Consider the following 120,762-nt stretch of genomic DNA (forward strand, 5'->3'; position numbering starts at 1 on the left):
GCTTCGCTCTAACATGACCACATTTTCCATGGTTCGCAACCAATTACGAAAACAAAACAAAAAAGCATGGATAAAATTGTTGAAGTTTCGCGTATCAAAGAACAATGGGACTTAATTTGATATTAATACCCATTGGCTCTTTAATTTATAGTTTCGATTTATGTATACTTTTATAAAGAAACTAATGAGGATGGATCCATCTTGGTATTATTTCATTGTTAGTTTAAAGTTTGCACCTATCTATGATTTTATGCCTCCTCGGATTTCTTAGGTATAGTTAGAGCATTCTAAGTATAGTTAGTAGTCGAGGCAATCCAAATGGTTAAATAGCACTTATCAACGAATGAACGCAATCAACACCTATGATTTGATCAATACTTTAATGTTCATGTACTTGTATCATGTGAATACTCTCAAGATCTGCTTAATGTAATCTCAGACATTGGTATATTGCGATCGACCAAATTTAACGATGTAATGAAACTAGTAATAGATTTTGTCTAATATCATAGCATAAAAAAACTATGATTAAACTGGCAATGAAATTAACTGTTGCATGCTTGTTTGTGTGGATCATTTTTAATATAATTGCATAGGCATTGGATAAATTGCATCAACACTAAACATGCAACATGTTTACCTACAAGTGTACAAGTTTGGATAGACATGTATATGCACGAATCACAATATTAACAATATTGTATCCCCTCTTGCATATATGGGAAATGTTTATTTGGATGAACCCTTGAATGTTCATGTGAATTGCAATACAAACTGTATGTCATGTGGATGGTCAACATCACATCAATAAACCTTTTGCTTTTTAAATTCTGTAGTTATTGGGTGGAAGCCAATTTCAATAGTCAGATCTCAGTACCTTTTTGAAGAAATTTCCCTCGTGACTGTTGCTATTGTGGAGATATTTTGTATTGTTGTCTTGTGGTTATCCATGACCAATTTGTTGAGGCATAGGGTGAGATCATACATAGCTAGAAAACAATCAAAACAATGTCACTTCAACTGAATTTTAGGGTACATAATCTGGGTTCCCCATAATCATGAGATTGAGATCTAGAATCAGTAGGCATTAAATTTACACACTCAGAAAACAATACAATTGAGCACATAGATATTTTGATATTGGATTTAAGCTGATTTCTTCGTGAATTAACCATTAAGCATCCTTGATACAAGTTTATTCCAAGTGTTGTGTGCTAATGGAAGTTTGTGATATTTGTTGGCAAAGATAGACATATCCTCATGGTAACGACAAGCATTGATATTGTTCATTTAGTTGTGTAGATGGAAGATATGACATTAAATTCCAATAGAAAGGTAATCAAATTGATAAGTGAACGACCAAATGTTTCCTTTTTCAAGTCACAAGAACTACCAAGCTAATGGCAATCAAGAAAACCAAAGAAGTGTTTCCACAAGAGAAATGTTGTGAATATTCATGGAGTGATAATGCGGTAACATTTCATAGTAGCTTGATGAGCCCCCTCTTTGATGACAACGACTTTGATCAAAACGTGTTAAAAAAGCGTAACTGAAGATAATAATAGCACTTTTTTTAGGTGAGTAATAACTAAACTCTGGAGGAACCTTTCTCCCTTCACAAACAGGAGGCAACTGTGATGACCAACTCTTCTATAAGCCACGATGACGCGTATTTCTCAATGCATTGATATGTAAATATCTTACCCTTTGAATATATAGGTGATGTGTGGATCAATACAATATGCAGAAATATTGCGAGTGACATTGTGCATAATCATGTTGTACTTTTTTTTATAAACTTTGATGTCAGGGTTTCGTTCATAGTGAGTGATGTGCTGACTAGTGATATTTGTATTTCTCATGAAGAGCAAAACTTTTTGAGGAATAATAATTATGTGCAAATAGCAAACATAACATTGTGTAAGTCAAGCTCTTGTTTAGCCAAACAAAGACTTTGGGATGTAGAGAGTGAGGTTGTAAGGTGTCTACAAGAGAGAGGTGTAAGACGAATTGTCAACATCCATGGGGGATCGACACCACCGATGAGACTTGGTCTCACTTGGATTCTCTCAATGTAGAGAGAGAGAGAGAGAGAGAGAGAGAGAGAGAGAGAGAGAGAGAGAGAGAGAGAGATAATGTGAGGAAAATAGTAATTCGGATGTGAAATCACGACATTCAGTGAAATTGGATAGTACACGATAGGGAGCTTAGAGCCAAACTATATAAGGCCCTAGGGATGTGGGGCATGATCATCGGGAGCTTCAATGACCATATTCCAAAAGGTGAACATGTCAATATATGTGATCTCTTGTGCGTATCTATATAACAAGAGGAGCAAGTGATACATTTGTATTCTTACCTACGAGAACATTAGATCCTTGTGGCAAAACACCCCTACTTTAAAACCTAGCTCCAACTCTAGTTTCAAATAAAGCATTGATTTGAGATATTAGCTGGGGTTTTCACAAGTTCATGTTTAATAAAAAGCAGAAATATTCGGAACAAATATCTTCTCGGCAATACCAACAACGTCATCTTTTGGCTCGTGGATCTAGACATGCATTTCCCAATATTAATTAATCGAACTATAAGATGATGGGTCTAGGATTAATGCGACAAATAAAAAATTTGAAGTTTATAAAAAAAGGATCGTCTGTTGCTTTGCAAAAATAAGATTACATGAAACGTTGATATTCTTTGTGGGTTATCGAGTTTGTAGCCCTCATGCCTATTTAGGAGTAGAGACCCATCCAAAAAATACACTCATGTGTATTATCTCCATTAAGAATGATAATTGGAATCTAACGCTTATTGTGGAGTTATTGTGCAACATCGCCACAATTTTATGGATTTCCAAAACCAACATTATGAAATTTGACGCTCATTCTTCTACATAAAATTAATCCCCTAATGCAAATTGCATGGATGAAATTATGATCCTATAGCAATTGGAATCTAGCATATGGTAAAGTAGGACCTAACCAAAACTACATAGGTCAAGTTGTCCCCTCCCTAAACCCCGTGTAGTCATATACTAAAGTGTTTGGGGTGTCTTGCCTCAAGCATCGAATGCTTTCAAGATGACAAGCTCTTATTGGTTGGTGGAGAGGGTGTCCCTACAAACTCTCTCATGGGGGGGGGGGTGCAAGGCTCACTAAACCCGATGAAGTCAATGACTCTACATGGTTTGAATATATGCGAGGGTGCTCTATCTTTCAATACGGTTGATTAATTCCTTTGAAGTTCCAAATTACATGATAGGTGCAGCAGTTCAAATCCCCCTCAAAATAAACAAAAATGTTTTCCTCATATATCATAATACATATGCAATAAATCTACAAATGTAAAATTCCTTGCATAGTTAGCGTAGCTTGTTGTAAGCCGTCACTTTCTCCCATCAACCGGTCTCTTTATGCTAAGTCAATGATATAAAGATAAGAGTTTCTCGAAGATATGGGAAGAAATGAGAGTATGTGGAGAGAGAAAGGGTACTGGGGAAGAGGTAGCATTTGTGAGGTGTTGGAAAGGAAAGAGATAGGGAAAAAGGTGGATTATAAATATGTCACTGTAAAATTATGGAATTTACTTGAAGGCCATGTTCGACTCCTCGTGTTTTCTTCTTTTGCGCAAAGGCAATTAATAGTGAACTGGCATGATGACGTGCCATTTAATATGATACAATTCCATTTGAAGGCTCGACTAATCAACGACCACAATATCGTGCAAGTAACGACGCCATTCAGGGTAAGAAGAACATTCATGTTAACAATTGGCTTGATCGGAGGAAGTCTCCCCGATGTGTGTATAAGTCTCCTTATAGACTCTATGTAATAATCCTTCCTAACTAATGGGAAAGTAGCTTTACTTTGGAAAAAAAAAAAAAAAAAAAACATTCATGTTAACAATGAATAATTTCAGTATTCGTTGAAATGGTGAATAAGGTGGGGGTATTTGGGTGAAATTTTCGGAGCATGGTCATTAATTAGTCCAAGCAAGATGTAAAAAGTTGGCATAGGAAGGAAGTGATAGGACATAATCTCAACGAGTAAATAAGTATACATATACAAATAGAGAGAAACGAAAGCACGAACTTGGAGAAGCAAAAAAGAAGAAGCAAAGGATAAGCATGGTCTAGGATGAGATGGGGGCCCCAACAAAGAAGATGAAGAAGAAGAAGAAGAAGAAGAAGAAGGAGATCATTGGCGGAATCCGAGAAAGTTTCGATAGCAGCAATGAAAAGGAAATTAGAACAAAAGGCTACACATATGCAATAGTATATACTATGTATGTATGTATGTATGTATGTATACATACTATACTACAGTTGTATATATATATATATATAAATAAACAAATAAATAGACATTAAATTAAATATATGTACAGTATATATAATTAATAGAAAGAAAGACTTTATCATTTAGTTTGAAAAATCAGGACCAGGGGGGTGGGCACAAAACTCAAGGCGCCACAAAAAGAAGAAGAAGAAGAGGTGGGTAGATAGGCGGGGAAGGGGGGGGGGTGGGGGTCCTACCAACTTCCACGTGGAGGCTCGGCAGAGATTCGAAGCCACGACCGACTGGCACGTGCTGGGGGTACCAGGAGGCCTGGTGCTGTTGTTGCTATGGACTTTTGGTTTCACACACACACACACACTCACTCACTTGGAGCCGCCCGGACGGACGGACGGACGGAAGCCCCCCACACTTTCTTCTTCTTGCGTCGTGGGTCGGTCTTATTTATTTATATATACATACTTGATAAAACCCCACGCGCACACACACACACACACACACACACATTTCTCTCTCTATCTCCTTCTCTCTCTTCTTCTTCGTCAGTCTCTCTCTTGAACCTCAAATTGACAGACGAATAAATACCCACGAACCTCTCTCTCTCTCTCTCTCTCTCTTTCTCTTTCTCTGTCTCGCGTTGCTTCCTCGCTTCCTGAAGCTTTCTCCTGCTAGAAAAGAAAAGAGAGCTTCGTCTCCTCTTCATTCTTGTTCACTGTGGCGATGCCTGCTTCCCTTCTTGTTGGTACTTCTTCTTCAAAATCATCATCATCATCATCATCCTATTCTCCCTTCCCATTAAATCCTTCCTCCTCCTTCTCGTCTTCTTCTTCTCCATCTTTTTCTGCTGCCGATTCCGTTATGTTTTCTCCCTCCTTCAGTCACCATCCTCCCTTTGATCCTCTGTCTCCTTCCCACCATAGCACCCACAATTCCTTCGTCGATGACACCTTCTGTACATCCACCCCTCCCCCACCCTCATCGTTATCATCTTCCTCTTCTTCTTCTTCTTCTGATGTTTCGAAACCTCTCAGAGATGGCCCTTCTACACAGCAACGCCCCCTTCCTCGCAGCAAGCTTGGCATGATCACCCCAACACCCACCAGCGATCAGCAACAACAGACCTTCGATTCTTTAGTAGCCTACCCCACCGCAGATCTACTGAACCCTATGAGCACGCCCTCGCCAAGGTCATTTAAGCCTGCTCCTCTTGCTCCTCCTCCTCCTCCGTCTTCTTCTCCTTCTTCTTCTTCTTCTAATACTTTAACTTCCGCCGAAGGATTCCCCGGCTCCCCTGTCTTCTCAGATCTAAGCTCAGAAACCATAGCCGCGTCCCTGCAAAGGTTTCTCCCTTCCAACCACGACGATGATCAGGTGTGGCCGCCCGTGGGGGCTTTCCCAGCCATGGCGGACGTCTACTCCTGCGACGACTTCAGAATGTACGAGTTCAAAGTACGTAAATGTATGCGAGCAAGAAGCCATGACTGGACGGAATGCCCATTTGCCCATCCGGGAGAGAAGGCGAGGCGACGCGATCCAAGAAGGTTCCATTACTCTGGTTCTGCTTGTCCCGAGTTTCGCAAGGGTGTCTGCAAGAAAGGCGATTCCTGTGAGTTCTCGCATGGCGTCTTCGAGTGTTGGCTTCATCCCGCTCGCTATAGAACTCAGCCCTGTAAAGATGGGCGAAACTGTCGCAGAAGAGTCTGCTTCTTTGCTCACACTGTAGAACAGCTCCGTGTCCTCCCATCACTAACAGCATCTTCTTCATCTTCGTCTTCGTCCTCTTCATCCTCTTCTGCTGAGTCCCCTCGGAAGTCTTCTTCTTCTCCTTCTCCGTCGGTGTCTGCTTGTTTTGATGGATCTCCTTGGCGTCAAGCTATAGCTTCGTCTACTCATTCACTTAACAACGAAGCCTCTGCCTGCAACAACAATGGAGATTCTTCTCCATCCTTTTGGCGTCAAGCCATGGCTTCTGCTCTTTTCAATGAAAGCAGCAACGGTGGAGATGCTTCTCCACTGACCAAGACCATGTCGCCTTCTGCTCCCTTTTCTGAAAGCTTCACTTGCAACAACAGTAGCGATTCTTCTACCCTTCGCCAAGCCATGGCTTCTGCGTACTTCAACAACGAAACCTTGAGCAATAGTGGTGATGATGTGTATTCATTGTCTTCTGCAGTGAGCGCCCCTAGAGTTCTGCAGAAGTTCCTAGATCATCACATAAGCTCACCCACCTCTATTCTACATAGCCATAACTATTGTTCTCCCTCGTCTTCTCGTTCGCCTTCTTCTTCACCGCCATTATCACCCGATGGTTCACTGTGCCATCTCAGAAGCTTATCTGCATATTCTCATGTGCATCAATCGAGTCCACTTTCAACATCGTCTTTGATTGTTCCTGATCATAGACGCCATTTGAACCGTCTCCAGTCCGTTCCCACCATATCTATACCGGAGAATGCTACAGATCTGACAGAAATGTCTTCCTTTGATCATCGCGAGTTTTTATCTGACTATTCCTCTTTATCTCCATCGCTAACTTCATCTCCACGTACCAGTACTATGAATGCCAACAATGATCTCGTCAATTATTTGCAATGTCTTCAGCTAAGGAACAGAGCTGTGGCAGATCTACAGAAATCAAGAAGTAATCCTGCGAGTCCTGATCATCGTCATCAAGCGCAGCTCTGGAGCTTAACTCAGAGTCCGCAATCTTCTTCTTGTCTTAATCAGAATTATAGCGATGTTTATGGTAACTTTGGTGGGGCTCCTTGTAGTAATAGCAGTTCATATGGAAAGCTCAGTAAAAATTGCAATGGAGGGAGAGAGAGCAGTGGTGAGGGTGTGGAGACAAGGGTTGAGTCTGGTCGAGATCTGAGGGCCAATTTCTATGGGAAGATTGGCAAAGAGAATGGAGTGGCCATCTGTGCAGAGATTAATCCTGATCTGGGATGGGTGAACGAGCTTGTGAAATGATTTTGCTGAATTCAAACTCAGTACATTGGCTTAAAATGCAGACGGTAATCCGTCAACTGTGGACTGCGTTTCCTGCCGGTCTTTCTCTTTGTCTATCTCCTTATAGCTTTCACTCCATTCTTTCCTTATTTCTGTTCTAGGTTCTTGATTAGCTTATTCTTTACACTGCTATCTTCGTCTCCTTCACCATTATTAATGTTTTCTTCCTCAGAATACTTCAGATTAGCTATTTTAGCAAGATAATCCCTTCTTCCTTATTTTTTTTTTCTGCTTTCCTAGTTTTTTGAATCGAGGCCCAATACTATAGTCTTTCCTCATATACTTCCTCGTTAGCCATTGAAGCTGTCTTTAGTTTTGAGTTAAGAGGGTTGTGGGAAGGGTATGGTGTATAGGTTCTCTGTCAGAGAGTTACTCAGAAAATTTTACCCTATCAAATTTCTTTTAAATAATCACCAATATATATATATATATACACATATATACATCGCAAGGAAATGGCGACCTTTATACTTCAAGTATAAGCACTGTATAAACGCCCGAGTGTTATTATCATCATCAATTCATATCAACATCTTCACCATCGTCGTGAACACCATCAATCAGTGTATACAAAACCGTACATCTTCAGAAGAAATGATCATTCTCCATGATCGTACTTTTGCCATCCATCCGTCCATCCAGTGGAATCGAATCCTCAGCACATAGACAATTCGTTTAACTCAAATCAAGGTTGAAGGGGTGCCATAGAATTTTGAAGTAATTGCCCAAGGGGCATCTCTATATCATCATCTGGAAAGAGATGATTTAATTCATGTTTGAAATACAGAATGAATCAAGCTAACGAATGATTCAAATCAATAGTGGTAACAGTCAGAGATCGAAGGTGAAAATGGAGAAGGGGGAGAGCCATGGCTCCTGGACTGAACTTAATCGTTCAGTCGGTCCATGGATATTTTTTTTCCCCCTTTTACTCGTGCTCACCATTGCTGTCTGCGTCTCTTTATTATTTTTTGTCCATAATCTCAACACCATCGAAAAAATTGGTATTCAAAAGAGGGAGAAAAGAGGCGCTGCAAACCCACCTCTGATTCTTTCTTCTTCTCTTGCTTTTTTATTGTTTACGACTTTATGTAATTTGCAAGTATGATATTATATATATATATATATATTTGTATTTATAAGTATGGCCGTCTTTTTTTCGCTACAGAAAAAAGGACAGATTTAAAAAAATGGAATACAGAAAGGAAAGACGATCCCTTCTTCTTCTTCTTCTTCTTCTTCTTCTTTGCCCTTGCTTGGCCCAATTCTATTATTGCCTAATTACCTCTTCTTATTATTGATATTTATATTGATATTGTTGTCCTCCCTCCCGTTTTCGTCCATGGCCTATTAATATCTACATATGTATTATTAATCCACACATAATTTTACTTCTCTACCCTGCCCTGCCCTGCTCTGCTCTGTTTTTTCTTCCTTTTCCTCTTCCTCTTGCTTTTCATGTACATGGGGGACGCTCATATTTAATGATCAATTATTATATATGTTCGATCGTTATATGCAATTTTTTTTTTTCTCTCGAGTTCCACGATGTATTATTTGTCTGTCCTTTGCTCTCTGTTCCGTGGTGCTCATCCGTGTCTATCGCTCTGCACAATTCATAGGTTACCTTCGTTCCATATAAATGTTTATTTTGTGATCTGTATATATATATGTACTGTACATATCTCAAATATTGGGATTGTTACTTAATTTGGATTGGATTGAAACTAAATTGAAATTGAAATGTTCACGGTGCGAGTTGGGAATCGAAAGACTTATATGTATAGATATTGGTATTGTGTCTATGATCTCTCTCTCTCTCTCTCTCTATCGCGTAATTGGTTAGGTTGGATCTCAACGCAAGTCCGCAGTGTCTAGGAATGAATGTGATTCCCCTGCTCCCAATAGGGACTGGGAGGGAGCTTTGCATTTTATATGCAGGATCCTCTGTTAAACAGTCATCAAATACAAATGAAAATGGAGCACTTCGCATTAAACTCTATACACATCCAAACAAATATGAAAGATAAAAGTCCAGCACATCAGATATATATAATGTAGTATTTAGCTGATCGTGCGATGATGCTTCCCAGGAATAATGGATTATGCTCTCTCTATATACAAATCCTAGGTCGTGATTTTGCCTGTGTGCGTGTGCGTGTGTGTGTCGGTGCATGTAACATCTTAGGTGGCTCCTTCGAGGCCCTAGTTCTTATTAGTCATTCGCAAGCATGCAGGTTTGTACCCTTATATATCTGGTATAGGTTTTTACCGTTGTCGGTTCTCCTGTAATTTGTGGCTCAAAGTGGATATGCTTGGTAATGGTCGCCTGTCAACAAACTATAATAATCAAATGATGACAGCAAGTTGTGGTTGAAGGACAACATGTTTACATTTCTTTTGTAGGCATTGATGGTAAGCAGTTAATTGTAAAGCATCGGGTCACATTCCATGCTTGGTACATAATGCCGAACGTGTTATGAAAATGACCAGCTGTGGAAAAGTTGTGGCTCCAAGCATGTTATATAATATTCATCAGTAAGCACGAGAACAAAAAGCTTTAGTCGCTGTATTTATCCCAACATGGGATGGAAGTAAATTAAACCCATCCGTGTAAATTTATTCTATTCAAATTTCATTGAAATGAATGAATAAGAACATTCGATTATCAAATCTCTTACCTCTTACGGAATTCATCTAAGCAAATTGTGTTGTTTTTTAAGTTTTTAACTTTTCAATTATGTAATTAAGGCCTTGAGGAAGGGTCATGAAGAAAATAGAGGTCTTAATTACATGTGAAAGAACGTGAATGTGGAATTCTTCCACTTGTGCAAGGCTTTTTAGGTTGGTACATTATATTTATGCTCTCAGTGAGTGTTAATAGACAATTGAAGTCTAGAATTGGGTTTGTCACGATGTCCTGTAGGAAGTGTATCGGTATCAACTTCATTGACACAGGGGATACCTCTTCAAATTAATTTTCTTTGTGATTCAGAAGCAACAAAGACATGAGCGAGGGGGTGACACAATGTTTACAAGGAGATTAACATGTCTGCCTTTCAATTGTTTTGTGTGAACGCTAAGCAACAAGTATGTATATGAACCTCATGTGCTTCTTTAACTTTTCATCCAAGCTTTTGCTTTAAGTTTTTCCTCTGAAAACTGTAGCACCTGGGTGAACCAATTCTAATGCTAATTGATTGTAATTTTAGAGTGGAGCCTTTTACCATGTACATTCTAGAACATAGTCTTCAATTCATTGCAATTATGATTGTATTGTGGTGTGCATGTGTTCAATATCATTTACATGCCTTCCATCACAACTTGCATGCATTCCCCTTCAGATTTTGTACAATTGAAACTTAGAATGATTGTCGGGGAGAAAATGAATGAAATAAATGTATATTTGAAAGACAATATGATCTATTGAGGTACATCATGGAGGATGGGTGAGGCATATTGAACATCTTTTAAAAAGCAGTAGATGACTTAAACAATTAAGTGGGTACTCTACCATGGAAAGAGTGAGTTGGTTACATGTACCCTACCACAGGAATTAGGTGATTTGTAAAATATGTTATATAATAAATTGTAGGAAGTAAATTGAAGACTAGGTACGTGAAGTAAAAGCTAGGATATGGTCATGAATCAGACAGTCAACACTTGACGTAATCTTTCGAGTATCAGAAAGTTCATTGAACATGAGCACTCTGTCCTATGAGTGACAAGAAGCTTAAAATTTTGATAGTTAGTATTTTGGCCTATCATAATGGAGGAGGATTACTGTAGCCATACTCGGGAAAATGTTAGTAGACAACAATTAGGTTCAAATATTAACATGTGATCTAGTTTATGTGATATAATCTCTAGGTTGTGCTACTTCTAAGAAAACTCAGAACCCCAAAGTCCTATTTGTAATCACGGTTTTTATGGCCATAGTTTGGATAAACATCACATCAAGGAACACTTAGGTCAAACAATGTTTTGGTTAAGCATGGCAACAAGAAACACTTGGGCAAATAATGTTTTGGATAAGCATGGCATCAAGAAGCATTTACGTTCAACAATCTTTTGGATATAACATGTAAAGTATTGTTAAGAGCGAAATTGTTTAATCGTGCCATCTTTATAAGAATGAATTTTACTACCAAGGAAATCAACCGATCACATGCAATTTGAATAATATTGGAGTTTATGATTAATATTTCCCTTCCATCAAGCATGATTTGGTGCTAGCACAAAATCTTCTAGAGATAGTGATTGTCTTAAAATTGTAACTACAAGCAACAATTTACTTTAACCATTGACTGATCGTTAGATATTTATAAACGCGTATAATGTCATTGTTTACGTGCAATTGTTTTATTTTTGAAATAGCCAGGTAATAGTTTAAAATGGACAAAATTTTTAACCTATTTTTGGAGAATGAATCTTATCCTTAGCTTGAGGTTGTCACCCTCTAGAACTGAAATCACTAATAACATCTTATGTGTCATTTGAGAGTTGATTGTGTATGACGGGTCCCCTTAAATTGCATGTGGGTGCCCAATCTTAGCAATTTCATGTATAGGTTGATATACTAATCGTTTGTGCATCCAACATTTTGTTTAAAAGTTTTCAAGCTATTTTGCATTTATTGCATCAAACAAATCTAACTTTGCTCATTACAACATCTTGTCCTAACATATATTTTTAACATAAGTTGTATAGATGGGAATGAAGGTTCATCCTTACATCCTGTGTCATTTAATGTAATTTGTAATATGTATTCGATAGTAAGAGTTTGCCAGGTCTTAATACATAAGGAAATTGATCCATATAGATGAACTCCGCATCGTTGTACATGAACATACTATGTTAACTTATGGTTCATTAAGAATACATTGATTAAGTAAGGGAAATTGTATCATGAAGGAAGCATGCTTTCTTGTTCATCTTCGGTGGGAAATACATATCTATCGATGCATTTAAGATACTTATTATAAAGGGGTTGTTAAACTGTCATGATAACATCCTTCTGGTAAACATACCCAATGATTTTTAGAAATTTGAGGTGTCAACAATCTCATCACCTTAAGATCACCAAAGTAGCATGTTGAAATTGATCCTAGTGACAAAACATGGATTGTTATTCATAATCGTCTTCTAGGATATTTCTTAAGATGGAATATGTCATTGGAAATAATAGAGGGCTTATAAAGCTTTTTGATAAACCTTATAACATTTGGTTCACGTGCTTTAAATGCATCTACAAGTGTCGAATGAGGGCTTAATGGAAACCCTCCTAGACTGTGTTCCACAAATTTTGTGACAATGGCATCTTTCGAAATCAAAATAATTTTATGAAAACGATTTTTGAAGGTCTATACTTCAATGCCTCACAAAAAATAAACTCATGAGTAACTAATTTATATTGAACATTTTAAGCATTAGGTTAACTTACCAGATAGGTTAAGTATTTTCGTTGTAATGATTGTCTTGACATGTCCATCAATTGGATAATGCTAACAATGAACTTAAGGTATAAGTGGGGTATCATTTATATTAGTAGAAACATAAGAAATACAAGAATGTACTTACAAAATGGAACAAGGTGATGAGTGAGTATATTCAATGATAGGGAACATGGTGATAAATATGGGAGTGCCACACGAAGTGGATGCGTATTAGCTCCTCTTTTTGGCTTCTGCCCAACAGATCGTTGATTGTAGGCTCTACCAAGATAGGGTATGTTTATATATGGAATAACACATTAAAGTACATTGCCATGACTTCAAATGAATAGAATTTCTCGCATTGATGTACGACCTTTTGTACAAAAAAATGGAGTTCATAAAATGGACATGTCACCAATTATTGAAAAAAAGTCATTCAAGAAATGGGCACCCATCAAAAGGGATTTCAAGCAATGACCACATTAGAATGATAACATGGTTGTTCATTCATATGTGAGCATTCCTTTCTTTGAGGTTTTGGTATTTTTATGTGTGGAAATGACAGATGATTATGTCTTTTCGTTGGCTCATTTTTTTCTTTCTATTAATTGCTTGAAAACAAATTTCTAATGTAAATATTATACACAAGTTTCTATCTACTATCAAATATTAAATAGGGAAAGTGAGGAAATCACGATAATAGAGCGGCTATAGACGGCGCATGCAATGCTTCGGGATTTGTGTGAAATTTGCACAGTTGGATTCATTGCCTTTCTCCAAGCATGTTGCATGCTTTATTTGAATCTCAACTAGTATATCATGTGTTGTACATGTTTCTACCTCACACACTTTAATCAGACTGATAGTTGTATCCGAGTTTTTTAAACCTGTGCATGACATGTCCATTGGTATAGCCTTTGCTATTAATTGGCAACCACATATATCAATGACGAAGTTCATATATGAACTCGATATTCCATGATTCGAAGATCCATGTAAGAGTATGTGTGAGTCCAAGATGGGTTGATTTATCACGTTGTCGTGAAGATCCGTCACTATGCGCGGATCGTGAGGCGGAATCGCCGGGGTTCTGGACCAGAAGGATTTAGAGTCGTTTGGCGAGAAAGTACTTAAGATAGATTGGGAAAGAGAGAAGATGAGATTACACAATTGCTTTGATAACGAATTCCTTCTTCTTAATTTTCATAAAAAAAAACCATGTTTTTCTCCTCCCCCTTCCCTCTTTTATAGATGCTCTCATGCATATGATGCATGTGAGGGTACAAGGCATGCATAAATTGCATGTTTGCCATTTGGCGCTTAAGTATTACATGAGGTGCATGCTAACCATGTCACTCATTTTAGCACTCATGGATGAGAATTTACATGTAAAAGTACAATGATAGAAATATAATTTTAACTAAATACTATGGCTTAATGGTAAGCCATTTGACTCCTAACTTGGAGGTGCAAGGTTCGAATCCATACTTGCCCTCCTTGTATATGTAAATATGTATATATTTTTATATATTTACTTTATCTAGTCGCCGGTTCGCCGGATGCCGACGCCGACGCTGGATGCCGCCGCCGCCGCCGGATACCGATGCCGAATACCGACGCCGCATGCCGCCATCGGATTGCGGTCGGATGCCGTCGAATCACCAGCTCCATCGCCGGTCCGGTTTTGGTTGGCCAAAACCCTTTACGAGTAGCTAGCCACCTCCACTCTAAGTTCAAGTTACCTTGAACTCTCTATGCTGCACACATAGACACAAAGATAATATCTTTTGCTCCGCGTTATATATGATGAGAGCCGTATTTGTCGTGCCTATGTGGGATATCTCACAATTTTCTCTTTTCTTTTCACAAACTTTATACCCTCATATCTTGACATTTAGTTGTCCATTTCTCGTGTAATAAAGTGCATTCGAAACCTCCATCATTTTGTACTTTAGATATTAAAAATGTTATCTTCACAATTATTGTATTACATGATTCATACTCGATTTTGTACGTTTTATGGGATTTTCACACTATTGCCGAAAATCTTCACGACATCCACCCCCACCAAACCGCACGTCCTCCGGTACGTGCCAAGAAGAGAAGAAGTGAGATTTCGGCTACGATGATCAATTAGATTCCTCCATGTCTTCATTTTCATCTGGCCTATTATGTTCATCGTCGAGGTAATCAAGGTCAGGATCCTTGTCTTGTCTTTTCTTGAAAAGCTTTACTCTTTTTCTCGCAATGGGTACGACCAACCTTGATCCGTCTAGTTCCGCAAGGTGGTATGTGGCATTATCGTTGGCACTTGTCACCACATACGGCCCGAACCATCTTCTTGCGAACTTCCTTGTTGTACTATGTTGATTGTCAAGGGTGCTGTCGTAGACCAAAACCTAATCCCCTTCTTCAATCTTCTTGGGACGACGTCGATGCGTGTTGTCGAACCGAACTTTGTTCTTTACTCGGGCTGCCTTCATCATCTTTCGCGCTTTTTCTAAATCTTCAGGTCTTCTTTCAAGTTGCCTTATCCGCGCCGCTAATAACTCTTCTCGGCTCATCTCGTTCCCCCACGGTATCGCTACCCATGAGGCGATCGTCCTTTCGATGGGCATAATCGGCTTTTGTCCATACATAAGCTCCGTCGGCATATACCCTGTCACCGAGCTATGTGTCGTTCTATCGGCCCACAAGGCATAGGGTAACAGTCGTGGCCAATTCCCGACTCGACCGTTGCATGCCCGTACGATGGCTTTAATGATAGGTCCATGCCCTCGCTCGATCTTCCCATTTGCTTCCGGATTGTAGGCAGTCGTGAGGGAGAGCTTCACGCCTAGTCTTTCGAAGAGCTCCGTCGCTTCGTGCGCGTCCAACTCCCCTCGGTCGGCCACTATCTTCCCTACACATCCATATCGGCAAACAACATCTTCAAGTAGAAATTTGCAAACGGCTGAAGTCGTCTTATTTGTTAAGGCTCGTCCTTCCACTTGATTTGTCAAGTCTTCCCTTGCCAACGCTAAGTACTTCATTTGTCCCACTCCCATTGGCATCGAGACCAGATCCACCATCCATTTGAAGTGTATGGTGAGTGGGTATGTCGGCTTTAACTCATCACGATGACGTATATTTGAATATACTTGGCAAGTTTCGCATGTGGACACGAAATGGAGTACATCTTTGTACATGCTTGGCCACCAGTACATCTCCTTCAACTTTTCGAACGTCGCCCATGTTCCTCTATGACCTGCCCAAGCACTCTCGTGGAATTCGGTCATCAGTGTCTCTTGCTCTTCTTTCTTTACCACCACTCGACGTGGTATTCCTGTCCTTCTTTTTGGATGTCGCCAAAGGAATCCTCCCTTCAAGAAGTATCGGTAAGCTTTCTTTCGGATTCGTAGGGCCTCCTCCTTTGTCAACGAAGCATCTGTCGTCAATGTTCTTAGGAATCTACCGATGAGTAACCATTCTCCTTCGTACTCGTTCTCGTTGAAGGCGTGGAGGGTTTGCGTGTCCTGGTCTTCCGCCGACAATCGAGCCATCTTGAAGAAGTCGAGGGCGACATCTTCATCTTCCGAAACCATGTTACTTCCATTTGAAAATCTTGCCCTCGACAGCATGTCAGCCATGGCGTTCTTTTTCCCTGCGATGTGACGGATCTCTGGGTTTAAAGACTTGATGTAGGCAATCCACCTTAGCATAGCAAGATCTGGGGTCGCACATCCCGAGACCATTCCGAGAATTGGGAGACAATCTGTCTCTATTATCACTTCTGACCCGATCAGGTAATCTTTGTCCGTCTTCACTGCCGACACAATACCCCAAAGTTCCCGCTTGACTTGGGCATATCTTTGTTGCCGTTCGCTGAGAACCTTTGCTCCGAACCGGACGGCATATCGCGCATTATCTTCACCTTCTTGATTGATGACCCACCCGATTCCGGTTGGGCTCGTATCTACGGTCACGTAAATTGGTTTCCCTTCGGCATAGTCGGCCTTCCTTAGTGCCGGAGCTTCAAGAAGCAGTTTCTTTAATCTTCGCATCGCCTCTGTGTGCTCGTCTCGCCATTCGAACTTTATTCTTTTCTTTAGTAGTCCATATAACGGTTCGGCGACATGAGCGTAGTGAGGAATCCATATATGATAAAACGCGCACGCTCCAAGGAACCTTCGAACCTCCGTTTGGTTTTCGCATTCTTCTTTCATGTCTTGGATTGCGTTCACTTTGGATGGCGAGGGCTTCCGGCCGTATGCTCCACACAAGTGACCTACCACCAAGATCTCTGGTTGCCCGAATGCGAATTTTTCTCCCGAAAATGTCAAATTCGCATCTTCGAGCCTTTGAAGCACCTTCTCGCAATCTTTCATATGATCCGCAACGAACTTTCTACAACCTTCCTTATCTTTCGATTCATCTTTCTCCTCATCCGAATATCCTTTTTGTTGAAGACAGCGCTCGGCCACAACCGAGGAATAAGATCTACTCACAGAAAACAGGAAATACAAAATGCACGAAGACAATAGAGAGAAGAGTACACTGGATGTTTTACGTGGAAAACCCTAAATGGGAAAAAACCACGGGAGTCCTCAAACTCCAACTATCACTAAAACAGAGATGTACAATGGTGAAGCTACAAGGCAACAACCTTGAGCTCACTATCTTCACCACAGGCGGCGGTAATACACAGAGGCAACGACCTCTTCGTCTCTCTCTCTCTCGGCTGCTCTCACTTCGCTCCCTCTTCGTGGAAAACAGAAAAATGAGCAACAACAACAAACTGTTTGCCCTAAGTCATATTTATACACATATGACTTTCGGGCTATTTACAAATATAGCCTCAAGGGCTCTTGGCAAACATATTCACAAATATGTCCCCGCATCCGGATCTCTCTCCGGGTACATTCGTCATCCGGCTCCGTAGCCGGGGTCTTCATCATCCGGATCCGTATCCGGGTACTCTTCATCCGGCTTCATGCCGGGTACTCTTCATCATCCGGTTCTGTAACCGCAACCGGGCTTGCCGTCATTCATCTCCGGACATCCCATCCGCAGGGACCGAAATCCCAACAAACTCCCCCTTCACTTCGGCATGGGATGTCTCTCCAATCCGATCCTCTTCCGGCATGCTTCCAGCTTGTCGGGTGTGAGCACCTTGGTCAGCATATCCGACCCGTTCTCGTCCGTGTGGACCTTCGTCAGTACGAGCTCTTTATCTTCTATCCTTTCCCGGATCCAGTGGTATCTACGCTGGATGTGTTTCGTCCGGGAATGGTAGGCCGCGTTCTTCGCAAGGTGGATGGCACTCTGACTATCGCAGTAGAGCCGGTACTCCTCCTGCCGGATACCGAGCTCTCTAATGAAGTCCTTCATCCAAATTATTTCCTTGCCGGCTTCAACAGCCGCCATGTACTTCGCCTCCGTGGTTGACAACGCAACCGTCTTCTGCAACCTCGACTGCCACGAAACAGCTCCCCCTGCATATGTCATTACATACCCTGATGTAGACCGGCTGGTATCCGCATCAGCCGACATGTCCGAATCGGTAAATCCATCGAGTTCGGGCTTACCGGAGCCGAATCGGAGGCACATGTTCGAAGTGCCCTTTAAGTATCGGAGTATCCATTTGACCGCGTTCCAGTGCTCCTTGCCGGGATTACTCATATACCGGCTCACCACTCCGACTGCGTATCCAATGTCTGGTCGGGTACACACCATTGCGTACATCAAGCTCCCGACGGCAGAGGCATATGGTATCTTCATCATATCTTCCTTTTCAGCTTTTGTCTTCGGACTTTGCTTGCCTGATAACCTGCAGTTTGCCGGGAGAGTCGACCGGACTGGTCTTGCTTCCGACATGTTGAACCGGTGAAGCACCTTTGTCACGTACTTCTCTTGTGACAGCCACAACTGCTTTTGCTTCCGGTCCCGGATGATGTGCATCCCTAGTATTTGCCTCGCCGGACCCAGGTCCTTCATTGAGAAAGTTCGGTGAAGCGCTTTCTTCAGCATCCGTATCTTGGCCTGGTCCCGCCCGACGATCAACATGTCGTCCACGTACAGGAGGAGTATTAGAAAGTTTCCTCCTTTGAACTTCTTCACAAACACGCAGTGATCGGACTGCGTTTTGTGGTACCCTTCGTCGGTCATGAAAGAGTCGAACTTCCGGTACCATTGCCGGGGAGCCTGCTTCAGTCCGTAAAGGCTCTTCTTCAACCGGCATACCAGGTGCTCCTTCCCTTTCTTCTCGAATCCTTCTGGTTGCTGCATGTAGATCTCTTCTTCGAGGTCCCCGTGAAGGAATGCCGTCTTCACGTCCATCTGTTCTACCTCGAGGTTCATGCTTGCCGCTATGCTTAGCACCGTCCGGATGGAGGTCATCTTCACTACCGGGGCAAATATCTTGTCGAAGTCGACGCCCTTCTTCTGCTGGAACCCCTTCACCACGATCCTGGCTTTGTATCTCGGGGGGTTTCCGGCATCTCCCGGTTTCAGCTTGAACACCCACTTGTTTCGAAGCGCCCGTTTTCCTTTCGGCAACTCCACAAGTTCATATGTGTGGTTCTCATGCAGGGAATCCATCTCCTCCTGCATGGCACTTAACCACCTGCGGCTATGGGTGTCAAGCTTTGCTTCTTCAAAACTCTCCGGCTCCCCCTCGTCGGTTAGCAGCACGTGCTCTGGTTCTGGAAATCTCCGGGGGGCCCTTCTCTCTCTTAGAGGATATCTCCGTTCCGGCTCCTCCGTTTCCTCTTCATCCGAATCCATTTCGGGATCGGGGCCGGTTCCGGTATCAGTTTCATCTTCCTCGGCCGGTTCTGTTTCTTCACCGTCTTCGGCCGGATCCTCGAGTGCTAACCGGTCCCTTGCCGGTCGGGACTGCTCTTCGTAGAGTTGATTCTCACCGGTCGACTTGAAGCTCTTCATCTTCTTCTCCGACTCCCAGTCGGCGAGTGTCTTGTCCTCTATGAAGATGATATCACGACTCCTGAATATCTTCTTGTCGACCGGGTCCCATACTCGGTAGCCGAACTCGTCGTCGCCGTAACCGAGGAATATGCATGGCCGGGTCTTTGGATCTAGCTTTCCTCTCCGGTCCTTTGCCACATGCACATACGCGAGACATCCGAACACCTTCAGATGCCGGTAGGACACTTCCTTACCGGTCCACACTTTCTGCGGCGTGTCTCCGTCCAAAGGTACTGAGGGTGATCTATTTATCACATACGTCGCCGTCGACATTGCCTCAGCCCAAAACCCCTTGGGTAATTTCGCATGCGCCAGCATACTCCGGACCCTCTCCATTATGGTCCGGTTCATCCTCTCGGCCAGCCCGTTCAGTTCCGGCGTCTTCGGCACAGTAAACTCGAGCCGGATTCCCTTCGAGCGACAGTACTCCTCGAACTGCCCCCGATATTCCCCTCCGTTATCCGCTCGTATCGCTTTCAGCTTCTTGCCGGATTCTCTTTCCACTCTCGCGTGGAGTTCTTTGAAGATGCACAACACTTGGTCCTTTGTCTTCAACGGTGCCGTCCACAGCTTCCGGCTGTGGTCATCAATGAATGTCACGAAGTACTGGGCTCCGCCATTTGACTTCGTTTCTACTTGACACACGTCAGTGTGCACCAACTCCAATGGTGCGCTACGTCTCGTCGGTGGCCTTGAGTGGAAGGAGGTCCGGTTTTGCTTACCGGCCAGACAGTCGGTACACTTCCCCAAGTGTAAATGCTTTACCGGTATCAGGTTGTCTTCGGCAAGCCTCTTCATCCCCTTCTCGCTCATGTGGCACAGTCTCTTGTGCCATAGCTCACCGGCAGTGTCAGCTGCCACGTTCAGCTCCTCAGGACATAGCCGGGAATTCATCAGGTACAGTGTGTTGACCTTCCGGGCCCGAGCCACTATCAGGCTCCCTTTGCTGAACTTCATGACACCGTTCCGGATGCTACCCGTGTAGCCTTCATTGTCTAGCCTCCCGGCCGAAATCAGGTTCAATCGAACCTCCGGAACGTGTCGGACATCCTTCAGCAGCATCTTGCATCCGGTTGATGTCATCAGCCACACGTCTCCTATGCCGGCAATCCGGCATGTACCTTCATTTCCCATCCGGACACAGCCGTGCTCACCGGCTGTGTAGGATGAGAAGTATTTCTTCTCCGGGGTCAGGTGGAACGACGCTCCGGAATCGACCACCCAGGTCATCTCTTCACCGGCAAGGTTCAGCTCCCTCTCTTCGGTAATGAGCATTATCTCTTCTTCACTTGCCGCGAGTGCCGTCGTTCCTTTCCGGTCCTGCCCTCGCCGATCCGGACCTCTCCGGTCCGTGGCTCCCCGGTATGCGCCGTTTCGCTCCGGTGACTTCTTCGAATCGGTGTCGTCGGCTCCGTTGTCTTTTCGGTAATGCCGACAATTCTTCCGGAAGTGCCCCGGCTTCCCACAGTGGAAGCATGTGGGCCTTCCTCTTGACTGCGACCGGGTCCCCGACTTCTCCCGTCTTTGCGGACTCCGGTTCCGTTGTCTTCCCCGATCCGATTCGGTAAGCAGCATCTTCGGATCGGAGGCCGGTTCTTTATCTCTCCGACGCGCTTCTTCGTTCAAAATACTTGTCTTTACCGTTTGTAGGGACAAGTTTTCTTCGGTGCAGGAGGTGCTGAGAGTCACCACCAAGTTCTCCCAGCTTTCCGGCAATGTACACATCAGGATGATGGCTTGCATTGCATCCTCCAACGGGAACTTGATCGCCGCAAGCTGGTTCACGAATCCCATGAACGTGCTTACGTGTTCCACCATACTCTCGCCGTCCCGGTACTTGAGGTTCCCTATCTTCCTCATCAGGGAGGTCCGGTTCAACGCATTCTTCCTCTCGTAGAGGCCCGACAGCTTCCGCCACATCTCATAGGCGTTCGTATCGTTCGCGACATGTTGCAGAACACTTACATCGACATATTGCCGGATCGTCGCTACGGCTTTCCGGTTCAGGAGCTTCCACTCCGACTCTATTACCCCCTTGGGTATCTCGGCATTGTCGATCGGTTCGTACAGGTCTCGGACGATGAGAAGGTCTTCCATCTTTATCTTCCAGTCGGCGTAGTTCTGTGAGTTCAACACCATCATGCCCGGAGGCCCACTACCGCCGCCTTCCATTTTCTGTGTTACCGTCGCTCTGATACCACTTTGTTGAAGACAGCGCTCGGCCACAACCGAGGAATAGGATCTACTCACAGAAAACAGGAAATACAAAATGCACGAAGACAATAGAGAGAAGAGTACACTGGATGTTTTACGTGGAAAACCCTAAATGGGAAAAAACCACGGGAGTCCTCAAACTCCAACTATCACTAAAACAGAGATGTACAATGGTGAAGCTACAAGGCAACAACCTTGAGCTCACTATCTTCACCACAGGCGGCGGTAATACACAGAGGCAACGACCTCTTCGTCTCTCTCTCTCTCGGCTGCTCTCACTTCGCTCCCTCTTCGTGGAAAACAGAAAAATGAGCAACAACAACAAACTGTTTGCCCTAAGTCATATTTATACACATATGACTTTCGGGCTATTTACAAATATAGCCTCAAGGGCTCTTGGCAAACATATTCACAAATATGTCCCCGCATCCGGATCTCTCTCCGGGTACATTCGTCATCCGGCTCCGTAGCCGGGGTCTTCATCATCCGGATCCGTATCCGGGTACTCTTCATCCGGCTTCATGCCGGGTACTCTTCATCATCCGGTTCCGTAACCGCAACCGGGCTTGCCGTCATTCATCTCCGGACATCCCATCCGGAGGGACCGAAATCCCAACACTTTTATCGGAATATCATCCAAGAATGGCATTGTGATGTCCGGAATGCAATCCTTCAAGACTTTATTCATGGCATTCACCATATGAGCCACCGAGTTCGTTGCGCCTTGGGGTAAGGTACACATCCGCACAAGCCCGATCGGAGTCCTCATGGTTGTAATGTCCCGACTGTCGATCGCCAACTGGAATTGGTCATATCCGGAGTAGAGATCGCCAATGGAGTAGATGGACCGGCCCGCAAACGCTTCGGCAAATTCGTCCACGCTCGGACCGATTCCGGCATTTCGAATTGTCACCTTGTTGACGGGTTGAAGATCTTGGATGAATCGCAATGATCCATTCTTCTTCGGCACCGTGAACCACCTATTGGAATAAGGAGCATTCGACGGTTCTAGAATTCCCATACTCACCTTCTCCTTTAAGAGCTCGATCAGCTTCGGAAGGTGTGCTCTCGGAACCGGTATCGGTTTCAAATTCCAAGGCACATGAGGCACCGTGAAGATCACCATTGGCTCTATAACCTTTGGGTCGGCGCATCCGATTTCTCGTGGGAAGAATGCGAAAGCCTTCCCATGTCTCTCAAGCATATCGCGAAACATTTGCTCCTCTTCAGGGAGAAGGAAATCCTCCTTTCCAACTCGTAGCTTCCCCTTCGTCTCTTTGGTGAAGTCATGACCTATCTTCTTCGGATCTCTTAAGCTTGGATCGTTAGCGACTTCCTTCATCTTTTGCCAGCTATCTTCCGGTAGCGGAACCGCAACTGGCTTGATCTTCTTATCCACCGTTTTATATTTCGTGTTGATGTCAGCTTCCTTCATCGAGATGCCACGACGGTATTCATCGATGATAGCGTACATGTTGACAGAGTTAACCGAAATCAAGCATTGGTTGTGATGATAGCTCAAGTCCACGACGTCCTCGATTTCGCCGATGGTGTCGTTAAATGAGGCTTCTTCCATAATATGAGTCACGAACTCCCCTTCTTCTATTATGTCCTCTTCTTTCAGCATCTTCTCGAATTCTTGTATCCGGCTCTTGTGCTTCTTGTCGGGTAGTACTAGTTTACATGCGCCACTAGGTGTGACACATGTTGCTTCTCCTTGCAATCCACGTGCTCTTCTTTCTTGTGGGGTCTTGTGATTGCTCAGACTATTTGTGCCCCATGCTTCAATAGTCCACTCTAAAAATCCGAGGATTCGCCTCCGAGACTATCTCGATTCCTTTCATGATTGGCTCGCACCGTTAGGAATTGGACCGATCTTTGGTTGTCAAGACTCTTTATTCGTGCGAAGGCTGCTCCATTATCGAACACTTTGGTCTCCATCCGAGATGATGTGATATAAGGTTGCCCTAGGATGACAGGATGCGACGCCGATTCTTGTACGAAGAAGTGTTGTTCCATCTCCACATCCCCGATCGTGACTTTAACATTGGGACAAGCTCCGTACAAGTCCTCCGTAGACTTTGTTGCCGCGCGAATCTTCCATCCGTGGTTTGTATTGATTGGCCATCTTCCCTTTATGTAGAAGTCGGTTGACATAAGGTTGATCTCCGAGCCGTGGTCGATCAAGGCTACAACGGTCTCTTTCTTCTCCCCGATCTTTACCGGCGTCTCCGTTGTCGCTCGTGCCCAATGAGGTCGAGTGTAGTGGCTGTCCACCATATCTTCATCGATTTCGTCTCTTGCCATCGTTATGGCATTCGTTTTTGCTTTCTGCGGCTTCTCTTCTTCCTCGTCCGATTGTTGTCTCTTTCTCTTTACAAGGTCCACGATCGTGTCATGGAACTCCTTCTTCGTAATGCCAAGCAATTCCCTCAAGGACAAAGTTACATGGCTATCAAGAACTCGTTCTTCGAGAATCTTCTTTAGGTCCGTCGTCTGCTCTATGTCCGACCTTAGCTTATAGGTAGGTATGGTCCTTGTCCTCCGAGTGGGGTCTTCAACACCAACCTTCACGGGCCGAACCGTTTCTTCAACTCGTATGCTCGGCTCCCCTTTTCGGCTTGATTCTCATTCCTCCGTTTGTAAAGGTCGACTCGTCTCCGCATCGTCCTTCTTTTTCGCGTTCCTTGTTTCATGTCTTTTTGATGGCCCTTGGTCTTCTATTCTCTTTCTCTTTTCTTCGACGAACACCTCGTGGTTGTCGCACATCACCTCTGCGAGTATGGTGTTGTCGTCCACCGGATCCGACCACCCGATTATGCTTTGCACGCTTCGGTCCGCAAGCTCTACCTCGTTCGATGTGATTTTTCCCTTCTTCTCATATTTGAGAACGGAAGTCCAAAACTTTGCTCCCGCTCTAGCAACTTCAGTCTTGTCTTTCCTGACTCTTATTCTGGCCGACGCAGCATAGTGCATCGCATCCACATGAGTCGCATCGGCATCCTCCATAGATCTCTTCATTCCTCCTCTTCCGAAATTCACCCGTAGGGGTCTTCTAGTCTCGCTTGAGCAGATCATGTTGTCCTCTATGTATACGATATTTTGTCGAATCGCCTCTCGAAGGCTCGCACAATCCCTTCTCATGTGGTCCATGCTATCGCACCACACGCATCTAAAGGGTTCTTTTCCTTTAGGGCCCCGACGATTCATGTTGGCTAGCGTGACCTTCTCGAACTTCTTCACTAGCTCTTCAATAATGTCGTCATCAATCTTCTTTTCTTCCACGTTACTTTGTCTCAACGGCTCAGCTACTTTCGGTGGTCTTGCTTTCTCCGTGGTAGTCGGTCCCGTCAAGTCGGTGTCATCAACCCATTGGCGACGCTTGTCGAGCCTATTGCATGCCCGCTTCACCGCGATCCAGTCCGCTACGAGCCCATTTGCTTGGGTATCATCTTCGAGAAGAGTCCCCAACTCTCGTCTATCCTTTATGTCCACGGCCTTCAAGAAGTACAAAGTCTTGTCCTCTTCAAGCAACACTTGGTCCGTATTGGGGAGACGACTAAACATCTGGTCGAATTCGTCGTACACCCTCGAGACGCTCATCTTCTTATTCTTCTTCTCTATCCACTTCATCAGGGCATGCCGAGTCATCCTCGTTGAGTCTTCAGTCACGAACTCCGCTAGTATCGTTTTCTCGAACTCGGACCATGTTGTCTTTCCTTCTTGAAGCTCGATGACGCGTCTTTGGATGTTGTTGGCGACAACTCTCTTGAAGCTTGCGATTTGACGTGCCTCGGACACGTCCCTTTGATTCATCTCCCTCTTATATGCATCAAGGAACTTCGTAACGTTCCTTCCATCGAATTGGCCCTCGAGCTCTACGACACGATCGACAGCCTTCTCCACGCTCGCGTCGTTGTCCCGAGATCTCATCATTTGCTCGACGATTAGCATCATCCTTTTGAGCTCTCCTGCTTGGTTGCTTGAGGACGCCATCTCCAAGTATTAATCTCGACTTGATCCTTCCTACCGCCTCTTTCACGTCGGGTTCACCACTTGATTATGTCGTGAAGATCCGTCACTATGCGCGGATCGTGAGGCGGAACCGCCGGGGTTCTGGACCAGAAGGATTTAGAGTCGTTTGGCGAGAAAGTACTTAAGATAGATTGGGAAAGAGAGAAGATGAGATTACACGATTGCTTTGATAACGAATTCCTTCTTCTTAATTTTCATAAAAAAAAACCATGTTTTTCTCTTCCCCCTTCCCTCTTTTATAGATGCTCTCATGCATATGATGCATGTGAGGGTACAAGGCATGCATAAATTGCATGTTTGCCATTTGGCGCTTAAGTATTACATGTGGTGCATGCTAACCATGTCACTCATTTTAGCACTCATGGATGAGAATTTACATGTAAAAGTACAATGATAGAAATATAATTTTAACTAAATACTATGGCTTAATGGTAAGCCATTTGAATCCTAACTTGGAGGTGCAAGGTTTGAATCCATACTTGCCCTCCTTGTATATGTAAATATGTATATATTTTTATATATTTATTTTATCTAGTCGCCGGTTCGCCGGATACCGGTGCCGCCGCCGGATACCGGTGCTGCATGCCGCCATCGGATTGCGGTCGGATGCCGTCGGATCACCGGCTCCATCGCCGGTCCGGTTTTGGTTGGCCAAATCCCTTTACGAGTAGCTAGCCACCTCCACTCTAAGTTCAAGTTACCTTGAACTCTCTATGCTTCACACATAGACACAAAGATAATATCTTTTGCTCCACATTATATATGATGAGAGCCGTATTTGTCGTGCCTATGTGGGATATCTCACAATTTTCTCTTTTCTTTTCACAAACTTTATACCCTCATATCTTGACATTTAGTTGTCCATTTCTCGTGTAATAAAGTGCATTCGAAACCTCCATCATTTTGTACTTTAGATATTAAAAATGTTATCTTCACAATTATTGTATTACATGATTCATACTCGATTTTGTACGTTTTATGGGATTTTCACACTATTGCTGAAAATCTTCACGACAACGTACTTGCATAACTATATGCATCCATTATTCAATTTATGGTATTCTTAGATGTGGATGCGACTTTAAGAAAATCACATGATCATTATTTAGTATTAGTTGACTCTTTAATGACCCCCATGCTTTAAGATTGAGTTGTTATACAATGTTTAGATCTTTTAAAGTATAAGTGGTGACCTTAATAATGCTCACATACATCTCCGCACCATGCTTATTGAATTTTGGCTGTTATTTGTCCATACACGACGTGGTCAATATGATGATCGGTAGGGTTCATCTGATGTTCTATAGCAACGTGAAGTAGCCTTTCAGAAACGATGGCAAGGGCTTCACTTATTTTAAGATACAACTTTTGGTCTGAGGTGGAATTATGCCATACCTTCTTTTTTGTTGAATAGCTCGTAGTTTTTGCTCCACTTGTTTCTTATATGATATCATTTGTTTGATCATATGTTGGTACTCTCCTTTGTATCACAATAGAAGTCAGATGAAATGTCTCCTTTTGTTTTCTCTATGTACATTTCTCACGCAATATACTAAGGTGTCTCTTTCTTTAAAAAAAAAAGACTCAGGTTAGAAATGATAGAGAGAGACATAGTGTCAAGTTAGAAATAATGGGCTTGATTCACACGCTTTTATTGGATATTGTTTTGCTGGTTTATATTTTACATAAATCTCGTAGCCATCCTTGCACCTTCCATTGTCATGATTCGTTCAGCATTCAATGTGGATGCAAGAATATAGTCATAGTCTATAGCTCTTTCAAAATTATGTTTCTTCAACACTTTCCAATCAACATTCACAAACTTCCCAACATTATAGTCAAGAAGACAAGTGTCCCTTTGCATGGAATTGCATTTCTCTCTATTAAAATGTTCAAGAAGTAACACCATAATGGCCTAATCCTACATAGTAGTCACATACGTTATTATCTCCTCAACAAAATCTACCAATAACCATGATTGTGATTGCAAAACACATATCTTGCAACAATGAAGATAGATGAGGCATCATATACATATCCAAATACAATAGTACAATAATCCCAATTACCATGGAGTTGCCAAATAACTCCAATTACTATGGAGTTTCTCTCTCTCTCTCTCTCTCTATGAATGTTGGCTTGGTGGATTATTGGATAATCATCGTTAGTTCGCTTATAACCCAACTACATAAGACTATCATGGAACAAAAGATTGGGTAATGGGGTGTAAGTCGTAACAAACGAGTACATTTTTTTTAAAAGGAAGATGCACCTTAGTATATTACTTGAAAAATCAACATAGGAAAAATAGAAGGAGACATTTCATCTCACTTCTTTTTGTAAGATACAAAAGCTAGTACATTTAATCAAATAGATGATGTCATATATGAACAAGTAGAACAATACTTACTATCCACTATCAAAAATAAAAGAAGGTATGACATAATTTCGCTTTGGGCCAGCAGTTGTCTTTGAAAATGACTAGAGTCCTTGCCATTGGTTCTTAACGGCCACTTGCCGTTGCCACAACATATCATCTAAACCCTGTAGATCATCATATTGACCATGTAGTGTGTGAACAAACAACATCCAAAATTCAATAAGCATGGTGTTGAGTTCTATATGGGCATTGTTAAAAACAGAATCACATCTCGCTTTCCATATTATCCAAAGAGCCAATGATGTAATAGTACGCCAAATGACCAGATTTTTAAGTCTAAACCGTGAAATAGAAGAAGGAAACGAGGTGAGAGAGAGGTGTCCATAAGAAAAACGAGAAACATGAGATGCATGCATACTTTCATACCTCATAACCTCTCCATGAAGGACACCCCACAATACTGCACCCCAAGAGAATATTGAACGAGAGTAATGTTGTCTCAACAATAAAAACAACTTACTCCAAAAATTGTTGATCTTGGGACATAACCAAAACACATGCAAAATCGATTCAATAGATGCACCACATTGCAATCCACAAGCATATTGTTGATGTTGTCTCAAACAATCACCAACAGGAAGAGCATAATGAATCAACAACCATCGAAAGGAAATGACTTTTTTCGGCAACTGCATGCTCCACAACCATTTCCAAAATTTTGTAAGTTGTAATTCCCGCAGATTATTCTCAGACTAGTGCTTCATGGCAACATGGCATTTATACTTTGATTACAACAATAAATTTCTACCTAGCTTTACCGAATATTGGAAAAACTCCAAATGTTTACTGTTTCCACCAAAACTCGCCTTTTTCCATTGATAATCAGCCGGATCCCAATCTAAAATTTGAAGAGTTTGTTTTTGAAAAACCCATAATGAGCAATACAACAAGCATTCTTGAAAGGGTGGATCCAAAGACCATTTTTCCCCGATCTTGCGACTACTCGAACATCCAAAGTGTTGGTGGACATCCACACATATGATGTAGAGTATACATGCCACAACCTACCATCATCATCAACATTAAAATACATAGCATCACCCAGAGTATTAGTTACTTTAGCTCCTAAAATAACTTTTAAAGGAGAAAAATAACCAAACCATATTTGATTACTTGAGGGAGACCATGAACCCATAAATTGTCCCAATGCCACTTGCATATCATTCATTACTCATAACAACGCCTTGAATGCATCGATAAATATCGTAACGGGTGGTTCATAACATGGCATCCCCATGAAAGAACATTACATGTAACTGATTCATCCAAAGCTGCCCAATTTAGCCTAGAACGGTTGCCAAGTAGAAAACCTCTTGCATCAAGGAAGAGAAAATTCTAGGTCAAAGGTTGTCTCAACAAATCGTCCATTGTCAAAGGCATTTTTCGAACCAGAAATTTCTTAACAACAACCCAACTTGTGAGAATTCCATTGAAAAATCTATCTTCTGGTAAGGATGTTTTAAAGAAATGAAAATTCTGAATAAATGCCCACCTTAATGAGGGTTGCCAAACTACGCCTATTGTCGGACACATAGTAGACAACCTATGCATCATTAGTTGACTCCAAATACCATGCATTGGCAACATAGTTCTACACACAAATTTAGAGAGCAAAGCCTTACATTGTGATTCCGTATCCACCAAGCCCAACCCACCATTTTGTCTCGGAGAAATCAATAATGCCCAAGCTACTTTAGGCCTTTTATTCTGGACTGTTTTTCCTCCCCAAATGTAACAAACGAGCACTTAGGCAAGTATGCTTTAGATCAAAACAATGCAATTTTGAAAGTTTTGTTGTACACTTACAATAATCATAGAAAGTTAACTTCAAGGGAAAACAATATTGTCTTTGTATGGAGGTAAAACTTTTTGACAAAATAACATGAAGAGAGTTTTTTTTTAAAGGAAAAAAAGAAAAAAAAAGAAAAAGAAAGAATAAAAAGAAGAAAGAAAGAAAGATGCACCTTGGTATATTACGTGAGAAATTTACATAGAAAAATAGAAAGAGACATTTCATCTCACTTCTTAATGTAAGGTACAAATGCTTGTAGATCTGGCCAAACAGATGATGTCATATATGAACAATAAGAATATGAAGAGAGCTTTGGGATAGACAAATAGACATTGGGATGCAAATAAAGTATAATAAAATATAAGATGGTTGTATTAGTATGCATTTACTCATCCAACCGCATATGGAAATTGGGTTTCACTTTTGGAATAGCATGAGAGGTGTTTCACCGCACCTTGCACGATATGGAATTAAGATTTTCATGAACTAAGTATTCATCAATCATATAAGAGGCTAGAGACAAGTCTTAGGTCCATAAAAAAGTTTGCACTTGCCTATTGAAAAGGAATGAACGGCATACACTTTATTTTATGCATTCATAAACGTAAAGCGAGAGTAAATACAATTGCCAAGAAGAAGCATTAGATGCTCCAAAACTTCAGCAATTCTCATGCAACGTGGAGATGTTATGCTATTCTCATGCAACGTGGTTTCATAGCAACTTTTTTTTCATATTGGTAGGCTTAATTGTTAATGTAAAGAATGACAAAAGTACATATATAAGTGAGGTTTTGCTCAAAATACAAGAAAATAGATGAGATCAAGAGATAATATGTTGATGGTGTATAAGACATAAAATTGATGCTAGGTGACTCAATATTGATGCTGAATTCAAATGGTCCGATAAGAATGAGGAACGTCAATAAATGGTTTTGAACCCTTAAGATAAAAAACAAGTTGCGCCAATCCAATGTGTGAGATTACATGCCATGTTGTCAGATGAGATCACCACATGTGAAAACTGTACAAAATTTCTAGAATTATTTTCATTCCATTGGGTTATAATCATTCAATTGGGCATTAATTAATGTTAGTTGCATGAGACATATGGTAGATATTTTGTATGTACGGCCTCACAACACATCCATTCTATTATTGTGATGTGAATTGGTCTTGCTTATGCACATATCATTGATGGAATTTAGCTATCTTCATTGGAAAATATTAATTAAGAAATGTTTTGTGTGTGTGCATGAAAGAGAGAACAAAAGATTACAAATTGGGAATATTACAATGATAAGAGCCTTACTAATAAAATAAATAGATGGAAGAAAAAATAAATAAATCTATTTAGTCTAAGTTTGTGGTAGAGATGGATGATGTTAATGGAGGACGAAGCATTTCTAGGGAGTGACAGGGAGGATTGATTATGTGTTTATTTAATTTTCAGATTTGGGGAGTGCTTCCCTATTTTTTTTTTGTAGATGAGTGGAGAAAAGCTATGAAAATCTATACTACTTAGGTAGCAGGCTCTACATGTTGCTGTCATCGGCATACATTTTTCGACACCAACCATTGGAATTCATCGGCAAAGTTTTGTTCAGATTGTAGGGAGTTCTAAAGGTGGCCAATTTTGTATGCGTGTTTGCGAGATGTAACCTGTTTTTGTGAACCTTGGAATTAGGGCTGAGGCGTGCTTTGGAGAAATTGGCTAATCAAAATGAGCAGTCATCCATTGTCCTTAGTAGGCATTATGTGAGATGGAGAATGCCATATGATGCTATCAAACTGCATCAAAATAGAAGGAATGCTGAGCAATATATGGTACAACACATATATTTTATTCCACGGTTTAGAAAAGAAAATTTGGTTATTTGGCATACTATTACATTATTAGCCCTTTGGACCATATGGAAAATGAGATGCGAGGCTGTTTTTAATAATGCTCACATACATCTCAGTACTATGCTTATTGAATTCTTGTTGTTATTTGTTCATACCATACATGGACAATAAGATGATCTGCAAGGTTCAACTGATGCTCAAAGGCAACGTCAAGTGGACTTTAGAAACGGTGGCTAGGGTTTCACTTATTTTCAGATACAACTTCTTTTTTATGCCATACCTTTCTTTTTTATTGCATAGCTTGTAGATTGTGCTCCATTTGTTCCTTATATGATATCATCTATTTGATTAGATGTTGGTATTAGCTTTTGTATTACAATAGAGGTGAGATGAAATGTCTCCTTTTGTTTTCTATATGTACATTTCTCAAGTAATATACTAAGGTGTATCTTTCTTTAAAAAAATAAAAGGGTACAACACATATTTTTGTGGCCCTTATCAAAGCTCGTTCGCAACTTGAGCGAGTGTCTCTGGATGCGATAATAGTTTCTTGGGATTTCAAGTTTGCAGTGGCATAGACTCTAGTGATAAATAAAACCAAAAATCCATATTCAGCTTGTAAAAAGAGGGGTTTTTTGAACGTAGTGTTGTTGTTGGTAATTCCTAGCTTGATATGGATGCTAAATATGGTTGTATTACTGAAGCTACATGAGTGTTCAATAGTTTTCTAGTTAAATATGTTGCAATATTCTTTGTAATAGTGGACTGTTTTGTATATTGCCTTTGGCCACTTTAAGTTTAATACCAATGGAGGATATTTTTTATGGAAAAAAGAGAGCCTTACTAATAAAAAATGTTAATCAACCTATAATCAACACTTAACATATTTCATGAATGGGTGTATATGGGATATCCTTTACATGAATGTATATTTGATGTGCACATGCGTTCACATACAATGCAAATGCTTGAGCTTGTTTTTTGAAGTACACTTTTAGTTTTGTGACATATAATCTAAAAGACACAATCATGTTTAGCTTGATTTTGTTAACTCTTTGACCTCAACATAAGTTTGAATCTTGTATCCATAGATAAGTTTGGCAATCCTCTAGACAATCATGATAGTTATGGAGCCTTTTGACTTATCAGTCGGCACAGTGGTTCACATGGTCCATGTGTCCACAATGGTCTTAACCAAGGGCTTATTCAACATGGGAATGCGGATACATACAAACTTGATTGTTTCATTGATGAGGTGTTCCTCTTGTTATGTGTGATTATCATTCATGTTGACAAGACTAGATGACCTTATCCACCATGTAAGACATTAAGATGTGGGTTGTGAGGTAGAACTCCTATTGTTTGGGTACAAGAAGTTAGCAACAAACATTATATTAGCTTTATGCGTAAGAGTGACATAGGGGTGGATTCTTGTTCAAGGTTAGGGGCGAGGCTATTTGATATCAAATTAGTTTGTTGTTGAGTTTCTTGTCATCTAGAGATGCAACATGCTTTCTTGCACTTGTTTTGCTTTTCAAAATCCTCATCAAGTCACGGTTTGGTTGGTGTATAATTTCCCCAAGGCTTGTGTTTATGTACAAAGTCATTTGCATGTATGTAGCCTATTACAATAGAGGTCATCAAGAGGAAGGAAATGGTTACATGTAAAGCAGTATGCAAGATTAGAAATTTAAAATACAAAGCATGATAGACATGAAGGAGGAGAAGAAGACAACCTGAAAAGTGAAAAAGGAAACCATAAGAAAAGCGATAGTAATGGAGGCATTACGCCTAGCAATTTGATCTGATTTTAAAGTACAAAATTTGGGGGTTAACACATGAGCATCTAATAAGATCAATTTCCGTGAATTTTGAAGTGCACATAGTAAATAGGTGGACCGTGGACTATAAAAACCAGAGCACGCATCATCATGAATGCATAAAAATAGGTAGTACATATACAAATTTGATTGAGAGTAGATGAGAACGTCCATCTTTAAACCTTGTGCATTGAATTCAACATCTATACAACTCTCATTTCATTATTAATGACATTGGTCTACTTCCTAGTCTCTATCAATCAAATTCAATTCTTGATAAACATCATCTTTTGGAACTTGGCAACTTGTATTTTTCCCGTAACAACTAGCCATATGATATAGTAGATCATTCAACAACAACTTTTGTGTGTGTGTAATTTCAGGAATAGGGCAAAATGAGAGGCCAAAAAACATAGTAACGAAAGATTGAAAACCATTGTATTATCCACAGTAATGTGCATCACCTTTCAAGTGGCAGGTGTAACTATTGAATATATTAATTGGCTAAAAATGTAGTATGGGGGGACCAATAACGAATGAAACATTCGATAATGTGCGGCTTCTTGTAATAAACCCCGTAATAAAGCCTAAAAATATTGAATATGTTTCGTTGTGTATTAATTTCAACATGGTTTACACAGGACAAGGTTGCACGGTACCTTAACAACATACCATCAACTTTTCTATATGGGACCAACAACATTTGTAATTTGGTAGTCGAATGGGTTCATTAAGTTTAGGCACACATTGATTTACCCAAATAGTAAATGTTTATACATACGTTTTATAGATGTGTATAATAAATACAAAGGGGATGCAATACAATAAAGCATTGTGAAAATATGAAGCGAAACAAATAAACTAGTTATTGGTGGTATGGCAATTCAATCGAACTTCGCCATCGGTGCCAGTTAGAATTTGGAAGGAAGATAGCTTGATAAAGGCAGAAGAGAAAGCATTGAAAAAAGCAGCTGGGCTTGTTGCAAAGTTTTGAACTATCGGCGCCGTGTTTGGGTCAAGCCCAAGCTCAGAGTCAATAGTGAGGAGGCCACGTCCACTCGTGACATCACGATAATAAGCATTGTCAAACACCAAGCTCGTCGTGTCCAATGGTGCCACACCATTGACTGGAAATGCGGGTGGGCATTGAGCACGCAAGTTGTTTGCGAACAACCCATCCAAATTGGGGTCGGGAAATGGGTATAATCGGTTCACAAAATTACTACAATGAGACACGCCTAACGTGTGTGCTCCTGTCAATGATTAGATTGCACAAGAAAAGTCATCCATTAATAACTATTTGCATTGATAGCACTTTACTCAATATCTACATTAATTAATACACTTTATATGCCTATTAAGAATACATGATTTGCACAACATTAATGACTTCAAAGTCCTCATGCCAACAAAAAACTTCAATGGGTTCAAATGGGAATGTGGCATGTCATCTACTTCCCTTTTACTAAGAGGAAAGATAATTTTATTCACATGCACATGAGAACTAGATATTTAGAGTGCCCAACCATGCAAGTTATGTCTAAAAGCTAAAAGTCTTGAGTCTTGACCTATAAAGAGAGAATAAGCCACTAAGACAAATTGGTGCAATTATCTCAATGAATTTTAACAAAAAAAGGTGAAGAACGCATAAAAACGTGTGGCTCATAGTATAAATCTACAGTGAGAAAATGAGTAGAACTCTTGAGAAAGAATATATCTTGAAAACAAAAAGTGTTTTTTTTTCTAGGTTGTCAAAATGTGGGTCTGAAAAGGGAGATTGGGTCCAATAGTGGGATAATTTTGAGCCTTGGTTAAAGGTGGAAACAAGCAAGGATGCTTGCGCCCAAACACTTCCACCTACTACATTCGGGTCCCCCAACTAGTCACTAGTACATCTAACAGACACATTCTCTTGTGTATGTTCTTTTTTGTCTTCTTATTATTTATAGTTGCTCCTATCTGTACATGATCAACCAATTATCAACATATTTTCCACCGAAAGGGTTTGCCATCAAGGCAGAACCTTTGCAGATTGAGACAATGCAAATTGCTCTCCCTCTAACTTATGTGAATGGATCTTCCAAACTGCGACTTCACAAACGTAGAACCTTTTTCATTGAATGTCCAACCCCACATCCAATAACATTGGGTATTTGTTCTAATCATCTATGGTTAAGAAATGCTAGGCACGCCCTAGCTAGTAAATCCGAGAACTTGGATTATTGCTACTTACTATTTCTAATTGGACGGCGGGCATATGGTGTAACAGAGATAACAGGAGGCTTAATTTTTTGACGATTCATTCTAAACCTTGCGATCACGAGGACACCATTGAGAACTTCGACCAAGCAAAACATACGTACTAGATTGACAAAACACGCGAGAGCGTACGTAGGAAATGAAGCAATTGTGTGTGTGCCTATGTAGAGCCACACTTTTAGCTTACAACTTCTAAAAGATCCAATGTCCCTTTCCTTCATCTTTCTTTGCTTTTCCATTCTTCCAAAACTCATTAAATGCATGGAGCTATCCGTACATAAGAGTTCGGTGGACTCTCAAAACACACAAAAATAATAATTCACCAAGCCGTTGTTTTTAAAAGAAAATATTTTCGTTTCTGTTGTTGTTTGTGTTTTTACTATTTTGGGAAACATTGCAAATTAGCCCTGTCCGGTAAGCCCGGAGTGGTAAAGAGCAAGGGTGTGTAAATGTGTGTTGAAAATATGACTTAGGTAAGTTTGTTACCTAGGATGGCCACACTCTCTTCAAGAGTCATCCCCATAGCCCCGAACTCATTGGCAAAGTCGGACACGCTCACGGTCGGGGCGGGGAGCGAGTTGTCGGCGTCCGATTGGCTAGTGTCGAAGCCATCCACACGGCCGAGTGGGACATTGATGTCGGGTCCCCCATTGAAGCGGACCGCCTCCTTGGCAGCAAGCACAATGATGTCCGCGCATGACACGGTCTGCGGGCACACAGATTCCAGCTCTTGTTTCACCGTGTCGATTATGTCAAGGCGTCGTATCCCGAGGTTCGATCCCGACTGGAGCTCGGACGTCCCGTCTGACCCAATGTCCAACAGGATGGAAGCATCGCAACCCTGTCCATCCATCATAGAAGGGTATCTATCATTAGGAACCAATGTAAAGACACTCGCTAGACGGTGCAAAAGAAGTTTACATGCAAATACGTTGCAATGCAATGCATTGCATGTTGCGATTAGTTATGCAACATTCCCAACAATGTTTTTTATGACCCTAGCAAACTGCGGAAATGATCAGCTTAGTTAGTCATGGTTGTCCGAGGAAACGGAACACGTTATGCACCGATATAAGTCTTGTCTCGGCCATTTTGGCAGCTTTCGAAAAATTTCAAACATAAGGCAAAACATTCCAACACAAGGCAAAACTTTGGAACAGAATATAAAATCTTGGAAAATGTACACATGAGCACCTTGCTAACATGCAGGTAAATAGATGTCGATTTAAAACCTATATAATTGACAAGAATTAGCTTGAAAAAAAAATTCAATGAAGATATCTGAATTCACGTATTCCAATCTGCCGATAAAATTTCACTAAATTAAGGGTAGAAAGGATTATTGATGGATTAATGAGGATGAATTTTATTGGGTAGAAATTGAAAAGATCATGGTGCGTAATGTCTCTTAAGCCGGAAGGCAGAAATGGAAGTAAGGAAGACTTAGGGAACATATTTGAAATTTGTACAGTTACTATTCAGAAAAACAAAAGATCAATAACAGAGTATGGAATTAATGAAGATTAAGGGAGGGCACAAATGTTGGGATGAAGCAAGACCAAAGGGATTAATGCATTGCAGGTGGGGAGGAGGGTTAGAAATGTAATTAAGTGAGAATTTAATGGGCGAGGAGCAAACATAGAATTGATGCAAAAACTAAAGGGCCAGAATTTCAAACACAGGATTCATGAAAGAAGGCAAAATCGATGGTAAGTGCAGATTAATACATATTGTAGAGAGACAGAGACAGAGATTGATACATTGACTTGGCAATCATGGAAGAGGAGGCGAAGCATGGCGGCGGGGGCGGTGGAATCTCTTTGGAATTGAGACTGTAGACTGGAACGAGCGATCGCTTCGACGTTGGGGCACGTTGTACCGTAGAACCCTCCACTACCACTGGCTTGTGCCCAAACTCCATTATAATAGCTCTTAGAAGAACCATGAGCCCATAGCAGGGCGGCCATGAACAAGAGTGGTGCCATGGATACAAGTAGCCTTAGCATCCTAAAGCCATGGCCAATTGTCAGAAGCCCCATTCCTCAAGCCAAAAGCTAATATCACTATGAAATGTTTGAGGAACCAACACACAAAGAACACAATAATGCTACACAACCTTAGTAGTAGTTTCTTGTGGGGGGGATGGTGCGTGTATATATATAGCCCAATGTCTTACTTATAGTTACTAATGGCTATAAAGGTTACATGTGTGGAAATAAAAACTACTTTGGGTGTGTGTGTCTGTGTAGTATTAGTAGTAGTAGCATTTATACCCCATGCGATTGCGTAGCTAAGGGATCTTGCTATCAACTTTTTGGCCTCTTTTCGTCATGCCAACTAATCTATTGGCTCGAAACGCCCACAACCGTGAAGAATCCATACTCTCTCTCTCTCTCTCTCTCTCTCTCTCTCTCTCTCTCTCTCTTGTGAGAATGGAGTCTGGGGCATATCATTGTCTATAATTCTCTCTATGATCACACTTCTACATTATCGCTTTGTCTCATATCATTGCCTACCTTTGGTTCCTTGTCGCGCCCTCCCCCCAGTTAAAAACCATTCTCTCGTTTTCAAGGAGTCCATTTTTGCCTCTTTCATGTCCTTACGATGGACCAACGAGAGAATAGTATCATTTTCTCCAATAATTCTATTTGTAAAAGATCTTGACTCGTAGTCAACAATAGAAGAAGCAGTGTTTTCTTCGCCTTTTCCCTATACACGTTTCTATATGATTTATGTGCCTAGAATCTTATGGGTAGAAATTAGAGAATGTACAATCGTTCGTTTTAATCAGTTGTTTGCATAGAGAGAGAGAGAGTGTGTGTGTGTGTGTGGATAAAAAGGTAAAGAAATATGGAGTACTATGTCAAAGTGCAAGTGGATGATGCAATAACGATTTTCTTGCATTTGGGAGTCGTCAAGACTTGTAGTATTGGCATGAAAGTGTGTCAAAGGGTGGACTTTCTTCAATGACTTTAAAGAGGGAAGCAGAGATATAGTGTGATACTTTTTACCTGTGTCAAATCCACAAAAAGGGCTTTTTCCACTTCGAAATGCTCAAACATTGATGGAATTTGTAGGTTTCTAGTATTAAACTTAACCTAAGAGACAAGGTGGAATGAGATCAACATGTGAATCCTCTCAGCTCTCCCTCTCTCAAAAGTTTCACACACACACCAATTTTATATTTTGTACAATGGAGTCTCTTTTGGTTCTAATGCACAATCTTCCTATATTTATTTACACCTCCTCACATTAGGTAGAGCAACCCCTTCTATCTTACCAAGGTTGGGATTGATGAACACAATGCAATACCTTCATCCACAACAATAGCGGGACGAGAATTATTCTTTGACTTTGATCATCGTCACTAATTTACAAGGTTGCTACTTCAATACAATGATATCATATACCAACCTCAAACATTTGAAACCACACACTATCAATCATTTGTCGATTTTGATGCTTCACGATCATTGGCTTGAGCACAAGGTTGCAACCTCTTTTATTGATAACTCAAAAGCTTGTAACCTCGATTTGACAATATTGTGGTATTGTATACCAACTTCTAACATTCAACAATGTATGATTGACCGTTTTAATGATCCATTTATCATCTTGTGCACCTGTATGAAAGTTCTCACTCACAATATGTATGACTTGTAAGCTCCATTACTTGAAAGTACATGATATATGTTCAAGGGATCTTGCGAATTCACTGATGGAGAGGTTATACCATGTATCAACATATTAAATTACCCCTTGAATGCCCATCTCTCCATAGTTTATTAAAATTTATAAGCTGACCTTTAAACATACTTTTTTTTTCCCAAAAGAAAGTATACGTCCATTAATATTTAGAAAAGTTACTTTTATGATTGTATGCGCATTTATTGAGATAATTCAAAGTTTAGAAGTTGTGCTCATCCTTGTTTGCCAAAGTGATTCATATGTCATCCTAATTTGTTTGGTTGGACAAGAGAGGGATTTTTTCTTTTCAACTAATAAAATGCATCCTTATGTGTAGATATTTCCTGACACATCTAGTGCGTGCTTGACATAGTTTAGACAAAGGTCTTGTGAAAATTTAGGATCAAACATGGCCATCTCCAATTTTTATGAAAATATTAAAAAATAATTTTGATTAGAAACAATTGAATCTATATACTAAAAATCTAGAGGTCCTACTTCCTATTAGTTTTTTGTACCATTATTAGCATTGTGTGCAATTTGATATAATTTTGAGATATCCTAGATGCAAATGACTATGGGAGGCTAGTTATCCGAAACGATGTGTGTGGCCTTAGTAGAATCACAAGTATCCACATGTGATGACAACCATCTAACACAAATAAAATGTAACGATCCAATTGTTATTATTTACAACATTATTGGCACACATTTTGTTACACCAATCCACAATACAGTTTAGACCTTTTATAAGTTACCTTATATATGACTTTTAATTTTGGGAATTCTTGGATGGCATTCAAACACAAGCTTCCTTACCAAACATGTTTCCTTTACTATTATTTACATTTCTAAGACTTTATAAATTATGAGAGTTCTTTACCATAGATATTCATTACCATTCTTTTAAGCCAATTGATTTGGAAAGTCAAACAAATTCACATCTCTATTACATGTGCTTTTTTTAGTAACACTTTTATTACTAGTGGGAAACCTCAAAGTCAGGTAAAAACCCACAAAGAATAAAGAGAAATATACAAGTGTCGATTAGACACTAAAGAGCTTAGAAGCACTCAAAAGTAAAGAGTGTAAATTTGCAGTGTGATGTCTCTAAGTTGCAAACAATCAAACAGAGATTGCATGAGGGATTGTTTAAAGAAGCTAACTTCATGCAGTTGGTTTTGATCAAAGACCTTATTATTGCAGGCCATACAAATGGTCCAAAGTGCCCAAAATCTTGTCCATTGGAGAAAATTAGGCATTGTTGGATAGGGCGCACAAAATTTGTCCAAATAGCCAAAAGTGTTTCCCAAACCTTCAGCCGGGAAATCTGTGAGAAAGAGATGCACTTAATCTCTATTACATGTGCGCCCCTAATGCATATCAATAGATGAAGTTGGCTATTGCCACTCCCTTTTTCTTAATAAACTCTATGTTCTATATATTGTCACTTATAAACATGTCACACATGTTTGAGCTGATTTTGTATGCATTCTCTTAATTTGCATATGTAATGTTAATGTTCCCTTTATATTTTCGTTGGAAAACGATGGTTAGAAATGCTACGATATACTCTTCCATCATGCACATGGGTTCCATTAACTTCTTAAGGAAGGTTATTAAGATAGAAAGACAACATGTATGTCTCCTTTGTCAATCCTTAGACATTCAATCAATTATTGGAAAACAAGAGTGGAATATGGAGGATATTGCGCTATATTTTAAAAAGAATTTTGAGATTGATTGGGTTAAACATGCCATACTTCTTGAGCGAACCCCTTCCTCAATATACATTGATGACAACATCATAAATTCAAACTAGTCAAGTCCAAGCATACATATCTAATGTTCTAAATGTAATCAATACAGCTAAGTCCACCAAGTGTCTTTTCATCCATCATGAAAATAATACTCTGCAAAAAACAAAATATAAGCCAATGGTGCACCATGATGTCCAAATGCGACATGATTGTTATTATATGGATTGTCAAAATTTCCCAAACACAATCAAACTTCTCAAATATATTAGAACAAAAAATGCTTGATATGGTTTGCACATAATGCAACTCCATTCATAATCATCATAATCCATTTATGCCATTGACAGTAAAAGTCAACAGAACAATCCAACATTTTTTTCCTCAATGTCATCATGGTATTTATTACCTTTGCTCTATGTGTGCATGTTCATCTACGCATGTTTACCAACTATAGTTGTGATGTCTTTTCGATGACATTCTAGGGTATATAATATACATCGTGTTTCCTATATATCCTTAGGGTGCCCTTGGAGTGTGTCATGACGTAGGGAACTCGTTTACAAAGTATCATGGCATAGAGTCAAATAGCTTAACAACCAAGAAAACATCACACTCTCATATTTATGATTTTCCTAGTTGTTTGTGTGTGCAAATAACCTTGGTGATCTTCTTCTCCCAAATTGCTCTTGCAAAGTATCAGGGCATAGAGTCAAATAACTTACCAACCAAGAAAACATCACACTCTCATATTTATGATTTTCTTAGTTGTTTGTGTGTGCAATATAACCTTGGTGATCTTCTTCTCCCACATTGCTCTTGCAATTGTTCATGTGTTTAGCTTGGTTGGATTTTGTCCCACAATTTATAGAATCATTGCCATCTCCTTTGTACGACTAGTGTAGGGGGGACATAATTCCAAACTTGCACATTTAGGGTTGTTTGTAGCGGTTAGAAAGTGGAAGCACTAATCCCCTTGGTCTCTTTGTGTGTGTTCACGCTTGATCCCATCCATGTGTCTCTAATTTGTGGTTTACATTGAGATGAGGTTATTTGAGTTGTGTCACTCATTTGTACTATGTCCCACACACACACAACATGTGTTTTGACACCATATGCACTAACTCAATTGTTGTCATGTCACTGCATTATTTTATTTGTATTTATGTACGATTCACGAATTGCTTTTACTTTTTTCTAAGTAGTTTAGATTATGCTTAGAATTTCCTAGTTTTTAGCACATTAAATTTAAAAACTATTTTATTAAATATTTGATAATTAAATCTCCCATTACCAAATAGATAAACTCCTCATAAGTGTTTGAATAGTGACTAGAGCCTAGTTAATTAGAGAAAAGCATAGGATCATCATTGGTATTGTTTTGGTAAGAAAACTAAGAAAAATGAAATCCTTAATCGATCAATATGTAACAAGTAGAAATATGGCACAATCATGTTGGTGGTGACTTGCTAACTATTTTGTGTATATGTACATATCATTGTATGTCATGGTGTATTGTCCTTTTCTTTTTCCAAACTAACACATTTAGTGCTCTAAATAATTGAAGGATGCATTTAAGAATGCATCGATACATACAACATATAACTAGTTTTTCAATTGACTTTAGACAAATACCCTCGCAAATTACTAACTTTTTGCTTATTATCATAGTTTTTTTGTTTGCTTCAGTAGAAAATATTGCACACTGAATGTTTCGCTGCCGCACCAATCATTATGCCCTTTATTCCCTATAATCATACCGATGACATTTCTACCTACAAATGAGGTTAGTCATAGATAGGCTTTCAGTAGTGTTCGGGGAAAAGAAAATATACAAAAAGTTAACAAACCATGTAAACGAGGTTTTTTTCGATTAGATTCTTCGCAATACTATTTATGTTGGTCCATGCTTTTATAAAAATTAGACAAGAACCAACTAGTATGATATTGAGTTGAATTACGACTCTTGTGTACATTAGAGTGCACATCTAAGATTATTTGCTATGCTTTCTATGTTTGACAAATTTCAATGAGGATTATGATTATTCCAAGTGAACACGCTTTAGTTGGTGGCAAGTGAATAGGAATAGTGGAGGCTCGTGCACATCTAAGATTATTTGCTATGTTTTCTATGTTTGACAAATTTCAATGAGGATTATGATTATTCCAAGTGAACACGCTTTAGTTGGTGGCAAGTGAATAGGAATAGTGGAGGCTCTTGACTCGGTAAATGTGGAGTGACAAGAAGTGGTTTAGATTATTCACAACTAGCCACGATTCATAGATCTCTCTCTCTCTCTCTCTCCCCTCCTAGTGTTTATCTTAGATTTCTGTTTGGTTTCTACTTTTTGCTTTTCAAACGTATATATGCAATTATTAGAAGCTTGGCATTTCAATCATCAAAATTTGATGGTCTATTTAGGCTCTTATGATAATATTCAAAAGAAAGATCTTGTGCAAAATGATGTTCTCAATTAGCTCAACATGTAACATGCTTGTGGCCTCTTACGTTTATGTATGTCTCTCTTTTCCGAGGATGGTTAGTTGTCGTTTGATTTTTTTCTCTCTTTTTTTTCAATTATTTTTTATCGTAATTGGCTTACCCTAGTGGTATTCTCTCTCTCTCTCTCTCTCTCTCTCTCTCAAAGCCAAATGCTTGCTTCTTAATGACATAAGAAAATAATGTTTACACTTATACTTTAGATATCCTATTATGTTCGATACTTTCTAATACGATGATCAACACTTTTTCCTTATTTGACCAAAATATTTGTTTAAACGCACGTGAAACAAACACATACACCAATAAATGTTGAAGCTATCAATAATATGATAATCTCTATCACTAACTCAATCTCAATCGTAATGATAATGATAATGTTTGACATACATGAATAATGAAAATTGAAATCTCATTCACGAATATAATATTGTATATGCATCAATAATCACACTCTCGATATCAATTATAGCCACAATCGTTCATATTGGTCCCTCTCAATCTCAATTGGGATCGTCAAACATCCAAAAATGGCAACAACATCATTCTTAAAGATTTCATGACCCAATCTCCATAGTTGGTCCCTCTCAATCTCAATTGGGATCATCGTATGCTCATAAATGGCAACAACATCATTGTCAAACTCAATTTTTACTATTCTTCTTAGTCTCCGATTGCATCAAGTTTTAATGAGGCAACTTATAAATGTGATATAATTATGGTCACATAAACTCTTCTTTTGCATGTGAATTCATACCAACGATGTAGGCATTATGGCCAAGTAGGGGGGATCATTCACACACACACAAAACAAGATTTAACATGGAGTTTTTAGGTGGTCTTTGACCCTTAAATATATTTGAGCATTCCTACTTAAAATAGTTGGAATTCAGGTCACAAGAGGACTATAGACAATATACAATACCACAACTTTATCGAGGGCAAGCTTAGTGGAACAAAGTAAGAGTGAGGAGAAAAGCTTAATGAGGGGAGGTGGTTTAAAGGGAACAAAAGGAGAAAAACTTATCCATGAGGAGCAAAAACAACATTATATAGCATGTATTGGGAGAACAAAACAACTTGCCACTAGGACCACCGTTTACCATCTTCATTAGTAATAGGAAGCATAGTGAGAATTAAGGAAGATGCGGAATTGTTAGAGGCAGATGAATAATAGAGCAATACCACTCAAACTTCGAAGATCTTCTGCACCAATTAACTCGTATCTATCACATGTAGAGCATTCTAGCATGAATGGGCAATGGATGCATTTGATCTTCAGCTACTCACAGTAGATTGAGAAGCTTGGCTCTAGCAATGTAAGGAAGCCTACTACTTCCTGGATGTGGAGGCAACACCAGATATGAAGAGGGTGTATCATGGCATCATTGTTGACATAGAATGCAGAACTGATTTCATGAATTGCTGCCGACACATTCCCTTGATATTCCACATGAATGCTTTGCACTTCAACTCCCAATACTTACTACCTTGGTTAGAGAAGTCCACCACATCAATGCCATCCCAAAGCTTCTCTAACTCTTCCATATAAAAAGCGCATAATAAGCATTCATTGGTTTTTCCACTTTATGTTTCCCAATTTATCAGCTAATAATGATACGAGACAATGAAGTGTCTTTATTAAACCTGATCGAATATTGTAGTTACCAAACGTTATGAACCATGTGAGGTGGTAGGTGAACAACAATGTGACAACATTGAGTTGTTACTCGCAATGTGGCCCCCTTGTCGCCATTGTTTTGCTTACCTATTCGTTATTCTTATAGGCCTCAAAAGGATTTATACTATAAGTTGCGTAAAGAAGGATATGCCCTACCTTAGCAAGGGTGATCTCTAGTACTCCAATTTCCAAATATCTTCTTCTTCACCTATAATTATTCTCTTGAGAAATCTTAAACGTATTTTTCCTCGTAAAAAGAACACCATTCACTTTGGCTCTCTCAATTTATGACTTCGATGTTCTAGTGTTGGCCCACCATACCAACGACATAACTACATGGAGGGAAATTGGTGTCACAATTATAAGATGTTGAAATTAACTTGGTATTGTAGATGTAGATAATTTTCTCCTCATGAAAAAATTATACTCCTAAAGCTAAATCCATGACCAAACATTTGTGCTTTTGCCGGTATGTTATGGTTTCATTGTTCATGACTTCATGGTATTGAAGAGTAAAATATAAAATAGTGTTAAATCGTCCTAGAGTTTAGATTTACAGGTCACTATTCTATAATATAGATTTTAGCAACAACTCTTTTAAAATTTTGCATGAAAATGCAAGAAGTGTAGTAGATTTCGACATCTAAACATCGAATTTGGTTGTGAACTAAGGCACTTTAATGCTTTTGAGGGTGACTTAGATTACGACCCCTAATAAAAGCATATAAAAAAAGTAGAATTATTTTGCACATGACCAAAGCTTCAAATATGATCACTTCGCATGTGATAGACATAGTGGCCAACTTTGGTTGTCCAACATCTTTAGGTTGGAGAGAAGGTTGCCCAACCCAGAAATTTCTCTCCTAATAGTTTTGTCCCATGTCAATATGGAGTTGTTCGATATGAACTGGCCAAAGTGGCTAGAATGTGGATCAGGTGATAGGATCCAGTTTCTTTCTTTAAATTATTCTCCCCCAATGTTGTTTTGCACCAAATCAACATTAAATTCGTCTGATAACTTAAAGAGTCAAGCAATCGTAGGTAGTCGGGACATGGATTCGACAAAGGAGATATGCAATGATCATCAAGATAGACATGCATTCAGTCGACAATGAGATGCGAATTTGTTGTTAAACGAGTCAGGAGATGCATTCCGAGAGAGAGAGAGAGAGAGAGAGAGAGAGGCGGCGGGCGGGCCGGACGGGCGGTGGACGAGAGCCCGAGGACCAATTAATCGCAAGGAAACGGAGAATCATGGGATACCAAGCTCGCGTCCCCACCAATCAATTTGTCTGGAAAAAAGTTGTGGTCTCAAACGATTCAACTCTCTCTCTCTCTCTCTCTCTCTCCCCCAAACACCCGGGAACAGAGCTATCTTCACAACAACTACTCAGAGCTTATTTTTACAGTGCACAGTATCTCCTCGAAGATTCTCAGACACGCAGATATTTCCTCGGAGTCTCTCGTTGGTTCTCTCTGTGATTCTGAATCTGCAGAACAACAGAGTTTTTTCTTTCTTTCCTTGACTGGTATTCTCTTCCTTGCTCTTTTCGATTAATTTTACCTTAAAATAAAGAGCAGGATATGGGTTTTGCAACCCCCCTCCCTAAAAAAACAAAAAAAGAACGAAAAGTAAACGGATTAGGGTTTACAGATTTCCCTTTAAATACGTTAGGGCTTTGCAAATTTGCACACGAATAGATTTGTGGTTTATATAAAACAGATAGGTTTTTTTGTAGATTTGGTTTCATATGAATTAGGGTTTAGCAGAAATTTTCCGTAATTAGCTATCAAAGAGATTCAAATGTAATATTAAACATTTACATCACGTTGACAATTTGTCTTCGTTCAGCATTTTCAGACACCTGGTTGTTAACTGCATTCCCGTTGACAAAAACGCCATGTTTACCACAACCTCTATTTATTCTACTTCACCTCCGACAAGTATTCCTGGAAGTTGCAACTCATCATCCAATCAGGTTTCTGCCACATGTACAGTTGAATTTGATTTCCACATCCGATCTCACACCTCTTCTTGTCATAACAGCCATAACCATGTCTCAAGACCTATTATTGGAGGTCTTTCATCTATTTTTGCAAACTCCTCAGGCCGATATATGCCTTGTTCAAACTCTCCCGATGCTGGTTCGGTTGATGGTAACTCCTTACCGAGACGATCATCACACAACGATATTTCAGCATTAATAGACGCATCCGAAAAGAAAATTGATATGCCGTTTCTTAGAGAGAAAACCCCAATTTCCTCATTGTCACATGGGTATCAAAGTCTCACAAACAAATTGACTAAGTCATCCGTTGCACATGGTGAAGCTAGATCTCTAGATAATAATCCAGATCTATATTATCTCAGTGATCTCAAAGATTGGTCTGATATGAAACCACCAGCTCCTCTCCTCACAAAGATGGCTTGTTCATCTCTTTCAGATTTCTTTTGTAAGCCTCTTTATCCCGAGGCTTTAATTAGGTCTCGTGAAATTTTGCGAAATGCACAACGAAATTATGAGGTATTCAAGGATCCTGTTGTTATTCAAGGATTCAAGGAAGCTGACCAAGCTCATAGTGGACAAGTGAGATACCTAGTTCTATCACCTAAATTGAAGTTTGATTTTTTCTGTATTCCTATTTGAGTATTTCCGCCCCTATAAGAATCCATTTTCAGCTAATCCATTTCCTTATATACTTGTAGATCCGGGCAAATGGAGATCCATACCTTGTCCATTGCGTGGAAACCGCAACAATTCTAGCTGAAATTGGTGCCAATAAAGTAGTTGTAGCTGCAGGACTCCTCCATGATACAGTAGATGACTCTTCCATTGACCATAGCTATTTAGAAGAACGTTTTGGGTCTGATGTTGCTAATCTTGTGACGGGAGTAAGTGAGCTTATATATTCCATGAATAAACATGCGGACATTTCTAATGGAGCTCATGCTTAGCTTAACTACTAAATTATAGGTTTCAAAGCTGAGTGAATTTAGCAAACTGGCCCGAGATAACAATACAGCTTATAAGTCAGTTGAAGCTGATCGTTTGCATACAATGATGCTAGCAATGACAGATGTACAAGTTGTTCTTATCAAATTGGCCGATAGATTACATAATATGAGGACCCTCGGAGCACTCCCCAGAGAGAAACGGATGCGCCTTGCAAAAGAAACATTGGAAGTGTTTGTGCCTCTTGCTGGTAGGCTTGGCATTTGGAGTTGGAAAGCTGAAATGGAAGACTTGTGCTTCAAATATCTCGATTATGAGAATCACCGGAAATTGTCAAGAAAACTAGCGGAGGGATTTAGAGAGAAAATTATACTCTCGGCAATACAGACTCTTTACAAGGCATTACTTGCTAAAGGGGTGCAGTACCTTGACCTATGTGGGCGTCCCAAAACTCTTTACAGTATTCACCAAAAGATGGTAAGGTAAGTAAGTTGATGTGCTGTTCAACCGTAGAAAGCTGAAATGACCACTTGACGTGTGGTGGATGTTATAACATTATATCAATGATTGACGGCTGAAGAGGAGTGCTAAAAGCAATTGTAAGAAATAACAAATATCTGTATGAAAAATTATATATAGGAAAGGACTGAAGATCGAAGAAATATATGATGCCCAAGGGTTAAGATTAATCGTTGCTGATGTGGCGGATTGTTATACGGCTCTGGATGTTGTCCATGCTATCTGGCCATGTGTTCCAGGAAAGGAAAAGGACTATATCAGCCAGCCGAAACAGAATGGGTAAGACTTTTGTGGTTGATCATTATTACTGTTACAAAATTCTTAGTAGATGACATGGAATGGGTTGACTGGCCAAGGGCTATGCTTGATATTCATGGGACTTGGATAGGATTGGTTGGCATAAAATTTCCTTATTTAAGGATTTACTTTGTTTGCAGATACCAATCCCTTCATACTGTGGTTTGGGGTGAAGATGGGCTTCCACTAGAGATTCAGATAAGAACTATGGAAATGCATCATCAAGCCGAGTTTGGAGTTGCGGCACATTGGAGATACAAGGAGGGCAATGTTCCTCATTCCTCATTTGTCATGCAAACAGTTGAGTGGGCAAGATGGGTCTTAACATGGCAAAATGAGATAAAGGACATGAAGAAATTAAGGTTGTTCAAGGGAGTGATGGCTACAAATCTTCCTTGCTCCTTCCCTTTCCATAATGAAGATTGTCCATACTTGGATCTTTCATTTAGGCCACCTTACGATCAAGACAGCCCTCTCTTCGTAATTGTTGTTCAAGAAGAAAAGGTAATATTGCACATTATCATTTATCAACCTTTTCATTCACTAGGGCAGAAGAATAAAATCAATATTTGAAGCCCCATATACTAGTCTGATTCCATGATTCAAATCGGGATGCTGTTCCATGTGTTTCAGTTGTTTATTTTGTATTTGACAGATGATGGTTCAAGAACTTCCTGGGAACTCCACTGTAGCAAACTTTTTGGAAGGAATTAGTAATGAAGATTATCTTATCGGTGTTGATGTTGTTGAGGCCAGATTGAGAGTCAATCATAATGAAGTAAAAGATGTCCACCATAAGCTGCAAATGGGTGATCTCATCGAGGTGGTGCCTGAGAAGTCCCTTGATGACTATAGAGAGGAGTTTATGCGTATTTATGATGATTGCTCCATAGTTAACATTAAGAAGAACAATTCTAAACCATCAAGGGGAAGGTTGTCAGAGATAGCAGTCTTCTAAGAAAGGCGCCTTTGTAAATTAGTGTATATAAAATGCAAATGTACATAACCTTTATTTCATTGTCCTCAAGATGTTCATATACCTGATGGACTGCATTTGTGATTTTACAAATCAATAAATTTCTGTTTTATAAAAATGATTTTATATTTGTCGGGTGTATGACATAAGCTCTGGCACAATGTCAATCATTTTCCAATCCTCAGGACTCAGGACCTTGTTCTTTTGCTTCACATTGATTTTCAAACTCCTACTGATAATGTGAACATGCCTTAGCAAGATTTGACAAAAGCATTGACCTGATCATGAATGAAGACCTTCCTATAATCTAGCTATAGCTTAGCTGTTAGCATAACAAGTTTCTCCTTCAAATTTAGTTTGCCAATAGGCTGGGGGGTGAAGCATGCTAAAATACACTTTTCGAAATGTTGTGTTACTATACAGCATCAAGAAAGTCTCATTTCCAGTGTGTTTCTCACCATAATTCGGAATTAAAATCATGACTTATATGTCCTGCTGAAAAAAGGTTGGGAGTGGTGGTGGTTAACATATACAACATGATAGATTATGACAGCTTGAAGTGAAATATTCTTTACAATTTACAAAACAGCTGAACAAATACTACAAAAAGATTCATATCTTTCCAAACGAGCTTATATTTCTTCAACACAAATATTCAATAAAAACAGCTAAAAGATAAACATAACCCAACACATTGTTTAAAATTGAAAGAATGCTTTGGCTTATATGATTAGAATGGATTGGCTTACATTGTAGGGATTCATAATACATAGCACGGAGAAGTAACAGAATTATTTTTATGCACCAAATGAAAGTACATGAGTGCAAATTCTCACAACTCCCAAAAACTTCATACCCTCCAAAATGAAAACCACCTACAAAAAATTTGAAATCCCCCCATTACATCTTTTTGCTTTCCCCTCGATCACTTTGATGTCCATTGCACACTTTGACGAATACCACGGTAGATGAGGCCTAAAGATCGGCCAATAAGAAAAACAAGAAGAAAAGAGATACCCTGCCCTAGCTTCACTGTTATTGTCCTCAAGATTGGACCACATATGTCAGAGAATTCCAAATATAGACTATAGTAATACCTCCTACGAAAAAAACAGTGGAAAATTTTAGAAAAGAAAAGAGATGGAAAACTTTAGGAATTACAGTTACTTGCAAACATATCAAATGGAAAAAGATGATACCATCCAGTTAAAGCTCGCAGCTCTTTGATCCGTTTTACAGGTAGCTTGGATTGTTCAATGACAATGAGCTCGGATTGCTTTCTAGGATGAGTCATTGTGTTTCTTGCTGAATCTCTAAATGAGTCTTTCTGTTTATTCTTGGATGTAGAATCTCTGCAGTCGTCCGCAGACAAGACTAATGGCTTGAAGACCCATAAATCATACCTATCTTCAAACATTGACACTACTGACTGAAAGTTTTCCTTTAGCCAGCTGTTAAGAGCGACCTGATAATTGTGTTTCAAGATTTCTATCTCACCCTCTCTCTAAATAGATGTGTAACTATATATACAATATAAATACATATTTCCTTTCTTTTTCCAAAACCATTATATTTTATCTATAATCTTTTGGCCATGCCAAAAATATAGTCACCAATCTTCAGAAATATGAAAATCAAATTTAACTTCACCAAATAAATTGAAATTTCTGATCCCAAAAATTCAAAATTTTATATCAGTTTAATATTATCTAAAGAAAAATATTTATACTGCTTTGATATTACACATAAACAAGTGATTCTATGTATGGAATCTATACATTCACCTAGAGATAATCCACCATATATTAAATTGGGGTTTTGAGTGCAAAAATTCAAATAGATTGGAGATTCTTCAAGAAACTTCCTTTTATTGACTGACGGTACATTCCAATTTCAGAAATCTAATGATAATAAGCATATGAGGTGCAAAAAGTATTCTTTTGAAGAACTTAGAGAAGTTAGCAGGATATAAAGATTTCTCGTGTATTTTTTTATAATGTCTGGTATTAAAATACAGAAACCATAATAAGAAATACATTATGGAATCATTAAGTCAAGATACTGAAAAGAAAGGAAAAAGCTCAATTTTTTACTCAAAATAACATTAGAACACTCATTGAAAAGAAAAGAAGGGGGTTTTCCAAAGGTAAAAACAATATAAAATATATTTTGATATCAAAGAAACACAAGAAAATGAGAAGTAAAAATTCAAAATTTTACATAAAAATTGGCACAGGAGATAAATTGTCATTTAACAGAAAAAAGGGAGCATGATGATGTCATACCTCATTCCTGAATCGTTGAAGCATTCGGGTAGATGAAATTGTGGGTGCCATAACTTTTGACCACTGACCCTCACAAATTGGTGCAGCATCTGTTATCATATCTAGGTATAAAGCTGCAGCTCCATCTGCGATCAAGATAACTATATCCTCCAAAATACAATTTTGTCGAACTTGCAAAGTTTCTAACTTGCAACAGCTCGATTCCCTGGTCGACACCCACAGGAATGCTACAGATCATCATATATATAAAGACTAAAGCATACTGCATCCATAACACCATACTTCAAGATCTAGTCAGCTAAAAACATTGACAAAACAGAAGAATGAACAAATATAAATGGTTTTTACGTGCATGTATAGGTAGTGCATGCAGAAAAATTTATAATGGTCTACATGCAATGATTCTAACGATAATAAATACAAATGATATATTATATGGTCACACATGTCCTTGTGCAGACCATATTATAGGGTTATTTCTACCTAGTACAGGAAAAGTTTATCATGCTGCCATTGCATTATCTCCTAGCTGGATTTTTAAATATGAGCTAGAAGGCTTGGCTTCAATATATAAACTCCAATCTGAGCCAAATTTGACTGAAGAGGTATGCAAAAGTTCCTCTTAACAGAAAATAACATTCGTCTCTTCGGTCTAAAAGCTAGAAATAGTGGAATAGAACTTTTCTTGATCTAATTCGAAGTGAAATTTTAGTGAACTTCATATCAGCATAAGCTTCTTGCAATATGAATCATAAGTGCAGTAGGGATGCAAGTATGTGGACACACACACACACACACACACACACACACACACACACAGCAAATGCCAATAATTGACCAGTTATTGAAATGCACTCATACCTCACACTACCAGTGCAAACGAAGTAGAGAAAATCTGCATAGAACTCTGCTTTTCCAGTCACTTTGACCATTCGTATCATCATTTTCTTTGCTTCATAATCTTCTGAATATGAGTTGAATAACAATTCCCATTTAAGGTCGTCTATAACCATTTCTGATGACTTGAATTTGGTTTTTTGTGGAGAAAGTAAGGTTGCGAGAAATTCTGGTGAGCCTGATTTATTGGGGTAGCCGTGCAAGTATTCTTCATGCATCCAATCTCGACAAACCAGAATAACTAATTCACATAGTATCTGAACTGAAACTTCTGACCAGCCTGACTCTAGCGAGATTTTGCTCTGTTGTAGTTTGCAAACCTGCTAGGACCACTGTAAAGCATCTTGATCAGACAACTAGAGAATCAATTTTATTCACTTTAGAAAGGTAAAATTTTCAATTAGACCTTGTAAGGGTGGCTATTTTGAAACATATTGTGTCCCCCGTACTTCATGAAGTAACCAAGTTGTCAAGACTCAATCATACAAACAAACCCGAGTTTTGTTCCAGATTCAATAATCATCTATAGGAACCTCCAAGTCTTACCTTACATGCAGATCAAAATATATGATGAATTTACTAGAACTGCTTAATGAGCCCAATAAGCTCCTTACACTGCACTAGGCTTTACTATCAACTGATTTCCCCCTTAATTGGGATGAATGAACAATTACTGATGCATCAACCTTCCTCTTACCATATTGGATAATCCATATCATGTTTTTACCAGGCACTAAACAATTTCGAAAAGATTTATCATGTGAGCATTGTTCATTATTTTCATGATCTAGAGTAACAAGATAAATTTATCCAATCAAACCAAACGAGCTGTCATTTTTTGTGACCATACTTTCAATCACTGAATATTAATGCAGAAATATACTTTGAATAGATATAGAATCAATGCCTGCCTCTTTTTTGAGTTGTTCAAATGAAACAAGCAGTAAACGTGACCGTGCATCTCTGGCTAAAGCCTGTAGATTAAGCTGACCACCTTGACTTGTGATCTCAACACACATCTCATCAGTCAAACTTTTACTCCCTGTAATCTTTGAATAAAGTCCACTCCAAAGCTTTTCTGTCCACGATGGATTTTCTTTGAAGTTTTTTTCATTTTGTTCATCTGGCAATTTCTGAAATCTGGAACATACAAGGACACATAAGAGAAATAAGATTCTTCGTTTAGGCTTGACTCTTCAGCAGAAAGACAATGAAACAAGATAATAACATACGATGCAAAAACCAGATCTCTCATTTTGGCCAGGAAAAATAAGCCACTTCAAGGAGAGAATCCTTTTCTGGTATTTGGCATTCCCATAGGTCCTGCACCGCCACTTGACAGGGTGTGTTTGGAATACATTAGGCCCTACATACGCTTTGCATCCAGCTGGCACTGAAAATGATTGTTTGTCTCAAGGCACAGATGCATTATGGATGATCATTCACAGGCCCCACCGTTGAGCATTATGTTCTTAACTCAGCATTCCCATTCATAAAGTTCTTTGACATTGATTCTGGTATCATTTGGAATGCAAATCGGCATTTGATGGGCTCCTCATTCCACAATGTAGTAACTTCCATACATTTGTTTCTTTCTGCATCCATTTTGTCTTACATGACTTCTCTTTCAGCACGCATGTCGCCTATCCAGGATTTGCGTATGTGTATATATTACTATCTCAAGGAGAGTGGACTTGGAACAATGACAGGACAAGATCATCAAATGCCATACGAGCATATGACAGAAGGCAAGACCCTGACACAACATCCATTCATTTTGAGGATCCCCTTGCTGGAATCAAGAGATACAAAAAGATATTGTGGAAAGACAACATGCACCATAACCCTCCCTCGCTTAATACAGTCAATCAATGGAAACACGTGTCTGATCACAACATTCCAATGTAGTTACAATAGATGAAGCAATGGTTTTTGTCATGCAAATAGGCCCATACACTTAGAAAACGACCTCATTACCCTTATAGATCAATCGAGGACATTATCACTTGACCCTCAAGTGCTTCCCTCGGAGACTTCTCCAGCTTGGACACATCCATGCTCCATGTTAGGTCAGAGATCTTTCAGAGACAAAAGCTCTGTTTACCTAAGGTACAATGTTATATGTTTGATTGATGGAACTATATACATTTATCCTCAAGAGTATGTAATGTCTTCATGTATACCGTTATACAAAGACTTGAGGATATACCAGAAAGTTTTAATAGTTTACTAATTATATTTAATGTCGTTTTGGTTTTCTCTAGGATGAGACATTAATTCAGACAGCCTTAAAAGCAAAGCTAACGTATTTTATTTTCTTCTTGTTTGACAAAGATTATCAAAGTGTAAGATGTTTAAAACAATCAATCATGCACCAAAGGAGGAGATATTATATCCCACATATGAAGGAAAAAGTTGATTCCCTTGACAGCTCACTCATTAAAACATGCATGGATCATCAACCCACTTGCTTTTAACATTTATGCAAGAGAGGCCAGACTCTAACCCTATAGTGCTCCCATATAATGATTGGTTAATGTCAAATTCACTGACAATAGGTATGAAATATTCGTCCCCAAGTGAGAACTACCAGCCTACACAAGTGAATTCATTGGCTGTTTTGATGTCTCATTGCCTTCTTTACAAGAATCACTCGATGTGCTTATCCATTGAAATATAAGCTACACATGCTCAGGAAATGGTTGAGACAACAGCCTTCAGTGTTCATGCCATCAGTTCCTTCTAGATTCCATAGTTACTTTGCTCTTGTCGTAGTCTCATCTAATTGAAATTATAGAAAAACCAGAAATTTCCATTCCATCCACTTTCATATGAAATTTTCCAACAAAGAAGTACCTAGTTTCAATGCAGTGAGCTTCTCTTTGGAGCTAGATATTGATTCCCCATTTACCTTTGATTGCCCCTTTCACATAGCAAGCACAAAAGAGAAAAGATATATCAACGTATTCTAAGGGAAGTACATCTGAAAATATTGGGTCATCTTGGTCATCTTGGAGCCAAATCAAAACGGATGTAAAAAACTTGGTAAAACTTTCTGGGGCACTAGATACTCCAGTTAGTTGAGCCACTAACAATGTGTGAAAATCAAATAAAAGACAAAGAGGCATGAACAGTCACACGCATGATGAAGCTGTCACCCAAGGAATGCTGGCTTTTATCGTTTTATTTGAATTGCAGCATTTGTACTTTATGCATGTCAAATTTTCACCATTCCATTAAAATCATTCCTAAAATAGTTCATGTGGTAGCATCAGCTGCAACTCGATTTCTTGTCGATGCAAGAAAAAAAATGGCTCAGGTATGAAAAATCAATCCACTCAGTGGCACGACAAATCAATCCATTCAGTAGCACAAAAAATCAATCCACTACATCCAGAGAGATAAACTTCTTGAATAATTGGTGGATTTTCCAGAGATTGCTCGCTCAATAAACACTCCTACAAGATTGATGATTAACGGTTCATTAGGAAGGACTAGCTAGGTAACTACCCCTGTTAGTAGGTAATGTAACATAAATCCTTCCTGACTCATATATAGCAGGTACAAAGCAGACTTTGTGTGCAAGGGCCAGTAAATCTGGCTCTCAGACATCAGTATATTCCAAAGCCTCAGATGACCTGATAGATTATTCCTAGCATGCCATAAGATTCCCGTTCAACCATGTTATAGGTTGTTTCGCAATCTATAGGACTTTGTGTTCAAGATTAAAATGATGCTACCACAATGCAAGTGCAACTCTTCTCTAGAAATATATGCTCAGTAAATCAACACACAATTTTCACACGATCTTAACAAGAATAATTCCTTCACTAGTATTTTAAGGCCCAAAGAAGCTTGAGGTTCGTAATAGAAAATTAATTAATATGCACAAAACAAACACTAGCATTGTGGAAAATACGCTTGATAACCTGTGGAAAGTGTGAACTTACTCTACAAGGTTTGGATATGATGTGATATTGGATATCTTCGAAGCAGATGATGTTGCAGGAGTTGTAATTCCGGCGACATATGCAAGGGCAATGCTAAATACCAAAAGAAGGTTATCTATAGTGGGTCTCCATTCAACCACATTTGCATTCGCCAATTCATTGAAATAGTTGCTATATTGACACAAAAAACTCTTCCCAGATGAAAGAGGCAGTGTTTGAATTCCATGTGCAATGATCCAACTGTACTGCAAAGCATATCTGCTATGTGGAAAACTGCAAATGTGTACTGCAAGAAATTACTTTCTCTATCATGGTAAGCATACTTTAGAGTTAACAAAGCAAGTGGGAAGTATAACTGACCTATACACAATTACCACTTCAACAGACATTATGTATAGATTAGGGTACGTATGTCTAGCCACTAGCAATCAAAATAAACCAATGTAGATATACGCATGCATGTAGGTACATATGCACACATGTACAAATGTGCATAACGTAATCAGCACTTACCTAAACATAATAGCAACCAATATACACCAAGGTAAATGGTATGTGTGTATATCTATGTATGTATGCATGCATCCATGTATGTCCTGATGTATGAATACATGCACGTGTGTAAGTACTTGTACATGTACGCACACAGGTGCCAACGTGCTGTGCATGTGTATGTACGATAAAAGCATGTTATGTCGGAGATTTACACTACCTCTTTGAACAGACTTTCACGCTTCGAGGATACTTCTTTGAAAAAGCTATTCTTGGCTGAAACAGGTCTACGGAATAATGGCGGTGTCCTCTGCATGCTGGCCCTTGAAGGGTGAAAGGGATCATTCCGCTCCCTCACTTCAAATCAAGTACATCAGATCTGCAGAAAGGAAAGCGGTAGATCAAAAAGTCGAACCAGTTCTAAAAATGTAACACAGCAACCGCTCACCTGAGTGCTGGATTCCCCTCGGGCAAGGAGGATGAGAGGAGACATGCAGGGAGTGTGTGTGTGTGTCTGGGCAGGGCCACACTCTTTTTTATCTTGGTATCAAATACATAATACACATATCTAGATTATCCATCCATCGTAGCATATATATATACTTATAAGTTATTGGTATGTATGCCCCACGATAAGGTAGACATTGATTCATTAACACACTCGGACACCCTCGACTCATTCCAACACCTTGACCTAATGCGTGCTGGAACACGACCAATCCAGGGGCAGGTACAAAAAAAATCGGGTGCCCTCTTCTCTTTTATCATTCGCTATTGACGTTAGACAATATTTGTAGCTATACCTAACAAGTATGAGCATTCCACCTATATGATCAAATCTACGACTTTGGTTGTAGCACAAAACCATTTAGCACAATTGCAAACATGTTGTCTTTCTCTTTTAAGTAAGAATTTTGAATACCCCATTACTACATTCATGTCATAATGTTGTTTTGCATGGCAGGACATGTGAACAAAAATGTGTGCATCAAATAGCACCTTGACATGAACCTTTTGACTATGGTTTGAATATCCACATTACGATATTGTTGTTTGGGGTTCACTTTCAACGGCGCTACAAGGTGCCCTTGTTTGATTGAACAAATAGATGGAGAGAGCCTCAATCACAAATAAGATAGCATAAACATTGGTGTTACAAAATCACTAGAAGATGAAAGTACAACAAGAATTATTGTTGCACTGATGGGTTTTGAACTTACGATTTCAAATAGGATAGCATAAACATGGCTTTACAAATCACTTGAAGATGTGATATAATGAGAATTATAACTGCACTTATGGGTTTTGACAAAAAAGGAAAATTTTGATAGAACAAAAGATTAAATGGAGTACAAAACCAATCATCAGTGAATCAACTAAACATTATATACGCCAAGGCATTGAATGTTTCCCAAAGTTTCAATAAAGATTGTAGTTAGAAGCTTTCGTAAAACTTTCAATGAATCCCCTCATTGCATTTTTTTCATACTTCTCCATCCAAACACACATACAAGCACGTTAGAGTTTCACATTCACATCAACATAAACATAACATATATGAGACATTGGAGCATGAACATGATGGATACAAGCACATACAAGCCATCCTTGGGAACTTGAACCTAGTTTGCGAGACAATTGGGGATCCAACCATTTTAATACGAATTAATTAAGCACAATGTATAGAGTGAGAGAAGTTGCTTGTCTCTATTTCAATGGTGTGATGATGGTAGTATTTGGCAACTAAGCACATCTCAACATTTTTTCTTAGGCTTCCCAAAATGTTAGGTTGAGATAGAGTAGGGAGGATATTGGATTTTGTAGTGAATGTTTTCATCAAAGATGCATAGGAATCTACTACTTAAGATACTTTAGTTTCTCTACTATCAATATCAGGGTCTTTTACTTGTTGTAACTCATGTCGACCTCTAGAAACATTATGTTTATAAGAAAAAAATTGACATACACTGCATTCAACATCCAAGATGAGCATAGCCCTTAAAGTTGTTGGACATAATCTAAAGATCAAATATATGTTTTCCAAGTTGTAAAGAAGATACATTTATGTTTAAATGACCTTGATAACAAAGCAAGGAAAATACTTCATGGCTTAGCATTCATCCCCAATTTTCTTTTGCCGTCGTTAATGATTTCATAATTATTACAAAACTCATTAGAAAGCATACATTTGATTTCCCTGTTAACCAAGTCGAAGTTCAATCTAGTCTTTGTATTATCATATTCACAATTGCAAGGGTGTGTACAGATGCATTTTCCTATCTTAATTCTTAATGCGCTTCCTTGAAGAAGTCTATCACTCAACTCTTTTCTAAAAGTGCCAGTGATTATAATCCATTACTCTAAATTACTCACATAAAAGAACCTCAATCATTCCATTAAAAGGGGAAAAATGCATAGTAGAAGAGGAAATCAAGGATAAAAAAACACACAAAGCGACAACCTTGATAATAAAATTTAGATCTTATTCCATATCATGGGGGGAAGTATAATACTATTGGTTAGCATCTATCACGATTATGAAAAACTGTGTTGATACTAAAAAAACGGAAAAATATTGTGACTGTTAACAAATGATGGCGAGAATATATTCTCTATTCTTTGGTAAATATCTAACCATTCTCCAGAAAATATGTTCTTGGCATTGGAGTGACATTATAACTTGCACTTTGCAGAGTATATTGCACGTTCATGAAAAAGTGAAACCATTGTTGTTAAGCGATCTCTGCCTTTGAGAGAGTGGCATGTACAAATGCCTCCTCATCTTCATCAACAAATCCATGTAGTTGCACTTGTTGAATTTTGTGGAACGTTGTAGCTCTTGCAGCACGCTTTCTCATGAAATACACACCAATAGAAATAGATATTGCGATTACCGCAACTATTGCAGCAACAACGATTGGAATGTACCACTACGAAGAGAATAAAGAACAAAAAGAAGAGATTAGGGTTACATTCAAAAAATATTTTAAGTCATGATGTGCTTATAGGGTACGCGGAGAAAGACCGAGCAAAGGTACTCAAGTGGGTCATACATATATAGAATGATATTGTGCGATGGTGGTCATCTTCTGTAGATTTATATAGTGATTACCTTCTTATTAGCCTTGTCTTTGTTAGTGTTAACAGGTTCGGATGGCGGAGGGTAGTTAAAAACAGTACCTGAATACACAACAAAAGTGGAAGGGAACAAGGCACATTAAATGATTTAGAAAATCTTTGATTCCCATTTGCGAAACGTCAAAACAAATGACCTCCATAACTAGGGCATACACACTCTAGCTTTTGAAGTAAAAGTCCACTTTTGGACTTTACTTGCCCACCAATCAACCATCTTTCAATTATGTCATTTGTTAGAAGAAAGGGATCTTCAACAAAGACTTTATAGGGCTCGTTAAGGATTTGGAGATTCCTAGAACATGAAACTCTTCCTTTTACATGATGATGAAGAATACTTATATCCACACAAATATAGTATATGCTCTTACCGTTCCATGTTGGCATCAAACAATCTTCACTTCCCATCCAGTCAATTGGACAATCACATGGAACATCGCCTTGTATGCATTCGGCATCACGGAAGCAGAAGTAATCGCCACAGGCTTTCCCTTCTAGTTCACAATGTGCCCCTCCAAACCCTTCGTGACAGATGCAACTGTAACTTTCTCCTCGTACAATCTCATTGCAAGTTCCATTCTGGCACCAAAAGTTGTTGGTCCCATCACACATGGTCTGAGGTATGTCACAGAAGTACCCACTGGTGTTGGAAAAATGAGGCAAAATCAATTAAATCAATCAATCTCTCGACTCTATGTATAGTGGAACAAATATTTTCATAATCATATACATACATACACATGTCACACACACACACACTTCCCTACATACACATCCCCACCTATACATACACCTACATACAAACATGTATATGTATGTACATACATATACATACATACATATATAGACACACACACACACACACACTTCCCTATATACACATCCCCTCCTATACACACACCTACATACAAGCATGTACATATAAATATTGAGGCAAATTAACACCTACAAAAAGAAACCTTTTGATCCATTTTCTGCAACGGAAACTACTTTAATCCAGAAGTCGCATATAATCTAACGGACAAGGGAATGTATAGATCTGGTCGACTTTACCCGTAGAAAGGTCGATCTCCAAGCATTGTGGTAGAATTGGAAGGGAGGTCACAGAGGCAGATGCCATTGCCATCACAATTCTCTGTTTGGCACCTCGGATCGCAGTCCTCGGCAAAGGAAGAAGAAGGCGGCGTAATGGAAGCTGAAAACAAAAGAAGGAGCTGGAGAAGAGGCAGGGGATAGCGGTGAAGACGGAAGGGAGAGAGAGTGGTCGCCATGGCTGGGTGGAAGGAAAGAAGAGGAAGAGGAAGAGGAGGGTAGACCCATGTTAGAGAAGAAGGCGATGATGAGGAAGAAAAGGAGGAGGGGGAAGAAGAAGAAGAAGAAGAAGAAGGAAGAAGCAGGGGAGGGAGCGTGAAAGGTGCAGATTCAGGGTGTCATGCTTAGGACGTGCACACTCACTCCTTCCTCCCCTGTTCCTGCTGCTCTGCAATAGAGAAGAGAGAGAGAGAGAGAGAGAGAGCGTGAAAGGTGGTGGAAGAGATTAAAACAAAGAACCCCTCTCTCTCTAGTTTTCATTATTTCTACCAATTGCCCCTCCCATGCCTCTCTCCTCGTGCTCGGAGGAGCTCCACCCACATACATATTCATGTTGGTTTGAGAACCTTGGGAAGCACGACAAATGGAGAAGACGAAATGAAATGCTCATCGACAACATGAATCAAAAAACAAAATGCTCAGAAAGTTGATAACCCTATAACACCTTTCTCATCGTGAACGTTACAACAAACACATCACACTAATTCTGTTTTGTGGACGAGGAGGCTATTGGGGATACATTAAAGGCGACCTTGGAAACATGTTTCATATAATCCACCAACTAACCAGGATGGCAAGAAGTAGCACCCAAGGAAGAGGAAGAAATCCGAGTGAATGAAGATATGGTAGAAGTGAATGGCATCAACAAAATGCAAACTCCCTTTCAAGCGAACCAACTATGTAGTGATGGGTGATTATGGCATCATGCACCTTATTTGACACATTGGAAACGTTATATTTAGCAAATAAGACAAGCACCCAAAATGCTTAAAGAATAACTTGCAAGTTCCTATTATCACAGGAAATATTGTGTTTGTGAGAAAAAGTCATGGACCAAGGAATGCAATTCCACTTCAATCAGCGTTGTTGCAAACTTCAACAACAAAGAGCAATGGTCATGCATGGAAGAAGGGAAGGGAAAATGATTATCCTTGATTACAAGCTAACATAGGAAATTTGTGATTTTTGTTGTCAATGGCAAAAAAGTATGACCCACATCAACTTTTTGGCACCCAAATCTATAACTCGAGGACAATATTCCATTCCAAATTTACGAGACGGTTGTACATATGTCTACTTGATGTGTCATCTATAATTATTTTTTTCCCAAAAAAACACTACTTTGCATTAGTTAGCAAACAAAGTACATCAACTACCAACAAATTTCAGAAAACCTCACTCTAGCCTTCTCACCAAAGTGGTCATAGTCCCCACCTCATTTACAACAAAAGTATCCCAACAACTCCAATAACCTAGTAATTAACTTGTACCATATCTATATGTACATATTTATAGCTCCTAGTCATTAATGGAAGCCATTGGCAGAAACAACCATCTGGGTGCTTGGTAGTTCCATTTAGGCCCCGATGATCTATAATTATATTATGGGTGATCACAAGTTTTGACCCTCCATTACAAATCTATTAACTAGATTTGAATAAATGAAAGCCAATGTATGATTAGACAATTAACTTTCCTTTAATTTCAAATATTTTATTATATTGTTCCACGTATACCATGCACTTGGTCGTATTCACAAATCCTCTACTCACTAAGAATGAAAGAATTTATTGCACATTATTCATCACCACATTAAATCGTAGAATAGTTCATTAGAGAGCAACAAGCATGTAAGGGACAACCTCACTTGTCACTAAAGTAAGTTTTATGTAGAACTTGAGCGGTATACATAACCTACATAAAAAGCAAAAAGAGAAATTATGCTTGTTTGAAGGTAGAGCCAAGGAACCTCTGTTGAATCAAGTTAGTGAGATCTAATCGTGAGAGACTTTGAGGCAATGTGTAATACACAACATCACGTTCATAAGTCAAAACATCATAGAATCAAATTTGATGGTTTGCCAAAAATATGTCCACTTTATTTCAAATTATTATGTGGAGATATAACTCTAGTATGCAATTGGCTAGAGATTTTAAGTAACATTCTCTATGAGGGTGGAATTTCAAAGCAATTTTGAGACACAATGTGGAATGTACAAATGAAAACGTCATAGATGCCTTAAAAATAGTGGTATCAAAATTTACAAGTGGAGAGAAATTGTGGACGTTTAACATTTGAAAACATTTATGGTTAAATTTCTCTATCCGTAACATTTGAATAGAGAATTTCTGCATGGCACATGCCAAAGTTATTCCCAAAAGTTTGTGTATATGTGCAAGGAGTCCACCATGTCTTTCAAGAAGGAACACCTTTAGTGGAAGTATGTTGTCACATGATTTGAAGGTTAGTAGAGGATTCAAAAGCTCAAAGGGGCTATGACATTTGGCATGTGCCAAAGCCATTTAAAGATAATCAAGTGATACAAAATCCCTTGGAGGGAATTTGCGAACTTAGAACAAAACTTATCAAGTATTGAGACTTTTTAGGAAATAGACCAATAATGCTATGACATACATAACCTGACACTAGATCCTTTTGGTTAATATGGCATTTTCATCTCTTTATGAGTAAAGATGCCTATTTGTATGAAAGTTAAATAGCTCTCTTGATTTCTGTCTGAGAAATTCCTTTTTTTATGTGAGGAGATCCTACATTAATTGGCTAGATATTATAATGCTAAGAGATGTTTTGATCTTTTTTATGGTATATAGTTTGCCAATGCATGTAGAAATCTAACTATAAGTACATTTAGGGATCATGTAAGTTCATAGGATGGATAAATTATAGTAATGATTGATTATCCTTGTTTGATAAAAAACTTGCACGTGGTTGTCGAAGTTAGCCGAGAGCATTTTTTGGTTAGAGCCATTTGTATGTTATTTTCTGGTCTACAAGATATAATTTTTCATTTTTACTCATACCATCCACAAAGCACAAAATCATGATCTATAATTATGCCTTCGATATCATGTTATGCTCATCTCTATTGCCAACTATACTAAACTAACAAGCTCATCGTGTTATTCCGCATCTCAAAGTTGATGCCATTTGTATATAGGTAGATGCAATTTTGGTTTGAATTGTTGATATTGATGTATTTGACATTGTAATGAACAAAGGCCTATCTGGTTTATGTGATTTTTAGAAAGAGTTAAAAGTTGTTCTTTTGAAAAAGATTCTATTTACCCCACTTAATGTTATATTTGAGGAGTTTTTTGCTTCGAATAGAGAGACAACAATCCATATATGTGTTGATGTGGGGGTGCTTACCTAGGGATTGGTTGAATGTAAAAGGTATTAGATCTTTACCTAGGGATTGATTGAACATAAAAGGTATTCAAGAAACGATGGGAGAAATAATTTTCATGGTTATAAAATTACGAGAAGGCTCGAGATGTAATCGCTAGAGAGATTTGTTTTATGATATGAAAGTCCCAATCCATTAAACAAAATAACAATATATTTTTACTTCATAAAAATATCAAAACATTCACAGTGAAAAACATGTACAATCAAGGCTAAATTAGTAAAGATATAATGTTGTCATTTCTCCTTCCTCTGAGGAATGTGCATGTTTTTAGACAAGTTGCGCAATGGAAAGATGCTTTTCGTTTAATTAACTAGATTACTCAAGTGGTGCCATATGTATATGCATCGAACTACTTTGTATGGATAAATGAGAGTTTTCTTTGAAAGAGATGATGCAAAAATGCATTGGAGATATGTAAACTTAACCATTCTCTTGATGTAACACATGTGGAGGTCGAAATAAAGCAAACCAACATTTTTCCCCTCTACATCACCACACAATATGGAAGAAAAACTTTGAATACGTGATGACACATACAAGAATATTTCACCCATTTTTTTCACTAACAATGCTCATTTTATTATTTTCTAATAAATTGTTATAGATATTTAAATGCTTTGAGAATCATTATCTAAGCATGTAAATCAACATACATTTGCATGGCTTCATCATCGGGAAGTTGATTTGTAGATTGGGTACGATTGATGAAATTGTTTCCATCTATCATACACGATGGCATGTTAGTTGGCATAGAACTCCTACACTTGTCATATTAACAATCAGGAATTTGCACTATCTATTACAAAATATGTTTTGCCATGTCAACAACAAGAAAAGGAATTCATCTTAACATGCATTTACCCAATTGTAATCAAAATAATGATGATTATCAACCATGTAGACTAGGGATGACATCAATTTAAATTAGACACCATCTAATACATTGATTGAGCAAAGGTTAGAGCCACATGTGCCAAGTTTTAACTAGGAATGAATAAACGTTATCCTCTTTTAGATGAAGTATCGCCAAGGGAAGAGTGGTTGCCATCTTCGCAAGGGTGATATTTTTCATGCTTTGGTTGTCTATCATAAAATAAGACTATAAATGATGCTTTACAATCAAAGTAAAGAAAATTTTGAAAGAAAAAAACCGACAAGTTGATACACCATTGTGTGCATTATGATTGGTAATAAATAATCATGTGAACTAATTTGTAGTTGTTCATGTGCTCATGTGGCAAGATCTTGGTTATTTTAAGGAACCTCTTTAAAATAACACCATTTGATTGAATGATGGAGAATAATCTCTAGCTAACTTTGTCGTAGGATGTATCAATACTGAGCACATATTTTTAATTGGGTCACAAGGCTTTTGCATGAGATTGATATAGTACATGCTACAAAAGGCTACGAGAAACATAGTTGTACATTTGGTGGTTATGATGTCTCTTTATCTCTCAATGTTTAGGAGCTTTACTAATGAATTATTGCAATTGAGAATGCACATCGTGAGAGTGGGAAGCTCCATGTGCGGGGTTTTAAAAATGAGGGGGACGTAGATGAATGTAATCGAAGACGGAGGGAGCAGCGTAGTATGAAAGTTTCATGGCTTAGACTCACGGTACTTAGTGGAAGATGTGATGCTAAAGCCCGCGAACTTGCTAGTTGAGTGAGATACTCAATATTTATCAAATTTCCACTCACTTGACAGGGGTGTTCACATTCTCACTTTTTCCACAAACTATAGAACCTCTTTACTAAATTAAATCACTTGACACTCACACTCACACACTCTCTCTTTCTATTTCTCTCTCTCTCTCTCTCTCTCTCTCTCTCTCTCTCTCTCTCTCTCTCTCTCTCACACACACACACACACACACACACACATATATATAAGTCTAATGGTGTGTATGTAGCCCCTTTGATAACATTATTCCATAAAATCCCCAATGGCACCTTCTCCTCTAATATTAGTATTGGTCCTCACCATCTCTCTCCTTCTCCTCATCAATCTCACATGTATACTCCCCTCCCCATCTTCTGCCCAACAAACCCAATCACACATCCTCCACCGCCAAGCTCAAGAGCTCGTCCCCGTCGACATCATCTCAACGGCATTCGATGCTATCATGGTAAAAAATTTCATTATGAAGAAGAAGAAGAAGAAGAATGGACATCCATCATTACCCGAAGAAGATGAACCTACAATGTGGCACTGGCATCTCTTCAACAATGAACTTACACCCACTCGAGTCGTTAATGTTCATCCGTCCGTGCACACAAGTGTCCACACTTCATCTTTGTCAAACAGAGGCGAAATCTTTGTCCACCACCGCCCACCACGTCGTTTCCTTGTTAATAATAATAATGCCTCGCCAACATGGCCGGGCATCCATGCTAATAGTATGCCATATCCACATACCACTCAAAAGATGGCCCCTAGTGGTGGTGATACTAATAGTGGTACCCCAAGTATGCCTCTCCCACAATTCCCGACACTTGGCCCACCAATGGTATGGTCTTTTCCGTCACCTCCAAATGTAATACCTCCTCCGCTACCACAATATCACTATCACGGTCATCATATGCCTCTTTACCCTGGTTTCAAGAACCCATACATAACTACACCCCCAAGAACTCGGAAACACTCTCATTATGATCATCACATCCTATATGCACCACCCCCGACCGATGTCATTAATGCCGCCGAACCTGTGGCCTCTCCTGGCATTGATGAGGAAAGAGCTCCCCGGCCGGTTTCTGGTGGCCCTTTACCCCTGGCTTAGAACTATTAACCCAACACATTATAACTACTTTTATGAGGTCGCATGTTCTTGTAATACCCATACTTTTTGGTTTACAATACCATTATAATCAAAACATATTGGTTGTTTGTAAATTCTTCACATTTGGGAGCTTCATAGCTTCATCCCACTTGCACTTTCATGTGGAAAATTTGTTTTAATATAGTTCCCAACATTTATCAATGAGATAGAATTATTTGTTGACATTATATTTTTGCAATCAATTACACATGTCATGCTTGTAGAAATAGAGTTAAGGTCATTTACACTGTACATTGTTATTGTCATCTTTGTGGTAACTGCTCTAAGCTTTCTTTTCAATGATGTCTTGCGGGCTGCTTCATAGGCACAATATGCAACCTTTTTAATATTTTGAGAAATATCATTGTTTCAATTGTGTCTCTTTTTCATCCAGCTTCTTTTGTTCACAAAGGAGTGTCCATAGTTTCTTGATGTTTGTGAAAAAAGGAACAAAAGCTAGGGTCAAAACCTAACAAATACATTTGGAGCTAATGCTTCTATAGGATTGGGTTTTGTAACCCGTGTCATGGGTTATGCTTATATCTAGATGGGATTTCTAAATAACTTGCAAGCCTAAAGACATGATGAAATGTTGTGTGATGCAATTGGGGTGCGTCATTATTGCATCAGTCAATATGTGTATAGATAGGTAGAGAGAGAGACCCCAAATAATGGTAAAAATATTTCTTGGGGTTCTATTTGGTTGTCGTTGATGCCTTGGAGTTGTATCACACTCTCCAATGACATCTCTTTGAAGGGAAGGCACGTGAATGATTGATTCTACTCAATCTCATTTCCCCCTCGAAACCCCACTCCTCTCAATAGTTTGATTTTCACCACTACATTGCATATAAATAAAAATTAAGCAAATCAGAACCAAGAGCTTAAGAAATCTATGCAAATAAACAAAATATTGATTTAACATCTTGTGACTTTGCACGAGAATATTTGGTATGGAAATCTCGAGTATTAAGATAGTAATATCCTAGAGTAATTACGAATCTCAAATTTTATAATATTTATACTTCACAAGATTAATATCCACATTCAGTATCAATTTAGTAGATAATTAATTGTTTCATGTTTCATGAAGATGCCCTTGTGGGAATGAAGAATCAACCTTCTTCATTGCTCTACAAGGTCAATTCGATCAATTCCAACAAAATGATTGATTTCATTAATTTCATCACATCCAATACTCTTCCCACCATTAAACTCAAAGTTAGAGAATAGACATGTGATTGCATTGATCGCAAGATTATAATTGTTTTTGGGCTGTTAACTCATTTTCAAGAACAAATAAATCACACATGCTAGATACTTGGTGGTCACTTACCCTCTTGAAAGATTTTCCACATTTTGGTAAATACAACCTACCTTTAGGTAAAATTTATTTTCTTAGCTAACTTTGTTTTAAGAATGTCTAAATATGTAATGTTTCACTACAATGGTGTGTTCTTTACAAAATATTTTCTAAGAAATTTGTCTAAACCTACGATTGTTCATCCAGTGGAGAACGTGGAGAAATATCACAAGATAGCTATATGCATACATTTAGCCATGAATAAAATAACGTGGCCCCAGAAATGAGTTATTTGGTTGAAATCACACAAGTATAGCAACATATAAAGTTGCAATATGATAGCACACATGTAGCTATATGTATATGTATACATTTAGCCAAGAATAAAATGGCGTGGCTCTTGAAATGAATTATTTGGTTGAAACCACACAAGTATAGCAGCATATAAAGTTCCAATATGATATCACACAAGTAGTTATATATGGATACATTTAGCCAAGAATAAAATGGCGTGGCCCTTGAAATGAATTATTTGGTTGAAATCACTCAAGTATAGCAACATATTAAGTTCCAATATGATATCACACAAGTATCATAAAATGGTCCTTGAAACAAATTACTTCATAGGAATGTACTTGTGACAAATATACAAAATCAGCCAAGACAGTGACAATAATGTTGTGATACCACCAATGTGAGAACACTTCTTGAGACGCTGCAATTATCTAGGTGATTGGAGCATATAAACATAAAGCACATAACGTGTGCTCTAAAACAGAGGAAATGGTGTTTTATTCAGCACATCTCTCTAGAAAGAGAACTTATGACAAGAATTCTTTAGCTCAAAGAAAAATGACTCATAAAAAAGTATATTGTAAGTGTACTAGTAGCTCGATAGACTTGAACCATGGTCATCCATTTTACACTACTACACCAACTCCATCTTTCTGTCATAAACTATCATTTTTGTCCATATAAAAGACAGTCTTGATGAATGCCTCTGTATCATACCAACATAAGCAAAAGTAAACTTAGATATAATATATCTGAAAAGTACACAAGATTATTTGTTATGAAATGAATTGACTCAGAGCCTGTTAAGATACAAAATCATATTTACCTTGCTTGATCAGTAAGAACGTGTTGGTCGATTACGTCTGGCCTTTGACCTCAGTTGCCACAGTAGAGATATCCCTTAAGAGACTTGAAAAAGAACGAAGAATGTGTCACAATCGAGATGCTTTATCCACATAGGAGATGTCTCTGACCAACAAGCCAAATCACATTACTGTAAACACTCCCGATTCTCTCTTGCTCTGGCACCTTACAAAGAGAGAAGAAACAAATAGAATCACCATCAAAATCAAAAGACTGTATGCCTACATAACAATTGTGCAAAATCAATCCAACATTTTAAATGGTAGGCAATACAAATATTACACCCCATTTTTACTTATTGGATGTTAACAAGAATGGACCTAAGTTTTCAAAACTTCTCCAGAATACCTTTGTATGCCAAAAACCTTTAATATTAAGGATATTCTGGTCATTTTTGAAAACTCACATGTGCTATTGGTCAATATTCAAAAACATTTCAAGGGTATTTTGGTGATTTCGTCCTAAATTTGTAATACCTGGTAATATACAACTCCATGAAGAAAATGTCGGTTATACATGGCATATTGTATTCTTCTAAAACCTTAATAATCGTCAAGTCATTGGCTCCATAACTGACTCTAGTTGAGGCCAGTATCCGTTCTTCTTTAATAAAGTATTTAAATATTGGATCTTGAAACTGATTTCCACATTTGATGGATGGCTATCATCATTCACTACAAATTCATGTACATTATCATCCACCTCAATCCATGCCATCCCAGGTTTCTTCCAAGCATGTGCACATTTCCTATATTCTTGCACCTTTTTAACCTCCTCCCATAGCTGAGCCTCCACATAAATATTGGACATCAACACATGCCCTGATGCGTCATCAGTATCGAGTCTCGAAACTTGATCAAAGCATCTCACCCCTAATTCAACATTTCCATATAATCTACAACTGGATAGTAAAGATACCCAAGTCAAGAAATCTGGTGTTCCTGGGTAGCTATCAAGATAATCTTTCGCATCTTGGAAGCATCCTGCACGACCGAGAAGATCGATCATACAACTATATTGTTCAGCACTCGGCGATATACCATACCGTTCTTTCATCAAGTTGAAATAGAACTGACCTTCTCCAAGCTCACCATTATGACTGCATGCTGAAAGAATGTTGGTGAACATCACACCATCAGGTTTGACTCCGGTGCTACTCATATCATCAAGATATAATTGAACTTCTTTGAAGTTTCCATGTTGAGCATATCCGGATATCATTGCACCCCATGCAACCACATTTCGAATACACAACTTAACAAACACTTTTTGCGCACTTTCTAATCTCCCACATTTCATATACATATCAATCAATGCATTTCCAATTGTAACATCGGATTCAAACCCCTCTCTGATAATCTCATCAAATACAAGATTCCCATGTTTGATGGATCCCACACTCCCACATGCTTTCAAGACACACAAGAAAGTAACTTTATCTGGTTTCATGCCTTCATATTGCATCTTTTTATAAAGGTCAAGTGCAGAGATGCCACAACCATGTGAAGCATATCCTGCCACCATCGATGCCCATGATACTAAATCCCGATTGGGCAAATTATCAAAGACTTGTCGTGCCTCCTCTAAGCACTTGCATCTCACATACATGTCAACAAGAGAGCTCCCGACGATCATATTTGATTCATATCCAATATTGACTATCTCTTCGTGTATCACCTTTGCTTTTGTCAATGCTTCTATCCTACCACATGCTTTCATGGCACATGAAAAGGCTGTTTCATTAGGTATTATTCCACTTTCTGTACGCATCCTTTGAAAAAGTTTGAGGGCAATGGAAAAATGCCCTTGTTGAACATACCCCGACATCAGAGCACTCCACGAGACCCCATTTCGGTTGGATAAATTTTCGAACACTTGGTGTGACTCATTCATGACTCCACATTTTGCATACATGTCTATAAGGTTATTTCCGATAACACTTGAGACACATCTGTGCTTGCAGATGTCATGATGTATCATCCTACCTTGACTGATTGCTCTAGAAATTGCACATGCTTGTAAACCATATGATAACATGATTTCACTTGGCGTGAAACCATCCTCTAACGTCCTTTCAAAGGACTGAAGAGCAGAAAAACCATCTCCATAGACTATATATCCTCCTATCAAAGACTCCCATGACATTACATTTGGTTGCGGCAACTTATTAAAGACTTCACGTGCCTCTTTCACACAATGACACTTGCCATACATGTCAATAATTGCATTTAAGACAACTATATCTGAATTGAATTCACTATTCATGATATTTTCATGTATGTGCCGGCCCTTTTCAATAGTGCCTAGGTAGCTGCAAGCTTTGATGATGCATAAATAAGTGATTTTGTCAGGCCTTACTGAACTCTCTTGCATTGTCTCAAACAATTCAATAGCAAACGAGGCATAGCCATGTTGGACATATCCACCAATCAATGCACCCCATGACACCATAGAACATGTGGATAAGTTCTCAAATACTCTGTGAGCCTCATCAAGGTTACCACATTTTGCATACATGTCAAGAAGTGAATTACTAACAACTGCGTCTACATCAAGGCCAACACTAACAATATGATGATGAAGGTCTCTTCCTTTCTCTATTGCGCATATGCTTGCACATGCTTTTATAAGACCCAAAAATATAACTTTATCCGGGTATACATTTAGATCTTGCATTTTCTTAAATAGGTTCAGGGTTAGAAGACCTTGTCCATTATTTGAATAGCCAAGAATCATCACTCCCCAAGAGACCAAAGTAGGGTTAGCTAAACTTTTAAATACAGAATTTGCCTCACCTAAAGCCCCAAGTTTAGAATACATATCAATAAGACTATTCGATATCGCTACATTTGATTCAAACAGATTCTTCATGATTTGATCATGAATAAGATATCCCTGTATTACACATCCAATGTTACCACATGCTTTCAAGAGGAACAGAAATGTGACTATGTCGGGTTTTATGTACTTCTTTCCGAGCATTTCTTGGTATAGTAAAAGAACTCTCTCATTGTTTCCTTTCTGGAGATATGCCGACATGATCGCGTTCCACGAATGTACAGTCGGAACTGCAACCTTATTGAAAAGGTCATTTGCTTCTTGTAAACATCCACAATCACCAAAGATACGAATAAGTTGATTACTCAAAGCAGAAACAGAGCCAAGACCGTTTCTCTCCATAAGGGCTAGAACTCGGCGACTCGCTGAAATATCCTTCTTTTTAGTGCATTCTTGCAAAATGTGAAATATATTTTGTCTCAATAATGGCAGTCCTTGTGAATCCATAATCTCAAGCATTTGAAGCTCACTTCCTAGACTGCGATTCTCTATCATACGACCGTCAGGATAAGAAGCAAAATGCCTTCTTTTCTGCGCATTTATGAGGCATAGTTTTACATATGATGCTCTGTTCCACATTATTTGCGGCACGGAAATGGAAAAGAAAGAATAACAATAGAGATGTGACGTGATTTCTTACGTTATGGAGGCCAGAGTGGATTGCCATGGCCAGGCATGGCTGTTGAATACAGTTGATTTAGATGCATGCAGGAATGAGATTCCTGTTCCTCTGTGTCATTTCTGTGCATTTTCTGTGTGCCTGTATCCTCCATTGCATGGGCTGGATTCGAACTCGCGACTTCCAGGGGAGTTTAGAGGGCAGTATCCGGGCGGCCACACGCGGAACGGAAAGACAGCCCGAACATACATAAACATTGGGCGTGTGAATGCTGCTCTTATGTTTGAAGTCCCCCCCACCTCTGTTCCATTCATACATCCCTCCTCTATATGTAGACTTGTAGTGTGTCGGGCGGGCCTCAGCAAAATGCTATGCTTGGCTAGGGGCATAATGCAATTTCTTGCCTCTCCATGTGGAGTCTGGACCCATCGTGTTCGTTGTATGCCCTTCTACATGTTTCGTGATCATATAACAAACTCCCTACACCTCCCAAACCTGACCAATATAGATACTTTCCCTAGCAATCACAGTCGGGTTTCATCTTTATGTTGAGCCACACAAGATGTTGGAACTCTAGTTTGATGGGGACCTCTCACGGTCAGGTAGGGTCCCAACACCTTTTGTGGCTTGCTCTACACAAGATAAACCCGACATCTTGTGTGTGTGTGAAGATGACTTCTATGAACCCTTCGAGCTACTCGTAATTAGCTACCCACAATGAATATCGGTTATTTACATTTCCCCGCTTAACGATGCCTTTATCATTTCTAGTTCTTCGGTGTCATTGTTGGTCATGCCCCTTTTGCCATATTGTTTCAGTATGACAAAGTCTAAATATTCTCGGGAGGTTTTTGCTCGCTTTGAGCTTTTCTATTAGTAACATAATGCATTCCTAAAAGAAAAACATGTATTCTTGTGAGGAACCACATTTCCTTCGCCAAAATATGCTTGGGATATTGCCTTTCAATGTGTTGGTACAACAAAAATCCGCATTTTCCACTAATAACATGTGTAAAACATTGTTATATTTGTTGTATAAGACGACACTCTCACATGCATTATCTCGTTGAACACAACATGGTTATCATCTTGAAATACTAGGTGCAACCTAAAGAACCTCCCTTGTAGAGAGGGGGAGAAAAACAATCATAAGTGAGGGGCCATAGCGAAACACTTCGATTGTACAAATTAAGGAAATTAAAGATAATGCAAGGTATTCAACGAGCCCAACAACCCAAAGGTTTGATCAAATGCATATGAATGATCATATTTAACAACATAATGAAACATGGAGGCTTAGAAATGACAGGGTTCCGATGGGGGAGGCGAGAGAACATGCATGGTTCGATCTCTTTGACGAGGCTGGAATGGTCAAGTCGCTAAAGGGCATGAGCGGATCGGGGAGTGATACAGTTTTTGGGGACAGCCAGAGCAGCGGCTCTTGGCACCCAATCCAAGTGGTGGCACAGATTGATAACATCTGGAAGACAGACCCGGATGTTGCTAAGGTGGAACCCCATTGGAGGTTAAGGGTATACGGTTGTCGCCCCCTTGTCGATCTGGATTGGGACCCCGGGGATTTCAGATGGAAACATGACGATAGACTCCACCACTAAATTGGGTCGGACTTTGCAACTGCAGCCAGGCGGCCCCCTTCGCAATGGCTGGTGAACATTGGGCATCCCCGATGAGGCGCTCATTGCCTTTTGGAAGGGTCTTTGGCGTCTCCACATGCCTGAAAAGATTAAGCTCTTTTGGTGGTAGATCGGTCATAATGTGGTGCCCGTTGGCGAATGGTTAGATAAACGTGGCGGCCCGTTAGGCTGCCCACTGTGCTCTCTACCTATTGAGTCTCTGAGACATTGTTTGTGGGATTGCCCTTAAGCTCAAAAGGTATGGGATAGAGTGACTCGCCTCCTTGTGGCATGTGAAGTTGAAGGAACAACCTCGTGGAGCGCTGCGGCATGGATTGATCACTCGGTCGAAGGGTGGACGGACGTCGTCAATGCGGATAGTTGGTGCTATGTATGCACGAGAGGCAAAATCGTCAAGATCCGTTTTGAAAGAGGCTTGCAGCCCGCATCCCCTAGGTTTCCGGAAATCTGGATGTTGATCGTAGGTTTCACCTTGTGGTATATATGGAAAGCGCGTTGCCTCAAGGTCTTCCAAGGTACGGTACGGCCCCCAGAGGAAGTGATCATGGACATATGGTTCGCGCTTATCAGCTGCCTACGAGGGCAACTGGAAGAGGTTTGCAGCCACTCCAACGACGTGACCACTGCCCGTTTGCGCTTTTGGCAAAAATGGCGGAACACACCTATGGTGATGCAAGGCGGGAGTGGCCCGAGGTGGAACTACCAGCCCCCACGTTGGTTGTTTCCTACTCACCTGCCACCCTCTCTTCGGTGTAGGCCCCAAGAGCTGACTCGTACTAGGCAACATTGAAGGGCATCGCCTTGGATATAGGTAGCTTCTTACATTAAGTTAGGCCGCAAGGCAATGTAAGTGGCTCATCTTCTTTGGCTTGATCGGAGGAAGTCTCCCCGATGTGTGTATAAGTCTCCTTATAGACTCTATGTAATAATCCTTCCTAACTAATGGGAAAGTAGCTTTACTTTGAAAAAAAAAAAAAAAAAAAAAAAACACAACTTCATCGAACATTTAGAATGCTTATACTTGATATTGACAATATGAAAAAATGGCATATCATTTCATTTTATTCTAAAGAATGTTATGGATTTGAGTCCTTTAGCAAGAAGACAATGTGAAAAATGAAAAGAGCAATTTATAAAATATGATTGGCTACGATGAAGCCAAAGAACTTTGACAATTCCTTATCATACATGTGGGCACCATGACCCAACTTTTTTGTCATCATTACGATATCAAGCTCTTATAAAACCACGTTCATTTAGGTTTTCCATCATATGAAGACTTAGTTTGAAAGTACTCATTCTCACAGTTGGATGTGCACAGATGATGGGGATGGCACAATGATATATAGAAAACAATCAATTTAAATCTTCCACGCCTTATGGAGCACCTAATTTGCTCAATGATGAATTTCCCTTGCCTTATTTTGATGCTTATTAATGGCTAAAAAGGAGCTCTATTGAACTTTCGTGCACAATGCTCCAAGAATACCAACGCAATACATCAACCTAATGTTGTAACTACTCCACTTGCTTGGGTCATGAATGAAGCAAAATTACACGCCATTATCTAACCATACAATTGGATATGTGTGATAAGGTGTGGATTTTCTTTTGGTTTATTGTCCTAAATAATTCATAAAATAATATATATGGTACAAAAAATACACATTTGCAAATGTGCACATTATTTCAATTCATTTCCTACAAATATCCATGAAAGACGAAAGCATGGACATATATACATTTGTTGAGGAAGAAAGCATGTAAACCGGTTAATATTTTCAAATGTGCACATTATTTCAATTAATTTCCTTCAAATACCCATGAGAGACGAAAGCATGGACATATATACATTTGTTGAGGAAGAAAGTATGTAGACTGGTTAATATTTTCATCTATGAGATGTGCAAAAGAAATGAAGCAATACCAAGGATGCGTAAAGACAACTAGTATGTCAGTTATTGAATTACAAATGTGTGGGGGAGGCGGGGAATTAAGAATGCATGGACCTTTCTATAAATTGTTGTAAACTCTTCCCAATCTAAACGAAACAACTTGCACTCATTTGATTCATTTAAACATTTGAAATCCGTAATTATGGGGTGCACCCACTCAAATAGCATGGGGAGGTCAAATGACAACCACACTAACCGCTTCTTCTTTGTTTGCCTTTGAGGTTGTAAACTATTTTGTTGGAAAGATAAGCTCCCTTTGGACTTTTCGTCCTTTTGTAAAACAACCAACGTGGTTCACTTTCACTAGATGAATTTTGTCACAAAAAAGCATTCCAACATTCATGTATTTTAAAAAAAAAGGTTCAATAGACACTCAAACACAAGACATTATGTGTGAAGCACAATGTGATGGAATGTCTCACATCAACCAAGTTTAGTTCAGAACAATGTTGATTCATAGTAGTTAAATAGAGAAAGAGACATATTTTTACCAAGAGGTCAACTCATAATTTTGGCAAGGAAAACTATAAATTATGAAGCAAATGGAAAAGGTGACATTTAACTAACTAGTCTTACTTTGGTTATTAAGTACGTAAGTTCAATTTGACTATAGAATAAAAGACCACCCCACTTGTTATATCCAAATATGAAAATTCCAAGGTTTGTACCTTGATTTTTCTCTCTGAACTTCCATCTTCTTATGTTTCATCTCTATTGATCACCATGGTGATGTTTCATCACCAACGTAGTTTCTTCATTGACCATAACATTGCAATACTACAACACAACCTTCCACATCTATGGCGAGCATTTCGTGACTTCAACCTCTTCACCATCTTAGTTTGTTTTGTGACCGTTCTCTTCATTACTATAACTTTCCACTTCAATTTTCGATTGAGGCCAGTGTATTTGATGGACTTTTCTTGCTTCAAGCCCCCAGAAGATCTCAAAATCTCAAGAAAGGCTTTCATTGAGCATTTAAAGAAAAGTGGTAAGCTCAATGAAGAAAGCTTACAAATTCAAGTTAAAACTATGGAGAGCTCAGGTATTGGAGATCATACATATCTCCCATCTTCTATTATTCTTGCCAACCCTCCCATAGATAATTGCATGAAAGAAGCTAGGCGTGAAGCTGAAATGGTCATGTTTGCTGTCATAGATGAGTTATTTGAGAAGACAAAAGTGAGGCCCAAAGATGTAGGTATTTTAGTTGTGAATTGTGGTTTGTTTAGCCCTACCCCATCTCTCTCCGCCATGGTGATCAATCACTATAAAATGAGAGAAAACATTTTGAGTTTCAACATTTCTAGCATGGGTTGTAGTGCAGGAATCATTGCACTTGACCTTGCGAATGATATGCTTCAAGTTTATAGGGCTACTTATGCTATAGTTGTGAGCACAGAGAACATCACATCATCTCTTTACACACGAAACCAAACGTCGAGAATGTTGAATACGGTCACATCATCTCTTCTCTTGCCAAATCAAAAGTACATGTCAAACACAAAATCGTGTCTATATACACAAGATCGAATGTCCATATCAACAAACACCGCAACATCTCTTTACAAAGAAAACCAAAATTCAATGTTTGTGCTTCCTACCACTCTCTTTCGGCTTGGTGGGACAGCCATCCTTCTCTCAAACAAACAGAAAGACAAGTCTCGAGCACGATATCAACTCCAACACATCATCCGAACACATAATGGTTCACATGATACAAGTTTTAGATCGATATATCAAGAAGAAGAACAAGATATAGACAATAAAAAAGTTCTATCATTGTCTTCTGATGTCATCCGAGTCACTAAAGAGGCTATCAAGGCAAACATGATCACACTTGCCCCCTTGATTCTTCCTCTTCCCCATAAATTTGTATTCCTCATAACTCAATTATGCAAGAAAGCCATCAAATGTAAAGACTCAAACACTTACATACCCGTCTTGAAGCATATGGTCCAGTATTTTTGTGTTCACATTGGCGGCAGTCAACATATCTTTGATGAGATACAAAAAACTTTGAACCTAGGCAAGAAGGAGCTAGAGGCATCAAGAATGACTTTGCATCGATTCGGAAACACATCAAGTAGCTCTATTTGGTATGAGCTTGCATATATTGAGGCCAAGGGCAAGGTAAAGAAAGAGGATAGGGTGTTGCAAATTGCTTGTGGGTCTGGCTTTAAATGTAATAGCGTTGTATGGAAAGCATTACTCAATGTGAAGAAGCCCAAGATTAATCCTTGGTTGGATTGTATTGATGAATATCCGATCGAAATTCCAAAATATGACAAGATTGACTTAGATTAGATTGATTGGTTGAATACAAATTGTTAATTGCTTAATGGGAGACTAGCTCATGTATACTCTCTTCTTGGTTGATTTGATATTCTCTTCTTAGTTACTTTACTACTTTCTAGATGATTGAATGTTAACCTCCTTCATGGCTTGAAAACTAACAACAAAAGTTGGAGGATTACCGACTTACCTATGCAAATAACCATATTAAAATTTAAAATAGCTTATCATATGGCCAAGTGGTCTTCACATTGTGTAACAATAGTGAGAACCATGTGAATGATGAGACAAATAGTTGTGGAGTTTTTGGAGTTGAATTAGACAATCCTTAACAACATTCTTTGAGACTTTTGGATGTTTAAGTATGGTGACGTGTGTTTGCAAAGAATGGACTATGTTGGGTGGAGGAATGTACTAAATTTTTGCAAGCAAACTCCACAAAATGTAATACATGAAACCAATCATCTTGTTGGTAGTTGATGAAACGATGAAGATAATGCTCAAACAACTTATATTTTATAGTAAGTGTGGTTGTCACTTTGTGTGTAATAGCTTTGAAGAAATATTACAAGGAATATTGACGAACTTGAGAAAGTGCTTCGAAAGATCAAATGTGGCCCACGATCTAATATGCTATGGCATTCCTACAAAACATGCCAAAGTTATTCATGTGGCCCATGATCTAACATCAAGTGAGGTTCAAATAAATCGCTTTGGTGTGTCTTTTAGGAATGCCATAGCATATCCTAAAATCATTGTAGTGGTAGTTTCTTGATTGAAACCTAAAGTAGGGAGCATTATCGGAAGTCCAAACTATCTATTCCTCCTCATCATCCAATGATCCCCATAACATTATCAAATTAAATTTTGCCTCAATTTTCTTAGAAAGTGCATCTAGAAGGGAGTGCGTGTATACAAAACAATGCACATAACATCTACAAAAAACTGGGTTACAACTTACGACGAATCATGCTAGGAATGTACAAACTAATTCAGAAAAATTATTTCGAAGTGATGTAGCACATAAATTTAAACTTAAATGAATTGCATTTGAATTTTCTCGCCATCGTCAAGCATATAAACCGCAAAGAAACTATGTTCTTTTGTACTTTTCCACAATCACTATGAGGCATGAGTTTACTCTTTGTTTGGATTTCTTGTCTATAATAAAATTATGCACTATTGTGCATGTCTACCAGTAAAGAACATTGTTGCTGCATACTAGGAGCAAAACAAAAAGAGAACAAAGGATGTAGAGTATGGAAACATCCAACAATATTCATGGCTATGGGTTTCTTGTTTTGAATGACCTCATACAAAGAGAATTGTACAAGCAAGAAAGGCCTAAATGACAATGTTCACGATCCAATTATCTCCGATTGGTATGACATAAGGTTGGAACTTAAATTTATTAACTACTTAATACTCTTAAACGGAATTTTTAACAATGAACATTGTTTCTAGTCCTCACAAAATGGACCCAATGACAACAGCGAACAGCCCGAATTATCCTCGTATTTATGGGATGAGTAAATATCAACATCTGAATTTGTAATTGTTCTCATACTGGATTTAAATGGACCCAATGACAACACCACTAATTGTTCTCATTTAAAGGTGTTGCAATCCCCTCCATACTGGACTTATAACGACAAAATATGAAACTCGAAATATGTAAACAACATTTCATTGCTAAATTGGACAGGGAAAGGCAAAACATGAAGCTCGAATTATGTAAACAATATTTCCATTGCTCGATATTTGACCAAAAAATTGGTGCCATACTTTTTCCAAATAGGATCAAAATATAAATGATGAGACATCAACTCACATGGGTTGCCCAATGCTACATAACAAGAAGTTTTACGAAATATCGGTCCTTGGCATTTAATATCAGACTAAAGGTATATAGCAAATGACGCTCATAAATATCCATTGGAGGTTAGAAGCCCAATGAATCCAAGCTATTGCACACTGAATGCATTCCCATACAAAGAGAGGAGCTTCAATGAGCATCTGGAACCATCATCCAAATGAGAGGGAGATTCAAATCCATTCCCAATAATTTGCACTAAAATATAATTTAAATGTCATTGGAAACATCGTGACAATTTGACACCATTTTTGTTGCCTTTTCAATCACTTGAAATTTTTTTAATACGAACGCTTCGATCTGTCTTCTCCAAAAGATGATGCAAAATAAGTTTACTGCGCCAAATCGAAATCTCTCAATTTCCGAGAAAAATAAAAAAGAATTGTATCATAACTAAGCTGCAATTCATGTGTATGGATCAATGGATAAAAGATTAACATATGTAGCATCGATTCAAATCACATTTGCAAAGATGGGATAACATAAACCGAACACAGCAAAAATCATTACAGCTCTTTTTATAAACAATGGGAAATAATACAAAAGAAACAAAACAGTTCCAAAGTCTCCACTGTTATGATTTAGAAATTCATCATTCGATTTTAACAGCACACAATGAAGCAAAAATTAACATATAGCTCTTTATTCTGAAATGGGTACTAACATATCGACACAAATTGCCTGACAGTCTGAAGGCAATGATTCTCTCTCTGTCTCTCCCATCACTGCTCTTTCATACAAATTTGTATAACATCATAACAATGAGGTAAAAAATGAACATAGCTCCCTCTTCATCACTGCTCTCTTTGTCAAATGAGTAAATACATAAAAGAGCCAAATAGTTTGGAAGAAAAAAAAAAACAAGAAGAAACAAATTCCTAGGTTTCCCAAGTGAAATATTACAAAGAGGGAAGAAGAATAAATAAAGGAAATACAAATTACCTGAAAATAACACCATTTATTTCCTCTCCAAAGAGGTCATTCCTTCTTTATCACCATTCTCTCCGATCCCGATGGGCTTAAGAAGGCTTCCGATTTCTTCATCACCTTCACTTTCCTTCTTCTGGGCTTCCTTTGCTCTCATTTCTTGCAACTTGCAATGGTTATAGTAACAAACACCTAGAAATGCAAGGCCATACCCAAACAAGTTAATAGGCGTGACACGATCCTTAATGACCGACCAAGAGAACGTGATGAGGAGCCAATCCTTGACAACACCGGCGACATTCATGGTGAGGGCTGAGGTTTTCCCGATGAGAAGGAAGACTGCGAGGTTGAGTGCGAAAGCACACACCGAATTGGTCCCAAACACTATATAATCGAACTCAAATGATGATTCACGGACAAGGGTTGGGTACTCAACAAAGACCCAAGGGATGGAGAGGAAGACAAAGCAGCATGGGGCGACATAGTAGAGAGAAGTGATGGGATTGAGGCTAATCCCTTTGGAAGTGAGCAGAATTTGGATCAAGACCAGGCGGGTGGCTTCGAATGCGACAGCCCCGAGCTGAAGCGCAACACCCCAACCATTGAACATGGCTTCTCCGTAAGCAGCCACGGCAACACCAAGAGAAATACCGACCATGTTCACCATAGTGTTCGACCGGAACATCTCTTTCTTAAAGAAGACTCCGATCGAATACACCGCCACAGGCATCAGAGCTTTCAACATCTGGATGAATGAGACCGAAAGGTAGATGTATGCAGAGTTAGAGAGCCATAGACTGACTGAGTAGAGAGCTCCGATGGGAACGACTGAAGACAGGTATTGTTCTTTGGTCATGCCTATGGCGTCCACAATCTTGAAGACTCGGACGAGGATAAAGGCGAGCATTGAACAGAAAGCCATGTGGATCATCGTCAGGCTTATTGGGAATGGCCACCCATATAGCTTCTTGTCCAGGATGTATTTGTTGAAGATGATGACCGTGAAGCTCAAGAAGATCCACAGACCCACGTAGAGATAGCTAAGCATTATCTTCCTTATCAGGCCAGGCGTATTACCCCCCTGGGTAACGAAATCTTTACCCATCGCTGGCAGATCTTCCTCGTTTAAACGGTGGATGTGAGGATTGATGATGGTTAAGATTATGGTGATGGGAAAGCTGGAATGATGGCAATGCAATGGACAGAAGCTCTAGAAGATGAAAAAGAAGAACGGTTCGTTCTTCTTCTACTTCTTTTGCTTTTCGTTTCTTTTCTTTCTTGCACACAAATGGCGAAGAAGAAGAAGAAGAAGAGCTTCTCCTTCGATTTTTTTGGAAACGAAACGGTCAGACGAAACCTTGACAGAAGAGGCAAAATAAGAGAAAAGGTTCGAATCTCTCTTCTGTCAGGGGATACCTCTAAAAGAATTATTTTCTACGGATCGAATCGCTCTTCCTTTTTTACAGATTCGAACCTGTTAAAGAGCTGGGAGGAAAGGAATGTAGGAAGAAGAAGAGGGGGGATGGAAGAAACAAAACCCTAAATCATCCGTTCTATCCCGCAGAGTCTTAGAGACCTTAAAAAGAAGCAGATCTCTGATGAAAAGACATGGGAACCCTGAGGTGCAGGCCTAATCCTATTCCTAAACCTTGAAAGAATAAAGACAGAGTGATCGCATTCTTGACCTCTGCAGAATGAAACGAAGAAAGGTCGGGGTCTATTCTTCTTCTTCTTCTTCTTCTTCTTCTTCTTCTTCTTCTTCTTATTTATCTCTTTGGGCCTCTGCTTTCTTCATCTCCTCCTCCTCCTCCCTCTCCTCCTCTGCCCAATGTGTGTGTGTGTGTGTGTGTGTGAGAGAGAGAGAGAGAGAGAGTGTGTGTGTGTGTGTGTGTGTGTGTGTGTGTGTGTGTGTGTGTCATGCCTACTCCTCCATCGCCATATCCATGTGTGTGTGTGTTGTCATAAGTTTATTCATTTTATTTTCTGGATTATGATTTATTGATTTATTTGATTTCAGGTCAACTTCTGCAGAGAGAAAGTGTTCTCCCCAATATACATATACACATGTGTATCCATATATGTACATATATATGTATGTATATGTATATGTGTCCATGTGTATGTATACATATATGTTTTATGTGTTATATGAAGGACATGGACTAGGTTCAATCCTTCCTTGGCATCGAGACCATCCGCGCGTCTCTGTTGGATATTGCTTTCCCGAAGCCTTTACATCGTCAACTTTTTCAAATTTGGCACGGTCATGATCCACCTCCACCTTAATTGAAGGTACGAACCAGCTCCAACTATGTTGCTCTCGATATGACACACTATCATCAACTAAATTAGACGCCTTATCTACCCCATAATCCCCTACCTCGGCCTTGACTACGTAGTCAAACTCATTAGCTAGTTCATGCTAGCACCATGTGATGGACATTTGGACTGCACACCATCTGGGTGATGCGATAATGACGCAACAGTGCCATATTCTACTAAGTGAGGGTTCAAGTGCCAACTCGGATGATACATGGACATAGATGGACCCATAGCTCGTCGGATTGTTGATCAACATTAGACATCAAATTCTCATTGGGAAACAATGTCGGCATACAGTGGAGTAACAAAAAGTAGCCAATTATGGCTCTATCGAGCACATATGTAGAGTATGTTAAGTGTAGTCGTGATTGCTTATGAAGTTGTATGGCTTGAGAGTATCTAGAAAACCTCCAACAAAATGTATATTTAAGCATAAGTAGATGGTGTGTCTACATTTACAAGGATGTAGGTGGACATTGTAACATTTTGGCCATGTGTTGACCTTTGATGATAGATTGTTGTAAATACTAAATGGGAACACTCTACAAGAAAAGTCCAATTGGATGAACTAATGTGAATACGCCACCATTGTTTTAGGATCATCGTGTTAAGTTGTAGAAGTCAATCTTTGAGAGGGTAAGACCAACACAAATAAGGTAACCTAAGTAGTGATCAACATTACCTTGCTTCGATATTTGGTCATGTCTTCCACAACCAATTATATGTCTTACTTATGCATAGCAATCTATGACTCTAAAACCAAGGCAAAGACATACATTCTACATTTTCTCTCTATATTGTCAACTAGAGCTTTTCTTAACTTGAATGAACCATTTGCCAAAAATTATGATCTATCAATTGTTTCCTTCGTGGATGAGGAAGTTCAATAGTTTCCCCACATTTAAAAAACCAAAGGTGTCTCCTCAGTCACTCACATTTTGTATAACATGTGACACGACAACTAACCACAATCGTGAAACCAAGACATACATTCATTGCACCAATACCAATATGACACATAAATCGTCGATAAATGGCCAACTTACATCATCATATGACTTCTTCATATCTTGGGATAATTGATTTCATGGGGTAGGGTAGAATGTGGCCCTCATCATGGTCTTGATTTCATGGGGTAGGCATTTGGTAACCCAATAGGATTCCTAGAAAAACTCACCTCATCTTATCCTTGGGGTTGTGAGGGTCTTTCTTCCTCGTGTATCTTGAATGTTTGCATGACCTTGAATTTCTCTCAAAGGATCGTCCTTGTTTCTTATATAGATGTCGTTTTCTTCAACACATATTGTTTTTGGTTCCAAACCACAACATTGTTCTAGGAATTGCATATGATTAGGAGTATTGAAGACCTTCATTACATGTGTCTATTGGCATTCTACCATAAAGTGGCCCAAACTATCACATTTGAAGCAATAACTAGCAAAAGATTCCCAATGTAATTGGCGATGCAATGACCTTACATCCTTTGTCGTTATATTAGACCATAATTGCTACATTCCATGTTCTATAACACTCCACAAATTGGAACCATGTGTTCCACTTCAACCCAAATTAGACTCTTTTGGTTCAAAATGTTATCGTACAAGATGTACGGAGATTTGTCAAAGTGTGGTGAGTGAGGGCGAAAGAGTAAAGTGTTGATGTGTATATGTGTAAATGTGCACAAGTGTAATTGTGAGTATGAGTAGATGTGTATGTAACACATGCACGCATGTGTGCGTGCGGACAAATAAGAAGAGGTGTGAGTGAGTGTTTAGTGTGGATGGCTAAGGGGGCTTGTACCCTTGTGTATCTACCCCCTCTTTGTACTATATTAACCCCCTTATGGGGGATGAATGAAAGATAAGGAAGGATTTCTCTCTCTCAACTTCTCTCTCTTGTCATCTCTTTCTCTCTCTCTCTCTCTCTCCCTCACGTTGAAACCCCTTGGGAGGGGGCTGGAGCCATCTTGGTGTAGCATATCTCCACTTTATTCTTTCTCCAAAAGAGGAGAAGACCTCATCGTTTTTCCAAAATTCGCGAAATTGTTGTTGTTTACGAGTCACAACCTCGGGCTCACCAGTTATTGCGTTATATTGACCTCTTAAAGTGTGTAAGAACATTAACCATACCTTTTTGACTAACTCAACTGCATTCTGTTTTATTTTCTGAAATACACATTTACATGTAGCCTTCCACAATACCGAAACTACTACAGAAGATATCGTAGACCAGACCATATCCTCTTCCAAACAACGGACTATTGTAGTATCAAAGACCACCAATACTTGTATTCCATCGAAGAGGAGAAGAAACTTATATCTTATTATTTTTTTGTTCTAAAAATAACATCGAAAAACCTCTTGGGCCTTCATATGCTTGTTTGATACTTTTGCGGCCCACCATGGCATTAAGCCATTAGCAAACCCAATCAATGAATTACACCTTTCTCATAAAAAATGAATAATACCTCTAGCATAAAATATTTTGAGAGCTTCGAGATTGGACTTTTGAAGTATCGTTGCATCTACAATATCATCAAATTCAACATCCACCAAAGCATCATCATTTTCATAAAAGTTGTCTCGGTAATGTTTGGTTGGCAACTTCATGCATGAGCATGCAAAATTCACTCTCTGAACATAATAGCGAAAAAACATTGGAAGAGTACATTGACTCTTAAATCAAGCCTATTTTTGCGAAGATTCTTATGTACAATACTTCCGGTTGGGAAATGCTTGCAAGCATGCAAGATTGTTTCAACAGTTTTAGAAAGCAATGGAAATGGAAATTTTGCCCATCTTCTATTGCATTACACAAGATCTTTGACATTACAACGAACAAGCATATAGTTTTGCTTTTTATTGTGGGACCTTTGACATGTAATTTTCGTTGTTTTGGGTGCATAAGACCAACTAAGAAAAATTATGTGTTTCTTTACGTGGGTTTATTTTTTGGCCCATCTGGATACTATTGGAAAACATAAATAAACTGACAAATTTTGACAACTTGCCCACAATCCATACAAAGCCGCAAGCTCTTCTTGACTAAGAAAGTTATGATTGTCATTTACTACAATAATTATTAGAGAATACTCATGGTCTCTCTTTTGAATGTGTTTGGACAATACTCAATCCTACATCATTTCATTACTCATAAGTAATCTTTTTGTGGGTTGTCATACCTCACATCAAGTATTAAAAGAAAATTGTATGGCACAAAGATAGAGAGCATTAGAATTCTTTTATATGCACTTGATTCTTTTTGTCTACTATTCCATCTATTGCATGCATTAATCACCCAAACCACGTGTTTATAGACATAACGTTTTATTGAATTAAGAACATAGAATGGATTTTTGAATTGCTCACTATGTATGCAAAAATATATTAGTTTCTCCATATCGTTACATTAAATGCAATTTATTATCAACACATAAAGAAAACAATGCTAATCTACCATAAGTTTAAGTTCATGTAGGGTTTTACGAGAGATAAATTTATTACAAAGCTTTGATTGATGAAAGGGAAAATCTCTGTGCATACTCACAAGGTTTGACAACAAAGAAATGTTTCATTCATTGGTAAACCATGATCATGAACACAAAACTCTATGGGCTAATACAATCTAGAAGGCAAACATGGCTATGATCATCAAAATGGAAAAGAAAGAATCCATACATAAAGTTTGGTGGGTTAGCATAGGACCTCAATATCCCAATTGGGGCAATCATATGGTTGGATGATCTAAGCCACTCCTAAGACCCTAAAGGCACTCAAAGCGATGGATTTTGATGTCAACACAAAAAACGTGTGATTTAGGTGTCCTAAAGGCACCCCATGCTTATATAACTATTTACATGCCCAAACCAACATGCAAGGTGTCCATAAGTGCTTCACCAAGGATATCACCACATTCCAATCACTCTTGAACATTAGATAGCAATCACTTGTTGGCATTTGCTTAATTATATTAAACGAAAGTCTTGTTGTTTAATTCATCATGTTTTTGAACTTACGTAATTGTCCGCCAACATTATTTGAATTTTTTTTATTCAATCGAGTATTTGGCAATTTTCATAGCAAAGAACTTCAAAGTTATTTAAATCCTTAATGTACACATGACAACTAAGGCAAGACCATGAGAAAATCAAAGTCAAAATCAATTGATGAATCCTTGATGTATATGAAAATAAGAGAAATCCCCAATTAAACTTGTTGAGGAAACATCCTCGTTTGAATTCACATTCATGTAATATTGGTTTTATACATCTTTTGTTATGCTTCTATAATTTTGCATTGCACTTCTTGCAAGGCCTGCTTCCAAACTTATTGTATCCTTCTGAATATGCATTCATGTCAAATTCCAACCTTAAATTACTAGTTCATGGCATGATGTAGAATAATGGAAGCTAGTTTGTTTACTTTGAAGACCCATGAATCTTGTGCAAATTAACCTTGTGGATTTTTTATGGAATTCCATATCGTCTATATGTACACTTCACTACAATGTTTTCAAATCACATAGAATGAATGAAATAAATAATTAAATATCCAATTCTTTGAACAAAATTGGAACACACACTGAAATTAAAGCTTGAGTTCCTATTGGATGACCTTGAGCTCAAGTGATGGCCCATGCCTATCATGATGTCTCGCAAGATTTGTATCAATTTGTTACAACCTCCACGTGAAGCCTTGATGTGTCATTGTGTATAACCATGTTTTCATTCCAAAGAAAAATGTAAAACTTTGCTAGAGTTAAAATCCATTGATGCATTTTAAGCATTGATGTTTTAAAAAATCATCTTTCTCAAACTCACAATTGCATTTATCTCCTTTTTTAGCTAAATTAACAAATGCAATGAGAATAAACTGAGGTTAGGTTAACACACACGAGAGGTAATCATCATGACATGATCATCATGACTTTCACAACACCTACAAGAGATATCCTAGTGTATCCCCTCATCCCTCACTTCAACTACAATTGTTAACATTGATATATGTAACTATAATCATCAGAATTTAACAACCGATAACAATACATTGATCCATCTGTCGATTTCAAAAGTTTTGACTACAAAACACATATACTATTGTGGCACTATATTCTGAGCTATTTTCATGTCTGAAAGTAGATTCCCTTACCTACTACATGCTCATGATTCATGCATATGTAATTTAGTAGAACTTTCTATCAATAGAAAAAGTTAGAAAAATCAATACGCGCCCCGCCATAAGTAAAAATACTGACTTTTCATTAACTTGGCTAATACATCATTATCTAGAAATTTCAAGCCTCTCTCTAGCCCCATATAAACCAATCAATAAACATTTTCCAATATTTCAAGAATGAATGTTGAAAGTCGGTTGGAGGGCCAAACAAAAACAAATGAAAGTTACACAAACCGCTTTAATGCACGAGGAACAGAATCATTTGAGAGCTTTGGTTTCTTGGCCATGGAGATTTCTCGACTCTGAGCTTCAAGTATTGGCCTTTTAGCTGAGATGATGTTATCTTGCTTACGTTTCTGTCTCCTACCAGGCTTATTCCGCCCTTTTAACTTATTCTTTAAGACAACAGATTTTCCAGCCAGTATTGCAGCAGCCCTATTTGCCTCTAAAGCTTGTCGGCTCTTCATCTGATGATGTTCAGTAGGATCACGGCGAACAGCTCCTATTTGTTTCGGATCGAGTACAATTGATTCGGGCTGCAATTTATCAAGAAGAGAATGAACCTCAGCTTCTCTCCTCTGCTTAATTGTCTCAAATGGATTTGCAACGTAAGTGTCAAAGTTAGCCTCCCCTGACCCTGGCACAAGAATAGACGATATACCACCACTATGACCAATACCCATACTATCTTCATATGGACAGAAGCAAAAGTTTTGTATTTGCCATCCCTTTGGTAAGTGATGTGTCATGTAAGGCTTAGACTGCCTTGAAACAAGTGCATCTTTCCATATCTCAACATTAGAGCTCTGACCAACAGCTAAAAGACCCCGTTGGCTTACATCTAGCGATTTAGCTGGTGATTTTGAGAAGTAAGCATGAAGAGGAGTAAGCTTCCTCAAATCAAACACTTTAACCTTCCCATCCATACCAGCTGTGATCATCTGGTTTCCTTGCGATTCAAAAGCTACGGCAGTCACTGGCCCACGATGGCAAAGTAAGGAAACAAGTGGTTTGCTCATATTAGGACTCCATGTAGTTACAGTTCCATTGCTATGTCCAAGACCAATAACTGCATTATGGGGATTCATCCGCAGCACATCACATCGTCCTAATCCGGACCTGTGCTGGGCCACACTAGTACCAGTACTAGTATCTTGATACCTAAGTGTACCAAATTTGTCGACTGAAACAAGCAAGAAATGATGTGGCAGAAATTCTAGCTTCAAAGGATAAGTGTGATCCTGCACAATTAGCTCACAATGTTATCATCAAGCATCAATAGAACCAGCAAAGGAATGGCTGCTGATACAGTTCAAAAAGAAGTTACATACTTTCAAGCAATGAATCTCTGTTCCTTTCTTGTCATATATGTAAACATATCTGCAAAAAAGACAAGGATGAGAAGAAGATTCTGTGGCTGTGCTGTTTACTTAGGATTCATGCACAGAGTTTAGGAGAACTAACTTCTTCTGAGCAGCTGCAAAAAACAGCTCATTATGCAGGAATTTTACATCCCTTGTCATTTCGGACACCTGTTTGGCACATTAACCAAAGTCAATTATAATTTCATCATCAAACCAGAAATTTATGTTGATTGCCAACACACACATAAACTCTCTCTCTCTCTCTCTCTCTCTCTCTCTCTCTCTCAACCACAATGTGCACTCTCAATTGCAACATTCATTGGTAAAGTTCTTGAACATCGAGAATCACTACTCACTTTCACACGTATCACGTGAAATGCAATATTTTTGGTCTGATAGGTCATATTTAACCTCTGAAGACGATAATATAATCCATCTCTCTCTCTCTCTCTCATTAACTCTAGTGAAAAAAGAATTGACAATGCTACTCTTTTTAAACATTGAGATTCAGAAATTGGATATGAACATGGTGTTCCTTACATCTAGTAAAAATCCATGCACAATAATTAACAGCTACTATGTGATTGCTTCTTCCTCTGTTTCCTTTCCATATCTAGACACAGGCATGCTGAAAGATGCAAACTAGAAATATGCTACACTATTGGCCTCCCAGAAAGGGATTGGTGAGTTATTAAAATATACTGTGTTTATATGTATATTAAGCATTAAGAATGAAAAAGCTTCCAATAGTTTGTTCGTTCGTGAATAAGGGTAATCATTACCTGCAATTCTGATACAAGTCGAGATTCCTTCCAATCCATGATTGCAAGGTGGCCTTTCCTTCCTCCAATTACTAGATAGCGTCCATTACGAGTGAAATCAATTGCATAAGGTCCCAAAACTGTATCATCATTAAAAAGTTCTCAACAAACAGAAAATATCCTACACAGGCATTATGGGGATTTCAAAAACTAGTAACATAAATTGAAATCAAGCGATCATGCTCATAGTTATTTATGAATTTTCCATGCCTTCAATTTTCAAGATCACTAGAGATAACCTGGAAGTTGAATATCGAAAGCCTTTCGAGCACTTGCCAAATCAACATTGGGAAGAATGGCTTCTTGGGTAAAATTCTTTGTTTGTTCAAGTCCTTCAGCTTCAAGGTAACCAGCCTCACTGGGCAATAACCACTGCATCAGAAACAACAACCACTAGATCAAAAATCTGCATAGAAGGTGTGCTTGCAATCTCAACTTTATCAAATAAAATGTGTATAAACATTTCAGAAATTGGTATGTACAGAGCTTCATTAAACTAGCACGTGCACATAGGATGATTATTGAAGAGAGAAAAAGGCACAAACCTGCTCAAATTTCACAGCAGTACGTGCAGACTTTCCTATTATCTCTTCTCTCTGCCGAAGCTGCCCTCTAAGCTTCTTATCAGTCAGGTCCTGTTACAGATGAAGGATCAAAGATGTGGTACATTAAGGTCTTTCTAGAGAGCGGAGGATGAGAGATAAATTAAAACAAAAAACCAGCAAAAAACTGACTATTACCTTCAATGGAACCCTTCCACCTCGGGCATATTTGATTTCTTGAGGAGTGAGCTCTGGCAATGGCTCTGAATCCTCCATTGCTGCTCCCAAAATTCTACCCTTGAAATTTCTGTGTCTAAAGAAATATTAAATTAATGTTTCAACAAGCCCTAAATTTACTGCAATTAAAAAGTTCGCAAATGCCCTTCATTTCTCTCTGCCCTTAACCTATTTTCAATTAAGGAAAAACTACCTTTATTTCCCTAAATGGCCCAAAATTTTCATTAATTCTACGAACTCACCTAGTGTAATTATTTGTGCTATGTGAGAAATTATATGGTCAATTTTCTCTTTTTCTCTCTTTCAACGATTGGCCAGGGGCATTTATGAAAATAACGAATATCTTGGCAGTTATTTCATTAGGTTTTCCTTTTTGTTCATTAGCTTCTTGATGCCTAATATCAAAGTTCAATGCAAGAACCAATTCCAACTTTTATGACTAACATTTGCCTCTTCCCCAGAAACTTTGAAATTTTCAGTTGGAATGAATAAGTCCTAGACGTCTGGCCTTTGGACAGGATATTGATCCATTGTTCATATTTCTGTAAGGCCAAAAGATGGTTCTAAACCCACCTTCTGTTTCTCTTGTCATTTTCATACATTTTGGAAAGAAATATTGGCTGTGGAAGTGTTTAGAAGAGGTGAAACTTGGTACCTTTTCAATGTTCGTGGCTCACTTTTGTGTGATTTCTATAGATGGAGATGAGCTGGGCTATGGACCTTCTTCCTCCTTGAGCACTCGAATATATGTTAAATTTGTCTACTACTCAAACTTTGAAGGAAGAGTATGCTCATCCAGCCAACTAAAGAGCAAGTTTCTCTAAATTCTTGACATTTTCTATAACAAGGTGTTATTTCCATTGTTCTTCTAGGACATTATTTAATCATTATTCTGGTTTTTTAATAACTCCCATGGAACTCTTGAAAAGTAGTCAAGAATGAAATTCCATGGCCAATATGTAACAACTAAGGGCCAATAACTCATAAACAGGAATCCAAGCTGGAAAGCCCCAGATCAGCATATGATTGGTCCTAAATAAACTCACACAAAAGTCAGACTTGAAATTAATGGATAGTCATTTTAGAGAATTGAAACGTGCATATATTGTAGCATATTTTCTTTTTTCATTTGGTATGCCTGGTGGATACCTTGAAAACTTTATATTATGGTCTTAATAGTCGAAATAGGTTTAAGAAGTTGGTTGTGTTTTAGGTTTTGCATTCTATCATACCAATGATCAGTAGATAAATGCTGCCCATTCTGGGGCCAACAGGGTGTCATTTTCCTTGTTTGGGAGCAATCTAGCTTCCTAAATCTGAAATTAATTCTTAATGACTCCAAACCTGAAGTAGATGTTTCTTCATTTATATAAGAATTCTCTAATGGTAAAGTTTTAACTAAATTGATGGTTTAGCTAGTGCCACGGGCTGGTTGTCTACTCCATCCATAGGTCTTCTGAAACCTTTATTCATCAACCTTCTATTCGAGAAGCATTTTTTGCTCTTTACTAAAAAAACTTAGTTTGCTTGAATTGCTCTCCAAATTTTCATTATGTCATCTCGTGAATATGTAGTTGAAAGTGCTCTGATGTTTTCTTAAACTTCCAAAAACTTGAAAAGGCTTTCATAAGTAGGAATCATCCTATTCTACTCCTCCATGTTCTCCAACAGTTAGTTATGTCCTCTCACTAACATGCGCCCAAGGTGTTATGACGTATTCACAAACTATCAAAATCATGCAAATGGTTTCATCAGCATGGAATCATCCCATTCTACTCTTCCATGTGCCAATGTGTTTACTACATTTAAGCAGATAGTGATGTGAGACTTTAAGGAGGGTGATATGAGAATCTGTTTCCAATAGCTTTTATGTTTGGAAAATATAACATCCACCGTGTTTAACTACGTGAATCATTGAGTTCAAATGTATTCATTGGTTGGAGACTTTCCGTATGTGTTAATGAATCACATTCTGCCATTCAAAGTATGATTCCTAAGGGTATTGGACGACGTGTTAGAGTATTGTTAGATGGGTGTTTGTGAGATGATTAGAGGTTTTAGGTTTCACTTATATGAGCAAGAAACAAATATATAACCAAACTTAGAGAATAATTAAAAACATGACACATCATGTTGTTTAGGTAAATGCAAGCAACAAGATACACAAAAGCCATTTACGGGTGAATAAAAAGTGGATGCACTATTATTGTCTCAAGCACCACGATTGGGTGTCTATAGAATAGATGGTTGCTAAAGGCACATTCTCATGAAAATAACTCACATCAATGTCATCACATATATAGTGTGCATTATTTGGATTGAGAATTTCGTATGATCTAAAGTACAACGACACACTCATAAGAAACTAAACATGGAACAATTGCACAACTTGTTTCTTCTTGTTTTAACATGAAATTACAATGATTTAGGGTTTTGTGATTGTGCATTCATCAGACGAAGATTGGACAATGATATGAATTTGAAATAGAATAAAAGGTGAATTCTTTCGAAGCATGGACACAGGCATGTTATGAGTAGGAGAAATCCTGTGAGTATGCGAAGAAACCTGAGGGTGGACAATGAGCAAAGACTTACCTTTAGTTGTGAAAAGCTCTTTCTCTCTGCGTATATGAGTGGCGAGGAGCTCAGAAAGAACGAAATCCACGGAAAGACGCAATAGAATTTGTATGGTGTTCGTCTGGCAGGAGACAGCAACAGAAGAATAGAAGAAATAAGAAAACCACCAAGACAAAAAATAAGTGAAAAGACATACGTGTGTGTGTGTGGGGTGCGGGTTCCTTTTTAGGGTTTAATTATGGTGAGCTTTTCCTTAATTACATCAATACCCCTGTCTATGTATATGTATGTGTATATGTGATTGTGTGAAATGAAACACAAGGAGGTGCTATTACCAAGCATCTTGTGAGGTAATTGAGATTGAAATGCAAAGGATCGAGGTTTCTACTGTCAAACAGCAGGCCATGGATGCTCACTACAAACGAATGTTCAAAATAGCTTTTTCCCCAATTTTGTATTGACCATTCTACACGTGTTGTAAATAGATAGTATCAATCATCCCGTGCGTATTATCTCCTTAACTAGTGACATTGTTTTTACCTCATCGGTAATTTGTTCGTTGTATATCTTTGGCCATGTTTTTTTTTACGATTTGCATCCATTTGGGACATAAATAACAACACGTGTTATTATGTCTACGTTCTACCAACCAATGGAAAACCAACACTTCTAATCTGAAGTAAATTGCCTTGAGGAATTGCATCACTCCATGATAGACATTAAAGAAAGTAACTTGTATTGCTCGTTACGATTTTTTGATGTAGAAACTGGATCTAGAACTTCCCACAAGAAGGAAATCACTTAGGTGATGATTTTGTGGTAAATCGTAAAATGGTGGCTATCCACAACACACAGACGCACAAAACATTGTTCACTCCACATCTTGACATTCAAATCAGACATGATAAATCTATTGTGAAGCTTAAAACTTAAACAATGATTTACATGGCAATTTTGCGTCCATCCAAGACATAAAAGGAATGCTACTGCAAGTTTTGCCATTCAAATCGGACCTAAAACTTGTTTCACATGAAGTTAGTCGAATGCATTCATCATCGTCTACAGGTGTCAATAAGAACAAGTAAATAATCTTGATTTAACACGTGATTTAGGTCAATGAAATCATGGGATTTGTGACAAATTTGGTCACAATCCACAACATAAAGAAATGCCATATATTGTTCATATGGTCCATATATTGTAATTCAAATTGAACCCACGACTCGTCTCTGTATGAAGCTGGCGTGAACCCATGATCATTGGGAGGTGTTGACAATGACTAGTACATTGAAGAGAGACTTATAGTATGAAGTAAATGACTTGGTGAATGTTTTTTGTGGAGAAGCCACATCCATCCACGACATAGAAAAAATGCCAATATTCTTCATCTTGGGCCATACTTTGGCAATGGAAGCCGAAACTCTTCACATGCAAAGTAAGTGTGAACCATGGTGTTAGAGTGTTGCCTCTCTCGACAATGTTATTTCACAATGATTTTCGACACAATGCACAATAGTAGTAGATGGATTAGGGTTTACAATGGACCAACACTACAAAATCTTGCTTTTGTATCTTTACAGTGTAAAATTATAAATACATAAAATAACCATGGTGTTAGAGTGTTGCCTCTCTCGACAATGTTATTTCACAATGATTTCCGACACAATGCACAATAGTAGTAGATGGATTAGGGTTTACAATGGACCAACACTACAAAATCTTGCTTTTGTATCTTTACAGTGTAAAATTATAAATACATAAAATTTGGACTGAGTGTTAGGGATGTTCAGTAACAGTTCAGCTGTGCCAAATTTGTACGAAATGCAGAGGTTTTAGAAAAGGATTGGAGTTTATTTCCCATGAACGAGGAGACGGAAGAATTAGGATTTCTTTTCCATTTGACATCATCACGAGCTCTCTCAAAGAAGAGAAGGAAGTGGACATGGAGAAGATAGCTGGAAATGATTATTCAACAGAGACTAATATCGGAAAACGGAGAAATTCGGAGACTAATACTAGTAATCATACTGATACAGGTGTGACAGAAGAAGAAAGCCCTATAATGAAAAAAAGAAGAGGTTTCAGGACACGATCATGTGTTCACGAAGTCGCGATTCCACCCAACTATGTATTTACGAAAGATACAGAAAGCTATGGAAGTATAGGTAATCCTCTATACAAAGGCATCTCTGCAAAGACATACCCTTTTAAGTTGGACCCATTTCAAGAAATATCAGTTTCTTGTCTTGAGCGCAATGAATCAGTCTTGGTTTCTGCACACACATCGGCGGGGAAAACTGCCATAGCGGAGTATGCAATAGCTATGTCTTTCCGTGATCACCAAAAGGTCATATATACATCACCATTGAAAGCTCTTAGTAATCAAAAGTATCGAGAACTTCAAGAAGAGTTCAGTGATGTTGGCCTTATGACTGGGGATGTGTCAATATCCCCGAATGCTAGTTGTATCGTGATGACAACCGAAATTCTAAGAGGAATGCTATATCGAGGATCAGAGTTATTGAAGGAAGTTGCTTGGGTTATCTTCGATGAGATTCACTACATGAGAGACAGAGAAAGAGGTGTTGTGTGGGAAGAAACAATTATCTTTTTGCCTCCAGCTATTAAGATGGTATTTTTATCAGCCACATTATCAAATGCAACAGAATTTGCAGAGTGGATTTGTCATTTACACAAGCAACCTTGCCATGTTGTATATACTGATTTTAGACCAACTCCATTGCAACATTATGGTTTCCCTATTGGTGGCTCAGGTCTATACCTAATTGTTGATGAGAAGGGTCAATTCCGAGAAAATAGTTTTGATAAACTTATTGCTTCATTCGAAAAAGACGCTGTTCAAGAGGGGAGTATTTCCTTACCTGCCATCACAATGCGTGGTAAAGGGTCGGGAAAGGCAGGGAAAGGATCACAAGGAAGAGGTGAAACGGAAACAGATGTGTGTAAAATTGTGAAGGTGGGTGATGGTTTTCTCTGGACGTTTAGCAATGCATTCTTTGATGATGTTTTTCCATGTAAGTAGGTCATTTTCCTTCTTATTAAGAAAAATGAAAACTTTCTTTGTTCTCTTGTCATAATGTTAGTTTTTTTATGGTGGAGTTTTTATATTTCTCCCTCCTCAGTCTAATCATTAACAAGGAAAAACTCCAAAATATGCTCTCTTTTCCTTTATTTCCCCAAATGTCCATAGGTCTCTGTTATTCCCTTCCCCCCCCTGATGCCCCTGGTCAAAATCTAGAAAGAAAGAGGTGGGTGAATCAACATAGAATTCTCAAGTAGCACATATAATTGTCTGAGAGAGGTTGACCAAGGGCATTTGGAGAAATAAATAAATACTCAGGGTATTTCAAAGATTTTCATGTATTTCCTTTTAATTATGGTATATCAGTTTGTCGTAGTGGCCAACTGTAGCTCCTTTTCTAGGCTATTTGCAAAAATCCGTTTCCTATCACAGTACATAGGTAAAACTATCATAAACATTTGTGCTGCAATTCAGATAAGCATGCTTAAATTATATGAGAAATGACACTCATAGAAGCTTAAAAAGATTCTCCATATCTCAAATATATGAAAGGGCTTTTAAATTTCATCTAAATATATATTATAAAGAAAGTGAGAGAGATTATTTTTTCTTACTGTAGATGATAAAGGAAAGAAAATTCCATCCAGTAATAGTCTTCAGCTTCAGCCGTCGCGAATGTGAACAATACGCAATATCAATGCAAAAACTTGATTTCAATTCTGAAGAGGAAAAGACTGTAGTAAATGAAGTGTTCAAAAACGCAATACAGTGCCTTAATGAAGAGGACAGGGAACTACTTCCAATCAAATCCATATTACCTCTTCTTGAAAGGGGAATAGCAATGCATCATTCGGGTCTCCTTCCTATTGTGAAAGAGGTTGTGGAAATTTTGTTCCAAGAAGGATTGATAAAGGCATTGTTTGCCACTGAAACGGTAAATATATATTACTTTTGCCATTAAATTTAAGTGAAAGTTATAGATAGAACCTTTTAGTGTGAGGTCAACTTTAGGACAATCATTTTCAGAGATAACAGAAGGTTTGGAAGTAAACGATTATGAACATAAGCTATATAGAAAAACCTATTACATGTAATTTGTAAACAGTTTGCTATGGGATTGAATATGCCCGCGAAGACTGTAGTATTCACGGCTCTTCGGAAATGGGATGGGAATACTCATCGTTGGATGACCTCTGGAGAGTATATCCAGGTATACAAACTGTTTCATCAGAAGAAAACCAAATTCATCAACTACTCATATATCAAGATTAAATCATGTGTTACATTCATAGATGAGTGGAAGAGCTGGAAGGCGTGGCAAGGATGAGCGTGGTATATCAATAATAATGGTTGATAAACAGGTACACACTTTGATCAACAACTCTTAAGTTCTTATTTATTTTTGTGCGTTTTAAGCTTAAAATATTCTCAGTCCTTGTGAGAGAAACTAGTGACTGCTCCCTAGGTGTTCAGGGTTAGAATTTATCGGAAACACATTGAGTTTATGATTGTATCATGTTTATTTTTTTACGGTAGATATTGGTTAATGGATTGCTATAGAAATTTGGCATTGGATTATGTTTAGCATAAGGTCCAAAGTTTTTACAGTAGCTCCTAGTTCTTTGGAAATAGCTGGGAATGATCTGCAACAACTGTTTTCTTCTATGTCCCTTGCTATATATATAGGGTTTCTCTCAAGACATTATTATTACTATATATATATATATATTTCCGTCTAATCTTTGTGATTGAAATATTCAAGTATTATAAGGGTGCATATATTAGGATAGGTCAATTTTGTATCTTGATGTGTGGTTGCATTTCCAATCGGAACCCTAAACTAACCTTAGACCCAACACTCTCAAACGTTGACAACAATATTCCCCTCAAGTGCTTTATTTGCACCAACTACGTCATCTGATTCTTTTCAGATTCTTCTTCATCTTCTATATAGCAAACTCTTGCACCATCCCCTTGCTAACTCCCACGTCAGGTGACTAAGATTTTTCTGCTTGTTGGTATTCTCCCACCTGAATGCTCCACAGTATCTTCTTGATCCGCTTAGGACAATACTCCAACTTTACCTTCTCATTTGAAATGAACTCTCTTTTGAAGTGTTACTGTGTTTTGATATGGTTGTCTATCAATAGAACACTGAGCTCTATGTGAAACAATGCAAATTTGGCTGTTGTGTGATATTTGTGTCAGTTCTCACGTAATCAAATCCCCATTTCTGCTAGGAGCTTTCTTAGCCACACTACTTTGCATCTTGCCTTTTACTCTGCTGCAGCCAAGGAGAATGAGATGCTCAATGACTTCCTGTTGGTCCAAGTAAATAATCCAGACCTTAGAGAGTAACAAAATCTGGAAATAGACTTATTCCTTGGATCGTCAGACTAGAGAGAATGTTTCTGAGCCTTGCTAACGAAGTTAATGATTCTTTGAATGCTTCTCCCTTCTTCTACACATAACCTCTCTCACTAGTCATACCTTGTATTTATCTACGAACCATTAGCTTTTTACTTAAGACTTCAAGACACATTTTGTCTTGATGACCTGCTTGTCTAGTCATCCATGAAGTGAAGGATAACAATATAACCACACCAACTCTTTAATAGAGAATAATCACGACTCTCTTTGGCTCCATCACTGCTCTCATGCTACTTGTCAATCAAGGACAACACAAGTGGAATCTTGACCAAAACACGTGAAGTGGGTTATAATAGATCAGAAAATAGCAATGTGTCATGCATGTAGACCCCGACCATCTGGACCACAACCTTGTCACCCTTGTCATTGACAAATAAAGGTCATTCTCACCTGGTATTGAAGGTGCTTTTCCTGTGGCTTTGGATATCTCTCCATCTCTGGAGTGACCCATGTTGGAGATTTTTCCAAGTTCAGAATTTTATGCTCATATATATCTAGATTCCTTAGTACCATATGTTTAGCTATATTTACTTTGGTGTGTCGTTATCAAAGACAAGACAATACTTTAAGATGCAGTCTCATCATTCATGTTTGGTCTTATAGGTCATTTTTGCCTCTTAAAAGATGTTACTATAGATTTCTTTCTTTTTTTCTCTCAGCCAGAATATGTTTGGGACAAGGTAAATGCTTGCTTAAAATACAAAGCATCTTGTCTTGTTTGCTCTGTATGATCCTCTTTTCTTATTAATTATTGTTTTCCTGTTACTTTGGATGATGATCAAACTACGTTTTTTTATGTTGTATCTAGTTTGAGAAGGATACATGTAAAGATCTCATGTTGGGGAAGCCTGCTCCATTGCTGAGCACATTTAGGCTAAGCTACTATACCATATTGAATTTGATGAGCCGATCAGAGGGTCAATTTGATGCTGAATATGTAATAAAGAATTCTCTTCACCAATTTCAGCACGAGAAGGTATCTAATACACCATATATTGCATTCCATGTTGATAATATTCTGAATGCTTGTGATAATATATGCTAATACTTTTGAGGATACATTAGGCTTTACCTGAGGTTGAGGAAAAGGTCTCAAAACTTGAACAAGCAGCAGCTAGCTTTGACACAGGAGAAGTATGTTAAAGGTGTTTTCTTTGGTACATGTGTATGTTGCTAATTAAGTACCTGCATATAAAACCATTATGTAGATTTTATATATGGGATTTTATTCTATTACTGTACTATATGGATATGGATTTTGAGTATAATTCTGTGATAGCAGGATTCAATTTCAGATTACAACCGACTAAGGTTAAGAATAGCTCAGTTGGAGAATGAGATGATGTCTGAGATTTTGCGACCAGAACGCATATTAAACTTCTTAACTCCTGGCAGGCTGGTATGCAATCTACATAAGTATGCTTTATGATTAGGGTAACCTTGTTGCATATCACAAAAATATTCAATTACTCTCCTTTATACCAGCACTATATTGTTTAGTGTTGTGGTCTTGTTTTATTTTTTTTGACAAAAAGATATGCCCTGGTATTATAAAATCATAAGAAATACAAAAGTTGTGTTGGATATACTAACTGATTCCCTTGTACTCTCATCATAGCCGATTTGCATAGGAATGCATAGGAATACTAAAACATATGATTATTTTGGAAGCATTTGTCATTTATGTGCAACTTTTCCATGTTGCTCTATGTTATGTCATCCGCATATGTGCAAATGTCTCTATAAATGTTTCTGCAAGATATTTTGAATTAGAACTTCGAAAATTGAAATTTTATTTTAATTGTAGGGTGCATGGAGAGTTAGGAACCATATTTAAGTGGTGGTTGTTAATGTTAATATATCTAATGCGTTTTAGTATGAAATGGGCAACTGATAGATCTAACCTCATAGCTTTGCAGCCCTTGATGACGTTTTTGTAATTCATTTTGATATTTTGGTAGCTATAAAGCGCTTTTAGAAGTCTGCTATAAACCTAGATATGCATCGCTGTATGGCTGTCCTCCAAATTTATTGTGGTTGGTATTTCATTATTCTCTCCTATGATCATAGACTTGAGAATGAGAGAACCTTGATTGTTTGAGAGTTGAAAACCTGTGAGAATCTTTTGTTGTTTTACAGATCAAGGTCAGAGATGCGGAAAATGATTGGGGATGGGGGGTGGTGGTTCATGTGAAAAAGCATCAAGGTGGACAGGGTACCCCACCATCAATTCAGAAGAGCTCAAAACCTAGTTTTTACTGTGTAGATACTCTATTACATTGTTCATCAACTGTAGCTCAAGATAAATCTCAGCAAAAGCCAAAACCATGCCCCAAAGGGGAGATGGGTGAATTGAAAGTGGTAAGGTTGACATTCCCTTGTCTTTTTCATATATCGTCAAATTGATGTGTTTGTTAGCAAAGGAACTTAGAGACAAATCCAAAATTGATTTTCATATACCAGATCCAAAATTGATGTTCTTTTCTCTTCTAGTTTTTTGCTTTCTTGTTATCGTCAAATTGATGTGTTTGTTGTTGTTCTTCTTATAGATTCCTGTACAAATTTCCTTAATTTCTGGAGTTAGTTCTGTAAAAGTAGTCGTTCCAAATAATCTGCGTCTGGAGGAGGCTCGTCACAGTGTTTTAATGCAAATTCAGGAGTTGGGTGGACAGTTTCCTGATGGCCTTCCAAGACTTGATCCTATTAAGGTTTTGTGAATACATTATTTTCATTGCTGTTGTCCTGCAAATTATGATCTATATAATTATAGACAGAACAACTGTCTGAGATATGGGTGCAAGTTGTGAGTATGTTACAGTTATTTAGTATGTTCTGTTTGAATCAATACAACTTTTCAGGACATGAAGATCGATGATCTGGACCTTGCAAAGGTAGTTAGAGAAATTGAAGATCAGGAGAAGAAATTGCGTGGTCATCCATTGTTCAAGGTTTTCGATATGCTTTCCTTGCTTTCCGATTCAATGAACTGTTTTGTAGGGCGGTTAAAATTACACTCATTTCCTTTGTTCAGTCTAAAAGGAGGAGACTGGTTATTTCTCTAATGGATGTTTTGGGAACCATTGGATTCACAATATTGTTTTTGTTTGGTGCAGTCTAGGAATGAGACTGATTATTACTCCCTCTACCAAAAGAAGGCACAACTCACGACTGAAGCTCAAAAATTGAAGCTGGCCATGAGAGATTCTCAGGTGCTAGATTGAGTGTTTATGGTTTTTCATCAATGCTATTATTGTTTTTCACTACATTTCTTTTGAATAATTCAATTAATTAATAGAATAGATTTATAAAAATTCTTGTGCAGCTACACAAATTTAGGGAAGAACTTAAAAATCGTTCAAGGGTATTGAAGAGACTTGGGCATATTAATGCTGATAGTGTGGTACAGTTGAAGGGCCGAGCAGCATGCTTCATTGATACAGCTGATGAACTCCTCATCACTGAGCTAATGTTCAATGGTATCATACAATTACAAAGTATATATGCACCTACATTGATTACTATCTCTTTTGCTCTTAAATCTCTTACCCAAGTTCTTTAATGGAGTATAGGTTTGTTTAATGAGCTTGATCACCATCAACTTGTAGCACTTTCTAGTTGCTTTCTGCCATTGGACAAATCAAATGAGCAGGTTCACTTGAAGAATGAGCTTGCGATGCCACTGAGAAAGCTGCAAGAGACTGCTAGAAAGATTGCAGAGGTATGATTCTATTTGTTTGTTTGTGCTAGTCATAATGATTTTCTTGTGAAATGAAATTTAATCTATTGATCAAGGCTGACAAGTATTTTGTGTTGTGAAAATGTGTTTGTTATCTGTTGCCAAAAGGTTCAACGAGAGTGCAAACTTGAAATTGATACGGAAGAATATGTACAAAGCTTTCGCCCATTCCTAATGGATGTGATATACAGTTGGTCCAAGGTCAGTTTTTTGAGTTAAAAAACTCTAATAGTGCTGTATCATAAAATAAACATCCGTTTTTTCACCCTTAGTGCTTTCTTTCTTTTATACAGTAAGATTTGTCTCTAAGTTCCTTTGCTAACACATTCATTCATCAGGGTGCAACATTTGCAGAAATATGTGCATTAACTGATATTTTTGAAGGTAGCATTATTCGTGTGGCTAGAAGGCTAGAAGAGTTTTTGAACCAGGTTTGGTTTCCAAAATAAGCTTTTCTTTAGCACTTTCTGAGAATTTTGAGTTAGGTCGATTCATGTCATTAATAAAAACACAGACTTAATCTGTTTCGTCATCTATTTTCTTAAAAAGATGCGTGAAGCTTCATCGGCTATCGGTGATACTGGATTAGAGAAGAAATTTGCAGCTGCTAGCGAGAGTATTCGTAGAGGGATCATTTTTTCAAACTCTTTATATGTTTGAAGGTAGAAATTCTGATATTATGAAGGAGAAATAGCCATAACAATAGAGACATTTGTCTTACAGGATAATTGCTGAAGAAGGTATGTATAATATATCTATAACATCCCAGCCCATATTCTTGTTTTTCTCTTGGGACATTTGGCTTACAGGGTACTACTTGCCTGATCTCCCAAGAATCTTGCCAGATACGTGAAGATCTGCAAATAACTATTCTTTGGAACAGAGTCTATACCTTTTGAGATATGCCTTGTAGGAGTTCCATCCTTTTTCTTCATAAAATTTGCACAACAATTTTGAGGCATTATGGCTTGAATCGGATTGCATCATATGTAAAAAAAAAAGAAGAGAAAAGAAAACCTTGTTACATGTTCTTCTTGCCAATAAACTGCTTAGGTAACCCTGAAGAAATATAGAGATCTTGGTTATCTCAGCTTGGTAAGAACCTTCCAATCAAATGCGTCTTTTGCAACTTTTTGCTGGTGAAATATTTTCCAATGGTTATGTGGGTGCCACATGCTGCCACTTGGATGTAATATAAGAGGACAAGTGTTTTTTCTTTTCGAAACCATTTCCTACAATGAATGCTCTGATATATACTGAGTGAACTGATTATGAATGGAGAAAGAAGGGTGTGATTATTAGTGTGTTTTGGAATGAGGCCAATGACATTGTAATTTCTTAACAATGTTGAAACATGTATTGATGTATATTAGAAGAAACATTACGATCAAAGGGGTGCCCTTTTACAAAGATTCTAATGGGATGAATTATGATGCACTGGGAGATTGAACAATTGTAAACGTCCAATAAAAACACAGACTTAATCAGATTTACATGCGCAAATGTTCATTGGAGTATTTTTTTTTAAATGGCATATTCTGTGATGAAAAGGAATATCTTAGCTTTGGTGGTGGTAAATTGTGAAACTAGCTCTTCATTATAGGGTTGATGTTTGTTAGAATGTGTGCCATTCACTTTCACAAACCATATTGTCCACCATTTTGTAAACCATCTTTTGGGGGCTGATGTGTAGTTGAAGTGAATGTTATTTCTTTCTAGTCTTTCTTTGTTGCATTGCCAACATGTTTACATCCTGCTCATAATCACCTTGAATGATGGGACAATATGTGAACTTAAATGTTGCGACTTCAACTTACAACATTATGGTAAAATTTTGTTTTGCAAGTTAATGCTACTTGATCTCTAGAAGTAGTGGACCTTGCTTTGATGCCAACGAAGGAAGGAAGAAGAGGATGAAGTTCTATAAAGAAAAGGAGAAGAAATTGCCAAGTAATGTTGCAAGTTTAATGTCTTAATGAGCGACCACATAAAAACATGTCAATATGCAAGAGGATGAGTGTGGTTTGAAGTTCATTTTCAAATTGTTCTCAATCGTTTCCTCTATGTTTAAAGATGGTTGATGATGACTTGTTGCTCCACAATGTTTATGAATTATGTGAAGAGACTAGCCGTATATATTTTTAAGTGCACATGTTGAAATACATTGTCACGCATGTAGTTTATAGTGCCTAGTGAGTTGAAGAGTAATAATTTTGGCTTGCCCATAGGGCATTGTAATTTTTTACTAGACAATGCGACTATTTCTCTAGGTAAAGGGGTAATTTCGGATGTCTTTATTTTCTTGTTTAGATATCCATGTAATGGCCTTAATCATTTATGAAATTTCAAATGATTTGGCTATGGCAAGGGTGGTGAATGGGGTGGTTGAGGAAATTGCTTGTTATATTCTTTTTTGTATCGTAGATGTATATGAAGGGTTTTCTTGATTTTGGTTGATGAAGGTCTAGCCTAGCCCTCTGAACTCGTTACATCTTGAAATCAAAATACATGTATGTTCACAATCAAGGCATGACTCATGGTTGGTATAATGTTGTATATACTCTTTTTGATGAAGATTTATTCTATAAATTATTATTGGTGGCAAATCGGTCATAATGTGGTTCCCCTTGGCGAATGGCTGGGTAAACGTGGCGGCCCGTTAGACTGCCCACTTTGCCATTCACCTATTGAGACTCTGAGGCATTGTCTGTGGGATTGCCCTCACGCTCAAAAGGTATGGGATAGAGTGACTCGCCTCCTTGCGGCATGTGAAGTGGAAGGAACAACATCGTGGAGTGCTGCAGCATGGCTTGATCACTCTGGTGATAGGTGGACGGACGCCTTCAATGTGAATAGTTGGTGCTATGTATGCATGAGAGGAAAAATCGCCAAGATTCGATTTGAGAGAGGCTTGCAGTCCGCATCCCCTAGGTTCCCGGACATTTGGATGTTGATCGCAGGCTTCACCCTGTGGTATGTATGGAAAGCGCGTTGCCTAAAGGTCTTCTAGGATTTGGTGCGACCCCCGGAGGAAGTGATCATGGACATATGGTTTGCGCTTATTAGCTGCCTACGAGGGCAATTGGACGAGGTTTGCAGCCATTCCTTTGACGTGGGTACTGCCCATTTGCGCTTTTGGCAGAAATGGCGGAACACGCCTATGGTGACACAAGGTGGAAGTGGCCCGAGGTGGAACTACCAACCTCCACGCTGGCTGTTTCCGGCTCACTTACCACCCTCCCTCTGTTGTCGACCCCAAGAGTTGTCTCGTACTAGCCATCACTGCAGGGCACTGTTTTAGCTTTAGGTACTTACACTAAGTAGTTAGTCCGAAAGGCGATGTAACTAGTCTCAATTTCTTGAACTTGATTGGAGGGGGATTCCTCGATCTCTATTTAAGCCTCCTTGTACCGTCTCTTTGTAATAATCCTACCTAACTAATGGGAAAGTAGCTTCATTTTGGGAAAAAAAAAACTACTTAGTTCTTCAATGACACCAATGTTCATAATACAAGTATTTTAAAATTCTAACCTATGGCTATGAGAGATTAACATTTGGTTTAGAGACATTCTCTATTGGATTTTAAAATGGCAACATACAAATGCGACCTCTCCTCTATTGGTCTCCTCATGACTAAAATTCTCTAACTCTTAAACTTTCTAATGACATCTTAGTCTGCATCATAAGGATGTTAAGACCTTCACTTTGCCCCTCGGTACCTAATTATGCTAATAGTGTGCTCAAAATCCACCAAATAACCATGACCTACAAAAGGTGGAACAAGGAGATGGCTTGTGGATGTATATTGACTTTTGTGTCACTAGCAAGAATGGCCTCTAAATGTGTGTATTTGATCCCCATGTTTGGTGACGGACAGGGCATGAGAAGCATGGGTGGAGCCTCTAAAGGCCATCATGCGATCACACGAACACAATGGGGTGTGTGCGGTAGTCAAGCACATAACCACATGAGTCGAATAGTGTGATCGAACACACATAGAGGCAAAATAGATGGAAGTAGTGCAGGTGCATGAGAGATAGAGACAGGTATGCACACACACACACACACACACACACACACAGAGGCTCATACCACCGTTATCGACGATAACGATGGCGATAGTGACGACGACATAGGCACCCAGACAAATGAAGTGTAACAGCTTAGAGAGAGAGAGAGAGAGAGAGAGAGAGAGAGAGAGAGAGAGAGATTGTGTGTGTGTGTGTTTCACTAGATCCTTGTGTTCATAACTAATATAACCCCCCCTTTCTCTACAAAGACACAGACACAGTTTTGACAGATGGGTTGGTGTCTTTCGCACATGATAAACCCCACATGGTTCCTTGTGAACCCCCCCAATCCAATTCTCTCTCTCTCTCTCTCTCTCTCTCTCTCTCTCTCTCAAGAAACCATGGCTCTTCTCCTCTCCTCCTCTGTGTTTTCTTTTATCAGACATTTCCCTTCTTCTTTCTTCCTCCTCTTCTTCTTCTTTAGGTTACTCTTTTACCTGCAAGAGGTCCCACTATTGTTCCCTATTCTTCCCGTATACCAACATTTCTATCCATTCTTCAGCAAGCTTCCCGATCGTTTTCTTTGCATTCCTCCCTTACCCGAAAAGTCTTCTGTCTTATTCTTCTTGTTTGTTCCCGCGATCAATTTTCTTGGCTCGGGTAATAATCGATTGTCTCCCCATTCTCACGTGTTTCTAAATTGTTTTGCAAGGGCTATATTTGTTCGACATGTGTTTGAGTGATAGTTTCTGCTTTCTTTCTGTTCTCTGTATATATATATATATATATATATATATATATATATATATGTATATATCTCAGAAGTTAGCGCGACCCTTCAATCTCCACATATTTGAAGTTATTACATGGATGTTCGCTGAAGATATCTCAAATTCACTTCCACGTGTTTCAAAATTGGGTCAATTGCTTCTTTTTCTCCTCCATTTTCTGCCACTATTACATTTTTCCTCCATTTCCTTTCGTTTATCTCTATTTTGCTGTCTATTTAAAGAGATTAGATGGTAGAAATAGTGTTTTTTTGTATTAGTATTAGCTGGAAGTAGCACTTGGTTTTTTTTCTCTTTGGAATCTATTATGGCTGAAAGTAATTTACCTGGCTCCCCTTGACTTCTAGTTGCTTCTAATTCGCATGAAAGTAGGTAACTGGACGTTTGATTTAGTGGTTTTTTGTAGCTGATAGTAGCATATGGAATGGTGTTCTAAGTCGATGTTAGCTGAAAGTAGTCATTTTGTCTAATTTGATAGTCTGATACTGAAAATTCGAATATTCATTTTTGTATTGATTTGTCAGCTGAAAGTAGGTCTATTTCCCTTCCATTTGCGCCTATTTACCTAAAAAAACTTTAATTCTCTGTAAAACTCTACAGGAGACTACATTTAAATACAGGGATACGACAAACAATCTGAGCCTAGTACAAAAGCTTTAGCTGAAAAACATTCAATTAAGAGGTTCATGGATCCAGTATTAAAGAATCGGTTTTCTCTTGGACGGCAATCATCCATGGCTCCTCATCATTCCGACACGGAGGAAGGATTGCAATCGTTGGAGTTATCTCTTCCTGACAATGTTGACAAGACCATGTTCCTTCTCTTCCTCTCTTGCAAAGGGGACGAGAAAGGTATAGAATCCCATCTCGCAGAAGGAGTGAATGTGAATGCTGGAGATTTCGACGATCGCACAGCTCTCCATGTAGCTGCTTGTGAAGGTCATGCCAAGGTTGTGGAATTACTATTGAATCATGGAGCTAATGTGAACTCCCGTGATCGTTGGGGTAGCACTGTAAGCTCCTTTGTTCTTGAAGAATTTTGCTGATGGGAGAAGCGAGAAGTTTTCTCTTCCTCTTACTGCTGTTGAATCATGGAGCTAATGATAGTGTAGTGATTGATAAAGAGGGTTGCACTATTAGCTTCTTTTTTCTTCTTCTTACCTGTGTTTCCTAACTGGAATTTCTATCATCATTCTTCTTCTTGAAGAAACTTGATGGTTCTCTTCTTCTTACTACTATACATTCAGAGGAGAAGAAGAAAGGAGCTAACACTGCTATCCTGTTTATATTGCTAGCATCTTCTTCTTACCCATGTTTCCCCAATGGAATTTCCTCCTTCTTGAAGAAATTTGTTGGTGGGAAAAGATAATTTTTTTCTCTTTCTCTTTCTCTTCTGCTGCTGGATCATAAGACTAACGTAAATGAATGATATTGATCAACATATAGAGTAGCACTGTTACCTGCTTCTTTTTTCTTTTAAACAAAAGAAAATGCTTGATCTTGAAGAGCAAATATAATTTTCATTTCTTCCTTTTTCTGTGTAGCCTCTTGCAGATGCAATGCATTATGGCAATAAAGATGTCTGTGTGATTTTAGAGCGAGCTGGAGCTATCTTTCCTGTAAGTTCATTAACTTTCCCTCATGCATGGTGGATATTTTATTCTTCTTTTCCTTTTTCTTTCACTCATGCTACTTGTAAAAAATATTCTGCAGCAAACGTCTGTAAAAGCTCCAATGGAAGTTGTAAATCCAGCTGACGTCCCTGACTATGAAGTTAACGCAAAGGAACTTGGCACTTTCAAGAGAGAACCTAAGCTTCCTGGGGTATTCATTTTGTCTCTTGTCTCACGGTGGTCTTGTTTCTCGGAACCAATGGAAACCATTCGCATCACTTAGAATCATAAATACCTTATCATATTCATGACTTGTGTTGGGGTTTGTTGATTATGCATGTGTAATGATATTTTGTTACATCATGTATGGTGAAATCTGTAGCAACAATCCAAGCCTATTTATATTCACTGTAAAATAGAGTGTTGGATTAAAGATCCAGCAGGAAGTGGGCTCTGTCTAGCAAATGAGGTAGGGATGTCCTCTAAACCAGAAAGACCTGTGATTTCTCTTTATTTTCCAGAATACCCCTAAATTTTCATTATTCGTATGAGTGCCCTAATCAGTTCTCGAAAGGGGATGAATTGACCATGTGATTTCTCAAACTGCGCATATAATTGCTCAAGATGAGGTTCGCTGAAGGCATTTGGGGAACTTTTAAAGAAAAATCTCGGGGGTATTTTGGATTTTTTTCCAAATTCATTGTATGCTTTAGGTTCATGAGTGGATTTTGAACCGTACACATTGGTAAGCTCTTGTTTCCCAACTCACTTTAGTGTTGGTCAATGCATTGCAATATGCCAAGCACAAACAGCTCATAATTAGACTTAAAAACCATGGTATTTCTAATCAACGATGTCTTCCATTGTTGGTATACATGGTCAGAAAGATTGTCTTGATGTTTTTAGTGTTTGAATAGATTGGATTCTACAGGCAGAGAAAACCTGCAAAGATGTCATATTAGGGATCTTTATGTTTTCTTTGATCCTTCCTCTAGAAGTAATCTTTGATAGCATGGCTGATCGAATGACCCACAACATTGATTGAGCTTCTTGTTGTAACTCGTACACTTAGTCTCTATAAGACATCTTTGTTTATCTTTATGTTTTGAATCTATCCATATTGATGTTCATGTTTGATGGTACATACTGTTGAGAAAACAAGCTCAACCACACATATTGTATACACGTGATCCTCTATAGCACTATATTCACATACCATCTCAATGTTGTTTTTTCATGGTAGCATACATAGCTTTAGTGGAGGTTTTTTGCTATGCCATGCTTTGCATTTTCCTCAGAATTTGGCTACATAGAAATCTTGGAGGATTTCTTGTTCTGATAATATACAGCCCTGTTTTTCCATGTTTAAAAAAAGTGGTTGATATTTTACCTGGATGTACATTTGGAAAGAAGCTTTAATCCAAAGGTCCACAATACATTAATCAGTAGTCTCGTGATTTACATTAAATTATCGTGTTAGGGATCTTAATTGAAGTGAGCGTATCAACTCCAATTATGAGAGTCCTTCATATATTGACTAATATAGAACTGTGTGACTAACCAAACTGTTGTTTTTGAGCTACATAATGTATTGAATTATTGTTGAAACTTTATGCAGTATACTGTTGGTACATGGCATGGCACTCAAGTTGCTGTAAAGGAGATTCCTGATGACTTATCAAACCGAACACATGTTGTGTAAGTTTTATGCTTTCTTTGTTGAAATTCCAACTTGTCTTTGTAAACTAAAAAGTTTCAAGTGCGTTAAACTTAGCACTGCAATGCAAAACTGCTGTTCAAGTGTGTAAACCTTAATAATCTTTATGTATCAGAGGTTTATTTTTATAAACTATTACTGAATAGGAAATAATTTATTTCATAGATAGCCATTATTCGTTGTGGTATTGGAAGGCGAAAATACTACTAAACACCCTAGTTACTTTGTATATGTGCATGGCAATACACAGAACACACATGTATGTTTGTGTATATCTGATACTAATGCAAATTCTATGCTAGAACTGCAGATATATATTATATATAAATTTATTGCACGGCCAAGATGCTATCCAACACCTCTGTTAGCCTTATATATAAGGATGCAATGTTTGTTTAGTTGTGTTTGGATGTTTATTAAGCTTATAGGATGTTGTCCTGTGTATGTAGATAACATATTTATGAACTGAAGCTCAATGTTTGCATTGTTATTATAAGTTTCAATGTTTGTTTATTAACAATTGTGTTAGGACAGAGACATTCCTTGACGATTGAAATTTTCAACTGCATATGAACAAACTGAAGAACTGTTCTAAAATCAACTATAAATGATCTTGATGTAATCTCTGTAACTGTGTCAACAAATTTACTTGCAAGAGTTATCTATGTCGAATTTAGGTGCTAAAGATGCTTGCTCAGTATCAAAATATTCATTGCCGAGGCTAATTGTATTTGGTTTAGTGTTTCATCACAATGTTTTGTAATGTAGGAGTGTTTTTCGGGAAGAGTTGGCTTTATTACAAAAGTTGCGACATCCGAACATTGTACAATTTTTAGGTGCTGTAACTCAAAGCACTCCAATGCGTATCATCGTGGAGTATTGTGCTGGGGTATGCAATGTTGTAGATTGATCTTTTCACTTTGATAATTTTAATATTGTATACTTTTTATCTTCAGTTATAAGTCTATGTCAGAATTCTCTCATGAATTCCCATTTCAGTCTCATTATTTTCCCAATTGGTCAACCCCTCCAAGAGAAAAGGGAGGATGAATTGGCTGCCATTTAATTGCTCAAATAACACATATAATTGCTCTTCTGGTGTTTAACAATGGCAGTTTGGGAAACGAAAAATTAGGGGGCGTTTTGGAGTTTATATATATCTACTTTTTATCAATCCCGTTAAAAGTTTTTGAATGGTTCATAACCTGTTTGTTCCTCAAGCAATCTGAGTAAACAAATAACAAGACTTTTATTTCTATGATGAACTATTACACATCCTTTACAATTTCCCCTTCCCATAGATTGCAATCGGTCTCTCTCGGATGTTAAAAATATATCTATCTTCTCCTCATAGTGAGATTTTCTCTCCTCAAGTTTATGTTCTGATTTTTTATGGAGTTGGGCTTCTGTATTCTCTATTCATTGTCATTTACAAAAAGTCTATTGTGAGGTACATAAGAGGAAACATGTACGCAGTTTAACATGGTGGATTGAACAGGGGGATTTACATTGGTATTTGGAGCAGAAAGGCCAACTAGAGCTAATAAAAGCTGTGAGATATGCTCTTGACATAGCAATGTAAGAACATTTTATTGCCTATGAATTTGTTTGTTGGTAAGGGGATTGATTACTAGGGTTTAAGTCACTCTTTGGAGTGGAGCCAAAATTTCTGTTCTCTATGTATTGAGACCTCTTTCTAATGACAACTCCATGAGTATGACAAAAAATGGAAACTTCAAAACCATGACATTCACATGGTGCTTACAAATTTTTGTCAGCTATTAAAGTGGTTTTGAATTTGTGATTCAGAAGATTAATTTTGGTTTTCAATTGTCCATTTCTAATCGTCTTCAATTTTAACTTTGAGGATTCTGATAATATACTTGAACTGTATAATATAAGTGTATTTAGCCAGACTATAGTTTGAATTTTGTCAGTACTTTGTATGAATTTTATCTGAGTACTATCTGGCATGTATGGCATCACTATCCATCAATATTATATTGGTTCAATCCATGTTTTTGCACATATGATGTAGGGGGTTGAATTATTTACATCAATGGAAGCCTGATCCGATCATTCACCGGGAATTAAAACCAAGGTAGTGGATTTTGTTTTCATCTTGTCTATGGGAAATAAAATATTCTCATGTGTGAATATACCCATGAATAGTATTCTCATCATCGAAGGACAAGTGAGAGAGAATTTATTGTGGTTATTTGTGTGTTATTTGCTATAGTTACTAATCTTTTCTCTTCTCAGTATGTTGCCAGAAACATACTTCGGGATAGAGTGGGCCGCCTTAAGGTAGCAGACTTTTATCTTGGTCAGATTCTGAAAGCATTTTCTGAGTCAACCGCAGATTCTAACATCCCTTCTCGTGAGTGGTGAAGAATTAATTCTGAAAACGATTAGATACTTGGACAAGATTTTAAACTACTTATTACATTTTTCATTGTGATGCTTGAATTCAGGTCATTACATGGCTCCTGAACTATTGCTAGGAAAAGCATTTGACAAGAAAGTGGATGTATATTCATTCGGCATAATTTTATATCAGGTATAAATACAATTTAGATTATAAAAGACACTAAAAGCTTATCATAAAGCCATAGACATGTGGGAGGTTTGAACGGCTGATGGATTTTCTTATGACTATTGCAGATGATTGAAGGTCGTTCAGAGTTCTTTCTACGAAAGGAAGAAGATGTGATTCAGGCAGTTTGCCATGAACATATCAGGCCATCTTTCAGATCAAAGGACAGACACTATCCTGAAGGACTGAAAAAGTGAGTGAAAATAATCCTATGATATATGACGAGATGTTCGTAAATTTCTTAACATTGAAAATCATATATACATAAGGTATGACAGAGTTCTTATTAAAAGGACTTTTTTGAGTCTGTCCATTACTATTTTCCAAGTCCAACCAGAAGCAGGCAATATCATCAGTTAGAAATTAGAAAGAAATAATAGCGTTTACTAGAGGCTACATTGGACTTATCAGACAAATCATGGTCACAAATATGGGGGGATTGATGTTATCCATAAAGCTCTAGGTTTCCTAAAGGCTCCATGATCATTATCTTAATGCATATGCTGGAATAATTTCGGAGTTGCTATGTATGAGAGTAGTAGTGACCAAACTTCATATCCAAGATTGGTTGGTACTGTGAAATGACGCTATGATGAAGTTTTACAAGTGTATCTGGATGTCTTTGTGTGGATTGGAAAGGTGAGCAATTATCTTCATGACCTGGTGATGGTATGGCCGATGTGCCTTATATCCTGTTACTTGCAGTTTTTGATATCCGTGGCATTCCTTTGTTGATCTATGATGATTCCTTGGCACGTTGTTATTGGAGATAAGGAGCTATGGAAGAAATCAGTGATGTGAAATTGTTGTTGCATCCTGCATGCACCGTGTTTCTGAAGTTCAAAAGACTGTCATAGGTCAGCCTTCTTCATCATTTTTTCAATGGTGGTGGAGTCCACATTCAGGGTGGCATACTTATCTCTAATGTGGTTGAAAGCTGCCATCCACGCACAAAATGTTCCTTGCTTTCAATGCCTCCTCCACATAATTTACAAAATCTTTCAGTTCTTAGGTATGCAAAATACTCATCCTGTCTCAATCTTTAGTTGGTGGGACGAAACTCTGAGTTGGCCTATTTCTTTGTGTGTCTGTATATCCATCCTTTGAGAAGTTCATGAAAGGATTTTTGGATATTCATGAAATGACCATGCATTCAACCCCTACATTCCACATAACCATTTAATATATTAATGAAATTAACGAGATTTGCGTATGTCAAGAAAGACATGGGTGATTCCCCAATATGAAAAAGAAGAAGAGGGGAGACTCTCGTATTCCCTTGGTTTCTCCGTAGTCGTATACAAGTAATGTTATGTGTTTTACAGTGCTACAACATTTTTGTACTAGAAAGAAAGAAGAATGTTTTGCAGACATGATAGAAGAGGTGAGGATAAATAATAAGTAGTGGAGCACTATGATTGGGGGATGGGTGCTCTTAACACTTCAAAATCAAAAGCATTCCTATATGTCTCCTACTATTTGACTCCGCCTGATATTCCAAATAGACGAAGGTATAGCTCGTTTGAAAGGTTATATATGATAGTGATCCTCACAACTCCATTCTGCATGGTCAACTAATAAATATCACAACTTCAATAAATGTGTGAAAGGAAGAAAGATATATTAACGTCTTTTAAGAGGCCCAAATGGCCTATACGACCATACAAGGGGGAGAGAGAGAGAGAGAGAGAGAGAGAGAGAGAGAGAGAGAGAGAGAGAGAGAGGTTAATGTCTACCACAGAGGCAGAAATCGGCCTATGAAAGAAATCATGATTACAAATATGGGTTGATAATGGCGAGTAATAATCTCATTGTTTAGTACTGGTATGGAATTGTCCTTCTAGTATGGCAATAGTTGCAAATCCTCCAGTGAGTCGATCTTGGTGGCATGGGTCATAGAGAACCACCTGGTGGTGCTTGTAAATGCGACTCCTAGATAGACACAGTAGTTCTCTACTTTGACATGGCTCATGATAGGGTGAAGACAGCTTGTCAGTGTGGATGTGCAGATGTGAGTCTATGCTTTGTTGTCCAAAAATTCCTGGATAGGGCATACTTTGACGTAGCTCATGCTAGGGTGAACAGAGCTTGTGTGTGTGGATCTACAGATGCGAGTCGATGCCTTGCTGCACAAAATCCTGTCTAGGGCAGTTGTAGATCTGCATGCATCGATACCAGTTGCTGAAATATGAATTAGATTGTAATACAGCCCCTCATAAATAAGAATATGGATAGGGATACATTATATTTTGATTCCCTCAGTGTGTTTGCGTGTTATTTAGTTCTCTACCTACAATCTTTCCTTTTTTGCTTGGTCCACGAAGCAATGTAATATAAGGATATGGTTGGTGTTAGAGAATGCACCTTTGACTGCTTGACCTGAGGCTCGTCTTTTTCAACGTCAAGCATTTCTCTATATGATTTAGCAAGCATGTGACCTCACTTATAGATAAGCATAATTGTGTGGAGATGGCCAATGTGTCTGCAAGGTTTAGTAATATTTGAAAGCTGATAGTGTTTCTCTCTAGGTTCTTTCCATTTATGTCTATAATGCTTTGTAGATAATGTGTCTTTCTTTCAGGCTTATAGAGGCATGCTGGGACAAGGATCCAATGGCTCGACCAGGCTTTGGGCGTATTATTGCTGACCTTCAGGTAATAAAGCCTTTGTGTGTAAAGCAAAGCCTTTGGCGGAGGGTGCTCAAGACTCCTAAGAGAAACTCAAGTCTCAGGTCTCTGAGCTTCAAGTTCTAAACAATATCGAAAAGTAATGTGGGTTATGATTTCGGATAATTGGAGTCTTTAATTAGTATCAGAGAAAAAACCTTGGCTTGCAAATCTTTAAATTTTTCTATACTATATCTCATGCAATAAAAATCGTCCTTCCTTTTCATGTTTGTACAACCAAGTGTGAAAAATATAGGATGTGAGATGGGTGGCATTCACTCGATGCTAATCAGACTTGAAATGAAACATTCTCTCTGTTTTTCGTATTAGGGTTGTGCCCTAACGATAAGTCATATTTTTATCAGCCAATGAATTTATTTGTAAACATACTATTCCACGTCTCTCTTGCTCTCTCGCTCTATCATATATTGGTTCCTAGTGGATGGTAATACATCATGTTTCTTTGTCTGATTGATGAATCCAAGATTGAAATGAGTGGGGAATATGTTTCCAAGTGTGTGGAAAAGAAACGCGGTACTGCCACTTGATAACCATAGGGTACACAATCTTTTTTTGAAATTAGCATTTATATTTGAAAGAGAAACCTGCCTAAATCTGCTGATATGTTTGAGACATTCAAAGAGTATTCCTGCATGTTGGCTGATGGATTCTCAACACCTGCCCTCTATGAGCCCACTCACATAATTTCCTTTTATTAGAGACCCTAGTACATGATTAGGTTCCGAGGAATGAAATGAATTACTTTTACTCAGTTTGTGTTGAAGTATGTAAATGATTGCTGAATCCTTTTTCAATGGGAGCTTCTACATGAAGGTCAGAGTAAACATGTAGTTATAGCTAAGCAATATTTAGGTAATATGTGTTGTTAATTATAGGGTTTATATAGTAAGTGATCCTTAATTTGAAAGCAGGCATGTACTAAATTGGTTTGTAACGGTTTCTAAAGAAAACTTGGAATGGTTCCAATTAGTTATTCATTTTAATCTAAACGCATCCGTTGTCCTTCGATTCTCTGTTTATGTGTTTGTCTGCTTGATACATATGCATCCATCCATTATCCTTCGATTCTGTCTGCTTGATACATATGCATCCATCTATTGTCCTTCGATTCCCTGTTTATCAGTAATTTTTTGTTCTTTATATTTCTGATTTATGTGTTCAAAGTTCAAACATAATTTTCATGCGATTAGGTGCCTTTAAAATTATGTGGGTTATTTTATGAATATAATCCTTTTTGTGGCGTCTCATTAATGTAAAGGTAAAATTTCCTACATATTCCCTCTCAAATTTCTGTTGTAAAATCTCAATCAGATGACTGTCATTTGTTTTGCAATTAATCTTCGGAAATTCTTTGCTTAATATAAAGAGTTACTCGCCTTCAAATTAAATGCACTAAGGCTATATGTATATGCATAATTGATCAAATTTGGCCATTAATTCCTCGCAATCACTATAATCGAAACTTTGATTAATGCATAAAGTGATCTGTTTTCTTGATTAGTAATTAAAATTAATTTCAATGGATACTAGATTGCAAGGATAAGAATGTGGTTTGTCATTCCATCATATATGACCAATCCAAGGCATGGATTGGTTTCGGTTTTTTAGGTCATGGTAACTTTGTCCTTGCATGTTCCAGATCCACATGTTATAACAACTTTATCCGTACATGTATAGATGTGCGATCCAACTTTGGGGATCTATCCCCAATTTATTTATCCTTACATGCATTGGCATGTGCTCCAAATTTGGGGATCCATACTAACGTCAAAATGTATCACATTCACAATACCATGCTTGACTAGTACAATAAATTATATATGTTCACTTGCACTACATTCACATTAGTGCCATTTTTGTTGGGAATCATCCATTTCTTTCCGACTCTACATGC

General features: G+C 38.4%; 9 protein-coding genes, 1 long non-coding RNA gene and 2 pseudogenes across 17 annotated transcripts; 5 read left to right on the forward strand and 7 right to left on the reverse strand.

Annotated features, from left to right (window-relative positions):
• Nucleotides 1–4,963: 4,963 nt before the first annotated feature.
• On the forward strand, nt 4,964–8,764 carry LOC147870229 (uncharacterized). Its single transcript, XM_087338090.1, has 2 exons — nt 4,964–7,050; nt 7,117–8,764. The coding sequence occupies exons 1-2, from the start codon at nt 5,016–5,018 to the stop codon at nt 7,263–7,265; spliced, it is 2,184 nt and encodes a 727-aa protein (XP_087194216.1). The 5' UTR covers nt 4,964–5,015; the 3' UTR covers nt 7,266–8,764.
• Nucleotides 8,765–34,577: 25,813 nt separating this feature from the next.
• LOC147870230 (peroxidase 29-like) lies at nt 34,578–38,203 on the reverse strand. The gene is made up of 3 exons (XM_087338111.1): nt 37,871–38,203; nt 36,597–36,951; nt 34,578–35,104 (listed from the first exon to the last, which is right to left on the reverse strand). Exons 1-3 carry the CDS (start codon nt 38,147–38,149, stop codon nt 34,713–34,715), a joined length of 1,026 nt encoding a protein of 341 aa, XP_087194237.1. The 5' UTR covers nt 38,150–38,203; the 3' UTR covers nt 34,578–34,712.
• Nucleotides 38,204–47,084: 8,881 nt separating this feature from the next.
• LOC147870231 (putative GTP diphosphokinase RSH2, chloroplastic) lies at nt 47,085–50,602 on the forward strand. The gene is made up of 7 exons (XM_087338118.1): nt 47,085–47,264; nt 47,588–48,323; nt 48,443–48,628; nt 48,711–49,171; nt 49,329–49,487; nt 49,646–50,009; nt 50,161–50,602. The coding sequence occupies exons 2-7, from the start codon at nt 47,637–47,639 to the stop codon at nt 50,461–50,463; spliced, it is 2,160 nt and encodes a 719-aa protein (XP_087194244.1). The 5' UTR covers nt 47,085–47,264; nt 47,588–47,636; the 3' UTR covers nt 50,464–50,602.
• A 583-nt stretch (nt 50,603–51,185) lies between these two features.
• LOC147870232 (phosphoglycolate phosphatase) lies at nt 51,186–58,527 on the reverse strand. The gene is made up of 7 exons (XM_087338132.1): nt 58,326–58,527; nt 57,614–57,886; nt 54,575–54,803; nt 53,628–53,983; nt 52,767–52,971; nt 51,681–51,946; nt 51,186–51,581 (listed from the first exon to the last, which is right to left on the reverse strand). Exons 1-7 carry the CDS (start codon nt 58,448–58,450, stop codon nt 51,407–51,409), a joined length of 1,629 nt encoding a protein of 542 aa, XP_087194258.1. The 5' UTR covers nt 58,451–58,527; the 3' UTR covers nt 51,186–51,406.
• A 1,980-nt stretch (nt 58,528–60,507) lies between these two features.
• Nucleotides 60,508–62,734, reverse strand: LOC147870233 (uncharacterized). The gene is made up of 4 exons (XM_087338143.1): nt 62,294–62,734; nt 61,612–61,880; nt 61,218–61,285; nt 60,508–61,035 (listed from the first exon to the last, which is right to left on the reverse strand). Exons 1-4 carry the CDS (start codon nt 62,509–62,511, stop codon nt 60,838–60,840), a joined length of 753 nt encoding a protein of 250 aa, XP_087194269.1. The 5' UTR covers nt 62,512–62,734; the 3' UTR covers nt 60,508–60,837.
• Nucleotides 62,735–70,481: 7,747 nt separating this feature from the next.
• Nucleotides 70,482–71,207, reverse strand: LOC147870234 (uncharacterized). The gene is made up of 2 exons (XR_015532412.1): nt 71,012–71,207; nt 70,482–70,891 (listed from the first exon to the last, which is right to left on the reverse strand). It is a non-coding gene; the product is annotated as an uncharacterized LOC147870234 (long non-coding RNA).
• Nucleotides 71,208–71,296: 89 nt separating this feature from the next.
• Nucleotides 71,297–74,684, reverse strand: LOC147870235 (pentatricopeptide repeat-containing protein At2g33680-like). The gene is made up of 2 exons (XM_087338152.1): nt 74,528–74,684; nt 71,297–74,418 (listed from the first exon to the last, which is right to left on the reverse strand). Exons 1-2 carry the CDS (start codon nt 74,552–74,554, stop codon nt 71,602–71,604), a joined length of 2,844 nt encoding a protein of 947 aa, XP_087194278.1. The 5' UTR covers nt 74,555–74,684; the 3' UTR covers nt 71,297–71,601.
• Nucleotides 74,685–78,839: 4,155 nt separating this feature from the next.
• Nucleotides 78,840–80,423, forward strand: LOC147870236 (3-ketoacyl-CoA synthase 4 pseudogene; annotated as a pseudogene).
• Nucleotides 80,424–82,070: 1,647 nt separating this feature from the next.
• On the reverse strand, nt 82,071–84,969 carry LOC147870237 (putative sugar phosphate/phosphate translocator At2g25520 pseudogene; annotated as a pseudogene). 3 transcript variants are annotated; one of them, XR_015531882.1, is made up of 2 exons: nt 83,227–84,969; nt 82,071–82,619 (listed from the first exon to the last, which is right to left on the reverse strand). The product of XR_015531882.1 is annotated as a putative sugar phosphate/phosphate translocator At2g25520 pseudogene, transcript variant X3 (transcript). The 3 variants fall into 3 exon arrangements; XR_015531881.1 differs by lacking the exon at nt 82,071–82,619 and adding an exon at nt 82,901–83,081; XR_015531879.1 differs by lacking the exon at nt 82,071–82,619 and adding an exon at nt 82,901–83,088.
• A 5,800-nt stretch (nt 84,970–90,769) lies between these two features.
• LOC147870238 (putative U3 small nucleolar RNA-associated protein 7) lies at nt 90,770–96,378 on the reverse strand. 3 transcript variants are annotated; one of them, XM_087338192.1, is made up of 8 exons: nt 96,267–96,378; nt 93,633–93,747; nt 93,438–93,527; nt 93,132–93,264; nt 92,854–92,972; nt 92,172–92,239; nt 92,039–92,087; nt 90,770–91,948 (listed from the first exon to the last, which is right to left on the reverse strand). In XM_087338192.1, the coding sequence occupies exons 2-8, from the start codon at nt 93,708–93,710 to the stop codon at nt 90,932–90,934; spliced, it is 1,554 nt and encodes a 517-aa protein (XP_087194318.1). In that variant the 5' UTR covers nt 93,711–93,747; nt 96,267–96,378; the 3' UTR covers nt 90,770–90,931. The 3 variants fall into 3 exon arrangements, with proteins under 3 accessions (XP_087194318.1, XP_087194305.1, XP_087194311.1); XM_087338179.1 differs by having other exon boundaries at nt 93,633–93,741; nt 96,267–96,377; XM_087338185.1 differs by having other exon boundaries at nt 93,633–93,741; nt 96,263–96,369.
• Nucleotides 96,379–98,046: 1,668 nt separating this feature from the next.
• Nucleotides 98,047–106,695, forward strand: LOC147870239 (DExH-box ATP-dependent RNA helicase DExH10-like). Of its 3 annotated transcripts, none has more exons than XM_087338203.1 (16): nt 98,047–99,225; nt 99,911–100,225; nt 100,397–100,501; nt 100,584–100,652; nt 102,530–102,697; nt 102,787–102,855; nt 103,001–103,120; nt 103,861–104,082; nt 104,271–104,429; nt 104,580–104,669; nt 104,835–104,930; nt 105,044–105,197; nt 105,291–105,439; nt 105,566–105,658; nt 105,796–105,888; nt 106,007–106,695. In XM_087338203.1, the coding sequence occupies exons 1-16, from the start codon at nt 98,191–98,193 to the stop codon at nt 106,115–106,117; spliced, it is 3,048 nt and encodes a 1,015-aa protein (XP_087194329.1). In that variant the 5' UTR covers nt 98,047–98,190; the 3' UTR covers nt 106,118–106,695. The 3 variants fall into 3 exon arrangements, with proteins under 3 accessions (XP_087194329.1, XP_087194336.1, XP_087194342.1); XM_087338210.1 differs by having other exon boundaries at nt 103,004–103,120; XM_087338216.1 differs by having other exon boundaries at nt 99,146–99,283.
• A 3,134-nt stretch (nt 106,696–109,829) lies between these two features.
• LOC147870240 (integrin-linked protein kinase 1-like) lies at nt 109,830–119,171 on the forward strand. Its single transcript, XM_087338222.1, has 12 exons — nt 109,830–110,127; nt 110,856–111,268; nt 111,800–111,874; nt 111,969–112,079; nt 113,487–113,566; nt 114,354–114,474; nt 115,084–115,163; nt 115,624–115,686; nt 115,859–115,965; nt 116,060–116,145; nt 116,250–116,374; nt 118,763–119,171. The coding sequence occupies exons 2-12, from the start codon at nt 110,942–110,944 to the stop codon at nt 118,932–118,934; spliced, it is 1,347 nt and encodes a 448-aa protein (XP_087194348.1). The 5' UTR covers nt 109,830–110,127; nt 110,856–110,941; the 3' UTR covers nt 118,935–119,171.
• Nucleotides 119,172–120,762: the final 1,591 nt, after the last annotated feature.

Source organism: Azolla caroliniana, unplaced genomic scaffold (genome assembly GCF_043228905.1).
Source record: "Azolla caroliniana isolate FFs.n. ecotype wild unplaced genomic scaffold, voAzoCaro1.0.p SCAF_1, whole genome shotgun sequence".
NCBI lineage: Eukaryota > Viridiplantae > Streptophyta > Polypodiopsida > Salviniales > Salviniaceae > Azolla > Azolla caroliniana.

Coding starts and splice junctions, on each gene's coding strand:
- LOC147870230 (XM_087338111.1), bottom strand. CDS start 38,149: ATGGGGCTTCTGACAATTGGCCATGGCTTTAGGATGCTAAGGCTACTT. Junction 36,952..37,870: donor TCCATGATTGCCAAGTCAAT/GTATCAATCTCT, acceptor ATGGATGGACAG/GGTTGCGATGCTTCCATCCT. Junction 35,105..36,596: donor AGAGAGTGTGGCCATCCTAG/GTAACAAACTTA, acceptor AATCATTGACAG/GAGCACACACGTTAGGCGTG.
- LOC147870238 (XM_087338192.1), bottom strand. CDS start 93,710: ATGGAGGATTCAGAGCCATTGCCAGAGCTCACTCCTCAAGAAATCAAA. Junction 92,240..92,853: donor GACTTGTATCAGAATTGCAG/GTAATGATTACC, acceptor TGTGCCAAACAG/GTGTCCGAAATGACAAGGGA. Junction 92,088..92,171: donor TTTGCAGCTGCTCAGAAGAA/GTTAGTTCTCCT, acceptor TCTTTTTTGCAG/ATATGTTTACATATATGACA.
- LOC147870239 (XM_087338203.1), top strand. CDS start 98,191: ATGGAGAAGATAGCTGGAAATGATTATTCAACAGAGACTAATATCGGA. Junction 99,226..99,910: donor ATGTGTGTAAAATTGTGAAG/GTGGGTGATGGT, acceptor TTCTTACTGTAG/ATGATAAAGGAAAGAAAATT. Junction 105,440..105,565: donor CTGCTAGAAAGATTGCAGAG/GTATGATTCTAT, acceptor TGTTGCCAAAAG/GTTCAACGAGAGTGCAAACT.
- LOC147870235 (XM_087338152.1), bottom strand. CDS start 74,554: ATGGCAATCCACTCTGGCCTCCATAAC. Junction 74,419..74,527: donor TCCACTCTGGCCTCCATAAC/GTAAGAAATCAC, acceptor ATAAATGCGCAG/AAAAGAAGGCATTTTGCTTC.
- LOC147870232 (XM_087338132.1), bottom strand. CDS start 58,450: ATGATCCCTTTCACCCTTCAAGGGCCAGCATGCAGAGGACACCGCCAT. Junction 57,887..58,325: donor GTGAAAGTCTGTTCAAAGAG/GTAGTGTAAATC, acceptor ACACATTTGCAG/TTTTCCACATAGCAGATATG. Junction 51,582..51,680: donor CTGCGAGCTTTAACTGGATG/GTATCATCTTTT, acceptor TTTTTTTCGTAG/GAGGTATTACTATAGTCTAT.
- LOC147870240 (XM_087338222.1), top strand. CDS start 110,942: ATGGATCCAGTATTAAAGAATCGGTTTTCTCTTGGACGGCAATCATCC. Junction 115,687..115,858: donor CACCGGGAATTAAAACCAAG/GTAGTGGATTTT, acceptor GTATGTTGCCAG/AAACATACTTCGGGATAGAG. Junction 116,146..116,249: donor TCGGCATAATTTTATATCAG/GTATAAATACAA, acceptor TGACTATTGCAG/ATGATTGAAGGTCGTTCAGA.
- LOC147870233 (XM_087338143.1), bottom strand. CDS start 62,511: ATGGCGACCACTCTCTCTCCCTTCCGTCTTCACCGCTATCCCCTGCCT. Junction 61,881..62,293: donor GGAGATCGACCTTTCTACGG/GTAAAGTCGACC, acceptor TTCCAACACCAG/TGGGTACTTCTGTGACATAC. Junction 61,286..61,611: donor TTTGATGCCAACATGGAACG/GTAAGAGCATAT, acceptor TTGTGTATTCAG/GTACTGTTTTTAACTACCCT.
- LOC147870229 (XM_087338090.1), top strand. CDS start 5,016: ATGCCTGCTTCCCTTCTTGTTGGTACTTCTTCTTCAAAATCATCATCA. Junction 7,051..7,116: donor CGATGTTTATGGTAACTTTG/GTGGGGCTCCTT, acceptor ATGGAGGGAGAG/AGAGCAGTGGTGAGGGTGTG.
- LOC147870231 (XM_087338118.1), top strand. CDS start 47,637: ATGTTTACCACAACCTCTATTTATTCTACTTCACCTCCGACAAGTATT. Junction 49,172..49,328: donor ATTCACCAAAAGATGGTAAG/GTAAGTAAGTTG, acceptor AATTATATATAG/GAAAGGACTGAAGATCGAAG. Junction 50,010..50,160: donor TTGTTGTTCAAGAAGAAAAG/GTAATATTGCAC, acceptor TGTATTTGACAG/ATGATGGTTCAAGAACTTCC.